At 39.8% G+C, this 144,179-nt stretch overlaps 3 protein-coding genes across 4 annotated transcripts; all 3 read right to left on the reverse strand.

Annotated features, from left to right (window-relative positions):
- Window positions 1-17,081: 17,081 nt before the first annotated feature.
- On the reverse strand, window positions 17,082-36,691 carry LOC111569711 (period circadian protein homolog 2-like). Its single transcript, XM_023272007.3, has 22 exons — window positions 36,530-36,691; window positions 32,246-32,816; window positions 30,097-30,189; window positions 29,700-29,854; window positions 29,429-29,550; window positions 28,885-29,086; window positions 27,805-27,856; window positions 26,842-26,984; window positions 25,814-25,892; window positions 25,592-25,698; window positions 25,271-25,424; window positions 25,054-25,162; window positions 24,690-24,969; window positions 24,247-24,403; window positions 24,009-24,145; window positions 23,624-23,830; window positions 23,263-23,508; window positions 21,588-22,660; window positions 21,254-21,473; window positions 20,919-21,150; window positions 20,589-20,739; window positions 17,082-19,875 (listed from the first exon to the last, which is right to left on the reverse strand). Exons 2-22 carry the CDS (start codon window positions 32,698-32,700, stop codon window positions 19,720-19,722), a joined length of 4,530 nt encoding a protein of 1,509 aa, XP_023127775.2. The 5' UTR covers window positions 32,701-32,816; window positions 36,530-36,691; the 3' UTR covers window positions 17,082-19,719.
- Window positions 36,692-43,489: 6,798 nt separating this feature from the next.
- On the reverse strand, window positions 43,490-103,028 carry pik3cb (phosphatidylinositol-4,5-bisphosphate 3-kinase, catalytic subunit beta). Of its 2 annotated transcripts, XM_023271996.3 has the most exons (24): window positions 102,795-103,028; window positions 89,549-89,628; window positions 73,289-73,484; window positions 70,846-71,074; window positions 68,561-68,790; window positions 65,348-65,527; window positions 64,353-64,520; window positions 61,812-61,901; window positions 61,271-61,525; window positions 61,059-61,155; window positions 60,798-60,928; window positions 60,335-60,385; window positions 59,262-59,450; window positions 57,897-58,018; window positions 55,544-55,687; window positions 55,277-55,376; window positions 53,812-54,008; window positions 53,584-53,693; window positions 53,387-53,465; window positions 51,357-51,524; window positions 51,115-51,238; window positions 50,868-51,013; window positions 47,909-48,041; window positions 43,490-45,254 (listed from the first exon to the last, which is right to left on the reverse strand). In XM_023271996.3, exons 3-24 carry the CDS (start codon window positions 73,445-73,447, stop codon window positions 45,117-45,119), a joined length of 3,240 nt encoding a protein of 1,079 aa, XP_023127764.1. In that variant the 5' UTR covers window positions 73,448-73,484; window positions 89,549-89,628; window positions 102,795-103,028; the 3' UTR covers window positions 43,490-45,116. The 2 variants fall into 2 exon arrangements, with proteins under 2 accessions (XP_023127764.1, XP_023127765.1); XM_023271997.3 differs by lacking the exon at window positions 89,549-89,628.
- Window positions 103,029-114,168: 11,140 nt separating this feature from the next.
- foxl2a (forkhead box L2a) lies at window positions 114,169-116,194 on the reverse strand. The gene has a single exon (XM_023272000.3). The coding sequence runs from the start codon at window positions 115,938-115,940 to the stop codon at window positions 115,020-115,022; it is 921 nt and encodes a 306-aa protein (XP_023127768.1). The 5' UTR covers window positions 115,941-116,194; the 3' UTR covers window positions 114,169-115,019.
- Window positions 116,195-144,179: the final 27,985 nt, after the last annotated feature.

Raw genomic sequence — 144,179 nt, forward strand, 5'->3', positions numbered from 1 at the left:
TTCAAGGCCTATTTTTTTAAATAAAATCACGTATACATAACAGTTAACTAGGCTGCCAGTTATTTGGACAGTTTGAAGAGCTGCTGTTGATTCAGATTTAATCTTTTATTAATTATTATGTACATCACTTGGTGTACTGTCCTTTATCATGTGAATTACAAACATTGCTTGCATACACGGCTCTCTGTGGTGGGTATGTCCGAATGAAGCTGTGAAAAGCTGATAAATGGTGTCTGAAAAGGATTTCGGTTAAACCAGGGGTGTCAAATTCATCTTAGTCCACATTCAGCCACAGCATAATAACCCATAAATAAACTCAACTCCAAATGTTTCCCTATGCTTTAGTGCAAAAAAGTACATTCTGAAAATGTTCACATTTAATGAACTACCTTTCTTCAAAACATTATGAACAACAGGAAATTTCCCAAGAAAAAAAAGTGCAATTTCAACATAAATATATTATGCCTCAGTTAGTCATTTACACATCACAGCATACAGATCACTGAATGTCTACAAAGGCACAAAACATTCAGTTACAGACATGTGGAACTGGACAATACAGTTCTTGGCTTATGATCAAAACAAGTTGTCAAGATGTAGAAATTATTTTAAATTAACATCCATACAGTAATCCTGACCACCTGACTCATCACATTATACAAACTAAAGTGGGAACTATTAAGGAAGAAGGATCAGTAAAATTTGTATTTTACAAGGCATTTTAAATGTATAATACTGTCTGTGTAAAATGTATACATAAAAAATGCATAAAAGTTGTGGCAGTGCATGAACAATAGGGTTCCACCAATGTCTTTTGTACTGAAGCTGCTGACTGACATTATACTTCACAGTGTTCATTCTCTTTAAATATTTTCACAGTAAACATTCACTTTCTCAGAACTTTATTCTTCATAGTGCAGAAATGTCTGAAGCAGCATTTTACATTCAGCAGGCTCACTCACTGCTGAATTTGCTTCTAAGACTTGGCATCTTTTTGCAAATTTATCCCGCAGGCGTGATTTGACCCTCTGGCGGGCCGGTTTTGGCCCACGGGCCGTATGTTTGACACCCCTGGGTTTAACACTGCAGTCACCCTGAAGTGTTTTAAAAATTAAAGGAAGTGCTCCGCCTCCTTCATCATGAAATGGTGCCTCAAGTTTGTTTAATGTGGTGGAAAGCTGCTCTCTGCTGCAGAAGCTGCACATGGAACAGCAATGAGTGACCATCGCTTGTGGACGTGAGGGACCCAGATTTTTAAAATCCTGCCAGGCAACAAGTCTGCCTGGTCTGTGAACTGTGGTCACCCTTATTTCATCTGCAGCCCAGATTTCACTGAGTTAAAAAAGCACGACTAGTAGCCTCTGGTTTGAACCAGTCAGAGCTGGTTTGCTGAAGTCCTGACCATTACAAGGGGACTTGAGTACTGTGGGTGACGGCAAGTTGTTTCACCAGATTTCTTACTTCAACTGCAGACAGACAGTAATTAATATGTGCAGACTTTTTAAAGTATTCTACCACCAGCACATTTTTTAAAATCTCATTATGCAGTCTCTTGCCAGTGTCCAAGAGGACATTAAAGTCTTTAGCAGTTCTTAATCTAGGTTTATTCTGCTGTTTCGTTTGCTGCATTGCTCTATGCAGAGTATCCCCTTACTAATAATGTCCAAGACACGCACCTTCCCCACAAAGACAAACACATACATAATACATGTTTGACCTTTAAATGCCTATACTGAAGGCTGGTTGGCACATCTCTGATCAGCCTTTTTTATGAAATGAAGTTATAGCCACCATCACTCATCACAGACTTTCAAATTTTATGTCAACTTGTAGCTAAATAGAAGTCTAGAAGTATCCATATTTCCAATATCTCTAACATAGTTTCATTGAGTAACAAATATACTCCTGTAATATACTGGCAGCAATGGCCGCCAGTATTTACTGTATTTTTACTGCTGTAACTCTGGTAAACAATTATAGTGAAATTGATTATGGTACTCTGTAGTGGAATATGATTTTTACTGTTAACACTTTGATGTGACTTTCCAACAATATACTGTATTTATGTAGTGCTGCTATGGTTGCCATGGTATTAAACATTAACCAAAACTGTAGTTGCCTGTAAATTACTAAATGTTTGTCTTCCGAAATGTATAAACAGTGGATTCTAGACAAATCATAAACAACAACGTGTCTCATGGTTTGTCACATTGTCCAGAACTGAGGTCTACCAGTTCTGTTGAACATTTCAAATGCTACTAAAACATGTCAAACAATTAAGGATAAAGTAAGTAAGTTGGCCAGGTCATGTCTGTAAATTAGAACTGGTTCTCAAACATTTTTGCTTAGTTAAATAAAGGTCAAATAAATGCTACATTTTATACATCTTTTTTAAGAAACTGTAGTGTTTTGAATTTATTTTAGAAATCAAATCAAATAAGTTAATCTAATGTAAAAAAGACAACTAAAAATGCCCTATCTCAAGGCACCAAGGAAAAGTTATCTGTACTATTCTTAGCTGCGTTAATTGTATCCGTCGTCTCTAATCTCTTTTCACACTGTCAGTGTTTACTGTAGCCGACTGTTAACAATCAGTCTTGGTTTTGGTTCTAAAGAAGCATCAGGCTTTACAGTTTGTACACTGTTCAAACACAAAAAATATTATTTAAATGCTTCGCTCTGTGTTTCAATATAAAGGATGCAGGGCTGCAAGGAAACATCTACAAGAAGCATACTTGTTAAACTTTTTTGCTCATTTGAACTAAGGAAGTTGTGTAATATCAATCAATCAAGTGCCATGCCATTCAGTGTAGGCGATCATTTCCCTCCAGCTCCTCCGATCTTTTGGTCTCTGAATTATGACTGTTGCCCGTTCCATGTGTAGCCATGATCTAAGTCCATCTATCACTTTCATTCTCTGTCTGCCTCATCCTCTCTAATAATATGGTCTATAATATGGCTATCCTTAATTAAGTGCTGTGTAGCTTTTATCCCCAAAGTGTTTACTTTTGAGAAGAAGAAGGTGTATAAGATTGTTTTAAGGATTCTCAGCCAAATTAAACTGAAATCCCATAATCACACACACGACTCAACTGAAATCTTTCGGAAAAATTTCACCTGAGCTTTAAAAAACTCACAGTAGTAGGAGTGATTGTGTTTTTGGTGGGATTATACGCATGAGGAATGAGGTAATGACTGTGGGAACACCTCTCTCCATCAAACCCCTGCACATCACCACAGTCTGCTGACTGAAAACGACAGATGACGGTCTGACCAAATTAACAGACTTAGTTTTAGAGTGGAAAAGGACAAAAAACAATCTGACGAGAGGGAGGATTTCAGCTGTGACTGCATATGAATTGTAGGGTGAAAGGTCAGTGCAGTGCAACAGTTGGCGTTAGAGAGTTTCAACGGCAGAGGAGAGCATATGGTGCTGAAACACATCCCAGGGGAGCTTCCATCCTCGCTGCTTCTCAACTGTCTGACTGAGAGAGAATGATCCTTTCTTTTTCCTGGCAGCATGTTTATATGTGCTTCATGCAACACACTTTTTTGAAGCATGAATCATACCTGAGACAAGCACTAAGGTTATCTCAGCAACTGCTGCTTCAATTTGTTCCAGCTAGTGCAGCAGTAAATTGATAAACTACTACTTAAACTGCTTTAAAATACCAGGGTTTTTCCATTTCAAGCTGCTGTTTAAAAGACAACAGTTTTATGGAGATATGGAGGCCTTTGATGAGCCACTTAAGCAGTGATTAAATCCAAAATACAAAGAGTGAATTGACAGAAAAGCTCCTATAAATCAGACATTTGCTTATACACAGTGGTATGCTGTATATACAGTACATGCACTGGTGATGCTCATAAACAAAGGAAGCATTATTTGATTTGAAGGTTTACATCCTTTCTTTTCCATGTCAAAATTTCTTATGGCATAAAAAGCTGTTATATTTACAAGGGTCTTTTAATTTGGTGAACTTTGAAGGAAACAGAGCCTACCCACTCAAAGTGTATGTGATGAACATGTGACAGTGGCAAGAAAAAAACCCTTTTAACAAGGAAGAAACCTTGAGCAGAACCCGGTTCTTTATGTGGGGGGTTGAGAGGGACAGAAGAAGTAGAGAGGTAGAAGGGAAGAGGGGGAGGGATGAGGGAAGAGGGGGAGGGATGAGGGAAGAGGAGGGTGGGGAACAAGGAACATATAGCACACAGTTGGATACATGTATGATAAGATAGATGATCCATACAAATACAAGCTAAGATTGAAGCTGATTCATAAGTGCACTGTTATGATGTACGGCTTTCTTTGGTATGTCTAGTTGCAACCAACAAGGAAAATGCTGGCATTGGTTTTGTTAATGATGTATTCAAACCAGCGATTCAGTTAAATAGGAGGCAAGAAAACTAGATTGACAGATAAACTATCCATCCATCAACTATATCGCTTAATACTCATAGTCGTGGAGGAGCTGGAGTCCATCCCAGCTGACTTAGGGTGAAGGCAGGAGACACCCTGGACAGGTCACCAGTCTATCACAGGACTACATATAGAGACAAATAACAATCACCAATTAACCTCAGCATGTTTTTGGACTGTAGGAGGAAGCTGGAGAACCTGGAGAAAACCCACACATGCACAGGGAGAACATGCAAACTCCATGCAGAAAGATCCCAGACTGGGACACGAACCAGGAACCTTAGCTGCAAGGAGAAAGTGCTAACCACTGAGCCACTGTGCAGCCCCTGATGGATAAACTAGACTGATGAAAATAGAAAGATATAATAAAACCTGATAATAAATACTAATAGATATGTAAATTACAGTGTACAAACATATAGTTGTCCTACTTTTTGCTATTTAATCTCTTGAAACCAGTTCAGTTTAGCAACCGGACCCTGCTCCCTGATAGCAACACTTTAAATTCTGGTTGTGTATCATTCTAATCCATGATCTTTATGACTGTTTGGATGACACCTGTGAACTTTGACTTAACTGTGCCGTCAGGATTCTGTACTATTAAACCATTCTTTCTAAAATCATTTGATAAAACAAAAACACAAGTCCGCTAGTTACACCATCTAGGCCAGGGGTCACCAACCTTTTTGAACCTGAGAGCAACTTCAAGAGTACTGAGTAGTACGAAGGGCAACTTGATACAAACTTCCTCAATAGCAAACTTGCATCAACACATTTTAATGATAAGAATAATGATAGTAATAATATGTAAAGAGACCGTCTGATCGCATTTCTGTTAATTATTGCTTTCAATAACAATTAACAATGCTTTCCATAACAATGATGGTAGGAAACAGATATAGATAACCATGCAACATTATTTATTTCTGTTAATCGGTTCCAACATTTGAAAGTCAGAAGTATCCCATCTCTGAAATTTTTGTAAATATTTTTCTTGGCAGTTTTGGATGAATCAGCATATTTGCAGCATTTTGTTCAAAATCACACCAGTTAGATTTTTTGTGCAAATTGTCACTTCAAACATTTTTAGGAAATCATTAACTGTCATATCTTCAAATCATGCTTCATTTGTGCAAACTATCCTATGTTTGTACAAATTATCAGTTATGTAAGGAAAAAAAACAACTTTCACATTTTGAAATGAATCCTATTAAATTCATACTAAACACCAAATCTGCAGCATTTTAACAGATCATAACAATAAATCATTAAATGTTTCCAACAAATTATTTTTCACATTTTTGTATAATGGCTCAGTGTTTTGAATGACAGCATATGTCATCTCTTTCTTTGCCTGTAAATGTCTGTTAGTGGGAAGCCTGGCGTTGCATTCTGTTCACCAAAGTACTGTGATCTGGTGTATAATTTGACACTGCAACTCTGAGACAGTCTTGTAGATGTGCATCAGTAAGGCGTGTTCTGTGTTTGTTCTTGATGAAGTTCCTTTGAGAAACGGCTGATTCACAGAGATAAGTTGAACCAAAAAGGCAGGCAACTTTCATAGCTGCTGTACATACACCATCGTACCTTTCTGTGTCCACAACACACCAAAAGTTTGGTGCAGACTGATGGCTTTTGAGGTGAAGGTCATTTTGCAACGTTAGGATTTCCATCTCCACCTGTCCAGCATCCAGGCTGAATACAGCACTTAGTTCCTCAGCAATGCATGTCATGTCTACTTGCATGAAAGGATTTGAAATGAATGACACACATGACTCAAGTTGATCAAAGTCACAAAACCTGTTCTCAAACTCTTCTCCCAGTCCGTTTATGATTTGGGAGTACTTTTCCACTGCTTTGTCAAAAGCCCCAGATGCACAAGCATTGTCATTCAACAATGACTGTATGGAGGGAAAGTGCCGCACTTCTTTCCTCTGTAAATGCACAGAGAAAATGTTCATCTTAGCTTTAAATGCGTTTACAGCACTTATAATGTCAGCAACAGTCTTACTTTTACCTTGCAGCTCACAGTTCAGATGGTTCAGTTTCCCAGTGATGTCCGTTAAAAATGCAAGGGCAAGAATCCACTCAGTGTCCTCCAGCAGCAAGGTGTCTTCCCCTTTGGACTGCATGAACTCTTTGATTTCGGCCAACAGTGACAAAAAACGCTGCAAAACTGGTCCCCTGCTGATCCATGGTGTTTCTGTGTGTAGTAACAGGTCACTATGTTCAGCTAACAGCTCCTCCAGCAGCACCTTCAATGTCCTGGTTGTTTGGCTTTGGAGCCATTTATGATCTTCACGACACGAGTCATCACATGATCAAATCCGGCCACTTTTGTACATACATATGGCCTGCTGGTGAATGATGCAGTGGTAATGTAGGAATGTTGGGAAGTCTGGATCACCTCTGCATCGTGCAATGAAGCCCGCCATTTTTCTCCACGAAGAAACTTTTCGCCGCGTTGTAGATGTCATTTCCCCTCTTTGTTGTCTGCAGGGGCAAAAGTATCATGAATTCTTCTTTTGTGGAGAAATCATCAAACACCATTCGGATAAACATCATCAGCTGAGCTGTACTGCTGCTGTCCACGTACTCGTAGCACTAAATGCTAAACCACCTGCACTTAGCCAGATCCCGGTCCAGCTGCTGTTTCTTGCCTCAAGCTGTCTTTTAGGGGCTTTCGACCGGGGTGGAGCCCGTTCGGAGTGGGAGCCAGTGCCCGACTTGGCACCGGTTTTTTGTCTTTCCACCACCGGAGCTGCGGCTCCGGGCTCCAAAAACTGGGGCTTTTTCGGGCACCAACTGGTTGCTGGGCCAGACTTGGCCAGAGTTGAGAGCCGAGCATGTCACGGGCAGAGGGCGGGGTGACATCTAAAAACATCTAAAAAGATAAGCATAGATATGATCATCAACTTATTGCGCGTGTTTAACCGCTAAGTAATCAAAGCTAAGTAGCTAAGCTAACGCTAACACGTTTACTGTTAAGTATCCAAACGTCTTTGATAATTACCTTTCTTCTCAAACGTGATCGCCGGGCATTGGAACGGCGACGCCGATGGGTAGTGATGGCTGATCGAGGCTTTGTTGAAGCTTCGACACTTCATTCAAAACATGGTTCATTACTCGAGGCCTCAATGACACACAGTGCTCGAGTAGGACATCTAGTGGTCAATAATATGAAGTGCAATCAAGACGTGGTCGTTGGTTCATGGATTGTTTTGGATTTGATTCGCCATGCACACATTCCTGTTTGACTACACTAGATGATTGTATGGGTTCTAGTGGACACAAAAATAATATTACTAGTAATAATAATGACAATAACTATTGAAGAGCACGTTTCTTATTTCCCATGTTTGTCTGTATCCCTATATACTCTTTGCTTATATTCTGTGTTATGAAACATTTAAACGGTGCTGCTACATTCATGAGATGTGCTCTATAAATACAGACTGATGTCATTTTCACATGGGGCTGGTGTAAATAAAGATTTTATGGATTATTATGGATTTTGGCAAAGTATGTCTTGGGGTTTATTGGTAAAGAGGTCAGTAAAGAGGGTGTGCTTATGTAACTGGTTATGAGGTTTTATTGAGAAATAATTTATCAACAGTTTTGGGACCACTGTTCCCTCTAAGCTGCGCGCGATACTTTTTTTTTTTTTTTTTTTGCGCATTTATCATCTATTTTTTTTGCCATTTTCGAGTTTTTTTTAACTTGAGTCTCGACTCGATCGTTTTTCTCAGGAGGCTGGACTTTAGCCTTTGTGCTGGAGGGTTGAACCCTCAGTTCCAAGACTTTCAAAGCCTCCAGACCTCCCGAGTCCTCAGGACCTGAGCTTTCACACAGTCTGAGGGCTGAAATTTTCTAAGTCCCACAGTAGTTCTCTGTTAGATTGAACTTCCAGACAGTCCAAGGACTGATATCTTCTAAGTTCCTGAGTAGTTCTCTGTTAGTTTGAACCTTCACACAGTCTGAGGACTGAAATCTCAAAAGTTCTTGAGTAGTTCTCTGTTAGTTTGAACCTTCAGACAGTCTGTTAATGTTTCGATTAAATCTTTAAGGTTTTTCTTTTTAAATGTTTTACTACCTTTTAATGTTTAATTTTCTTTTTAAATCCTTCATTGTATTTTCAGTGTAATTCCTATTTGAACTTTTATTGTCTTTAAGATATAATTTTCTAATTAACCATTTAATTTTTTAATTAAATGTTTTGTCTTTTTTGGCCTTACATTGGATAGGTGTAGTGAGAGACAGACAGGAAACAGGGGAGAAGAGTCGGGAGAAGACTTGCAGCAAAACGCCACTAGCGGGACTCGAACCCGGGACACTGTATCAGGGACCAGCCCCTGTACATTGGTCACCCGCTTAACCCGTTGAGCTATATGGGTACCCATGCTTTGTCTTTTTAAGGGTTTAATAATCTGATTAAATGTTTAGCATTTTTAAAAATGTTTAACATTCTTCTTGTTTCATTGTATTCTTTAAATGTTTAATGATGGAAAATACTTCATCTGTAATTTCTGATATTTGTATTTTAAAAATTCTGTTTAATTTCATAACGACATGTATTGTATCGTGTTGAATTATCTCATTCCATATTTTGTCTGTTTAATAGAGTTAAACATTAAATTACATTACATACTATTAAACAGACAAAATATGGAATGAGATAATTCAACACGATACAATACATGTCGTTATGAAATTAAACAGAATTTTTAAAATACAAATATCAGAAATTACAGATGAAGTATTTTCCATCATTAAACATTTAAAGAATACAATGAAACAAGAAGAATGTTAAACATTTTTAAAAATGCTAAACATTTAATCAGATTATTAAACCCTTAAAAAGACAAAACATTTAATTAAAAAATTAAATGTTTAATTAGAAAATTACATCATAAAGACAATAAAACTTCAAATAGGAATTAAACAGAAAATACAATGAAGCATTTAAAAAGAAAACTAAACATTAAAAGGTGGTATATGTACATATAATTTAATTGTATTTAATGTTCAACTCTATTAAACAGACAAAATATTGAATTAGATAATTCAACAACATACAATACATGTCATTATGAAATTAAACAAAATTTTAAAAATACAAATATTAAAAATTACAGATAAAATATTTTCCATAATTAAACATTTAAAAAATAAAATTAAAGAATATTACGCATTTTAAAAAATGCAAAACATTTAATTAGATTATTAAACCTTTAAAAAGACAAAACATTTAATAAAAAAATTAATTGTTTAATTAGAAAATTACATCTTAAATTTCTTAAATCTTTTTAATAATAAAACTTTTTAAAAGTTTTATTGTATTAATTTTTTTTGTTTGATTTAATTGCTTTTTGTTATGTAGCTTATTTCTTTAATCTTTTTTTCTCTCAAGATTTTAACCCCAACCTTAAAAATGAAATAAACCCTTAAATCACAATGAAAATACTTCTGTTGTCACAATCATGAGTTAGTCAATTATTCAGTTTATCAATTCAACTTTATTTGTTTAGCACCTTTTACACAGATGACAAAACTAAACAAGCAAAGAGAAAAAACTATGATTAAAACTCAAAAACATTTAATTAAAAAAAAAAAAAAAAAAGATTTAACATGGTAATAAAATATGTTGTGTCCAGGGGATGGAGGGAGTTTATTGAAGTCTTCTTGGGCTCACATGGGAAATCATTTAAAATATAAACTTGATATTCAGTCTAAGGAAACTGTAGAGCGACAGAAGAACCAACAATATCTCCTGTTTCTCCTTTAATGAGTCAATTCTTGTGCTTCAGACCAAAGAACTACAGACTCTTCACAACCTGCTCAAACTCTTGGTACAGGACCTCACCACATGGGTCAAGAAGGTTTCTGTCTCATTTCTACTCTGAAGATCACCTTCTCCTGCTCAAACTGCTGATAAATGTTTCTGCTGCTCTAAAGTCTGGTCTCCAGAACTTCCTAAAAACTCTCAAAGTCTCTTCTGCTGCAGGTTGCTTTGTAGAACTGTTGCAGAAAACCTCACTAAACCACATGGAGGGGCCTCAAGATAGTCGTCCAAATGAAACCATACAAAAACCAAACTAGCACAACCCAAACGCTAAAGTCTCCTGCAGCCTACCAGAGAACCTCTTTAAACAGAGAATCAGGACAGGAACTCTTACCTTCTGGACAACCAATGTTGGTTCACAAACAAGAATACAGAATGTGTCTGACCAAAAACCTCTAAACACTCACTACAGCCAAGATAAAGACACAACTCAGCTGCACCAAATCCACTAATCAATGCACACATTAGCACCATGTGCTAACTGTGGCTAAAGAACCACCTTTACCAAGACAACTATCCAGTACAAAGCCCTAAAACACACCAAGAAACACATTAAAGACGATTTTACTGCTGGAAGCTGCAAGCCAACGCCTAAAGAACAAACTGAAGCAATGGAGCCAAACCCGGTTCACTGGTGAAGAGAAACAGAGGAAATGTTTGAACTGCAGCTAAATAAAGCAGGAAGACACTGAGCTGCTCAGGTGTTCCTAATAACACCAAGCAGCCACCTGGACAGCCAATAGGAACACAGCCACCTGGACAGCCAATAGGAACACAGCTTACTGGAAGTCCAGAGGGCTGGCTTAGTGAAGGAAATTTAGTTTAAAGTTGAAGCAGAAAGTTAACAAAGAAAGTTGAAAACCACCTTCTGATCCCTGAAATCTCTGAGTTTTCACACAAAGAACACCTGAACATATCAAATTGGTTTCATAGTAGAACCATCATTGTAAAAACGTCATAGTATGGTGTGTTGCTCAAAAAACATTAGGACCCAGCTGTCAGGGGACAAACATGTAAGAAACATGAGAACAGAGAGAACCCAACCAGTAGGTCACAGTTTATCATCCCCCAGTCATCTCCTGAAGTCCATATGGTGAGAGACATCAGTATCTGGTTGTTAATTTACCAGAGGATGCTTATAATCATGCTGATGTGGTCTGTACTCTACAGTATTTTAGTGACTCAATAAACGCCTAAGTTGTTTTTTTTTTTTAATGCTTTTCAGTTTTTAATAAACATTTAAGAGCCTATATGTAATCAATAAGTGGCCTTTGCCTATCTTAAGAAAAACTCACTCAGAACTCTGATATGTTAACAGTACTAAATAAATCAATAAATACATGCATACACACAAAAATAAGTTAATACATTAACTGTGTTAAGATAAGATTTAGATTTTTAAAAAGTTGTTTATGTTTTTGCAGAATCCAGTATTGCTCACTGGTTGGTCATTACATTTTGTTAGTTTGATTTCACTGTTTAAAATGATGCCACCTCTTTTCAGACAGAACCTGTGATAATAAAACAATACAAAATTTTTAGTTCCGTGTTAATAAAGCACTTAAAGCTTTAAGTATGGCTAAATGCTTTTTTCAGAATTAAATATATCACTCCTTAGGTGGTAGTGGCCCCAAGTTCAGTAATGTTGGAAAGATATTCACAGATTCGGACTTCCAGCATCAATAACTCATTAGATATAGGCTGTCAAAACATAAACGGTGTCTCTTTCCCATTGTTGCAAGGCAGACAATGTGCTACAAGCCCAGTTTTATCAAAAGTAGCTGTCTTTCAAGCTACAGGAATAACATTGGTGTCTATGGAGTTAACAGGGTCCGTCTGCAATTTGCAAAACCGCTGCAACAGTAAAGAGAGACAAATATTCAATAACTTCACTCTTATACATTGTAGTGTCACTAAAATCACTGCAGCCTTCAACTGGCTCCTGTTGACAAAGTGTTTTAACAGAAATGTAAATGCTGTAATTTGATTCTTTTAATGAACCATGTAACTTGAATGGATGTGATGCTGGTGTGACCACAGTGCACACGTCTGATGTTGCTCACAGTGGTCCAAGGGACGCTCAGGGAGTTTGTGTGTTTGCTCACACTCAGGAAAAATTAGAGGGAACATTGTTTGGGACTCAAGCAGTTCCTTCTTTTACTCACTATCTCCCCAGCCTTAGAAAAAAAAAACCTGTTCACACGGCACAGATGAGGCTGAGGTACACAGGAAATGTTTGGCTCCATTGTACAAGTTTGGGTAAACAGTTTTGTGGGTTGCCCAGTAAGCCAGTGGGTCTGCCGTTCTTTCTACAATTGCATTCGCTGTGGCGCTTTGCATTTGCCAGGCTCTACTTGCGTCTTCGTCTAATAGGCTCCACAGTTGAACTGAAAAATATTGAAGATCATCATCATCATCATCACCAGAAATGTCAGTCATTCCCTATTCAGAAGAGAAAAAAAAATACCTGTGGAAGGTGCTGCTGGTGGTGGAGGACGAGGCTGCGGTGGTGCTTGTGACGTAGATGACTGCTGCTTGGCATTCTTTATGTTAATTGTTGTGCATTCTGTTATTAAACGTTCTTTCACACTGGCTGCCACTCTGATTGGTGAATCCAAAAGTTTTGAACTGCAGAGCCACAAGTGTAGCAACAGTCAGTGAACTGTTCTTTTCTTTGGTTTGTAGTCTGTCAGCTAAGCACCTGACAAGGTTCTGTGCCAGGTGTTGTGGCATGGGGGTGGTGAGTTGGGAATATATATATATATATATATATATATATATATATATATATATATATATATATATATATATATATATATATACATATATATATATAAAATCTATCTATCTATCTATCTATCTATCTATCTATCTATCTATCTATCTATCTATCTATCTATCTATCTATCTATTCTCTACGAAATACGAAATCTGACATACTACTAACTCTCAAAGCAAAAACAACAGCAAAAAAAACAATCTATTCTGCGAAAAACAATTCAAATGAACAACACTAAATAGGGATCTCCTATCCCGGAACACTCGATCCCGCTGAGTGATTCACATAACAAACCGAACCAATCAGGTGATTCGAAGCAGTTGAGTACTTCAAACATCACTGAAGTGATTCAAACGTCATGAGTCACGTGACCAAACCACCCCTCGGCACAGTGGCTCGATACGTTTGCTTCATGAGCTACAGCGCATGTGTCGAAGCCTCGGGTATCAGAGGACCATCACTACCGATGGGTAACCCCTAACAGAAGGTTTTGCTGTTCAGCGATGGCGAGACACACTAGCAAAGCCATGAACACCACTCCAATGAAGTCCTCCATTGTTGTTGTGTGGGTTTCCGTACGGCGCGAACGCTGTTGAATGGCTACGTACGCAGTGACGTACACACGTTTTGTGGTGGCGCAATGACGCAGCTCCAACTTTGCTCCTTCCGAATGGAAACACAAACCCGTTCTGGGGCGGCACGAGATTTGAACCAAAAAAAGCACTGGCTCTCAACTTTGAACCAACCTAGCACCTGGTGCTCTTTGGTTGAAAGCCCCTATTTAAGTCCCAGGCTTTTTCTGTCCGTAGTGTGCTACCAGGTGGCTAGTTAGCATGGAAGCTTTGTAGCGGGTAGAGTCTCTCCATATTGTGGCACTTTGCCGACGCAATAGTCGCCCCGCAAATGAGATACACACATTTATCTTTCACTGTCGTAAAAAATAACTCCTCCTCCCAGTCATCGTGCAAATAGTGTTTTCTCTTTCGCTTCTCTGCCATGTTTTTGGGGTAAAAACCACATCTAGCTTCCCAAAGTGTCTGCGTCCGGACGCTTTAGCAGAATGACGTGGTGGTTTGACATGCGCAGTGAACTTTGACTCGGACAAGGTCAGAGTTCATTTACACCGAAGACATTTTTGTTTTAAAAAATTATATTTAATATTTTTAATTTAAAATCTACATTAATGTAAGTATGTTTGATTAAAAAAGAACAGCGACTATAATTTTTTTTAGAAGGAATATCATGGTGACTAATGTTATTTTTAGAACGTGTTGCGGGCAACGAGTCCAGGCAGTCTTTTTGAGAAGGCTTAGACTTTACATAAAGAATACTAAGCCTTCTCAAAAATGTCCATCCTCTGTTGTAGTCTAAAGCTTTTTACAGTAAGCATGATGTGTATCCTCAGTGTGGACACCAACATATTTATGAAATAGAACCTGATTTATGAACACGTTGTGTATCAGTGTTGGACTGTGGTCACCAATTACTATGAAGTTTTTTTTTAGCTTTTCATTTTTCCACTTTGACACAGCCACTTTCTCTCTCTCTCTCTTTTTTTCCATCCATCCATTATCTATACACTGCTTAATCCTCACTAGGGTCGCGGGGGGGGGGTGCTGGAGTCTATCCCAGCTGACTCAGGCGAAGGCAGGGGACACCCTAGACAGGTTGCCAGTCTGTCGCAGGGCCACATACAAAGACAAACAAGCACTCTCACATTCACACCTACGGGCAATTTAGAATTACCAATTAACCTCAGCATATTTTTGGACTGTGGGAGGAAGCCGGAGTACCCGGACAGAACCCACGCATGCACAGGGAGAACATGCAAACTCCATGCAGAAAGATCCCGGGAAAGCCGGGACGCGAACCAGGGACCTTCTTGCTGCAAGGTGAAAGTGCTAACCACTACACCACTGTGCAGCCCTCTCTCTTTTTTTTTTTTTTTTTTTTTTTTTTAACAGGTTTTCTCTTTGGGAGACTTTTCTATTTTAACTTTCTATTATTTCAACAGTTTACTATACGACAATTGGAACACCCCAGTGCAACATCATTAACTATGTTAACAAGGTTATACCTGTGAACACCACAGCTTCCTCAGTGTTACCTGTTTTTTTTTTTTTCTGATGTAACAACAGCCCCGTATGATAAAGAACTGCCCCAACAAATTATACATCAGACAGGGAGACTTTCTAGAGATGGGAGAAGGCGCTAAAGTCTGTCCAGGCTACTGAGCATAAGTAGAAACACAGCTGCAGTTGCGGTTAGGAGGCAACGAAAGTAGAAGGTGAACGCCAGGTATGCTGACTTCCAAGTTGAATCCAAATTATATTATATTATATTATATTATATTATATTATATTATATTATATTATATTATATTATATTATATTATATTATATTATATTATATTATATTATTATTAAATGTTCTTGGGAGCATACTGTGAGGACTTTATCATATCAGATACTGAACTTATCTTTGTTGCACTGACATTGCACTTAAGGCATTCTATTTGCTATGCAGTCTGTCTGAAATACTTGGTTTCAATCATACACACTTCAAAATAACACTTTCTGACTGGTCATACATCATGAGCAACAATTAAGGATGAAAGCTGAAAATCTCTGCTTTAGTTTAACATCTGTTAAATGGACGTGTAGGGGTTTTAATTTATTTTTGTTAGAGTTTTTGTTATTCTACACTTTGAGACTAAAATTTCAGTTATTACAAACGTTTCTCAGTTACAAATATCACTTATCAGCCTATTTTATTACTAATATAGTGGTGGAACAAAGTTTTCGGACACCCTTAAATTTTTGTCAATCTCAAAATATTAGTATGAAATATTTGTGGGAAAATCTTTTTAGTGTTTCAAAAGGTGTGGCTTCATTAGACAGACACAAAAATACAAATAACATTGTTTTGTTTATTGTCTACTAGAAAAAACAATAAGACTAAATTCTTGACAGTTTCAATCTGTCAGTTCTCTACATTGTCGGTATCATAGTCAACAAATAACAGAGAATGTCTTCAAAACTGAACAAAAAATAAATAAACCATCACATCATCAAATGAATATTTAGTAGTCCTTCCATTAGCAGCAGCAGAGCTCTAATCCTTGTGTGGTAAGGAGCATTATCTTGTTGAAACATCCAGTTTTCACCTCGATGGAACAATGCATGTGCAGAAAGGAGCACGTGGGTTTGGAGACTTCAATGTGCCATCACAGACAGTGAGATGACCAACACCAGCAGCACTCATGCATCCCCAAACCATGACACTGCCTCCACCATGCTTACACCAGAGTGTATGTCCTGTACATGCTGGAGATAATGCTTTGCTTGGTCTTCTGCGTCCCCTCACATTAGCAGGAGGAAGATAAAGCTGGAAACTGGACTCATCTGACCACAGAATCTTCTTCCAATTCCTGGCTGTCCAGTTCTTGTGTGCTTGGGCCCAACAACGCTGAGCTAACCTCCGTCTCTCATTGTTCAGGGGCTTCTTGACAGCCTTGTAGGACCTTAAGCCATGATCTGAAAAAATGTGCTGGCTTTATATAGACACGAAGCACGGCAATAAAAATTGTGTCTTTTAATAAAAAATACGACCTTCATTAGTAGATCACTGGTACCAAAATGCCCCAATGCTCAGAATTTCTTGAGTATTTTAATGGAACCAATCAATTTTAAGTTTTTAAAGGCTTTCTTTGAGGGTTTGTTTAGTGTTTTGGCTGTGACTGTAAACAAAGAAATTGCACTTGAAGACCAAAGAATGATTCTTAATGCAATATTTCACAAATGCATGAAGTGTCTGAAAAAAGTGTCTTTTTCCACTACTGGAATTTATATTAGTATCAGCAGAGAAAACAACCTCATAGCATCCCATCTTTAATAAAGGATATCAGACAGAGATTCTTCAAAGTCAGCTAATATTATTTGGATATGAGTGCTCACAAACAAGCATGATGAGTTGTCTCACTTGTATCTATGTGCACTCAGCTGCAGTCATGACAAAGAAACAAGTACAAGTCAGACTGGTTATATTTATGTAGTTTTATTACAACATCTGTTTAAATTTCTCAAACAACACATCTCACCTACAAAAAATGCACAGACCTGTGCTAGTTTAATATACCACAGAGTCATACAGTGGCAATGAGACAAATTTACATAACCATACACGACATCATGTGCCAGTACCGTGTGTATGCATGTACAGATCAGGGTGCTCCCAACAGCCCACCAGCACGCAACTTGTTTAAAGCTGGAATCCTTCTTTGTGAGGCCTTATAAACAAAAGTAAGGCTTGAACATCACCAACTCTCTGCATTCAGAACATGTTTTTTGACAGGTGACATTCTGGCATTCTTAAAGGTTTATACACAGGTGAATGTTGGCGGTCCCTTGGAGATATTTTGCACGAAAAGAGACAAAAGACAGAGATAGACTGCAGTTGCTAAAGGTGGTGACAGGTGCCTGAACTCTGTCCATTCAGAGACACAGAAAGCAGGCAGGAAGAGTCCATAAAGCTCTCTGTACAGGTCCATCACTCACCGGAATCACATAAGTATCTGACCGCTCTGTTCATTGCGCGTTGCCCACATACATACATGTACTATGTCCTGCTAACAGTAACATGACCTGGGATTTATTAGAGGTAGGGTTCATCCCCGATGACACTCGAAAGCTTTTACCTTCGTCAGAAAAATAAAACGCGCGCAAGAGGAAAATAGAAAAATAAAAACATTCTTACAAGTTAACGAGAAATAAAAATTAAAAAAAAAAAGATCATGAAAACAAACTAAGCCAGGGAGATGCTCTTGGTCCAGTCTGTGTTACATTCACAAGCCCTGCCCCAACAGTTCCTCCGCCATAGCACCAGAGTTGTTCCCAGTTCTCACACTGTTTACCTCAACTACATGTGGATCACAGTTTCCTTAATACTTCAGGGGCTTGCATGGTTGCTGATGCTCCTATGACCACCTGGAACCTGAGCAACACTGCTGTCAATAGCAGGTCACTGAGGAAACCTGATCCCCTTATTTGCTACACTTGTTGAGCTGTTTTCCCACCGTCCTATCAGTGCTGATGCCCACTACTGACCTCCGTGTCACACACTGCTCTGACCAACAGCTTTCACAGTACTCAAAGGATCCCTATTGCTGCACACACACCTGTAGAGACTTATGACTTGGAATATTTTTGATGGCATCTAAAACATGCCAGTATTGTTAAAAAAAAAAAGAAGAAGAAAAAAAGTCAGTTTTCTTGTTTTCAATCTAGAAAAATTGATTTTTAGGGTGCAAGTGGAGACCGTGTAATGTTGCATAATTAAAAAAATCCCTAAAATAGCACAGATTTTTCTAAAAGAGATATTTTGTTGTAGAGCTGCACCATATTAGCAAAAAAACGACTTAACGATGTTTGCAGAGTTCTGTGACTTCTACCGTATATCTTTCTGTTAAAAGGAATCTCAGTGCATCACTTCATGATACAACAAATTCTAATCCAAAGGCGCTAATAAAATACATTACATCGTCAGCTTTCATTTACAGCCTCAAGTTTCTATCCTCCATTTTCTGATGCTTACTATTTTACTTTGCAAAAAAATATTTCGGCAGCTTCTTAGTCTGAGGTGAGGTGATTGTAGCACCCGTGCTGCTGTAAAATCTGCAGACAGACAACACTTAGAGGTTATGCTGTTCAACAGACAAGCCAGCTCTGGTGCCATTAAACGTCCAGTAAAGTTTGTGAAGTGTTAATATATTATCATTTAGATAAACTGATTTGGCTTTGGCTTATAAAAAGCTATTCTAGATACATTATCTGCTCGTAAATAAATAAGATACTAAAAATAACAAGCTTTGTGTATCAGATTGTCACCGTCGATGAAAACTGAGCGCCTGGATACTTCAAATAGGTCCGAGGAGCGTTGTGAGATTAAAACCTTTGCCATAAAAAAACTAAAGTCCTCATCCTTTTAACCTCGCCCATGTATTCCGATGAGCACCACGACTATTCTACATATATTCCTGATGGGAAAACAACTGGGATCTCAGGGTTTGAAGGCCTTAAATGGGATCATGTGCTTAATGAAAAAAACACAAACATGATGTTGGGCAGCAGAGTGTCGTAACAGCAAAGAGCAAAGCTGGGCTGCTTAATAATAACATTTATAAATAGTGTCATGACAATTATCTTGTCAAAATACCATTTTTTTACAAATCAAATATATTTAAAAGTTGTTTAAGAGATGTCCATCAACCATTAACTTTGCCTCTTCTAGAATAAATGCTCTGTCTTGGATAGACAGGAGGGGAAATAATGAAATAAAATAAAATTTTAAAAAATCAGGTAATTTTAGTGATAGTGTGTGTGTGCATTAGATGGTAAAAGTACTCTGTGGGTCATGCATGCAAAACCCATGTAAAGCACTTCTGCCCCCTGTAGGGTGACTTTAGAACTGCACTCCAGTAGCAGTCCAATGACATAGATGAAAACACGTCCTCATGACCATGACACTGGCAACACAGACCTCTGTTGTGTGTATGTGTGTGTTTTTCAGGATGGTCAGTCACACAGCTGCTTGTCCCACATCCATAATGTGTGTATGTATGTGTGTGTCATGAGGGTCCATGGCTGGTCGAGTGTGTCCCCCTGTTGGCCATTTGTGTGTTCAAGAGCCAGAGTCCGGCTGAGGCTGAGAGTCCTTTGATTGGCTCTGAGTGTTTTGGCCTTCTTGGCTCAGCTCTTCGCCCAACTCGCCCATGTCCATGTCTGGCAGGTCCTCCTCGATGGGCGCCACCACTGCGTCCTCACAGTACACACACTCCTGAACACATACACATGCTGTTAATGACCATTACCGCAACTAAACAAAAAACTTCCCACCAAGAGACCAAAGCAGGCTCAACAGGACAACTACTTTGAGACAGCAATCAATCTCAAATCCAATAACATCAGAAAGTCTTAGCATTAGTCCTTAAATGTCTTTAAATCTGACAAAAGTCCTCCAACTGCTTTAACAATGAATAAAAATGCAATAATTGTTGCCATAGGAACACAAAATATCTTCCCTGTAGATAAACCAGTCAAATAAAAGCTAAACTAGGCTAACAATCTATTTAGCAACAATATCTGAGTCAAATCAGCTGTCACAACATTCATAATTTTTCTGTGTTTGTCTAATTTTGGCGTAAGCTCACAGTTTCCAACAGATTGATTGATGTGAAGCAAGTATGTGTAGCATGTTGTAAAAACAACCAAAGATGTGCAACACAAATTCTGTATCAATAAAATTGAGACACACAACCCTAATGTCAGCTACATGATTTTGATGTTTACTCGCAACAACTTTTAATCAGTACAAAACTAATCCTTGTGTCTGTAAATAAGCATAAAAAGGAAAAATAGAAAGACTCATAGTCTTTGAAAGATGATGTCAGGTACTCATGACATACCTGTCAATATATTCTGCTGCTGAGAAAGATCTGTGATCACTGCTTGTCTTTCTGATCTATGAGATGCACTCCAACTGTTCCTCACCTTCACGTTGATAGCAGCAGGTAGACCTCCTCTTCTCATCCAGGGGTGTTCCTCCACTAACTCTCGTCGCTGGTCTGAGGAGAAGCTGGGCTGGCTCTTCTGCATCTGCCTCAATCTCTCCTTGTCTTCCCGTAGAACCCTTTGAATGTCCCTGTTTGTAAGGAAACACACAAATCACAGGTTACCGACAAAACTGGCACATGGTTATGAGGTCCAACATGGCCTATATTTGTTTACTGCAGGTAATAAAACTTTATGTGCTTTTCACTTAAATTTTTTTTTCTAGCCACTGCTGAACAATATTATGTTTAATTCCAGTTGGTGACTCACCTGGATGGCATTTGATATGTCATCATGACTTTGTCATCAGCATTAGCCATCAGCAGCCAGAGCGGTTCCTGTAGAACATATTTGATGAAATGCTCTCCTTCTCCTTGAGCTGAGCCTTTGGTGTGTGACTTGCTGCTTTCAGAGCCTCTTTCACCCCTTATCTTGGATTTGGCCTTGTGGTCATGTTCCAGAGAGTCAACGCTGCCAAAGTATTTGCTGGTGTTGCTGCTCCCTGTACACAATTTGAAAGAAAAATATTTAGAAAAGGCAGCATAGATGAAGGGTACTCTGAATACAGAGACGTTTTCATCAAGTCTAGATGTTCTTCTATTGACCTGTTCTGCTGCCAGAGGCTCCACTAGCTGAGGTCCCACAGCCGTTGCAGCCTGAGCCTGATCCTGAACCCGATCCAGAGCCCGATCCAGAGCCCATGGAGCCAGAGGTGGCTGATCCAGTGCCAGAGTGAGAGTCCTCCTGCTCCTGCAGCAGGATGTCCAGCAAGTCGCAGGATGAGGAGTTACCATCACTGTGAGCCCCATCACTTGGACACTCCATCTGAAACACAAGGCAGCAAAACATCAGAGATGAATCCACACGCTTCACTGACAATATTGATGCTAAATCAAAAACAATAATTCAGTCCATCAATGTGTACATTGTGTTTCTCACCTGCTGATGATTGTCACTCTTGGCTGTGGCTCCGCTCTTCTCCCCAGATACTCCGACTCCTACTGAGAGTGCTGCTGAGCTGCTGCCCTGGCCTCCAGCGGAGGGTGCTGTGCTGTCCTGACGTTCCACAGATCGCTGTCCCTCCTCCATGCTCAGCAGATTGAGCTGCAGGGGTGAGCTGCAGCGTGACTCAAACAGTGGTGGTGATGTGGCAGGTTCCCTTGCCCCAGAGGCTGGGGTGGAGGATCGTGATGCTGGTCCCTCTCGAGGCTCTAAAGTAGGTGCTTTGGGAGGCTCGGTGGCTAGGGTGTAGGGGAAGGGCTGAGCCGGATAAGGGGCTTGAGCCACAAACTGAGTCTGCACTGGGAAAGAAGGCTGGGCAGCGAACGGCTGCTGAGTAGTGTAAGCAGTCTGAGCGGCCTGGAAAGGTTGCTGGGTCGTGTAGGGGGTTGGCTGCTGGGTGGTGAAGGCAGTCTGCACAGGGAATGGCTGTTGGCTGGTAAAGGGGGGTTGTGTTTGCATGGCAAAGGCTGGCTGCGGGGCCTGAAAAGGTTGCTGGGTAGTGTATGCAGGTTGTGTCTGGGTTGGCTCAGCGAAAAACGTAGGTCTAGGAGCAGCTCCAAGCTGTCCTATCTGCCCTATCTGTCCTATTTGGGGGAAGAGGTAATTGGGCAACACCAGAGCCACCACAGGAGTAACAATGGGTGCAGAGAATGGAGTGGCAGTGGACTGGGCTTGGGTGCTCTGCCCCTCTCCGAAGCCTGCGGAGAGAGAGGGGTCAGGACGGGGAGCCTGAGCTGGAGCAGCAGGTGTTGGCGGGTAGAGCGAGTATGCAGGCACCATGGTGGGGTAGGAGACATTAAAAGCTGATTGGGATGCTTCAGATGGGGACCATGAGGTCTGGTTGAGACCCTGGAGAGGGGGCCGGGGTTTGCGATTGGACACAGCACTGTCTGATGAATCAGGATGCTTCATCCGTGGCTTCTTGGACTTCCTGTTGCGGTTGCCCTTCTTGGCAGTGGTCTCTGGCCTGGTGGGGCCTTGTTTGGCAGTTCCACGTGGTCCAGATGATTCTGAGGTGACACATGAAGAAGTCAGAAAGTTGTTTTAGTCAAGCATATTCTGTGTGAAGCCAAGGTTCATAAGCTCCTGACTCATCATGAGAGGTGAAACCAGGTTATAACTATGTTTAATAGTGATTTTATGTATTTCTTTACATTTTCTGTAATGAGCAGTCAACTAGAGTCAGATATGTAGATACAGAGATGAGAGTCACAATATCTTCTTTTTATTCTTTGATAGCTGATGACCTCACAGAAAGCTGCATGTACTAATTGTTTTCAACTACTATGCCTCCCATAAAGTTGAAAAACTTAATTTTCTATGCTTTAAATAATTTATGTCAGTACAGTTTGGCTGCATTCTGTGGCCGCTTCATTACTGCTGTCACTGAATATAATTAGACTTTTGATAATGTGCACCTATTCCATTTACACAATGACTCATTTTTGAGCTCATAATTTGAAAATTTAAGTCAGAAGTAACATTTGAGTGTTTTTTGTAAGCTGCAAGCTAGGTGTAATGCTGATATGTTAAGTGGAGTAAAATTACGTAAGAGACCAATTTGTATGTACTGTTGGATATCATTCGCTATGAACTATGAAACTCGTTGTACCTTCAGCAATGGCTGGGCCTTTCTGCTTGTGCAGATATGTGGAACAGTCCTTCTGGAAGGTTCTAGCGTTGCGTAGCTCGCGGCAGCGGTTCAGGAATGCCTGCTCTTCTTTCTGGGTGTGCGCTGCCAGCACCTGCTTGGTCAGTCCCAGTCTCTTGTAGGCCTCCTTTTCTTGGCTGGGTGGAGACACCATACTGACAGGCAAGGCGGGTGGTGCGGGGCTTTCTGCAACATCCTCGATAATCTCTGTAGAACAAAGCAGCACCATAAGCACCAATCGAACACAACTTACTATCCGACATGGACCTAATGCCATTTTTCTGTCTGTTTCTTTTTAAAAGGACTGGACATAGAAGCTCACCCGACTCTGGCTGAGGCTTCTTGTCTCCCACATGGACGATGGTGCTGCTGTAGCTGCACTGTGAGGTGATAGACACCACGCTCTCAGCTTTACTGGGCAGAGTGAGGGGTGCCAGGGGGCCTCCAACTACCGCAGCTGCCCCAGATGGAGGCTTCTTCAGTGCTTTCATGTTTGACAGGCCTGGCTGGGCATCTAGCATCAAGGGATCTAGACGAGGAGAGGGACAGAGTCTCTTGTTAGCTACAAGCCTTTTAGACTGTTTCAGTATACTGAGTGAGTGGCTCAATATTAAGAGAGTGAGAAAGATCTAATACCCTACAGAATGTGTGTGTGTGTGTGTGTGTGTGTGTGTGTGTGTGTGTGCAGATGCATGACGTCTACGTGCCTGTGTTTGTATCTTGAGACACTCGCATGCCATCCTCTGAGGCCTTCTTATCATCATCTGAGTTGGAAGAAGTGGTGTTTGAGGAGAACTGGTACTTCCTTTTCACTGTAATAGGGATATTACAACTCTCAAGATACCTAAAAAAAGAAAAGTGTTACATCAGAGAGTGCACACTTACTTTACGTACAGTGATAAGTGATCCATTATCGTTCATTAACACAATATATCAGCCTCTTACCGGATGACACTGTCGAGGCAGCTGATCTGCTGGTAGGAGCAGACAGTCTGGTCTTTGCAGGAGAAGTCCTCCATGCTGGCTGCACCACCCTCTCTGACCTGCAGAGGGGGTGCTGAGTCCTTCAGACGCACAGATAAACTCTTCTGAGCTGCTGATGCTGAAGAGACAGAGGGTAAAGAAATGTCAGAAAAAAGTTCTTGACACAAAGTGCAGTACAAAAATCTATGAGTTTCGTACACAGGTTTTGTCTTATGCCCTTAAAAGAGTTTCACAACAGACAAATAATAAATTGCAACATTTGCAATCAGTTTCTGTCACTGTTGGGTATGACCAGCCCTTTACGTTTTCTAGGATGAGATGGCAATCTATGTTAACAATAAGTTTTATCCATGCAATGAACTTTTTGCCAGAGTTGTGGTTTGGCTGAACTAAACTGAACTCACTGTCAGCGGTCTTCTTGTGCTCAGGTTTGGATGGTGACGGTGAGGGCGAAGTTGACGGGGAGCGCAGGCAGACCTGAGAGTCTTGGTTCTTCAGCATGTGGACCCCCTTACAAATTTCCTGGAAAGTCCTGGAGGGCTTGGCCTTGCCCGTCTCCTCTGCAGTGCTTCCTGCTGGGACGTTGCCATTGCTTTCACTGGATGAGCCGATGCTCACCAGTTGCTCATGGGAACCATTGCTGCCATGGCTACCATAACCACTGGAGCCCATGTTATGAATCGGCTGCAGAGAGAAAGGCTGTTAGAGGAAATGACGAATCACTCTTGCGTGTAAGCAAATATTTTGTGTGTGTGCATGTGTACATACTTGGAGGAGCAGTCTGTGGATCTGTTCACTAATTTCCTGGATGTCTGAATCCATGATCTTTCCTCCATGAAAGGCCGGTGCTGCAAAAACATCCTCATTCACAGGACCCCTGAAACGCACAGATGCAGCGCTGTCATTTAGCATGCTCAGAATGAAACACATTCCAATGTACTACAGCTGATGACAAAACATTTTTGTGAGTCTTGGTAATACTTACATGCGGACTTTGTGCCTGCCGATGACAAAGGAGACCTTGCGGCTCCAGGGATTGACAAAGCTGGACCAGCTGGTGTCGATGGTAATATACTCGCCGTTTCTTGTACAGAAGCGGATAGAGGAATGGTCGAACGGCTGACCGGCGTACTGCAAAACTGTTGACAACAGAAGGTGTGAGTGACAGAGACAGAGAGTTCAGGAAGAATTTAACGCACCACTTTGATTATTAGATTACTGTTCTATGGTGAAACCTTTATTTTCATATCAAGTAGAACACAATCAGGGTAATTTCTGTTTCACAAATTTAAGTAAGGATTCCTACTCTTTCGATGTACGGCCAGCATTAAGGGTCGGTCACTTGGGTGCAGATTGAGCAGCACAGGAGTCCCAATCAAGTCCTGAGGGAGGTACCCCAACAGAGGCACAGCTCTGACGGTGAAGAAACAATAATTACTTTAGTTGGAACCAGCACAGCAGCATGAGGTCACACATGATGTGATGAAGATTAATTTGTAAGGGCTATTGAATGACTCAGTCCGCTCACCTCTCGTCCACATCCTGGAACACACAGTTCGGTGTGTGTGTGGTGGTGAAGATGCGCTTGTCTGGAGGGATTCTGGGTGCTGTGGGGAGAAAGGGAGAAAAACACAGTTGGTCTGTAAGTGTGGGAATTATCAAACATGAACAGTTCTGCTCTGAGACATAATCAGAAGATTATGATACAGAACAATTAAAATCATATGAAAAATAAACATTTTATTTAATACCATTAAAATAGAGCCAAGATGCTTGGCTGTTTTTATTGATCATGTCAAATTGCTTGGAGTGAAGCACTCATTGGAGCCATATTTTTGCCCCCTTATCCCACCAATTACCAGAATAAGAGCTCAGTCACAATAGAAATGTGTCACATACATACCATAAGCAGATTTAAACAGCTAAGTATAAACATGTAGTGTAAGTGTTTCTGTTTAAAAGCAGTGGGCTATGTCTTTAAAAGGCCTGTTATGATTAACATTCTTTCGTGTTAACATTCTTTCCAAATCCCTTTTCTAGTTTTAGAGTCTCTACTCTTGTTGAAAATGTTGCTGCACTTTCATAAAATATGGTCTGTAGCACAACACTTTTCTAAGTGCTGCTGCCTTTGAATAGTTGATAACTTCTTTATGAATCTGAACATGAGGCTCGCCATCTGTTCAATATTTGTAGATGCAGTGAGTCTGAATAAAGCCGTTGATTATCAGCAAATCAACTGTAACTGCAATGAGTATCTGTTTTTTCAAGGGTAACTGTTGTGAAGAGATGAACTTGGTGTGCTAATGGTGTCCTCTTTGATTACTTGCACTCATATCTGATCATTTTATTTTTGCATACATATAGTGTAAATACACAGGCAAGGGCTATTTTAGTAAAGTATGTCTATTTATCATGAAGAAGTCATTATGCATTATGCTGGATGTGTATTTAAAACAGCTTCCCATACGGGGTAAATTATTAAGTGTTTTAGTGAGGCCGTATGGTCTAATGAGCATTACAAATGTGGTGTCATATGTATGGACTGACAGCTCTCACCTTCATATCCAGAGTGCACCCTCTCAGCCAGCAGGAGGCAGCAGAACTGCTCCTCACCCAGCTCAGCATCCTGCACTTTCATTAGATAAGGAGTCATACGGAAAGGATAGTACTGAAGATCCCCTTCACGCTCCTTACCACCGCTGCAACACAAACACAAACAGTCTCAATACTGTTTTATAAGCCTGCAGCACTTTTAAACAAAATTTACTTTGCCAAAATTTGCACAATTCTTAAAAAAAGGTATAAACAATATGATTTTTGGTAATGCAGATTTAATCGATTAAATTGTGTGAAATATCAGTGCCTGAAAGCTGTGACTTTGTATATCCTTTTAGCTCAAGTAATGACGTAACTAAGGCCTCTGATCTCTGGTTTTAGTCCTTCTTAGTTCATTCATTTTCACTATAAAGACATCATTTTAGCATTCAGCATAAATAAGTCATAATGGGTTTGGCAGACAAATGATGCACTTAGAAATAACTCAAGAGTTAAAAACATAATAATGCGAATAATGCAAATAAAAATGGTTGAAATTCAACTCTTGCATCATATCGTTATTTAGTGATTCATAAATATTCAGAAATATATTTCCATGACTCTTGAATAAGACTATGTTAATATGGTCGAAGCTCATGCCAGTAAGATTTTCTCATTGCCAGATATGAAAAAAACGGAGGACTAATAAAATCCTCAGATTGCACAGCCAAATCTGATGCAATTGCCAAAAATGGGACTTGAGTGCACACCTATTGGTTTTCAGTGCTTACCTAAGCAAACTATTACATAAAGACACACTTTTATTTTATATGAGCAAAAAAGTAACACTACATTTGGCCACTAGATGGAGATACACTTCAAAAGCTCACAGCTGCTGACTTCCTCCCTCTCTAACCCAAGGCTGACTCAGATTGTTTGAGCAGGAAACTATGGATCAAAAAGCTGCTGGCCGCAGCCACTCACCTGATGCGGCAAAAGAAGGATTTCTCCTGCATGCACTCCGTGGGAGACGACTCTGAATAAGAGATGGAGAAAAAGGTGGGATGAATACATGACTAAATTAATTAGCTTGACTACTTCAAACAAAAGCATCTGGTTAGTCATCAATATTGAACGCACTGTTCATAGGACCAGAGAAGTTTGTCTCTTATCCAGCAAGGAATGAAAACAGAATCCTGGAGAGACATTGTGAGAGTTTCTACAATTCTGCAGCAGAATTTTGAAGATTTAGAGCAGTCAAAGCACCAGGAAAAAGCTGATGACCCAGTGATCCTTGCTTTGACATCACTGCACTGATAACAGCTCCTAATTCCCCAAATGACAGCAAACTGGGGAGATGAAACTATACAATAAACTACAGAACATAAAGTTGCTTCTCATTAGCACTGTTCTAGTGCTTTTGCACAGGTGTCCATTAAAGTATACAGGCATAACTAACAAATCAGCTAACTTGGAGCATCTTTTGCCCCAAAATGTGATTAAATCTTCAGCAAATATGTGACGTGTGTGGGAGTAGGCGTGAATTTATTAATGAGTGATTTAGCATGTTAATGAAATATGTGATAAGTGTGTATAAGCATGTGTTTGTGGGGGTGGGTCGTGTGGAGCAAACACATGCTTGTGTACATGCAGGTGGTGTGTGCTGTGGTGTGTTTCATGTGGGATTGCAACGTGCCCATACAAAACTATGGAAATTTATCCATTTCCTCATCGCAGAGTTCCCCATGATGGCCCACTTAAAAGAAATCCCATAGTTTTCATGCATTCTAATTCCATTTAAAGTAAGGCAAAGTAAAAGCTGAACCTAAAATATATATAAATATATGTCCAGACCACAAAAAGTGGAGTACGCTGTTTAATTCACAACCTAACATAAACAAGGTTGTGAATTAAGCAGTGTGCTTCGGCCCCTCTCTTTCTGTCCTCCAGCTAACGGGCACCAATTTCAGCTGCATTTCCTGGAAGATGTGCATAGAACCCTGTTTCTAACTCAAAAGTACATATATTTCTACATTATGCAATGTGTTAAATAATGGCCTGTACCTGCTCCGGTGCACATGCTCCACGACGGCAGGCGGTAGGGCGTGGTGAAGCTGTAAAACACGCTGACATCCTGAGGTGTCAGGAACTCCACAAACTTGGCGTTATGGAACACTTCCTGCTTGCAGTTTAAGATGGACGACGCTTGGTCCGAGATGTAAACAATCTTTCCCGTGATGAGTGACACGGCTACAGCAAAAATATCCTGCAGGTAAGTAGTTAAAATAATATTAACAAATCACTTAGAGGTAAACTACAAACACAAGTTTTTTTTTGTCAAAATGCATAAATGTAAGCGAAATTGATTATATTTGAAAAAAAGTTTTGATATTGTTCCACTTGATACATGCAAAATCATATTTTATCAGTATTTTTGGTTGTACTGCCAAATGAAATCTTATCAAAGTGGCAATATTTGATTTGAGTTTTCTGACATAAAGAGGCAACTTCAGATAAATTAGTCAGGTCTAGTAACCAAAGATGTGTTGTCAATATTAGTGTTTCAGTATTGATTCTTTATTATTAGGTGAAGAGTGGGGGCACTTACAGTGTTTTTGAGGGTGTATTCTGAGGTGATGCTGTTGATTTCCTCAATGGTATAAGATGATACATCAAACCCTGGTGGCTGACTGTCATTGATCATCAGCATCTGGTAGTATTCCTCATTGGCTGCAAAAGCAAGACAATACGGATCAATGCGCACATCAGACCAGCGCAATGTTAAACCAAATTCTTAATTATCCAACAAAAAGATTTGCATTTATTCATAACAATGTCAATAAATGCATGGGAATGAATACAACAAAAGCGAGTCTTACCTTTCACCTGTCTGACACATCGCAGTGCATATTTGAGGGTGTTGACAGTGCTGGACTTGCCCTTGCTCCTCTTTTCTGGTGGGAAGTGCATCTTCAGCTCCTTGAGGGTTTTGAAGAGCTCCTTCTGTGTCTTAGCTTTGGCAGACTGTTCGCTGCTGCAGGGCGTAAATGAGAGGGATACACGTGTGTCAAAATGACAAGATCTCACCAGTGCTGTCACGCCCAGCTTTCCAGCATGGGGAGCAGAACATGATGGGGTAGCTACTTGCTCCTCCCCTGTGGGTCTGACTTTAAAGCCTTTTTTTTAAAAAAACATTTGCATTGAAGTAAAAAGCCCCACTGCCAACATATTTATATCCAAGACTGACAGAACTTTGCTAACAAATTTCAGACTAACCTGCAGCCGCTGGTTGAAGGGTTGTCCTGCTCAGAGCTCACCAGACTGAAGGCGTTGGAGCTGCTTGGTGGGGAGGGGCTGTGAGAGTTGGAGCTGTAACCATCAACAACAGATTACGTTATTGAAGAAGGTGTACAGAGAAACTAAAACACAGAGCACTATGGAAGAACAGTTGGAGAACCATAACAAAAGTTAAGACTAAACATATTAAGTTAGTCAAGGACTTGGTGAGCTATGGACCGGACCCTGAATGCAACAAACATTCCCACCAGTTCATCTACTCACTCAATGGCCAACAAGGACAGACAATTCAAACACTACTATCTCTGAGTTTGAAATCAAACAACGTAAAGAGAAAAAAAAAAAACACATCATACACCAACTATTCAATAATAATTGCAGAGGATTTTTGTATCCTTTCAAACATACCTGAAGGAATGTTTAAATGTTAGCACAGCCTTCAGATTGTACTGTGGCTCTGATGAGAATAGTAAACCATAAAATTCTTGCAAAAATAAATAATACACATTTGGAAGGGCAGAAGTGTAAAATAATCAAATCAATAAATAAATAACGAGGAGGTACGGGGTACAATGTCCCCAACTGTCTCCAACACTTTAGAAGGAGGGACTGACAAAACTCTGCCACTAAGTGAAACTATATGTACTGCCTTCTTAAGAGTTGCTGTCTATTTAACTGCTCTGTGGTGTCTTTTGTTGCCCTGGAGTTCATTTTGCGCTGATAATGTGATAAACTGTTCAAATACTAATAAAAGCAGTGCACAGTGACCACTGCTAGTACTATTCTGGTTTTATGATGCCATCTAACATGACAACACAGATTGGCACATGACCTTGTACATTTTGACTCTTGAAATGAAGTGCACATTACACAGTAAGTAAGTACACACTTTGCTAACAAAAACTCACAAAAAGTGTGTTGTTACTTTGAACAGTTACAGTATTTACTCAACCTACCACTCATCCCTTCCAGCAACAAATCAATCATACAGCTTACACAAATTTGAAATGAGCAAACACGAGTACGAACATATCATGGCTCAATGTATCCAAGAATTCTTCTATTTATCTATCAATATTAAAATTTAGTGTATCTGTAATGCAGATTTTATGCAAGATTCAACCCAGTGCAACAGCTCTGAATCTCAATCTACTTTTGTGAAACTTATAATGGCCAATTATTGTTTTTTAAAGTTGTGAATTCAAGAAAATGTTTATTACCAAGGTAGTAGTTTGTAATGGCATGCGCTATGTTCTTTTTTTTTTTTTTTCACTTTTTGCCTTTATGTGACGGTAAGGAAACAGACAGAGAGGGGTATGACATGCAACAAAGGCTAAACCTTTTATAAATGGGGTGGGCAAACAATAGGAACACCTCTCAGTGTAATGCAGTCCAGTTCAACACCACAGAAAATTACAACATCAGTAATAAACATATAGTTTTAAAAAAAATTATAGTTATGGTGTTGTTATTTATATGTCTACACAATGTACAGCCATCTAGTGGTCAAACTGTGCAGTTATCACTGTGAGTCCCTGTTTCGGTATTTGCACTTATCCTGCATACATGAAAGCGATACAGTGGGTGAACTCCTTTTCCTACAGGTGGGGCACAAACCAACATGAAGTGATGATGAATGAGTGAATGATTGGCTTATTCCTTAAATGAAGGGGAAGACATTAGCCAACAGAAGGAGGTTTCAACTTAAACAAAGCTTGGATCTGTCAGAGCAATCAAGGCCTGTTGTGCCATTAATCGTAGACAAGATAGCAATGTCAGCCATACCAGCTAATGATACCTGACAGCTGACAGGTTATAAAAGAGAAACACACTTCTCTGGGGAGTCTGCATAATTTTGTAGGCAATAACAAGTTATCGCTAAATGAAACAGAGCAAGCAGCAACAGTTTTTTTAGTTGATCACTATTGGGAATAAAACACCCACTGCTTTCCTCCACCTTAAATAGTCGCTACTGGACTGTAACAATGACTCAGCCCACCATGACTCATGCAGGAGAAAATGGCCCATCAGTTACTTTAATGAACTGTACTTCCGTGACCTAGATGGTCTGCTCCCCCATGGTGGCGGGAAAATTTACCATGATTCAGTGCATCTGATGTGCCCTCACCTCTTGTTGCTCCCTGAAGACTCCATAAGAGCAGAATCCTTGCCATTTCCATTTGAGCTGCCCACAGATTCATTGCCATGGGACTCATTGCCATGCGACTCGTTACCATGGGATTCTGTCCCACTCCCACTTGAGCCGCTGCCACCCATCTCTACATCCTCGTGTAAAGGTGGGCGTTGTCGCTTCCGGTCTTCATGTGGGGAACCTGGTGAGGCTGGGTGCTCATGGCTGCTGTCGCTCCCCTCAGAGGCCAGTCCTAACTCTGGCTCAAGTTCAACGCCATCCCGCCCGCCACAACCCTCGTTGTAACTGCTGGCCATGCGGTGAAGTTGGCTAATGGAACCGCAGGGAGCATCCTGCTCTTCCTCCATCTGGAAGCCGACTCTTTCCCGGTTTCGTTCACGCCCGTCCAGGGTTGAGTACCGGTAGTGCTTTGGATCACTATCCTCAGACATGGGAATGGCCAAAAGGCAAACGATGGGAGATTAGGTTACCTTCCACATGGCAATGCCATGAAGTGCATGGCATGGGGAGGTAACTTGAGCTGATGCCTCAGAAGAGGGGATGTAGTCTAAAAGAGGAAAATAAAACAGGTGAAATTACTCTTACAAACATTTCACAATATGGTGCACTTCTATTGATACCAGATCAATACGTTTTAAAAAAAAAAAAAAAAACAGTACTAAAATAAAAATGATCAATACGGCTAAAGCGACCATCCATTAAAAATACAGTAGCCATCACTTTGATGTGATTAGCCAGTGTAGCCTTACATCTCAGTGATTTTAAAAGTCAACCTCTGATCTGACACACATCCACACACAAACACACAAACACACACACCAAGGCTGCTGCCAGTGGTCTTTCAAAAGGTCTCTGCAGTAAATAGGCCGTTGTTTGCCCTTTCCGAGTGGACTTAAGCCTCAGACCAGTGTAATCTGGTTGTATTTTTCAAAGGAAATTCTTCACACAAAAGGTGAGTCCGCAGAGATGAAAACATAGCACTGAAGATACGATGCAAACAAAAACCCTGACCTCATGGACCTCACTGGATGTCGGAATCAAAACATGCTTTAAAATAAAGTCTGCTAGGCAATGGCTTCTCATCACACTTAACAGCATCATCATTAACACCTCCCTCAAACACACAACAGACAGATGTATTAAAGCTTCCTTTTTGTTCACTTGGGTCTAAATCAACACAGGGCAGTGCCACTGGATCAATGAGCGATATAAAAACATGGCAAGTAACATTTCATAAAATATATTCAGTTATTATGCAAGTCACCTTACATGACATGTGCCAGCAGTTTGTCAAGTTGGCATGAAGAGCATGCACGATGTAAATACAAGCTGATTTTCGCCAACTTGTGGAAAAATCAGTTAGATAAGACTATTCAGAATATGTAGAGGGTGTAAAAATCTTGTTCTCTAAAAGAAAGTTGATAAAAATAAGAGAGCAACAGTTTACATCATCTATGCAGCCTCCTTCTCCACCTCCTCTGCCTCCTACACCCTCCACAGCAGAATAGCAGTAGTTGGAGCTATTTTTGTCTAATGCCTAACAGAGAATATTGGCAATAGACACTGAAGCCAAGTCTAAACTATTTCATGGTTTTCCAGCGATCAGCTTCGGATTGCAGCTATTTATGTAAGTGTGTGCACTCAGCAGCTTGTCTATTCTTCACTCTTTACATAAGCATTTTTACATAACTTTTCAAAGTTTCAGAGGAGGTTTTTCATATTTTACAGATCTACAAATAAAACCAGCAGACTTTCCAGCCACCCACGCATTCACTGCCACATTCAGAGATGACCCACTCCTAACTTAAACCACAGACTGTAGGAGCTCAACTGAGCTGATCGGACTTCCTATTGGCTACAGCGAATGGCCAATCAGGAGGAAGCAAGGAGAGCCAACAGGTTAGAATGATGTCAGGCAACAGTCAAGGCAGGGCACAGGCTAAAATCCTGTCAGCAGACTTATCGTTACCTTATTTTTGAGAAAAAGTGATCAAAGCTAAAAGGATTGTATGGTTCAGCTACAACCGCAACACATATCACATAAAAATAATGAAGTTAGTTTGTTAAAAATACATCCACAAAGGCCTTATATTATTAGAGATTATTTACTCTGTGCAAGGTATTAAGGCCTTGAACAGCCAACGAGTGCTATAAAATACTTAAAAGTAGCTGAACATGATTTTTAAAAAAGTATTTTAAGTGTATAAACTGTTAATATGTATTCTTCTTTTGTGCGATCATTGCTATGCATTTTTGTTACCCTACAAAAATTTTTAGATTGAAAGAAGATCATTATGTGTCAGCAGTTATGAATGAAACTAAAACAAGCTGAATTTAAACTAAACTACAATCCTGCACTAACATGAGGATAGCTAACACAAAAAAATCTGGCAAATGTCCATAATACTGGCTTGTTCATAGCTGTAATACAAAGCAAACCCACAATGAAACATGTCAAGCAAATCTCAACAGTATCTTGAATATTTAAATATATTAAAACTCTTTAAGGCTTTGATGTGCATGCAGTATGGAGTAGAGCTTAACCAGACACTTATTCCTCAATGAATATTACAATAAACACCAGCAGACAAGAATTCACAAGGGCATAAATCACAACTTTCCCCTCACAATCTTCAAAACATTATGAAATATGATATTATACAGCCAAACGTGGAACTCGCAGAACAGAGGAGAAGAATGACATAATGAAAGTGAGCTCCGTCTGCTTCCAGTTCAGCCCTGTTTCAGCTAGAGCGCTGATACACCCAACACACTAGCACAGATCTCAGGCATTATACAACCCTGCTCCAGTCACATGGATTTAGCTATAGTGCAGCACAGAGCTATGGTAGCCTTGTTTCATAAAACCCCATGCTTTCAGTGGCAACCACTTACTGCAATGTGCATTCTTTAATGAAATCTGATACAGAAATGACATGAGCATAGTTAAAGATACAATAGTACGTTATGACAGATATAAAAATCATGCTAATCATAGATAGAAATGTAAACATATGGGGAAATATTAGCTCCATATTACTGGAAGAGAAAGAGCTGTGTACGTGGACAGAGAATTTATAAATAATTCATATTTTATTCTCTGTCTTGTTAAGGGTTACTCTAGTATATAAGTGATATTACATCATCAGTATAATTACATCACAGTCTCTACCACTGTGCTACACAATTAACAAGATAATTAAATATAGCTTATTATTTGTAGTGAATAGTATTGATAGATAAGTTAAAATATAAAACATTATATATCTGCTAGAATGGAACCTGAGTTTTTCTGAGGGAAGCGTGACACGTGTCTTCACTGGTGCAGCTAAAACAATGTTGGTAGGTGTTAATCACTTTTATCTATTGTCTTACAGGAAAACAGTTGTTGAGGATCCACTCAAGTACTGCCTGTGGTTTTCCAAAAAAAATCCTTGCATCCATCTCTATATCGTGTATTTAATATGATTATCACGTCGACCTAATATTCACAGGTAGTGTGTGGTGAGGACAAACAATTCTCCCTGTCTGTCTAAGTGTATAGGTAGGAGGCCTGAAATGGGGACCTTGAATAGTATTAAGGTAAAAATAAATCTTCCTGCTTTGTAATTCTAATCCATTTTTAAAGAAATATAGCCAGTTCAAATATATTTGACGTAAATATACCTACTATGTTTAAAAAATGTACTTTAATCATACTTGTGAGAGTTTTTTTTTTTTTTGTGGTAATGCTTACTCTAAGTCCCAGCAACTGGACTTGGAAAGTGACAAATACTTAATCTTTTAAGTCAACGATTAAACTGTATCTATTTCACAATTCTGATATAAATACAACTATATAGTATAAAGGTGAAATGAAAGGAAATATAGTTAAAAATATATGTATAATGGGAAGTAACAACCCTTCCCCCATCTAACTCCCATTGACCTGCTATTCAAAATCCACACACACGTTGACCTGCAATCCACTGCACGGTACACTGACACAGTTATGTAAAAGTAACTGTATCAGTCAAAAAACGGCCACAAAACAGCCACCGCTTGCACACAAAAGACACATTTCGCAAAAACGGACAATTTTCTACCTTTGCCATTGAAGAATAAAACTCCAACCGGCGTTTTTAGGTTATAAAAGTACAAAAAGTAGAGCAGCAGGATTTTCGCGCATGCGCATATGCCATTCCGTTATGCAACTTATTTTTTTGTGCTCGGTTTTACATTCTTGCTACAGCGAAAGGATGAAAATGTGAGCAAACCAACCTGTATGGTCAAAATAAAATCCTCTCTTCGGTCTTCTTCGTCGACAAGAAAAAGCAAAACCGATCAGTGGATAAAACATTCAGTTATAACATCCAGCGTTCCTCAATGGGAGCCGAGCTTCAGACGGGTTGACACACTAGTCGTCGGTTCCTCCCCGGTATTCTCCGGCTCTGCTGCCGCTAGCGAATCGGAGAGCTCGCCGCGCGACCTCAATTCAGACTCCTCCCCCGGCGCTTCCCGATTGGCGGTGAGCTGGGGGTTTCCATGGAGAAGGTGACGCAATTACAATAACAGGAGCCGATTGGTCTAGAGCGCTGTCCGTCGTTTTATATAAACAAGCCATCCACTGCACGTGGAATCCCATGTTGTGTGTTTCGTGCGGCGTGTCTGACCGGAGCGGTTATGACGACGTGAGTGTTGGAGTCCAAAACAACGTATCAAGTGTTGAAATTACATAAATGCAGAAAAGTAAGAATGGGGAACTAGTAGTAGTTCACCACGGATGAAGCTACATACTTAAACTGTCAACGCGAGTGTAGCGAAGTGCCCACGAAACGCGAGTTATTGCGCAAAAAGCAGCGAAACCACATTTAAAGCATTTAAAGCTCACGATGATGGGACTTTTCCGGATCGAGGGTGTGACTGGAAGCGAAGGGCCAGTCTGCTGCGTGGTGGGACAGGTCCACATATTTTTCCATAGTGAACTGCGTCACATTCTTGGTTGCGCTCCAGAGAGCGTTGAAAGAACATGACACCATTATGTTGTTACTGGTCAGAGAAACACTGAGCTGTACAGAAGAACACGATCACAGCATAGAGCGTCATTCCGCGAAAAGTCCGTCAGCGCTTCATACTGTGACACCTGGAGTGGATGCAAAATTGATTTGGTTGCAGTTTTAACAGCTCAGTGCGTGTTTCATCCCTAAAACCTTCATGTGGCTACTTCCTGTGCATTTACTGTACAATAAAACAGCTGAATCTGAGGGGATCAGGGTGGAACCTTTTTCACATTTGTTTGATTTTATTATTATTATGGAATCCCACGGTAGTATAAAGTCAAGCAATGAAGGCTATGTAACTTGTTATTTAATTTTAAACATAAATTTGAAAGAAAAAAGAAAGAAAAACGCTCCTATCTGTTGGTTGCATTATCACAGCATCTTACAAAGATGACGGCTACAGTCTATTCTTATTCCAGACTTCTGCTCAACAGGCTGCAGTGATGAATGAAACTCTGAGCCAAGCTGATTCACTGCGGTCTGTCATGAGACTAGAGAGCACACTATTATTTTCACATGCTGGCATGATAGCCACAACACCATATTTTCTCTTTCCAAGCCAAGAGCCTCCATAGAATAGCTTAGTGCACAAATGAGCTTCTCTCCGGGTTCTCTAAGTGCCAGTTTCAAGTGTCAGCCATCCACCCCTGCTGAGGTGGCACTCTAATCAACAATACGCCCTGCTGTCTGCCTTCTGATGCTTAGTATCCACTCACCAGAACATGTGAGAACCAAGTGTCTCGCATCCACCCGCCTTCTCTGCCTGCATCCAGCCAACACTTTGTAAAAAAAAAATAAAACATTTTTTAAATGCTTATATGATATCTCATTCAAAGGCTTGCTGTGTGGACCTCACATTCACTTTGACTAAAATGAGCCTTGATTAATGGGACAATCCCTTCATTGTCCTCTCTTTTAACTAAATAAATTTGCTGGTGGCGACGAGATGGGATGTCTTACAGGTGGGTGGAATTCCCTAAGCAAGGGTGACTCATGATGTGGGTGGCTGTATTTCTAAAGCCCAGGAGCTTTGACTGTCGGTCATGATTATCATGATTATCTAACCAGTAGTCCTCCGATGTTTTTATCCCCACCTATGTGTGTGCATTAAACAAAGCTTCTTTTTCTGATGTTTCACTGTTGTGCACAACAGAGTTCAATAATCTCAGGAGGTCACACTGAGGCTGCAGGGAGGTCACTCAATACTATATGATGCAATACTTGATTATTTTCTGCTATACGAGTGCCTAGATTGTAAGTATCAACAATAGACCCTGCAATACAAACTTGGGGCTTTTAAGGCAATAGCCTTTACCAGGAAAAGAGGGTGGAATGAAGACGCTATCCAGCAGCATCATAGGAAATGTAGGAGTCAGTGTTTATGGGGCTAAAGGTTGGCTGCTTTCATAAGTGTCTGAACTTTATGTAAGTGTAGAGCTAAACTGCTGGACGGAGAGCAAATATTTCATAAAATCTGTCCTTAAATACTTGTATGTTGGATTCAATCAGTGGTGTAAGGGGAAAAGGATGAGAATGGAGGGATTAACAGGTCAGGAAACAACCAGTGATGTGATACCAATAATGCAAGTTGCTTCAGAAAGTATTTACACCGCTTCACCTTTTTTTTTGCAGGCTTTACTGTTTCATCTTGAATGAAGATGAACCATCTTCAAGAACCAACAATAAGTCCATCTGTCTCCAAATGAAGAACTCAGGATCTTTAAAACATGTCAGACTGAGAATCTACACAGATAAACTATTAAAACGACCCTTTAACATTGCACATCACCCTAAACGAGCTAAAAACACTGAGTTTACAGACAGAAGATTCTCCAAAGTCTGATGTAGCTTTATCTAATTCAACAGCAGAAGTATAGAACACTTGTAGTAAAAGTGGATAGAACCTTAAACAGATAAAAGTGGCATTTTCCCTATTAATCTACACTCAGACTTAATGACAAACCTTTGAAAAATTATAAACCAAAACTGAAATCTCTTAGTTATGAAAGCATTCAAACCTTATGCTGTAGACCTAATGCTATTTTCAACACTTTGAGTGTACCCACCAGTGCAGGGCCTCAATAACTGTGGAATACCAGGAGTCTGGACTCTTCATAAAGTTAACCACCATACTGAGTGAATCAAAAACACAACCGTCACACTAACAGAACTTTAGAGCGACTATCTCAGCAGCACTCCGTTAATCAGGCCTTTATAGTGGACTAGCTGAAAGTTACATGACAGCCTGCTTGGAGTTTGTCAGCCATTTAAAGAACCCTGATAGCATGATGCCAAAAAAAAAAAAAACCCAAAAAACAAAAAAACATAAGTCTGGTCTTAGGAAACAATAGTGGAACAGCAGTACACCAAACACAACATCCTAATGCTAATACCACCCCTACACTAAAGCATGGTGGCAGCAGCATCATGCTGCAGGGGGCTTCTCAGTGGCAGATGCCCTGGCCAGAACTGGGGGAAGAATAGATGCAGCCAAACACATGCAGCCAAGTCTATAACACTGAAATGACTTCAGAGAAATCCCAGATTGAGGTCGGTGCTTTACTTTCTGCATCTGCCAGTAAAGTAAGGGTCCACACAGACCACTCCCCTTCCAGCCCAACATTTGTGTGTGCAGGGCAACTATTTTACCAGTGTAGTAGTGCACCTGAGCAGTATATACAGTATAGACCTAGTCCTACAGTGCACTCAAAGCAGGCTATAAAGATTATAACTAAATAAATTAAAACATGTTTTATATTTTAGATTCTTCAAAACAGCCACCCTTTGCTTTGATTACTGCTGTGCACACTCTTGATATTCTCTGGTTGAGCTTCATGAGGTAGTCACCTGAAATGGTTTTCCAACAGTCTTGATGGAGTCCACCGAGATGCTGAACACTTGTTGGTCCTTTTGCCTTCACTCTGCGGTCCATCTCATCCCAAACCATCTGGATTGGGTTTAGGTCAGGTGACGGTGGAGGCCAGGTCATCTGACGCAGCACTGCATCACTCTCCTTCTTGGTTGAATAGCCCTTATACAGCCTGGAGGTGTGTCTTCGGGTCATTGTCCTGTTGAATAATAAATGTCGCTGCAGGATGCTGTGGTCGCCATGCTGGCTCTATCTGCCTTCAATTTTGAATAAATTCCCAACAGTGTCACCATCACACCTCCACCTCCATGCTTCATGGTGGGAACCATGCCTTCAGTGAGAACCTACAATGTAAATAGTCATGAAAATAAAGAACAACCATTAAATGAGATGGTGTGTCCAAACTTTTGACTGGTAATGTATATTCAAGGCTTTAAACCTGTAGAATTATTGCAGAAATACCTAAAGATAACAGTTACCAGACACTTTCCCTCCAGTCTAATAGAACTTGAAAGGATCTTGCATGAAGAATAGGATAAAGTGCACAAATCCAGACTTACTCAAGATGATACAATGGTAAAATTGTGATCAGCAGTTTCTATAATGCACTGAATTAATGGTCAGAATACCTCTGTAAATGACAGATTTAAATTATGGCTTTGATATGCAAAAGTGAACATGTCTGGATAGTTTCTGAGGTGACTGTCCACGCATATCATCTAATTATGTTGTTTTATTTTCAGATAATTTTTAGTTGATATCTTATATCTCATGCTAGCACCTTGTTTACAGGATATCTGCCACTGTGTCCCCGTTCCTGATGAACAGCCCTTCGACCGGTTTACTGTATTATGTAACTCCAATAAACCACAACACACATACAGGGGATGATTCACACTGAGCAGTGATTGTAGCTTTGAGTGACAGAGAATCAATAAATGATGACTGAAGAAGGTTAAGACTTGGTTAACATTCCCCACAGAGTGAAAAGAAATTCATTTTCTGAGACATACAACAAGCAACAAAAGGCATTTTTGTGCAATTTAGATGATAAAGAGCCCACATATGAGGGAGTTTAATGAAGGACAGAGTAGTATTTACAAAGATCCCCTTAATATACTGTAATTCTAGTGTGGAGCTGGGGCAAAAGAAGTGATGCTGACACATTTGCAAGAGAAAAACACATCCAGGCTGCAGCTAAACTAAATTGACCAATTTATTTACACACTGTGTTTATGTGAGAAGTAACCTTGTACCACATTGTCAAGGGTGCAATTTTACATCAAGACTGTTTTTTCTTCTTCACAGTAGACATTCTGACACAACACAGTAAGAAGAGCTCAATCAAAAATAATAACAAATGATGGCTGCATTCTATTTTGCTGTGGCAGTTTTGGGGTCCTGCCCTGTTCCACTATGATTAATCAAAAAAAAGTACAAAGTATAAGGAATAAAATAATAGGGTCTTAGAGGATAATTCAACAGTAGAGTTTCAGTAATAGTAAAAGACAATTTTAGAGAATTTGTACGTAATTTAAATAACTTTACATTAATAAGCCGCAACATTAAATCTACACCTGGCATGAAGATGTGTCTTTGGGGATCCCATCACACGCGGACAGCTAGAAATATATCAGTGCCAAGCACTTAGTTTTAAATAGGTAGGAGGCAGCAGTGGTCTGTGCCTTGTCTGCTGGAGCCTAAAAGACGGAGAAGAATTCCAGACAGTACAGACTTGGCTGACACTTTGACATGTCCCAGGCAAATCAACACCAAAGATATTTGACACATTTGTCAATTATCTTTCTGGACCAAGTCATATTACAAAATTTGAGAATGAGTATGCACTTTCATTTCCGCAAAAGACATCATTTGAGTGGATGATGCTTTACTGTGGTCCAGCGTGACCCCATGTGGCCAAAGCCACCTCTGAATGTGGTCTGAGTGATCGAATCTCAATGTGTCTTCGGTGCTGGGATCACCCAAGAAATATCCATGCATCCATCATCTACACACCGCTTAATCCTCACTAGGGTTGCGGAGGGGCTGGAGCCTATCCCAGCTGATTTTGGGCGAAGGCAGGTGACATCCTGGACAGGTCGCCAGTCTGTCGCAGGGTTACATATAGAGACAAACAATCACCCTTGCATTCACACCTATGGACAATTTAGAGTTGCCAATTAACCTCAGCATATTTTTGGACTGTGGGAGGAGGCTGGAGAACCCAGAGAAATCCCACGCATGTACAGGGAGAACATGCAAACTCCATGCAGAAAGATCCCGGGAAAGCCGGGACGCGAACCAGGGATCTTCTCGCTGCAAGGCAAAAGTGCTAACCACTACGCCACTGTGCAGCCCAGATGTTAATAGAAGATGTGAAAATGGACTAATATTGTGTAGGTCCTTGTGCTGCCAAAACACCTCTGTCGATTCTTTAGACTTCATGGGTAGGTGTCCATTTTCCTTGGCCATCAAATCCCTGAAACAGCAGTCCCCACTTCTTTTAGAGGACGACACCACTACTCCTGATTCCCCAAAAGAAATGGGACAACCTACTCTACGCAATAACATGTAAAACAGAAGTAAGAAAGGCCAATTAAGACAAGGCTCATGTGATAAGTTCTTGTTGTTGTTTTGCTTCATGCGTTCCATTCAGGGAGCAGGTAAGGAGCTGTCCTAAAGTGACTCCTTGCAGCAGGTCTGGTTGCTTGGTGAGTGCTGGTGGACCAGACTGAAGTGTCTTCCAGCTCCTGGTGAGCCTGTTTTCATGTCTTTATAAGTGTGTCAGGACTCTTGCTCAGATTTATCATCCACTGATTAAATCTCCTGTGTAATACTGTGGCCACCTTCAAGTGAACCACTGTGACATAAAAAAATGGACAATGAAGAAAGCATGTGATACTGAAGTCAAATGTAAGGTTATCCCATATCTTTTACTTTGGTCTCACTTGTGTAATGTCATCTTAGCTATGGTACATGTGCAATTTAATCCTATAAGCTGCTGCTATAAGCTTCACAGAAAAATAGGGATGTTACGTTATACATCTCAGCTGGTTGTCCTTCAATGTGTGACCATAGAAGTATGTCCTGCTTTGACTTCCTTCTATTTGTCAATGAAGCTTTCTTTTCATATATCCTCTCAGAAAGCAGTGAGCAAAAGCACACCTGAGTATATTTCTGCTCTGGAATCAATAAAAAAAAGTCATCATGACTCTCAAAACAGAGACGAAATATACAGTGCTGCCCTGAGTGGGTGCACCGACACACAACCCACATCCACAGCAGGACGAGGAAACAGACCAAAGACAGAAATGCAGCGCAGTGGAAAATAACTTTAATAAAACTCCTATGAAAACAAAAACCAGCAAAACAATAAAAGCCTGTACATTTGACAATATCCAGTGTCTGAGACTTCTGAAGGCTAGTGGTGCGAAATACAGCTGCATCACACATAAACCAGCAGTCGAAACCATTATAGGCTTAGGCCGGGGCCTAAGGTTTTATATGATAAGATATGGTTCATATACTCGGATATTGCACGAAAAATCAAACAGAGATGCGGATGCTGGTCGAGCACCATCTGTCGAAACAAGGATGTAGCTTTGCATCGCAGTGTAATGTCCCTACTGATCAATCCCACCCACACAGGCCTCAGACTCCGCCCACACCTGCTCGTATAAAAACAAATACACTTAAAAGAGAGCGGCACGTATTTGCACATTCAATTTGGAAACAGATCATTAAAAACACTGTATAGACAATAAAATTACATCTGCTTTCTGTTTTGGTCCTAAACATGTTAAACGCATCGGTAATCTCTCAGTGAGTTTTCATCACGGTTTATAGAATGAGTGGAATGGCAAAAGGTTGACAGGTGGTAGTGATAACTCAGAGGTGATAACACTTTGTCCAATAGTACTTTTGATTTGAATATGTTAAAAGAAACAATGCACATTGCCATTTAAAAATAAAATAAACTAAAGTAAAGTGTTTAGTTTATTAAAAGACTAAAGTTTCTCATATATGTCTCTCTAAAAACATTCCAGTGTTCAGGGGTCCAAATGAACTGAGATTCAAACACTGGACCGAAAGGCTCAGAGCATCTTCTTCTCTCTCCTTCTCTCTTATTTCCCTCACGTGTTTTCTTTGTGGACTAGTAAAGTCGTCTGGCACATCGACGTCTCATGATAAATTTGTAAATGGCAAAAGAAAAAAGAAACCTCAAACGATACAATCTTCCTGCAGTTTTGAGGCACACTTTGAGACAGCGTGAGCGAGCGTTAAGATGCACTTCCTGAGGCCGTGGTGCACATTGTTTTAAGACATGGGGGTTTTTGTCTCTTCCACTCTGCCCTATCCACACCCCTCTGTTATCTCCGCTCCACTTAAAACAGTTCAGGGGCGTAGTCTAAATACATGTCCCATCAGAGTCTGTTCAAGCCGAGTTTCAGGTCCATCTGACGTGATTGGACCACTTCCAGACTTTGCTTTTGTTAACCAGTGGATCAGCCCACTCCATGCTGACAGCTGATCCTTAGTGTGGACAGAGTTCACTTCCCTTCCTTTGGCTGTGTTCTCCTTCAGCTGGTGTGCCTGTGCAAAACTTGCAATGACGTTCCCCACCATGATTCCACAGAAATGTCACAAGACCGTGAATTTGGATGTTCAGGAGGCACCATGCCAGAGTGATGCAAGGCGAGGAGGGATACAGTAAGTAAGGGTGCAGGGTAACTAAAGTGTGGCAGAGAGCAGGTTTACTCTGTATGTACAGTACGTAGGAGGTGAATCTGCTCCTGTTCTGGATATTCCGCTAGATTCCCTTCTTTAAATCAGGATGGCTGTCACCCTGTCTCCTTGGCACATGTTGCCCCTCCCACACACTCACATATTCCCTCACTGTGTCCTCTTGGCCCCAAGTCTTCGAGGGGTCGCAGTTGCTCTAGGAGCGGTTGTCTTTGGCCACATTATGGGCCATCCAGTTGACTTTGGTTGTCCAGCTCTCTCTCAGGGCTTCGTCAAACTTCTGGCGAAACTGCTTCAGCGCCTCGTCGTCTGTTTTACCCAGAGCCAGAGAATCCTGAAGAGGGAGGATAGCAAGAGAGGAGAAGGATTAGTGGTGAGGGCATGAGGATGGAGAAGTAATGAAAGCTGATGAGACAGACAAATATAAAATGTAGAATAATAAAGTAATTTTAAATGTGTCTAAGCAGTATCTCTCAACCTCCATGCTGATACTCAGAGACTAAGATGTGTGAAAAAAATGCTGTATTTAATGGATATGGATACATAATGTACACTGCCCGTCCAAAAAAATAAAGTTCTACACTATCATCACAATTGATGATGGGAGAGTCGGACCGCTACACAAAGTCTTCTCCAGAACATCCCAAAGATTCTCAGTGGGGCTGAGGTCTGGACTCTGTGGAGGTCAATCCATGTGTGAAAATGACGTCTCATACTCCCTGATCCACTCATTCTCAGTGTGAGCCCCATGAATCCTGGCATCATCATCTTGGAACATGCCCACACCATCAGAGAAGAATAACTCCATTCATGGAAAGACCTGGTCCTTCAGTATATTCAGGTAGTCAGATGACCTCATTCTTTGGGAACATAATGTTGCTGAACCTGACCAACCCCAGATCATAACTCTAACCCCCACAGGCTGGTAGACACTAGACATGATGAGTGCATCACTTCATCTGCCTCTCTTCTTACCCTGATGTTCCATCAAATCTGGACTCAGACCACATGACCTTCTTTCATTGCTCCAGAGTCTAATCTTTATGCTACCTAGCAAATTTAGGTCTTCTTTTTCCTGATTAGCCTCACTGATCAGTGGTTTTCTTAAAGCTACGCACCTGTTTAGTCCCAATCCTTTGAGTTCCCTTCGCATTGTGCATGTGGAAATGATCTTATATTCACTATTAAACATGAGTTCTACTGTTGATTTTCTACGGTCATCTAAGAGTTTGTTCTGACCACATTTGTTCCTCAAACATGATGGTTCTCCACTATCCTTCAGGTTTTAATAATGCGTTGGACAGTTCTTCACTTGATTTTAGCAGGTTCAGAAATCTCCTTAGTTGTTTTGTTTGAAGCAGACCAATAATTTGACCCTTCTGAAACAGATCAACATCTTTCCATGACCACAGAGTATGTCTTCCAACATGGTTGTTTAAGAAATGAGAAGCTCCTCACTGCATCAGCTAGGGTTAAATAAGTTGTTGCAGCTGAAACATATTCATCACTGCAGTAATTATCCAATGGAAGGATCTTACCTATTTGCTTAGTTAAAGTGGCAATTTTTTTTGGACAGGCAGCGTATTTGTGTCTATACGATAGTTATGTCTGCATTACTTCAAGTCATTGTTTTGTACACTGGTTGTATAAAAGGCATAATTTGAGCACCAGAACATGATATGTGCTTCAGCTCATTCTGTCATTGCCTCGCTCTGCCAGCTCATTCTACCAAACACAATGATCTGGCTGCACCTCACCATCACTCTGCTATAGGAAGTTGTTGTTGCTTTCCATAGTGAAGGGGATTCTGAGAACAGTAGCATATGGATGAGAAGGACAAAGCTGCTGAAAGGAGCGGCCAATGGCAGCCATATACGTGCAGACTTAACCCAGTGAGTCAGTCTAATAATAAACAGCTGTAAAAAAAAGGCTACTCAGCTAATAAACAATATCGATTGTGTTATTTGAACAATGAGTTGGAAATTAGAAATTAGGGATGGCACAGCTATATACTGAAAAGGACAAAAGTAAATCTACTGGGATGACCACAGACTCATTTAAAGTCACACAACAACTGTAACACGATATCAAGTCCCCTACAAACAGAATGTAAACAGGGGCTGTTGTGAGAGTGGTTCAAAACAGGCAGCTAATGGTAAAAGCAGCTATAGTCATGCAAAACTAGAAAAAAGCTTATCACTGAGGTTTGCAAAAGATCATAAAGGTTAGACTGTAGAGGACTTCAGAAGGTCAATTTCTCAAATGATTCCAACTTTCATCTCTGCCCAACACATTGTTGTCTAATGGTTAGATGGAGACCTGAAGAGGCCTAAAAGCCACAGTGTCAGTTTGGTGGTAGATCAGTGCTTTCTGAAATGCTAGAATTGGGATGATTCGGCTTTGTGAATGACGCATGAATCAAGCTATGTAAAAAGTTATACTGGAGGAAAACCAGCTTCCTTCATCTCTGACAATGCCTCATATCTCAAAGTGAGACTGTCAGCTTAAGATCTCATCATCGTCAACCCAAACAAACCTCTTCAATGTGACCAAGAGGAAGATGAATAACCACAAGCCATCACATAAGGCCAAGCTGACTGAATTCTTAAGTCACCTAACGACACACTAGTGGAGTACATGCCAAGTTACATGAAAGCTGTGACTGAAAAGTAAATATTTATTGATTATATTATTGAGCGTTTTAATTGATTTCTGAATTCTACCTGAGCTAAAACTTCAGTATTCTTGTGGTTTAAAGATGGATATCAACTAATTTCTTTGCATTATTCGAGGTATGAAAATACTGCATCTTTTTTGATATTTTGACCAGTTATTATTTACATCAGATAAATGCCCTAAATGATAAGTGAAAAAACAAAACTAATTTCTTCATTTCACTCAAACACACACACATACACTTACATATAGTAGAGAGAGAGTTTAACGTTTGTTTCTTCTCCCCGACACCTCTACATGTGTTAGTAATACCTTTAAGTACTGGATGTCTTTAACTGAGGTGAGCTCAGGCAGTCCAGCAGTCAGCATGAGGGCAAACAGTGTGATAAAGAGGTTGCCGTTCTTCCTCAAGATTAGGTAGGCCTCCTCACAGTATTGACGGAAACTGCAAGAACAACAGAGACACATATACAGTTTGTTATTTTTGACATACACGGCAGAATGTCAGCAATTATCGGACTTCATATTGATGGTCATGACGTTCTCTTGCAGTGCTTTCCTTTATGGTAAGCAAACGACATCCATTTGAAATGATACTACACAATAAATGAAAGAAAAATAAAATTCAGTGAGTCATGTTCAAATAGGTTCAGTTAATAGCCATATCCGTTATTTATTTCATACATAAGGTATAAACAAACAACTGCATTCCTTTGGTAAGTAGGCCACACTAGCTTGGGGCGACTAAGTTCAAACATTTGTTATTGCAGTTTGTTTTGTTTCAGATCTATCTGATTGCTGACTGAGCTAAATGAGGTTGCCCGCACAATGTTCAGAAGAAGTGACAAACTGTTTTTTTTTTTTTTTTTGTTACATCTGAGGTCAACCACCCAGTGGCTCCTTGCACCCTTCCTTTATGCTGGTAACCTGCCTGCATAGAAAAAGGTGGTTTTACAATCCTAATTACAGACACTAACACTTATCCCCTCTCTTCTTGGTTAATTAAAATGCGTTAAAATAGTTTTAATTAATTGGGTTAGGGTTTAGGGTTAGGGTTAAGGGTTGGGTTAGGGTTAATTTTTTTATATTAAAATCTCTAATTTATACAGAGTAAAAGGGAAAAGACATAAAATAAACATTTACTTTAAAGTGTTAAAGGAAAGTTCTTTGAATGTAAGGCACCTGATGCAAAGAAACGTTTCCACCTGCTTATTTCTGCTTTGATGAAATGATTTGTTTACATCCTCTCTGAGCTGGTACACAATGTGCCACTTTTTGAACCCACATATACCACATTTGCTGACGCAGCAATGTTCCACCATTGTACTTCTGTTTTGATTCATAAACAATTCGAAGTATAGATAGAGTTTATTTTCTAGTGCATGCTCACATCAGGCAGGATGTACAGCTAGGGGCTGCTCTTAAACACCCTGCTGTGATGCTTAGCTGTTGGATAACTTGGTGGTGTAAATGTCATGCGAGCAGACAGTACTACACATAAAGACATTCAGTTAGTGCAAATAAACATTGAATGACTTGGCAAACTCCTGAAGTGATTATATTTCACTGTCTCCAGCACTCTGCCATCTCAAGTTCAGTGTTGCATGGGTTAGAAAATACTAAGAAACCAGTTAATAATTTCACAGTGGAGCCGCACTTCTTTAATGATTACATTAATCATAATAATGCGTGAGGATGAACGATGTTTCATTTGGATTTCTTCTGAACAGCAACAGTAACTTCAGCCACAGAAACAGTTGATGATTCTCAGAACTAGTTTTTAGATGATTACTCTCCCGTGTTTAGTTATGAATGTAGGCCATGATAAGACAGATGACTGCACCACGCGGGTATTTCCACTTTCGCAAAATGATTAGTCTTCTTGTTGCATCTCTACAAGATAAACAACGTACGCCTTGCCATCGCTGCTTCGTGCCTATCACACTTACACATGCAGTAGTAAAGTGCGTCTCAAGTGCTACTATTGAGGTTTGCGTCCATGTGATCCTATCAGAAAGGACATTTTGCTTAGTCAGCTTTATCAGAAAGTAAGTTTAACATGTAGTCGAAAGAACAAAATGAAATTATGTATCCCGCTTTTAATTGAACTATATATACACTGAAGCAGCATCAAAAGTGCAGCATTGTTTCAAAGAATGCGCTTGTTAGAGAAAACCAAAAAATATTTGACTGCTGAATAAACTGACTTGACTACAATTGATCATGTTTTACTTTTAGGCACCCGTCTGTGCTCATGACATTTATACCAGCTCACACCTGACTGTTTCAAAAGGATTTTTAGGACAACAGAGAAGCCAGGCAGTAATGGATTCAATGTTTTAAATTTGTATTCTTTAAATGTCACATGAAAACATGGGCACACTTCAGAATACATGAACGCTTTGTTTGCTTTCAGTTGTGAATTTTACATGCTTTAATAAAACTTACCAGTCTGTATGATGGTCAATCTTCACCCCAAAGTAAACTAGGCATTATACACTTTAGCTGAATTCCAACAGAGCACGTTTCTCCTCAGTGAGTAAATGTTCATCATTACCTGAGTGTCTACTGCCGACTGCTGGATGGAGAGGGAACTGCACTGACAATCATACTCCATCTGTGCTGTAACTGTGACCCTGCATGTCCATATATTTTCTTTATGCATCTTGGGCCTGATCTCTCCTCTGACATCCCAACATCATTTCATATTTAACCCCCTTCATTCCGCAGCTCATGCTGAGCTCCTCCTCTGCTTGCTCATCAAATAAACAACAAAAAAGAATATTTTATTTCGCATTTACTGTCATGAACTACATTTTGCTTCTCTATAATATGGGTAACAGTTTGGTTCTAGTATCGTTCATGCCAGGTAAAACATTTATGCTCACTTTGTCTCTGTCTAATGGGCAGAGCCACCAATGATGATTTCAATACTAAAGATGCTGACTGACAGCACTAAACTTCTCATCACTGTATGGCTGTTTTTTTCTGATTGGCTGTTATGTCTGCAATGTCAGTCATCTGACAAACCAGAAGTGGAAGTTCACTAAATTATGTTGGCTTTTTTTATGGTCAAAAAACGTCTGAATTGAACAATCTAACAATAAGATCATACTGTTCAATAATAATAGGAATGTCAGTCCTATTAACAGCAACACAAACAACTAAAAAATTAATACTAAGTTTTCAAGTTGGCTATACTTCCAAATGATTAGATTCCTGCTGCATACATAGAGAGACAGAGGCTGAAGAAAAACAAAGTGGAACAAACCTGCCAAATTTCTCTGTGTATCCAGTCTTGCCCTGCTGTATGACGTGGATGAAGTCATGTGTGAGGATGAACGGTACACGCTCCCTCTTGATGCCAAACTTGGACTTGAAGTTGCCGAGGATGTGGCCAAAGTCTATGTGAAAGAGCTAACGGATAACAGGACCAATCAAGTAAGCCTTGCTAACACACACACAAAAACAAAGGTGAATGCAGTGTGGAATATTTCTGCATATGACATTTGTCCAACCTGTCCGGTGCTGCGGACCATGATGTTGTCACTGTGGCGGTCTCCAATGCCCAGGACGTAAGTGGCTACACAGTAGCCTGCACATGACAGAGTGAATTCCTCGATGGCTCGATCAAGATCATCGCTGTAAACACACAACATACATATCAAACAAATCTGTGCTGCATATACACCTCTTATTAGGAAACCACAAAGATAACTCGTTCTGAAGAGGATCGTTGAATCCCGAAGCACCATCTTACCCAGAGTTTCTCTCCTTGAGCCAGTTGAGTAAAGCATCCTTGTTGAATGCTGCTGCTGCTGCAACGTTGCTGCTGGTCAGCTGGATGTTTGCAATCGTGTCTGCTGATGAGACCACTTCAATCAACCCTGCCCGGTCACCTGTTGCTAGGCAACCATATGGTACAATTCTGCATGAGAAAGAGAAGCAAAGTGTATCAGCTGGTATATCGTGACCATGTCCTTCCTGGACTATTGGTTTAGAAGAGCTAAAAAAAATATATATCTCAAAAGTGGACACATAGCAATGGCTATTACTATGTTGAACCGAGTCATTTCATTGAATCATTTTCCCTCTTCCGAAATTTCTAATACTTACATTTCCTGAGAATGTCTATTTTTAGTCAATAACTTTAGAAAATGACATTCCCAATGCCTACACTATTACTGTGCTGTTTATATTTACACATAGATTGCTTTGTATACACACTTTCATAAGTACCTGCTGTAGCCATTTTTGTTTTTACATTCTATTTATTTTAATGAACCCGAAGCACTTTCTGGGCATTTCTGGCTCCAGTGACATTTGTTTTCATTGTGTGCTCTTTTTTCACAGCAACAAGTCCTGTACCTTTAGGAAACAGCACAACTATGACTAGAAGTTGAGAGTTTGACACAGCTGGAATCAACATATACAACATTACACCATGTACACCTCTACAAATGAGGTGTGTTCACAACTCTGTACATCAACTGTAGAAAGATATTTCACCATGCTGAATGTATCCTCTCCATATCATTTTTAGGCCATTGTACATCTATTATGATCAAGCATCTTATTGTGCTCTCAATTGCTGATTTCGCTCCATAATGTGTCTCCTCTCTGCTCTGTGTAAACACGCCTTGCAGCTCAGCCAAACGGTCCCTGAGGTTTGGTCATGTGACTTTTGGTTGCACGTGAGTCACCCCTAAAAATAGTTTTAGGTCATTTCACCAGTTAATGTATATGTAACGTTGTGCGTATCTCTGTGGATCAAGTCCCACTATAATGCACTTACAAGATTAAAACACTAGGCAGTTATTTTGCTATTCAAAGCTAGTTCAAATAAACTCCCTCGTTGCAATTCACTCTGTCTGATCATTTAAAACAGAGAGTTGTCTAAGAACAGAGACAGGACATCTGCGAGAAAACCCGAATCAAGAACATGTGGTGATAAAGCCATGCTCTATGGCCAGAGGATAATACGTTTTCCTCTTAATTCATTTTTTCCTTTTTGTTTTTACATGTTGGCAGCAGGTCTGTATTTGTTAGATGCAGAATTCTGACCTACAAAAATCCCTCTCAGAATACCAACTTCTCTGTTAAAATGCACTGACATGGTGCCCCTCCAGTCCTACACATCTGACAGCCATGACCCAATGCTCAACACTCACTTTCTAGATTACATTTGCAGTTTGACAGAGGTTTAATGGAAACCAAATGCCTTACAGGCACTTCTCACCCAACTTAATGGGTGCCAAGTTTAAGTAAATGAGAAAAACAGAGAGCTGACAAGGAGGGTGACATGCAGTAGAATATACCATATCATAGTGGATTCATTACATTGTCCCTACTTTTATTTCTGGTGTCACATCACTGTGTTCGAACTCTGAACCCATGACGCTGTAATCTGAATCACCGTCCGCAAGCTCAACTGTCAAAACAACCCCCTCCACTGCTCAGCTCCAGATGTGTCAGTGTACGATGAAGGGAGAAAGGGGCTTTGCAAAAGTGCGAAAAGAGTGGAACTGATTAACTTGTAATGCAGATATTGTATCTGTGTGTACGTGTAAGTGTGAGTGTGTGTGCGTGTGTGTGTATGAATGCCTAATGTGTAGAAGGGTTGGAGGTCAAACTAGCATGGGGTAATTAAGTGTCTCCTCTCCTCTGCTTCACCCCACCAGAGCTTTCCCTTCCCCACAGAGAGCAGGAACAAACAAGCTTGACAAAGACTGTCTGTTAAACTTGCATACACACTCGTATACACACACATGGATGCAGAAAACTGCTCACCTGAGGTCCAGATTTGCCTCCTTCCACAGAAGATCCATTAACCTCAAAATCTGGAGGGTCAACATGTCTTGTCTTAGGTCTAGGAAATGAAAATGAGCGAAGATGAAAAGGGAAAATAATTATTTACTAAGAGGATAGAAAATGACTCCTTTTTTTCCCCCTTCATATCCTTCTTCTCAAACCTCCCTCCCTCCTACCGTCTCCATTCTTGAAGATAATGCCCAGGGTGTCTCCGCCCAGCAGCTTGTTGTTGTAAACTATCCAGAGTGGCTTCATTTTAGAGTCCATGTACCGACACTTCTCCACACTGTGGGGAGAACGAGAGTGAAGAAAAGCTTATACAGAATGTGAAACTTGGATCTATCATTGTCTTGTCAGAAGAGAGATTCTCAGACACCTTCATATGAATAGTAGTGTTTTCTTACTTGATGCCAGACAGCAGGACGTTAGGGTTCAGAGGGGAGTGCAGGTCTGACAGAGTCTCTGAGTAGCCACTCTGTCTTAAACATGTCATCATGGCCTCCTTGGTCAACATTGCCTCCTTGGTTTTACTCCGAGCGTTCTTAATGGTTCCCAGTTTAATAAGCTCATTGACTGACTTCAGCTTACTCAGGGCCTCCACCTGGAGGAGTCAAGACCAGGTCAATTTAACAGAACAAAACTTTCAAATGTTGCAACGTATTTTACAATTTGTTTGACTGAAACAACAAAACCTCCTCAAACAGACAACGTCAGCATTGTGATTCCAAGCTAGTGTTTGTGCTCTTCAAAACAGGAAAGTGGTGAGATAAATGATGAGGAAGTAGCAGGAAACGTCTGAAGTAGTGACTGTCAAAACCACCACCGTTGAGGGTAAAGGTTAGAGGGCAGGATGGGTGACACTGCTGTCGCTGTGATGGGCCAAAAATACCATGAATCTGACCCAGACAGGGATAACAATAGATGAGCGATATTCTGTAGGCTTCACAGTATGAGATTCATTTCTAATTAAATTTGATTGAATCTCAGGTTGTGTGACCTGGATTCATATAAAAATGCAGAAAATTGAGGAATGGATTGACAAATTAAAATGATTAATTAATTCAGTAAATCTCCTGTATGGTTTTGCTAAAATCTTGGCTTGCAGAATCCAGCTTTGCAACAATCCCATTTTTAGTTTATGTACCAAAAATATTTTCAACTAACACTCCTAAATACAGCTGGGGATAAGCTTCAAGATTTGGAAATTTAGGATTAAAAAAACAAACAAACAAACAAAAAACAAGAAAGGAATTAAATGCTTTTTAAGATGACCCTGCTCTGGAGTAGGGACTCGTACTGCACAACTTTCAAGAAAGAAAGATTTTTATTAAAGCTGCAGTAGGCAGAAATCTGGAGACAAAAACAAGTTGCCAGAGTTTGAAAACATAGCTCTCCTCCTGCAGTTTATCCATCTTCCTCTTTGTCCTTAGCTCCTCCCACCATACGAGCACAGGAATATACGCTGTAACAGCGCAAAAAGAGTCAAACTAGAAGTCAATACTACACGTGAGAGTCAAACCCTTCTGTTATAAGAGAAAGTCCTTTAATAAACCCATTGTTTATTAGATGCATGGTAAAATCTCTTTATTCTATCTGATCACTCTTGATGAAAAGGCTTATGAATGACTGAAGTCTCCTCAGTAGACAGTCTACATTTTTTAAAACCTGAAAATGGGACCAAGAGGAGGAGCTGAAGTCTACTATACCCTCAGACCACTTTTCAATTGCAGTTTGCTGAAAGGTTAATATGGAATGTTGCGAAATGACACAAAAAGAACAAAAAAAATGCTGCCTACCCCAGCTTAATTGCTTGTGAGATTACATGTGTATGTGTGACGATAAATAAAACAGATAGTGTGTGTAGCTTGCCTGTTTCTTCAGAACCTCAATATGAGGGATGCTGCCTCGACAATACGCTTCCAGAATGAGGGAAAACTGGACTGAAACTGCAGGCATGTGGATCTCTGACCTGTAGAGGGCAGCAGAGAAGAGGCAGATGAGAAACCTCTCAAGATCTCTCAAAGGTTTTCCTTCTTCAAACAAACTTTCAGTCTTGCTGCCTTTCTTTTGACAGTGTAACAGGTCAAGTGCACACATGTTCATGTATAACACGGAGACTGAAATGCCGATACACACCGTAGATGCCAGAAGAGGAAGTGTCCAATCCTGCGGTTCCCTTGAGCACGCTCAAGCAGGAAGTGGGTAAGGGCGCAGTCATAGTAGGGCTCATAACGCAACACCTGCACCAACTGTAGCAGGTACTGCGACAGTTCCTCATCACTGATGAGAGAGAAAACAGAAAGAGAGAGAGGAGTATGAGAGAACATTTCCTGAAAGGTTGTTTACTGCCTTTAATTTACATATGCATCATTTCAAACAGACTGAGAATGTGCCTCTTGGTGCATACTGAACACAAAGAAGGAGAAACTTGATGAAGTGTAGGGCATTTCAGTGGAAGATCACATGAATGTAGAAGAACATTAGGCAAAATAGAACAGAGAAATTCTCTGTGGTTCATTAAAAAAATACAGTGCTCAACAAATTGATTAGACCACCGCCCAGTGTAAGGTGTTTGCCACCACTGCCCTAAATTAGCAGCATTGCTGATTACCAAAGTGTTTTTTATGTTTCTGTAATGGTTAATCTGCCAGCATGTGCAAGCTTTTTAATCAAAATTATATCTTTAATGCTAAAATATAATTATTGTAGTAGTCCATAAATGTTCAAATTTACCATTTTACAAAAAAGCTGAAAACAACTGTAAAATGCATTATTATTTTTTGATTGAGATGGCAAATTACAGTTATTTCCTTGCATTCCTAAACAGAAAAAAATGTTTTAGCGGTGTACGTTACTCTTGATTAATTTCTGACTTCTCAGAGAATTCCACTATGCTGGCTCAAATTTTGGGGTAGAAAAACGTGAATTCAGTTTGAAATTCCTCACTCCTGTTCAAAATGGTGAAGCGTAGGGAACTCACTTAGAAAGACAGAGTCTGAATTAAAGCACTTCATGATGCTGGATGGTATTTGAGACAAATATGGCAAGACATAAAGTGTTCTCACAGTGTGGCCAAGTATGCCTGGGACTCGATTGCAGACACTGATACTTACAAAATGTGCCAAGGAAGAGGCCGAAAACAAAAGCTACCTGAAGCAGATGTCAGGCACCTCAAGATTTGAAGTACTAGAGACAGAAGGAAGACCACTGCTGATCTTCAGGCAGAGATTAATGCTTCTAGATCAGAATATGAAGTCTCCAGAATGACCATGAGCAGACAACTGAAGGAGCAAGGTTTAAAAGGAAAGAATAGCTGCTAAGAAGCCATTATTGAGGCCTGCAAACATCCAAAACTGCCTAAAATTTGCCAGGGAGCAAAAACACTGGACTGTTGGTGACTGGAAGAAGGTATCCAAGTTTGAACTCTTCAGTCAGCATCATCGTGTTTATGTCCACAGAACAGCTCGAGAACGTTCTGATGCATTGCACTCACAGTGAAGCACGTGGAGATTCCATTATGGTATAGGGTTTCATTCGTGGAAACAGCATGGGCAAATTAGTTAAAGTGGTCGTACCACTGGTATTGTCATGGACTCTGGTGATGGTGTGACCCACACTGTGCCCATGTATGGGGGCTACGCTCTGCCCCACGCCATCCTCAGGTTGGACCTGGCTGGCAAGGACCTCACAGACTACCTCATGACAATCCTGACTGAGAGGGGTTACAGCTTCACCACCACAGTCGAACGTGAAATTGTGCGTGACATTAAGGAGAAGTGCGCTACGTTGCACTGGACTTTGAGCAAGAAATGGGAACTGCTGCCTCCTCTTCATCCCTGGAGAAGAGCTACGAGCTGCCTGACGGACAGTTCATCACTGTCGGGAATCAAAGTTGGATGGTATCATAAACAAGAAGGTCTATAGCGACATCTTGGTGCATCATGGAATCCCTTCTGGACTGAACCTGATTGGTCGTGGGCTCATATACCAAGAAGACAATGACCCCAAGCATACTTCAAAGCTGTGCAGAGACTACTGGACCAAGAAAACGAAATCTGGAATACTGGAACTGATGGACTGGCCAAGTCAAAGTAGAGACTTGAATCTTATTGAACAGATCTGGGATTTATTGAATTCAAAAATAGATCGCACTCAAGTTTCATCCAAAGCAAATCTCTGGGAACAGCTAGAAACTATTTGGAACTCAACAACAAAGAGACTGTGGAAAACATAAAAATAATGGGAGCAAGAATGCAGCTGTTATCAGGGCCAGAGGAGGTCAAATAACTATTAAGATTTTTGGTTAATATATGTGAATAAAGACCACTTAGTTGTTCCACTTTGTTATTTGTCTAATAAATAACAACACAGTTTTTAGTTTGAAACAGGTTTTTGACAGATTTCTAAGATACTTGTGTTTTCTCGTTATTTTGTCAGGTGGTCAACTAAATTTGTTCAGCACTTTATGTGGGCTGATACATGCATTTACCTCATATCACGTAGACAGCGCACAGCATACTCTCTGACATATTGGTCAGGGTAGTTGAAGTCCAGAAGCTCCAGAGCAGCTCTGGGACTCAGTTTGGGCCAAATCTGAAGCAGTGCTTGGAGCTGACAGAAATAGACACATTATTGGAAGCTGATAGACAAACATTTAATCAGTTACATCCATATGTAGTTCTCGTGTATCGCAGTGAATAAGACATAAAAGTCTGATTACCCATGGGACCACCCACAACAGAGATGCAATTTAATCCCGCAGTAATAATAATAATAGCTGTGATCATGAACGTCTTTTCTGAAAACAAATGAAAGTTGATTGGGTGTGAAACTAATCCATCGCATTTATTATGCTGTTGTATGGTTCCACTGAAGCACTCCCAACGGCTTTGTGCAAACTGTGTGTTGCAGATTTCGGTTTAATGCTGTAACTGACTGCCGTGTGTGTCTGCTTTTTAAACACAGTGCTGGCTGCAGGCAGTCTAACTTTAAGTTACATGTAAAGAAGCTGGTTTTTATTAATGATGCTGATTATAGTTGTATTTATATTTCAAAAGGCATGCAAATTTCAGGGAAAGAAGTCAATTTTGGCTCTAAACAATATGTAGGCTGACTTTATAAAATCTGTCAGTGAGCGCAGTTTTCTTCAAATGTAGGATATTTAATGAAATAACTGCTGTGTTCTTAAAGATTCCTCTTAGCGTTGAAAAAAATAACAATGATCAGCGTAAATATACAATGTAAACATATATTTTGTATGAAAAAGTCTTTTTTGAAAGTTAAATATACAAGTAAACATGGTATTGGTATATTATAAGACAATATAAAAGATGAACTTCTTTTGGATTTCACTGAATTTATAGAGCCCCTCTGGTGAAAATCAAGACTTGCTTTTTCTTGTTAACATGTCTATATGGTGTTTTTTTTATATGCTAGAAGTAAATAATTGCGTTGACTGTGAAATCAGCAGTTGTAGAGTGTTTGAGCAGAGTCACAGATGAGCTGGTGAACATGAGCTGCAGTGATTGGAGAGAGAGGCAAAGACTACGCACCCTGTGCATTCAAGTCATGTGACCTATTTCAAGGCAGGAAGGGATGTTTAAGGAAAAAAATAAATATGTAACTTTGATACATCGAAATGAGTTTTAAAGGTTAAATCAATGACCACAGTAGAATGTAAGTAAAATTCTTTACTTAAGAGACATTTTTCTTCTTTTTGTCTCATTATTCCAAATTTTGACTCAAAGAATGACATGGAGACGAGAATTTTAACTACAAAGCACACAAGAAATGCAGTCAAAATGATGAAACCCACTTGTTTTCTTAACTTGCATCAATGGACATATTAACTAACCTGAGCCATGTCCTCATGTTTGCTCCACTTGACGGACAGTAGCAGCTTGGGCAGCGACTGAGGGAAATTCTCATGACAGTCGTGGCGTAGTGTCCAGATCAAATCCTTCTCGTTTTCACACAGCTGAGAGAGCGGGTCTCGGTCCATGATCTCCTTCAGCTCTATGTGGAACTTCTTACCACCACGACCCTGAAAGAAATGATGAGGAAGGAAGAAAGGTTGGTCGGTTTGGACAGACAGATGAAGAAGATGTGAAAGAGAGAAAAGGTGAGAAGAATGAAGGAGAGGAGATACAGATGAACTGGCAGAGGAACCACATTGTGAAAGGAAATCAGAGCAAAAGGTTGGGCAGTGACAGTGAAGAACCACAAGAGGGCAGGAGTGCATCAAAGTACAAGGAAGTAATTTCTCACCATCTGCTATAAATGTAAACCAAAGATCAAGGACTATTATTGAATTGTAGCTGTTAAACAAGTTGTTTTTGCAGCGTCATTCAACAGGGAGACACATGATTTAAAGAGACAAAGACGTAAACGTAACATGCAAATGAAATGTTCTGAAGGAATGACAACAGCTGATGGAGTTGTACTCTCATACACAGGGTGATATACAGTAAAAATTAAACACTAACTTTTGGTCAATGATAATCCGTAGTTTCACCTACATGCACCTCATGTTAAAAGGGCTGCGTTCAGGCATGCCCTCTACATAACACAGGATTACGTAACCAGCAGCAACACACCCAGGAGTGTGTTCTTAGTTGAGGGGCGGTGAGACAGGAAAACGTAAAAGTAATCTGATTAGTCCTTCTAGTTTTGTAGTTTTAAAGGAGATGTGAATGTTTTTGCTGCTACGCCTTGCCGAAGTGAGAACAATGGGTTTCCAAGGAAACTAGCAATGGGTGCCTGTTTGAGAGGTTATATTTGTGGTGTGTGTCTGTTCAGCGTGTGAGAGGGGGAGAGGCAGCATTATGTGGATTTAACTTCCACTGGTTTTGCTCTTATATGCATTATGACTGAGAACAATCATTTAGGCATGTTCACACGATTATCTCCCATTGTACATGAACTCACAACCGGTGCGCAGTCATTTGCTCTGGCGATCTCTGCAGCTTTTTCCAGTATCTGAGAAAGAAAAGAAAGTAAGCTAGCATTATATGAGCGAAGAGACACCGATACATCACTGGCAGAGTGCAATAAGCAGGCAGAGCACGTCCTGATCCTCTCATACTAACAGCCACCACTTCATCATAATCACTAGGTACCATTATGAAGAGCACTAAGCCACTGTGGTGACAAATTCAGCTGCAGTCATGTCTTTCGAAAATGGCCACACTGGTTCTATCGAGTTTGCTGTACTCAAATAAAAACTCTGAGTATGGTAAATTCATTGCAGCCTTGACACATGCACATGAATAGAGAAGTCATTTGTTCAAGTGTTTGCACTTACTGTACAAATCTAAGCTTACTGCCATGTCCAAAAAGGCAAAAGGTTTCTACGAGTTGAACAGAGTGCAGTGATTAACTACTGTCTGACCTTGTCAAAAGGAGGGAAGATGATGGAGTGTGATGAGTATTCTAGGAAGTGGATGTGCAGTTCTGTAGCGTTCTCAGTGTACGGGTTGGTCTGAACAGTTCCTATGGGGTTCAGCATCTCTTCAAGTTCATCTGGGTCAAACATACACAAACACACTTGATTGACAAAGATTTACTGTACGCTTGGTAAACACTGCTGAAGCTCATTTGACTCTAGTTTAATTATTAAACACACAGGAAGTACTAGTGACTGTGTGCGTACCAGGAAACGAAGACCAGCAGTGCAGGATGATGTCTCCAGTCTTCAGCTGCCCTTTGTAGTCAAACACCATGGTGTTGACCCAAGCTATGGGGTAGTGCTGTATCACACAGATTTTTATTAGTCAATAAAAATTGTGTAAATGCGTGGAAATGGAGGGTTATTATTTTTAGGTTCTTGTTTGAGCCATTGCAAACAGCCTATGTCCCACTCACCACTTTCCCTGCCTTGCGGATGGTCTGGTACTTGTTTATGTGAGGATTTTTGGTGGATTTCTGCTTCTTCACCTTATCCATGACGGCGTAGATGGCAATGCAGAGGCGGGTCATGCGCGGCAGATCACAGACAGAGATGTCAAACTCCAGTGTGCTGTCTTTCCACGTGTGGTCCGAGCGTCTGCTACTCTCACTGCTCACCGCCGGCTTGCACAGCAACTCTGTGCCGTGAAAAAGCCCCGCCCTCACCTGAACCTGGGAGGGTAAGAGAGGTTGATGAGTGCAGCTTCATTTCTTATCTTGTGTTTAATTTCATTTGTCACTTACAAATTGCCACCATTTCCCCCCTCCCACACATTTTTGAGCCCCACGTCATAAAAAAAGTCACAACATTATCTACAGTATCAACAGTATTTTTGCTGGTGTGTGAAACTGTGGGGGAGACATGGCATAACTGTGTTTGCAGGTTTAATGCATGCACTGACATACTAAGAGGAGCATAAATTACTGTTTTATAGATGTGAACGAAGCAAGAGTTTACCTTGGCCGTCTCCTCTGCATTCACCTTGCTTCCTTTCACAAGGACTATCTTAAATGGGCTAGACACGTCCCACACACACGTCTGTACTTGCTGCAAGGAAAAGTGAGAGGAGAAAGAAACACGGCTATGAGTGAGCGGTATTGGCATAATGTGGTGTGAAATTACGTCCTCACAAAACGCTGCTTCTTCTTCACACCCACCAGTTCCCTGCACATGCACAAACAATATAGGAGGTCAGGCAGGTCATTCTGATGTCAAGCCAAGTGGATTTGCGAGGGTCAGCAGTCAGCAGAACAAACAGCATCACATGACACCTAGAAACTATGAACATGACTAACTGCCACACTTCCTGCTGTTTGCTGCCTCTCCCTTTGTGTGTGGATGTTTGCTTCAGTAAGTTTAAATGCTCATGTGAGTTTGATGGCGTATGTAATTTATTGTCTCTTATCAGACAAGGCACTATATTTTGTCTGCCTCTATTATTGCAGGCAGAAACAAAAGCCTCATATACTGTAAAGCCCCTCTGTTCTCTTCTCCTTTGTTTTCACCAATTATCAGTCAGATTTTTTTGCACACAGCAGCAAAGCATCCAATAACGGTTTCCTTTGATGAAAATAAATCTCACTTCCTGCCACAGAGAGCCACATGTCTAAAGAAAGCTTACTACTGTCTGGCCAGCATTTGTTCCTGTACCATTTTTCAAAAACACAGTTAAAAGTGCTCAACAAAATGACAGATCAATATAACACACAAAATCATAAAATAAATGTCCCATTGCCAAATCAACAAATTATGGAAAAGCTGCTTTAAAATGCCACAATTACAGCAAGAAACCATATCTATTGCCCTGGTCCTCTCAGGCAACTCATAACATCTCTGAATCCTAGCAGCTGCGGCTCATTTATCTGTCGGTCTAAACATAGACTCTGGAACAAAACCATCAGAGGATCTCAAAAACAGAGGACAGCAGCAGGTTGAAGATATATTGCAGGGCCAGTTCTATCATGTACAAAATATCAGTAAAAATTTTAAATAAATTCCCAGACCAGTTGGCAGTTAAAGGGACAACACAAACAGTATAACATTGTTTCTTATTCCCAGTTAATGCTAAATACCAGATCTAATAGGCCAGGCTAATGATCTGTCCACCCCTAGTTAGAGGGTGCCGAAGGTAAGACTGGTATATTTTTTGGTGATGTGATGAGAAAAAAGCGTAGTCTTAAATATTTCTATGTTGAGCAAAAAGAGATTGAGCAAGAGGTTTTTACAGAAAGGGAAAGCAAATCCAGTTCAGTGCTGACAGGAACAGTCAACTAATGGATTAGTCAATCAAAAGACAATTAACTGGCAACAATTTTGATGACAGTTTTGGAAATTTAAAGACTAAAAAAAATTAATCACAAAAATGGTAAGCAGTTTAATCAAAAATGAAAATAATGATTAGTCATAACTCATTATATGGATAAAAAATTAATTTAACTGGGGCATCATGGGACAGCAAAGTGTTTTGAAGCCTTTGAAATGCGATCTTTGGTAAATTTCATCTTTGCTCATCAATCTCACCTCCACTTCTGAACAAATGTACAGGACTGAATTTGTCACAAAGCATGATACATAGCGATTGTGACACTGATGACTAAATAGATACTCCCTGAAAAATGTGACTCTAAGTGAGGTTAAAATGGTGGCTGTTTGTACTGTAAAGCAACAGAAATTTTCATTCATAAAAGCAGGAACAGTAAGAAAAAGTCATGAAGTAACTGTTCTAACACTGTTATGGTGGGTCTGATAAATGTAATGTGATACTACCATTTTAAATGACGCACACCTGTAATATTTATCAACTTTCCGAACCACACCAGGGCATCAAAATGTTGCAATTAAAACCCCGGGAGACTCGCTAGCGGTGACCAATTAAATTCGCGCTGACATTTAAAATGTGCATGCACACATTGAGCAGTAATGCCACTGTGCACGTGGAAGCAGCAGCAAAGAATTGACAATGTTTCCTGACAACGTGGCAAATGCTGGCAGGCCACTGTGGGCTTGCTCCAACACACTCAGAACACTGCCTCATAAAAGACAGGTGGCAGCTGCCAAGTACATATTTACTCGGTAAACCTCCACACCTGCACTGTGTTGCGCAGGTGAATCAAACTGTGGAGGTTTGCCATTTTGATGCAACAAGACACTTCTCAGTAAACACTGACAGATATTAACAGACCAGTATTTAGTGTATATGAGAACATCTCTCCTGTGCATCACGATCCTCAGTCATACACAGATCGTTGCCAAATAAATAGCCTTTAAAATATGCGAGCACAAGCTTCATGTTAGCAATATGGTATGTGAAAAATTTCAACATAAGGAGATGATGCAGATTTATTTCACTTCAGTCACTAAAGGTCATGTACAATCCGATGATCTGCATAAGTATCTGTTAGCAAAGCAGTATTCCTTTGAAAACAGCAGCAGATGTTGAATACACAAAACCATCACAACATAGAAATGAGAAGCACATTCATTGAATATTGGACCTACCGTGGGAACCCTTCTCTTGGGAGGTAGTGGTAAAGGTGGGTTGGAGGACTTGCGGGAAACCACAGCGCCAATGGCAGAGATTTCCTTGTCAAAAATGGCCTTCACGGCACTCGTGTGAACCAGGGTGAGACGGGGAGGCTCCTTGGCTTGCAGGCATGTACGGATGTACTGCGCACAAGACAGGACTGGATTAGGATATAGCTATGTGCATATTCAAGCTGTTTAAAGTGCAGAAAAAAAAGATTAAATTAACCAAGCAAAATAACTACTTTAAGGGAAAAAAAACAAACCATAAAAAGGGGAATGTATGCACAAGTTCAAATTAACATACAAGGTTACACAGAAACTACTTCCAATTTAGAGGTCTTGGTATTATTTTGAGTTAAATCTCATGTTTAAAAAGCACATGTAGCCAATAAAACTGAGACAGGTAAAATTCATACAGATTTAGCTACTCTTACACAACATTGGTATAGCTAGATTGATACAACTATTAAGCGTAGTGAATTCATCGACATAAAAAAAAAATCATAAATTCCACGATATCTGTTGAATACAGACACTGTGTGCCTAAATCTTTTCTGAAGAGGCTGAAACATGCTCTGCATAAACATGCATGTTTTAAAAGTATAATTCACCATCCACACCTGTACTAAAAGTATTTCTGTTGAGGCGTCACCTCTGTAGTTCAAGCCTGTTAATGTTGTTTTGTACTTAAACTTTTCCTGGTTTGACCTCTTCCTGGAATCACAAAACAGGCTCAGGGATGGTATTGTCACACTAAACACTCTACAGTTTTCAGAAGCAGCTGTGGCAGCCATCCTGCAGGTAGTAATGGACAAGGACAAAAAAGCCTACTGTGTTTTAAGAAGACTGTCTGTACTATATCTAGATCTGGCCATGATACTGATTCAAGAGTTGACATATTTGAGTGAGGATTAAGGTCCATCAGCCACTGATAGACATTTGACAAAGTCCAATGTGTAGCCACTGACCTTGTACTGAATCAGGGGATGGTCTCCACATAGGAAATCCAGGCAACGGCTGACCCTCAGCATATACTGGCCCTTCCATGCCTCTTCCTCAGGTCTGTGGGTGGTCAGCCACTTCCTCAAAGCCATTTCAATCAGCTCAGTGGGAGTACTGGATGATGGCACTTTCAGACTGGCAGAATCCTGCAAGACAAGAAAGAAAAATAGAGATGAAGAGGTTGATTTGAGTGTTTATTATGGTCATAGCTTAGATTGTTACTCTTGCAAAAACAGCTGAAAGGTTAGCCATTTAGTAGACTATATTTTGTGTGTATTCTTTGTCAAACTCTGGAGTAAAAGGTGTCAAAAAAACAGAAGGTCAAAACTTGAGAATGTCCAACTGGAGGTCTTGCTGCTGGATCATACAAAACAGTGAAGACGAATGTTAGTGATAAAATAGCAGAACATGTTTTCCAACACACTTTACCTACAGACATACACCACTATATGTACACAGGAATGTAGATGACATAATTGGAGAGAGGAAAGAAACGGGAGAGCTACATGTTGTGCTGGCTCTTCCTGAACACTGTTGTTGGAACCAACAGTACATTGGGAGCCACTAGAAATTCAAGTCAAATTTCAAAGTCAAATCAAAGTGGTCACTTGGGCTCAGTTGTCCAGATTTATACTTTGCATGTTATTGTTTAACCGTCACAGTGATAACATAGATAACAGGCATTAGGCTACCAATGAAAAGATTTTCCTTACAAATAACATTTTATTTCAACTTATTCATTGCTGTATATTATTATAAAAACACACTATTATCTGGGATGATCACTAGAGATGATTGTGTCATTGTGTCTTTTACAACAAGAGCTTCAAAAAGCTGGTGAATGAAGGTGATTGTGAACTTCCATCAAGTTAACTATTGGATATTTTGCCTTTTTGCAATTTAAAGTAAGTGTTCTCAATAATCACAACATATGGGTGAATAATGTCATTTGTGTGTTTGTATTTATTTGTTGTGTGTCAGTGAGAGGCAGACTGTTGACTGTGAAAACAGAATAATGGTAGGGGATGCCGGTGTTATGTTATTGTGCTGCTTTTGGTCTCTTTAAATAAAAACCCTGATAGTGACCCTATGCATGTGGTTATAGCTGTTGCCCTTCACATAGCTAGTAGCCTACGCTGCAATATGTAGTCTCATTTAGACAGCTGGTAATCCGGATTTGGTAATCTTGAAGAGTTTATATCTGGATCAGGGTGATCCTATCCAACATAGCCTTGAAAAACTGTTACAAAGGTAAGATGGATTACATGATCCTGGCTAGCATAACAAGGGATTTCCAAATCTGGATCATTCTGATCCAGATTAAACTTTTTGAACAAGTAAGCCTTGGACGTGTGTCTTCATGGCTCAATGAACTCTGGCAACAAAATGTGTTTCAATACACGAGTCCACCATACATTATCACAGCCAATCTAATATGCGCCGAGTGCCTGCCACTCTTGAGCCCAGTGCTTCATGCTATTTATAGCACAGCACTGACCCGATACCTGAGATGGAATTATAATTTCCTGGAGGTTTAATAGAAAAGTCCTCCATTAATAATTAACAGCAAAAAAATGGCTGTAGCCATGTTATGATGGAACTACAAGATTGAAAATACCTGCAATAGGTATTCCTACAGTACTTAAATCACAACTATACATCTTTCTAAATTGTGGAAACTTTATTTTGATGCTGTAATCAGATCAGATTTGGATGTAAATGTGAAGAGCAACTAAACAAACAAGGTTAATCACTGAACACCCCTAAGCCCTAATGAGATCACTAAAAGGAAGGTTCACATCGCAGCTTGGAAATATTCACTTTTGAACAATGAACAACACCAGCACACTTCCTGTCTATAATGTGGCTTATTGTGTCTGACCTCCCAAATAAGACTTCCTGCCGAAGTCCACCTGAGCACGGAGTGCTGTGGCACAGATGGCCTGTCTTTGTGCATGTGCAAGTGTGGGTCTGATGTTGATCAAAGATGATATACAAGGGTCTGGAGGGACACGACCATCTGTTTTATTATTAAATAATATTATTTCTCTAACAGAGGCAAACATAAAGACACTGAGGCAGAGACAGATGGAAAGACACAGTCAAGTGAGTTCAGAGGAGGAGAGGGGAAGAGAGGTTCATTTTAATCAGTGTTTTGGTCCCTTGAGCCGAAATGCTAATGTGTGCGCGTCTGGGAGAATGGCATAATTTCGCTGATGGTTTTGACCCACTTAGTGTTGTCACATGTCCTGCTAGTTGGACTCAATCACGTGACCTTTGTGGAGCTGCCAACTGTGAACAGAAACAGAGGCTGAGCTACGATACATGTGCCTTCACTGGTGGAGTCACATGGCTAATTTTTCTTCTCAAAGAAGGTAGTTTTGTTTTCTGTAGTGGTACAGTAATTCAAACTGTTATTTTGAGTTCATTATGCATGCAGAGATGACAACAGACAACAAGGTATGAATTTGGCTAAAGAGTGTGTTATTATCTGTCCTTTTTATCTTGGTCTCCTCCAGGCTATTACAAACATGAAACATAAAACACATACATAAATTAGCCATCCTTCTTTGTAATTGTAAGCTGTTTGTCAAGAAGAATGAGTATCCCTCGCAGCATCGTAACAGCTTTTAAAGTACCCCTTAACATTAAACACAACATTATTAAACATACAAGGACCTAATGACTCTAAATGAATTCAGTTTAAAGATAAACTGTTTTCACAAGGCAATCAGTAATAATACCATAGTCCTATAGGCTCTCTGGGAGGTCTCAAATCATTTAAAAATCTAATGCTGTAAAACACTGTATATTAGTTCTCATTGCATATTTATATTTATTTTCCATTTATTTCCAATATGTAGTATTCAATATTATTAATCTCAATATCACACTGAGATGCAATATTGGTCGACTCTGCTCATGGTTCAGATTATTTTGCTGAGCTGTTTTTTTTGGGAGAAAGAGGTGTTAGAAATTGTAGGTGAAAAGGTCACAATTTAATACCTTTATCACCAAATATGATAAACAAAATGAACTACATTTGAGAAATTCAGTTCATTTTAAATGAACACTTTACTTATACCATATATAAACTACAAATCCACTTAAGTCTTCTCCAGTGGCTACACTCTCCTTAAAGTTGTTAGTGTTTCCAGCACTGGGTAGCAGACTCTCACCTGGGACTGGTCAAAGTGGATAATGACTTTCAGGTCTGACGGCCGGTCGTTGACTCCGTCCATGATGGCCGTTCCAGCCGCGGGTTCCAGCTGTGGTGAGAAGCAGGCCTGCAGCCACTCTGTGCATGTCATCATTTGCACTTGTTGCATCCTTTCCTCGCTGATACGCAACATTTTGCAGCGAAAGTCTTTCACCTCCTGGTCATTTATGGCATCGAGTTCATGAAGACCTACAGGAAATTAGGACAGGACATCGCTACAGCATTGTGACAGTGAAAGACTTCAATATAATGGATTGTTCTATTGTACTCTGTACTATTTTGGGATAATTTCTCTAACCATGTGCTTTCAGAAGATGTCTTCATAATACAAGAACTCAGCTATAAAATAACTAATTGTCTTAAAAGTATGGACCATAATTATAGAATTGAAATGATATATGTTGTGAGTCGGTGCGATATAAATAAATTTGAATTGAACTGAAATTAATTAGTTCTTTTGCAAAGCAAGTTCTCAAGTATTAGGCCTTAGTATATTCTCAGGTAACACACTTTAATAAACAGGCTTCAATCATGGAAAATGCACAACCACCTGTAGGACACTTGATACCAGACACTAGCAGGAATGAATGTGCAAGAGGAAGGTAAATGATAGTCTCTCATAGGATTTAAGCAGAGCCTTTTAATGTGCACACTAGTACCAAACGCCAGAGGTATGAGCTGCTGTTTGGATGATCATATTTATCTTTCTGTACCCTTTTGAGATCGTCTCTGTAGTTTCAATCAAACAGGTGCTGCTCAACAGTTTCATGGTAATGAAATCAACATGTTGACATTTGCAGCCATTTAACATTCATATGACCCTCAGCATTCAAAGAAGGGCTCTGGACCACATCAGCTGTGTGAGCATGTAGGTCGGTTTGTGACTGCATTTCCAGAAGGAAAAAAAATGGTTGGCTGTGTGAGCGTGTAATAGTTTGTTACTGTGCGCTGCAGGCGGTACGAGTGTGTGTGTGTGTGTGTGTGTGTGTGTGTGTGTGCATGTGTGCGTGTCTATCCAGACATGCCTGTGGGGTTCCTTTAGAAACACCACTTCACTCTGACAAAAGCCTTTAAAAGATCCTGTCAGATCAAAGTGGAGCCAGGAGAAGAGAATATCAATATCATCTGAGTCTCCTTCAATTAGATTCAGAGCTTCTTCCTTCCTGCTTTGCACTTTTTCTCCTGAAGAGGTCTGTTGTGACTGAAGGACTTCAATGATGCTGGATAACTTGGTTAGAAGAGGGATAAATGTGTTTCTTTGTATGACACAGAGCAGAGAAAGAAGTTGGTCTTTTTTAATTACATGTTCACTGTACGCCTACATGCAATACCAATTATTTAAGCGCATATATCTCATTTTATTTACACATTCAGCTACCAGCTAGTGGGGCTTTACCAAAAGATTATTTTCACTGTGATAAATCTTACAGTTCTTTTCCTGACAAGCCACTGAATTCTGCCTTTAAAATGCCTGAAAATAGTGACAGTATGTCTTACACTGTTGGCGGAATAAAACAAGCAAAGTTGTTGTGTTTACTGTCATGCATGATAAACAAAATTAATTCCATTTGAGAAACTGGAGCAAGCAAATGTTTGGCATTTTTGCTTGAGGAATGGCTGAACAATTGATCTATTCTTACAGTTGCTGATTCATTTTCTTGCAACTGACAAATCAGTTAAATCAGCTGTGTTGCTGATATATATAATTAAGTTATAGTAAACCAGCCTAAGTTTGTTTGTTTCAAATAAGCAAGTTTTCCGCATAAATCAACATTCTGTCAATGGATCAGATTTTCAGCAAATGTTCAGGCACCTCAGAGGACAGGGCTTTTATGCAGCAGTGACAGACAGATGTTCTCTGCTCATCCAAAAAGCCTAATCTTCACAAGAGATAATATAAAATGACATGTGATGGAAGACATGTCAGGAACACGTCCAGTCAATCATCATGCTTCTCCATCAACCACCTGGACCAGTGATAGGGGCCAACTGCACAGGAGACTTAGATCTGATGGTTGAGGCGAATGTGCTGACTGGAGGAGTTACTTAGCATAGTGGACGAGGTGCTAAAGGCTTGTTGTGTGTCGAGAAAGATATACTGTAACACTTACCAAGTCTTAAGTGCTTTTCTTTATTGTGAACGTCAAACAGAGACAGTGAATGAATCAATCAGGTAGGGAGTAATGCATGTGATCGTCTGCCACTTTAAACCGTGGGAGAGTCTTGAAAGTGATGATTTCTTACCCTTGCCAATGAGCACGCCAATTTTGGAGTCCAGCAGGCGCTCTGCTCGGCCGCAGTTGCGCGTCACCAGCTTGAGGACAGGCAGGAAAGGGCGAACGTCGCACAAGCGCCGGGTTTCATCCTCCAGTTCTTCGTGCACAGCTGCCTGATTGACGCATTCGAACATATGACTCTCCATTTCGCCGAGGGCGGGAAACAGTGGGAAGGTCTGAGCCTGCTTCCATAAGAGCTGGAAGGAAGAAGAAGAAATGGGGTTTTCCTCAAGTACCTTTGCTCCACAAAACTGCAGGAAGGGGTTTCAATGATCTACATTTGACTGTCTTCACAAAAAAATCTAGTTAGAATATGTGTAACTTGGCTAAACAGCATCCTTGTTTTAGGCTTGATGGCCATGTAAAAATAAAATTATCTGATTTTGGGAAAGGTTTAGAAAAACAAAGGCTTATAGTATCTGCTTAGCTCACAGCATTTTCAATGTAATTGAACCTTGTAAAGCGAGAAGGACATATGCTTTTTATTATTAAATGATGCCAAAAAATATCAAGTGCAAAAAACTGTATTGTTATGATGTCATATATTGACAAAGTACATGTTCAGGAACAAACGTTACTCATGGCAACATGACACAGCTTTTGGGTGATGCAATCAGGATGTGAATACTACGTCCATCAGCTAATTCTGGCATGATTCATGTTCCTGTGGCCTCACAGCATGATCACAGGGTTAGGTGTTAAGGTACTGTGTGTTTGTCTGTGCACAGAGCTACTCTGTAAGCAAGCTGGAACAAGACATATTTGCCCTCACAACATATAATTTCTCCTCAAGAACACTCGTGATTTTATGTTATGTTGATCACAATTCTGCACAAACCACATGCATGAGGATTTAATAACTTGATTGTACAATGTTCTTGAGATTAAGTACTTTAGAAATGACTGTAATGGTATCATCATTTGTTACATGGCTATTTTGTCTTATATGTTTACAAGCAGGCAGTCTCAACAAGTGTCAAATATAAAAGAGATTTTCAAAAGACAATTGTCAATTCTACAAAGCATTTTAAAATAGATGGGTTTCTGGGAAATCAGATCTAGTCATAGTCATGAATTGAGATTTGTGAATGAATGAAATAAGGCTGTTCATGAGACGAAAACTGGTACATAGCAGTCTGTAAGTCTGACACAGGTCAAAAGGAACATTCTGCCCTTTAGCTAAACTAGTACCCTTCAAGGCTTCCTAAGAACAGTCCTTTTTAAATTTTCAAGAAAAGTATCAGAGCCTCCCTGACCTTCAGTTTTTACAGCTTCTATATATATTAAATTCAGAGACAGAAGATCTCTCACATGTCTGTGTCAACAAGCATCTTTTATGCGGCACACTCACTGAGACCACTGGGCAACAGCAGACACTTGTGGTAGTATAGAATTCCAAGAAATATAAGTGAAAATATTACAGCTAAGGGGAAGTATCTGTCTGTATGTCTGGTCACGTCAAAGGGATGACAAAGATCCAAGTGTTTTTTAGAAAATGGTGGTCAGACATTAAGTACATGTATACAGACTGACTTGTTCATTTTCTATTCAGAACACACTCCTCAGGGTATATTTAATAGCTCCCGTCTAACGAAAACATATTTGATTTGGGTCTCAGTGCAGGAAATGTTGTACACTGAATAACTAGACAAATAAAAAGGCTGTCCAATACATACAGCCCTGCCTTTGTGTAATACTACCTTTGTAAAATTTGTTATGGATTAGGGTTGTGCATCTTTGTTTTCATATTGTCAAAGAGTCATTAGGAGACATACACAATCCACTCACATTACATATGGGGGTAGCATGTGATGGCACTCAAGTCAACACAGACTAGCACTCTAACTGTAAATACAGGTTGACTAGTCTAAATTTAAAAATCCATATAATCACAAAATTAGGTGCTAAGAACATCCAAGCAATGATCATTCCAAAGACCTTCAGATTAAAACAGATTACATTACACATTGTTGAAAATGCAAGCAGCTTCTTTAAATTCTAAAGCCTCATCTAGTCTGACTTCTGACCTCCGCTTACTCATGATGTCATGAGCTATGGGCATGCTGACAGTTATAGGTACTGACAAACAAAAACATGCAGCCAGCCGCAACAATTTCCTCTGTCAAAACAGGCACAGGATGATGTCTAACTGGTGTGTGTGTGTGGGTGTGTGTGTGTGTGTGTGCCGCAGCCTCTGATTTTCCTTATGACAAAAGGCCTGCAGGCATATAAGAGTAATAATATAACAAGCAAAAGGAGTTCATTTAATTTCTTAAAGTATGATTTATTGGAATTCATTATCTGTTGTGCCATAACATGGCTAAAACATACAGCTTTGAATTAAAATGTTGCTTATACATCCCTTTTTTTCCCCCCCAAACCTGTCCCGTTACTAACCCAGCGCCACTCACCAGTTTGATGTGTTGAATTGTAGCCTCTCGTGGAACGTCCATCTGGATGTAGATACCAGTGGGCAGCAAAAAGTCCACAGTGATCTGGTCCGGAGCGTGTCCGGCCAGGGGCGAATGGGCTGCCCATATGTCCAGGAGGTCTGTCATGGCAGGAGGCATGGCAAAGAACACCTAACACCACCTCAACCATAAGGACCTAAAGAGAAGCCACAAGCAAAATGCACAGTTTAAGTGTATTGTATTGTAAAATAAGAAGAGAATAGAATGGAATAGAATTTATTGCCATTTGCACGCAGGTACATCGCAGTAGTACATCCCTGAAGGGCGTAGTGGTTGGATAAGTACAGATCAGGCTTTAAATACTTAATTACTGAGGAGAAAATGACAGATCAGGTTAGAAAGCTGACAGAATAACAACTTCAGAACTAGCAGAAGATGAATAATATCTTGAATCATTCACATTTTTAACATAAAATGAAGTCAACTAACTTAAAGGCAAGCATGTCTGAACTGAAAACATGCTAATAGAAAAATGTAATCAGGAGTAAAACGATACAGTTTCAAGGAAGCGGTTTGAAAAGGAAAATTTTAAAGTCTTTTCCAAGGTAAAAGATATGTGTAAGTAAAAGTAGTACTTATGCATAGACACTGCACATCTCTAATAGGTTTGCAGCAATTAATCAGTTAGTGGTGAACTAAAAATGTATTGTTTGATTATTCGGTCTAAATAATGAAAAAAAAATTCGCTATTGCAGCTTCCTGGATGTGATTTTTTTTTCTTTTTTTTTCCTCTGCAAATGTTAACACAATGTCTTTGAGTTGTGTACAAAACAAGACATTTGACAAGATTATACTGGGCTTTCAGAAAACACTGTCTGATAGCATTCATGATTAATGTGACATTGTACAGACCAAACAACTAATAGATTATATGAGAAAAAAAAATAGATTAATCAACAATGCAAATAATAGTTAGCTGCTGCTTTATTCTCCAATCTAACTATACACCTGGTCAAAAAGGTCAAAAGTGCTGAACAAAACTCAGAAAGGCAGGTTTTGAAAACGTTACAACAATCCAGCAATATCAAAAAGAACACTGCTGTTGTTTTTCTCCTCATACATTCATTAACAAGAAGCTGACAGGCACAAATGAATCAGTGTCACTGTGTCCCTGTGAGGGCAGCACTGTGCTGAGCTGGTAGGAGGCCGCTGGCTTTAATTTGGATAAGGGCCAGTGCTCAGAGGAATGCCCACTAAGCAAACAGAACAAAAGTTCAGCCTGCCTTCCCCTCATCTAACAACCTGGTTCCCCAGAACAGAACACACATACGATAAAAACACTCACACTTACAGATGGGTACTGCATGTATCAAAGTAAATGTAAATTATGCACCATGCACACAGTTTAACACATGCTGCTGCCAAGGTTATTATCAAAAGTAAGTCAGGAGGAGGTCATCCTGCCACAGTTCCTCTCTACGTGTTCAAAAACACTTTCTCAGATGAGAATTTCCGTAAGCCAATGACAAACACAAAACCCACAAATGTCAATATTCTGTGTGTGCTATGTAACAGCAAAAACACGCAATTCAAGGACACAGACTAAATGCTTACATGTGGCCACATAAACACATGCACACAGCATGTTGACTGCACTAGTTACTTCTATTGAGATGCAGTAAGTGGCTTCCCAGCTGCTGGTATAAAACAGCCAACAGCCTGGTTTCCATTTGGGCCTTTGCCTCAACCACAGCTGTGCCGTCTCACCACTTCCACCTGCATTTTCCTCATTACCTACTCTTCAAGTGGTCTAATACATTAACTCTTCCACTAAGCCACAGGTCCATCTCCATTTCGCCTCGATCTGCCCATTAAAAATGACAGCCCTGATTGCCCCTAATGGTCTTTCCCCTGTAAGTTAAGTGCTCAAGTAGGCTGCTTCGAAATGTGCCTTAGTATGGTGCAATATCTGCGGTGCATTTGGAGCCACGATCTCAGCCACTTAACATTATCAACCATGCAAAAGGAAACAGTCTTGTGTGTGTTTTTGTGTACTGTTCAAACTGTAGATCGTTGTCTGAACATCCCCTCTTAAAGGGTGTTTTCATATGATAAGGGGTGACAGACAAAATCTGTTAAACCCCACCACAATTGCTTATTCATCTATATGCACAGGACACAGGTTTGACTCACTGACCTACACACACACTTTCAGGTTTTAACAAGACAGTATGTAACAACACAAGCAGCCATTCAAATTTGCAGTCGTAGGGCAGACAATGGCGAAGCTGCTACGTCACAAAGGTGCACAGTTACAAACATGAGCAGTAACTTGACACGATGTCTGTCTGAAAAGTTGACAGCACTGTGTTATCAGGTATGGCTGAGTGAGCACATGTGCATTTATACACAACGTTTCTCTCAATAATTATGGGCTTCGAGGATGACGCTTTTACAGCAGACAGCTTGAATACTGTCTCATTCTGCTGTGATGTCTACACAGTCAGCCTCTCTCCCTCGGTCTCTTTCACATACACACAGTACACAGGTGAGCAGGGTTATTGAGGATGTGGTGGCAGACAGCCAGAGGTCTGCTGCCAGGTTAGGTTTCAGCAGGAGGATCACAGGAGGACAAGTTGGTTTGCAAGATCAGGAAGAAAAGAGAGTTTCATGTGGCAACAAACAGAGAAGCCTGGAGGGATACGTCCAGTTAGCCGACATTAGGTGAAGTAAACAATGCATCCCTATGTCGCCTCCATTCCAAAGCTCCCCAGGCACACTTTGATGACTATGTGTGTTTCAAGGTGCGGATATATGATCGTACCAGCATGTGCTTTGTCTTTTCTCTGTGCGAACAGAAAAAAAAGATTTTGTGATTATACAACAGTAATTTGAATCATGAATTGATATTTCTTGTCAGATTTCTCTTTGCAGGAAATTAATTATTGCCCTAAATTACTTCCCTTTCACCACAAACCCTTCCAAAAAAAAAAAAACAAAAAAACTCCTTGGATGAAAAGAGAACTGTCATTTATTCACATCTTCAAATCATCATGGTGTCTGATCAAATATCTGCAGATGTACTGGAAAGCTGGAAAGGGGTGTGTCGGCAAATCAATGGAGAGATGGGGGATCAAAGAGAAGACAAAAACTCATCTGGTTGTGTGAAAATGTCTCATTTGCAAAGGTCAATGAAAACACAGACTACATACAGTATGCCACAAACAAGCCATCTACTAAAATCATACCACAGATGACAACGACAAAGTGAATCTTTGCTTCCTCTGAACCAGTGACATGTTGTGATGACCTTTCATGCCCAGATGCATTTAACAGTAACACTGGTGTTACTCAGCACTCTCTTTCTAAAGCTCTCTGTCTGACAGTAAGAGGCCTGTGAGGTTCTCTACAATGGAGTGTGTGTCCATGCGTCTGTGTGTGCGAGTGACTGAAAAAAAGGGCTAAAATAAATGGTGTGTGTGTGTGTAAAAGGTTATGCCTGGTGATTAAGGGTCTTGTGACACATTTTCTTCCACACTGTGCTAAAAATAAAGTTCACAAAGAGGATCTAAGACCTCTTCACCTCACTGCTACCACCACTGTACTCCCGTAAATGACTATGGAGACATACATAGAGGCAATACTGAGACAGCCTGAGTCAGCGGTTCCACTTCTGGGCAAGTAGTGTGTGTGTGTGTGTTTATGTGTGTGGGTACAGGTGGAATTGTTTATAGACAAATATGAAAAAAAATGGTTTCAGTTAGCCCATCTTTTTGTATACAGACACACGTAATTTAGTGGACACAGTTAAAGGAATTGCTTGTATGTATTAGCACTATAATTAATAGTTCACAAATGGATTAGTAAATGAGCACAGGTTGTATAAGAAGTAGTCTCAGACTGCAAGACCTGTCTTCACAGGGTGTTTCAGTGCTGGAGAATGGCCTGGCTGCACTTTATTATCATTCTGGTGTCTGATCAGTTCATATTTCTATAAGCAAACAATCATCCTGAGTGGTGCGGTAACTGTTCTCTAACAAAGTAGAGATGGGTGAGTTGTTTTGGTGGAATGCACAGAGGAAGTAGAGCACTGCCAATGAAATGGTTACTTCACTGAAAAAAAAAAACCCCAAGCAGACCTGTTTAACTGCATGATCCAAATGTTCTTCAGGACTTTTCAAAATGTAGGTTGCTGCTTGGAGGTTGTTGTTGTATCCTAGAGTCAAGGGAACTGTGAAAATTGTAACGCTAAGACAGCAGAAAGAGAGCAGAAAGCCACATGAAATGTTTGGAGGAACTGGCACTTATAGAAGTCTACATCCAATGAGTCAGAGGCTATAAAAAGGAAAAATACAAACAATTCCCTTATTCAATCATCTTCTAAAATTGTGAAGATTTGTGGCTTTTCGCAGCTCTTTAATGCTGTAAATTGAGTAACTTTTCATTTTAGTTGGAGCAAAAGCTATGTAAAGTCATCATTTTAGGTTCTTGGACATAAACAAACATCATAATAAATAACAAGAATGATTATCAGCTGCAGCCTAATTTGTATTAAGATATATTTATATTTACAATTGATGTTGTTGCTTTAGCATCTGTGTCACCAGCACATCTCGTTTCAGTTTCAGCCACTAACCGCAATGGCACAGAATGAAACTCATTGCTCATGAAGCTGTACCATAACAAAGATAGATTGTGCTGTGCTTCATGACACAATTTGTGGACAAAACCTTTACATCGCAAGAGGAAAAGACCGACACTGAAATTCAACCCAGCAACAGCAGACAACCCATTCATTAAAAGCAATGCTTTCAGTGTTTACTAAAAAACCCAGGGCATGACTAATTCAGGTAGTGCACGCAGAGCAATGTAACCAGACGGTGTGGTAGACATGAATGAACAGTGCTTGTAAGCTAATGCTCAACATGCTTACTGTGTTAAAATTCGGCTGCAAAGTCGTGTGTTGGCCTGTGTGAGTAGGTTAATAAGCTGTGTGAAGCTCAATAGTACGAGCTTGTCTGGCTGGTGTGTGGATAAGTGGCCAGCTGGGGAGTTTGTGTACTGTGGCTGGAGTGTGTGTGGATGTGAGTCACCTGTCAAGCAGTACTGGTACTTACTGAATTTTAGGAGTGGACATAGGTGGTGGCTGTAGACGGTAAATACACACTCAGGTGTAATGGTCATTTTAACTCACGCACTGTGGTTGGGTAGTGACTAGACATGTTTGTGTGAGCATGACTAAGTATGTGTTCGTACGAAGTCACCATGACTATCCCAGTGCAGACCGTTTTTTTGCATTTCCTATATTTTGTAATGTAATGTACACAGTTAGATGCCTTGATTTTTAGATATTTGCTGTATCCTACAACTATTAATTGCTTAAGATCCTCAGTTTCCCCACAAGGATCAGTTTCCTACGATGTAACCCCAAATCATCAACTTTGTTCTGTTTGTTACAACAAACAAAAAGTGCATCATGCTCGGTAATAAAAATGAGGAAGAACGTGAAAACCAAATCCCCCGTAAAAATATTCTCACAGTCTCTAAATAGTCACACACATGCTGTATCTGAGAGGAAATGTGAATGAAGTGTCTGAGTAGGAGCGTGCGTGTCTGTGTTTGTAAGGTTTGTGTGCGTGATTCAACCACATCCGAGCAGCAAACTGGGCTCCATCATACTAACCACCTCCAGTGACACAGTGGCATACACCCACTTCTCAGACAGGAAGCAATGACACTAGTGAGGAAGTGAGTGACAAACAACAACCAGAGAAAAAGTCCCGACCAATCATTCATAAAAGCTGATGAATCAGACTCTGGGTTGTTACTGCTGTTACTGAACAACAATCTCATAATCAACATAATCTCATTAACTAAACCAGAAGAAGATAAAAATTCTTTGAATGCCTTGTATGCACAGCAGCATTTGTTTGTACAGCTAAACACAATCCAAAGCACATGCATTAGTGTGTCCCTTTTAAAGATGATATTTTTTTTTTGGCCTTTTCAGCCAATTATATTGACAGGGGAAGACAGGAAGAGCAGGGAGGAGAGAGGGGGAGCAACGAGCAGCAAGTCCATGCCATGGAATGGAACACATGTCCACTGTGGTGGAGGTTCTGGGCCCCAGTGCATGGGGTTCCTGTTCAACCACTTTTGGGGCACCCCACAAGATGGACGTGGCCACGGTGATGTTCCTCACTGGTTTGTGGACTACTGTTTGGATGCTTCATGTTTGGAATTTGCCATCTTGGTTTTTTGAGACCAGATGTAACAACTGAGGAGTGGATCTGACTGAGAACTAAAGTACACTATGTATGTCCAGACAGTATGAACTTTGTGATCACAAGGTAGCCCTTACTATTTGTTTTTCTGTAAATGAGACCATGGAAGGTGACTTGAGGTGAAGGAGGCCATAAACTCATTAGGAAATTGTTGACTTAAGTAACAAATCAAATGAGAACTAGGGTCATTGTTACACAGACTTCTATACAACAGTTTCCCCCCCCCCGCCCCCCAACCAGAGTAGTCGCCAGAGTGATGCTGCAATGAATTTTATGGGTGGTGTGGCTCCACAGAAACGGAACAAATAAATGTGAGTGGACAGCAACAGATGCAACTTGTAAAGTGTGTAAAGTGTGTCACCTACAGTAACTTATGGGCAAACATCACAGTGGCACTACAATCACACCTTCAACATGGACAGTTCATCTTTTACAATGGATCATTATGACATCTTCACTGATGCCTTTTGTGCAAGCCCAAACTCCCTACTGTGTTATCATGAAGATGGGTACTTTTTACTTGCAATCAAAGTGACAGGTGCTGCGTCACAATTCATCTACTGTGACACTAATCATATCCAAGCCATAGTGGCATTGTTACATCATTGGCAAGAAAACACTACACATAATGAAAGCGACATCTTTAATAACCTTGTCTGAAAATCTCTTGTGACAACTGTGCACAAGCACATCAAACTATTTCTATCCGTGACATCAAGATGAGCCGCTCTGCCTGATAGATTGTGACTGTGGAAGGCTGAATTGTGACTGTATTGAGTTTGAATGACAGCAGGGGGGCTAATATACCCTCCTTGACTTCTATTTGTGCATCAGAAGGACTGGGTCATTAGCAGAGTGGAAAAGGGAAGGATGGAGCAAGACAGACAGAGGGAGAGCAACAGCAGCAAGTCCTCATCTTGTATACCACAGATTGCTTTTAGAGAAATGCATAATCCATCCAACAATATTCACTAATGGCAAAAATGGAATAGGATATCCATGCATGTACGCACACTGAATTTAGCTTGCATGAATTAACGGTGAGTGAAACTACAGACAAAATGTGTGATTTCAAAAGAGGCAAATGGCTTACATGTTATGCTTCAAGCAGACACCTGCACACTGTCTGCAAGAATATATTTATTAGCCATGTTTCAGTCCTAGACGTTCATCCAGCAAAATTCAGGCTAGTTTTTGCCCGATAAAGGTCTAGCACCAAAACTTTTCTACTAAATATATTCCTGCCACCAAAACAGTTTGCTAGTCTGTCTGAAACTCTTGGATACACTTGCCCCCTCCTACACACCTGCCTGATGAAACACATGTGTGAAGAGTTCCTTTGTCTTAAACTGTACACAATGCCACAACAGTTTTTCAACCAAAATACATTCAACACAAAAACTGGAGTCTATCCCAGCTGACTCAGGATGAAGGCAGAGGACACCTTGGATAGGTCACCAGTCTATAACAAGACTACACATAGAGACAAACAATCACACACACATTCAAGAGTGATCTAGCTTATTGAAATTCTAGATCGGACACCTGGGCCATCTATGGGTAACCTATAGTGAATTCAATAAGGTAAACGTAGTGCTATATGTATCATTAGATGTTTCTGTGCATGTCTTAACTATTTGCTTTATAAGATGTCCCTACAGGCATATATATATATATATATATATATATATATATATATATATATATATATATATATACACATATATATATATATATATATATATATATATATATATATATTTTTTTTTTTTTTTTTTTTTTTTTTTATTAATTTATTTATTTTTTTAAATAATTTATATAGCCCAGAGCTACTCCCTGTGGTTTAACATGCTGTGTAGTTATGTGACAGCTGAAGTTGTGCGTCTTCCAGTAGTGCAAATGGAAAACACCTGGAATGACATCACTCACTGATACATGTGAGCATGTGATAGTGCCTTCAACAGAGCGATGAAACACAAAAAGCACACACAACCACCATTTTTGAAAAGAAACACAAGGCAACATTCATGTTTTTGGAGATCAGTTGCCTAGCAACCGTGTCCTCTTGAGTTAGACCACTTTGAACACCAAAGATGTTCCGTTACCAAATTTTACACGTTGAAAGGATGACCTCACAAATTCCACGGACAGTCGGTATCAGTTTGAACCTGTCAAAAACACACTGTCCAGACGTTAAACTGTTACGAACAAGGACAACTGTGTAAAGTAATAACAGCAGGGTCATGTCATAGTTATTCTAATAAGGTGTGAGACATGTGGAAAAATGCTATAATCATTGTGTACAGTATACATCTACCCCTTATTATTATGTAAAACTAATGCTAACCAACCAATACCAAAGCGGCAGTATACCATCATGTGAATATACTCATGGCTGAACTTTCTTTTTAGTTCTTCCGGTGTGTCTTGTGCTACTTATTGGCATGTGGTTAGAACACACAACAGGTTAACTTAGGATACTCAACTGCAATAATATACTGTAAAATGACGGAGCTAATTTTGTGATACACAACTCTTTGAACAATACCAAAAAGCAATTATGAATTACACTTAGTACTTACTACATCAAGAAGTGGTTTCCATTTCATAGTTTTATACACAAACGACACCAAAAAATGTGATGTCTGAATCTCATTTTCTACTGCAGTAAGCAACAACGATTTAAAATTTTACCCAATGGAAAATTACCACAGCTTAAAACACTGCATTTGTGTTTAATTAGGATAAAAGTGAACTTTTGGTGCGCAGATTAAAACTTTTTTATGCTGAATGTTACTCATGTGCCGTGCACACAGTATCTTTTCTCATCCACCTTTAGTACACACACACACACACACACACAGCATGTACACAGCTTTTAGCAGGACATAATCTGATAGGTGCTGAACCGCCAGAGAACAGCGAAGAACATAATTATACCTCAGTACTGCAGGCGGTCATATGGGGACAGTGGTGTGTCAGTGTGTGTTTTTTACTTCAGGAACACAACATAAAGTGATGAGGGTGCAAAAGAATAAAGTGAGCAAAAGAGCAGTGAATGGCTTTACGAGATAATAGCATTGCTACTGCATTAGTGACCATGGCGACACGGCTCATTTCGCATAAGGGATATCAATTAGCTTACATTTAGAGAAATTGCAGTGCAGTCAAATAATGCAAAATGCACTGTGCAAGTACAATGATTTGCAATGAGAAGTCATGATCACCCTGTTGACAATCCAAGATTAATTTGATAAGATGAATAAATAAAATTTTATGCAGACAGTCAGCGTAATAAAGTTGGATTATGAGTTCCTCTTTGTAGCTTCCATCTCAGTGCACGTCTATGTGAGGAGGTGGGTGACAAAGTGGTGGGGGAGCGAATCAAATGTGCAAGTGTGATGTTCCACAGAGACTGATTCACTTCAGACACAAGACAAGTGAGGAGACGCACACAGGCTCCACACAGACATAAATACAAGCAGCACTAACAAGGAGTTCTCCATGACTTAACTGTTGGACTTTAACATCTCCTTCAGGGCTGGGAGGACGATTACAGAGGACTGAAGAAGGAGTCTGCCATGAGGGACAGTTGAAGGAAAGACAATGACAGAGTTCCATGAGGGAGCAAGTGAAGCAAATGAGAGGCTGATAAACCTAAAATCTGGGTGAATAATGAATGTGCGGAGCAAGAAGAAGAATTTAAAATAGTGTGGTGGGAAGTGATGGGCGGAAAGAAAAACAAACAGAACGTAATCTGACAGACAACTAGAGAAAAAGATAAGAGAAAGAGAGACAGAAAAGCAAAATGTGATACAATGCATGACTGTAGTGGGTGGACCCAACTGGGCTGGGTGTGCACAATAAGCCTCTGTTTTTGGCAAGTGTGTGTGCATGTTTGTATGTGTACGTGCGTGCCACCAAGGACAGTCCCGTGCCCTGCACAAACACTGCCCTTGTGTTACCCTTGCCCTGCCAGCTTGGCCTCACAGACCAACACACATACTGAGGAGTAATATCACAGAGGCAGAGGGGAGCAGCACAGAGGTCACATGGTGCTGGTCATGTTTTGCTTTGTGGGATCTGTAGCTTCAGGCGGCTTACTCACACCGTTAGCAGCTTCTGCACACCCACGCGGTCACCAGGGTCAATGCCTCAGGATATGTAAATAAGCTGCTTTGTTAGTCTACACCAAACTCATCAAACTACGGTAAACTTAAACCAGGTTTCCTGATGGACAAGCACACTGTCAAACATAGCTGAGGCTTGGCATACTTTTACTGAAAAGCTAGGCTAACTTTTATCTCAACCATGCATAATTATTCAAAGCAGAACGTGATATATATACAAACGCACTACAGGCAAAAGATAGACTTATAGAAAAAAAAAGACCACATGCAAAGTATCCATAGCCAATCTGATTCTGTGAAACAGGAAATGAATAATTAAATGTAGACATATCAGAGAAACAGATGACTAACGTCTTCTACTTGGTCTGCTCTTGACAGCAAATCAAACATAGATAAAGCAGCTTTTCTGGAAGACTTTCAGAAGCAGAAGTGCTGTTTGTCCATAAATACACTTGATGTCATCAAAGCAAGAACAAAAGCTCTATTTTGAATACTACATTATGAGCTACTTCCTTGTTTCTTTTCTTTGGAAAGGGACTATTTGAATAACTGGAGCACTGAGGTCCGACCTTCGTTTACCTCAGCATCCACTGAACACTGATGATATATGCACTGTCGGAAGGTGGCCGGCATGGTTCTTCCTGTTTTGATGTTGGACTGTGTACGAACAGCTGCTTTATGAGGGTGACATAAGGATTACCCTTTGTTCCCTTTGACACAACAGCTTCTTTTTTGAAAAGGGGAGGGAAAGCTTTTCTTCGAAACTGTGACAAAGAGGAAACAATGAACAACTATCATTAAGAATTGCATACGCAAGTTGCGGGCTCCTTTTTTCCATTTAGGGTTAATATTTTTCCACAAAAGACAACACTAACATCCCTTATGACCACATATACATACAGTAGTTAGCATAAATGAAGTCGTTACCTGTAACTTTCGCCATGTCCAAAGCTCACACATTCGTGTTTTATCCGATTAACAGAGTTAAACATGCATACTTTAGAGTTGCAACCAAACACTTTAATTTTTCTAAATTTGTGGATTACTTTATTTCTATGACACTTCCTTGTGCCCAAGGTGATATGTTGTAATAGTCAAAATTTTTTTAACAAATCATTTATAGGCGTACTAGGTAAATGATCATGCATTAAGTTTTGAAGCTACAGTTGTCATCTATAACGCTGCTACAGATGCAACAGTGCACGTATTTGTCCTGAAAATGTTCAGTCTGGCATGCATGCGTACCAAATGACTGTCTCTATTGCACATTCAGAACTTTGTGTGGGTAGAACTTATTTTGAAACTCCATGTTTCCCCTTTGTACTTATGGTGACGATAGACCAACCAAAGCGTGAAGACTCTCCATTATCATTCACATCAAGTAGGTCTGGGAACACTAACGTTCTAACTGTCTCGCTCATTCATGTCAAATGGCATCAGAGGTACAAGAAAATAGTGTGTACAGCACAAACCCAGCTCCCCGTGACATTAAGGTACAGCTAGCTTCCTAAAATCCTGCAACTTTTTTTTTTTAAATTTATTTGAGAGAATATATTTTAATTTCTGTATTTTTTAAATTTTACTTCATTAATAGGTTACAGGCAGTTACAGAAGAACTGACCAACATTTTTTAAAAAGACACAGCCATAGTCTGTTCAGTAGACTAGTATTTCATAAACAAAAATGGAAAAACAAGCAGTTCAATGTTGTGCATTTCTTGTTTTTGCTGCACTGAAAATGTACCAAAGCAGGACTTCAAAACCAAGCTATGTACCAAACTGAGTTTTGTGCTCGATCACACCCCTAACAGAGTCCATAAATCAGCCCTAGGACATCTGGGATAAAAATCTCTTTAAAAAAAAAAAAAAAAAAGAAAGAAAGAAGTGAATGTCACACCAAGTGTAAAATTAGACATACAAATATGTATAATTCGATCAGACTCGGAGGAGTATGATGTTTTACAGAAAAGCAGCAACTTCTATTTGTGTTAACAAATGACACAAATCAACAGGCAGAACAACAATAACCAACCTCCTGCTGATTTTATAACACCTCCATGTGACCGTGTCTTCTCTTGTATAGGATTCTTCCTTCCCCCCTACAACTCTCCCCCCTGCGGAGGCTAATTGTTTTAGCTCTATTTATGACATGCGGAATGTATGATTGTAAATTCTGTCATTACTTTACCCACAATGTGTCGTTTGAGCAACCCTCTTTAGCGCTGCTACCATTCTGAATAAAGCCATTGCCATAATTTACACCCACAACAGAGTGGTCTGATGAAAGTGGAAAACAATGTCTGCAAAAGAACACAGTCAATTGAAGGGTTGTTTCAGGTCATTATCACAAGAACAACTCATTGCATCAAGATTCTTCAAAAGTGGGAAGTTTGAAAATAGATTTAAAGAAAATCTATGTCATACAGCCTTCACAAGACTGTAGCCGCTGATTATATTGTAAAACACTGGAAAGAAACTGACAAAAATAACACTGAGCTGGTGTAAATGTGTCGCGGGGATGGCTCCCACACACACTGCTGATTTTTCAGTACTGGTCTGCCAGCATCTTGCCAAACCACCATTTATCTCCCTCATAAACAAAAGGGCCACACACTGGCAGTGAATGACACACACACACACACACACACAAGCCTGGAAACGGGAGACATTTCTTGGCTGCAGCTATCATTTCGCTATAGAGGTGACTGGGTTGCTGGGAACACTTAGCTTCAGTAAATGACACGCTGATGTCTGCCTCTTCAGTTTATACATCCATCCATCTGTCGGTGCAGCTTGAGTCTACAAACACTGCTCTGCCAGCGCATCCCTTTTTGTTTAACTATTAACATCACACACAAGCTAATGTTATCCACAAAAATCAAAGCCAAGCACATCATCTTTGTTATCTACAGAGACAGACAAGGTCCATGTAACATCTTGCAGATATTCGTTTAATTTGAAAAATCACTGAACAAAATGAAAAAGGCTTTGAAACATCCATCATCCATTTTTTTCTTTGACTTCAAATGGATATCTGACTCTCCATTTAATATTTAATTGCCTGTTTGAGTTGCTAAACCAACATAAAACATAGTCAGTGCTTTAATTTTCTGCTTCTGTGTGAGGAGTTGGTTGTTTGGTCCATAAAATGTCAGAAAATGAAAAATAAAAACTGTCAATAGCCCAACAAAATGTCATGTAATGTCTGTTTTGTCCACAACTCATAGATATTCAGTTAACCGTCACAAAGAAGGAAATTATAGTAGAAAATATTTGGAATTGTGCAAATTTATTAAGCTGAAGTCAGAGATTTTATTTTATTTTTTTAAAAGTTACTCATCAATAAATAATCAAAGTTGATTAGGACTAATTTAATAGTTACCAATCAGCTTAATATTAGTTGCAATTCTAGTAAACATCTATGGATCCAGTAGCATTATGTATCTAGCACATCCTACCACACAATAATTTATCAGCTGTGCTGTTTTGGGAGTGTTTGGAAATGTATGTTAACATTACTTATTGGAGGCATAGTGTGTTGTCATTTTTGCTGCATTTATTGTTTAGGTTTAATCCCCTCCCACTGACTCTCGCCACTGAGTGGGTGTCTGTATATAATGATAGAAACAGTCATATTTCCAATCGGCTAATAAAGGAATGTATTAATAAATATAAATAAATTGAAGACTGTGAATTCAACGAAAACAATATGAACGAAGACAACATTATCATAATGTTATTGTTTATAGCATTTTATTAATCACTAACATATAGTTTATAAATAACTGCATGATCAGATGTGCTATATTAATGTAATTTTCCCTACTGGGTCTGTGGCTGGCTTTAAACTCTCTAATGGTACAGTCCCTGCAATCCACCCAATTAGGATATTCAGTCATTATTTAAGTTTTGCTGAAAAATCCAAATCAGTAACTCAAATTTGAGTAATAAAAAATAAAGTTAGAGACAATAATCAGCTTTTGAAATAACTGGGGAAAAAAGGTACTGTGGACTTTAAACCTATTTTTCATTTTCATTCATTTTGACTATGTAAACCAAGCTCAACTGCATTGCATTACACAGACTTAAAACACAAACATGTCTGTTACTGTGGACAGAAAAAAATAATAATGTAGCATGCAAGTTCCCTTTCTGTATTCCCCATCTATAATTAGTTTACTGGAATAGCGCGTGTTCTATTGTCAAGCTAAATCACAGACTAGTCTAGATGTATGCACCCACTGTAATACCACGGGTAGGAAGGTCAGTGCCAAAAGAATAATGTCAACCAAACACACTCCAAAGAATGAATCCAAGGGCAGGGCTTCCTAGGATTGTGTGAACAAAAGAGTTATGATAGACTGCTTAATGTTAATGCTAAAACCAAGAAAGAGAACATTCAAGGTTAATTTCTCTGTCAAAAGGAAAAAAAAACACTGCACAGACTGACCCTCATTTGGCTCCTCATGAGAAGCTATCTGATAGTATTGCATTGCCATTACAACTCCCTCTGTGCTGTGGTGATAATATGGTTCTTCTGGTGGGAAGATCACCGGAGACAGAACATAGCATGAGTAATTGGATTGAGCTATTTTTTCTCATTTGAGTGGGAACAAAGGAAGGGGGGAGGAAAAACAGAGCACAGGTGGGAGGCATCTGTACCAATTATTGGTGGTTATTGGCCACCAGCGCTGACTGACAGCAGAAGAAGTGGCTATTATGCTGATAGATGTCAAAGCTGCACCTGTACTGCTACATTTATAAAGAATTACATTTGAAAGGGTGAGAAAGTTAACTCAGTGTTTATTCTACCAGCATTTGCACTTGGTGCACAAGTCATCATGAGGAAGCAGCAAAAAATAAAACTGCAAATTAGAGTCTGATTTTTTTGTGCATATGCCAACGGCTGCAACTATCTTATCAATATGCTGAATATTATCATCAGTCAATTAATCAAATGGCCTACAAGGTCCCAACTGTCATCACAATTTCCAAACTGATGGCATTATTTATCCATTATGGAAAATAAAAAATCATCACAATATTCACATTTCAGAAAGCCTTTTGCTTCAGAAAACCCTAAAAATGATGAAATTGTTGCATATTTAATTTGCCAATGGACTACTCAGGTAATTGACATATTCCCTCAGCTCAGTATGGTGGTAAAGGGACATGAAAATTTGTGGTAGGTGAGAGTGTGAGAGCTATTCTATAGACTCTCACACTACACTTTGTGAAAACCAGGGTTGGAGTGACAGACTGGGTCAGTAATGCTTACAATGTAATTCTCTATTTCTAAGTAATTTTGTTGTTAATTTCACGTAACCATGCATTAAATTGACATTTATGTGCAAAACGTCACACACTGCAATGTAAGCAGTCCAAAAGTCAGAGTGAAGGTGGCACAAGGTTCAATGCGTGACACAGAAATGACTGCCAAGTGTGACCACAATTTACAGTGTTGACTACTGTCCAGGTAAAACAAAAAGAGAAAACACTGACAGCTGCAATGACTTGAAAATTAATGAATAAACACAACTGTGAACCTGTTTTGTTGCACTGTCTAGACAAGTTCCATAATAATTAGGCTAATAAGGATATATTGCAACAACAACAACATGGTGAGAGTGTACTGTGATGGCGTAACACTGATCTCTGACATGAAAGCAAAGTAATTTGGCTGACTTCCACACATTCCCCGCCTGTCAGGACGCGGCCTACTCTCCCAGATTCCAGCTAAATCAACGCTCCATTCCTCGTCTCCCACTTTCACACACTAGCACACATACAGCAGCATCACAGGTAAAGTGGGTCACGATAATTGCAACACACAGACAGAGGTTTTACCTGCTGTTTCCTAAAGTCTCCTATTTCCTGTGCCTCTGCTCCTCACTAGGGGTTTCTGGATAGCCTCTAGGGAACTGCATCTGATAGACAAGAGGACAAAACAAGCCGTTACAAAAATGTAACTGGTGCCTGGTTGCTATTCCTTCAGCTGTGTATCTGTGTGTTCATACTGTATTTAAAAAGAAGGTGAGAAAGTTGAACATATTTAAGAGACTGTATTAAATGTGTCACTTTGTATTTGTCTACTGAGTATGGAAAGAGGACAAGATGGGTTCTATTGGCATATCTCCATTACTTGATGTTAGCTGCCCAATTCGGTAAGACAACCTAAAGTACGGAGAGCTCAAAGCAAAGCACCTCTGTGGCCACTCTTCCCTTACATTTTCTTTCCTTTGTCTCTTTTATCAGACATCTAATCATTATTTCTTATCAAAGACATAGAGGATAAAACTAAAAAAAAACAAAAAAAACAACAAAAATCACTGAGAAGACAGATTGACTGTCTAAAAATATTCATCTGGCAGGCACCCTTGAATTCTGGAAAGCTTAAAAACTATAACAGTTGAGTCCAAAACAACATGCAAACGTGTCAGAGCAACATAATTAGAAAATCATGACAAACTGTGTATGATTCACCTTTTCCATTTTCAGTTCATCAGTTCTAACAGAGAAAATGATAGCCTGTAACAACCAGTGATACAGTGATCATCTACAACACTGAAACCACTGCGAGGTGAAGTGTATAACTTTTGGTCATCATGTGGGCAATACTTTGACATTTAACATCTGCGTAACTTTGTTGCAGACCAAGCACACTCAAACATCACTGGCCTCCCCCAGCAGGACAACGTGCCCCACCACACTGCAAAAAATGCAAAAAATTCCTTTAAAAGACATTAACTCAGCAATCAAACTCCTCAGATTCCCAAATCACTCAAGCGCCCATAGGATGTGCTGTAACAAGCTTGATAAACCCACAGCTTCCTATGGATCAACTGCAAATGTACTGGTGCTAGACATGACAGGACACTATATACTACGTCCTTGGTACAACAAACAGGTCCTTCATGACGTTAGGCAGGTGATTGTAGTGTTGTGGCTCATGTATTGGCTTATTCACAGTAGTCCGAGTGTCAAATGTTTTTTGTCATAAGCAAAAGCATGAAGAAAAAAATATAAGCATTTCAACAAAGTGTTGAATCCTTTTCTTGCACTAAAAAGTAAAGTCGAATAGACATAATGCTGCAGCTGAGAAGTCCTTATCTGAAATCTGAGAAAAGACTGCATAAATTAACTTTGGGCTTACCCAGTGCAAAATACAGGATCTGACAATCATTTCTGAGTTAGCATCCATCATCTGGAAGAAAGTACTAACTTGAAACATCGAAACAAACTGTATTGACAGAATGCCCATGGCAGTCCATAGGCTTCCCCATCAGTATCATCTGCCCACAGTTCAAAGAGCTGCTATGGAAACTAAGATGTGAAGAGCGTGATACGGTAAACAAATATACTGTGGGCAAAAACACACAGTGAGACCATACACGCTGATGACATGCAATGCACACACTCTGATTGAGGCCAGTTAACTTCCTGTTTTTCCCCAGTGGTTAAGATGCTCTATCTTGTTTACCAGGGTGTAACACAGAAAGGCTCATAACAGCAACTACGGACAGTGTGCACATGTTGGAGATGATTTACGTACGAGCACGAGGGTATTTTTATGTTTATAACAGGGGAAAGAATAAATTCATAGAAAGAGGGAAGACTCTAGTCTTCCCCAGAGAAAAGGCTACGAAAATATTTTGTGTAATCTCCACACCCAGCTACAGTAAAACTGCACATGGGGTGACGAGGTCCAGGAAGTACACGGATGATAAAATCTCAGGCTAAAGACGGTCAATGTTTAACTCCCCGACTGGATTCCACTCAGAATATCACATGATTCACAGTAAGTGTGTTTTCTGTGTGTGACAGTCATTTTAGCAAAAATTTCTAGAGCAACACGGACAGAGGGTTCACTATAGAGTGATTCAGAGATGACGTTTTTTGCTGGAGGGCCAACCCCAAACAGAGCTCTGCCACAGATCTCTGGAAATAAAACCTCACTGTAACGTCAATGGGTTTTTCAGTTTGTTTTTAGAATGGTGCCGAAAATAACGTGTTTAATCACAGACTGTAAAAATCCTCTGACATTCGACCATAGATCTCAAAAACAATTTGTTTGGTTTATTACTTGCCACCAGTAGCCTTACTGCAGCAACAAAAAAAATCCAAATGTCTGTGTATTTTTTTTTTTTTTTTTTAATTTTCCAAATTTCAAGAACGCATTATTGTAGCAAAGGTTTATATACACACAAGTTAATGGTGACACCACTGACTTCAGTATTAATCAAGTGCTCTTTTGTATCGACTTACCTTTTCATAAAGGACATCTTAAAGCATTTCTTTAATGACCAGCCTTGATGAAAGTGTCTAACAAGTATTCATGTTTTTTTTTTAAGTAAATATCTTGACATAATCATTTGTCAAGATATAATTTATATTCTGTGACTTACAAAAAGCATTGATACATCATGTATGAGTAAAGGACTACTGGTATGCTAAACTATGACAAAGACAGCATTGCTCCTGTGTACTTTCAAAAGCCAGATTTTAACGGAGTTAAAAAGCCTGAGTTGACTTCAGTTTTGTCGGCTGAATCACAATGCTTTTTAAAACCAGATCACTGTCATCACAAGACAATTTACAAGAGACCAGGTAGAAATTCAGTGAAAAATTCAGAAAATGTTTTTAGTAGTATTGCACATACCAAAAGTACTACAACCAGTGCTCCACACTAACTTTCACATTGGTTGCACTGATGGACCTATTTGTTTTTCATTTAGATGCTTTTTAATTTTACTTCGTTTACCACAAATAACGCAGATGTTCCCCAAGTGCCTCTCATCATCTTTCTATGCTACTAGGAGACTGTCCACAGAGAAACCTTTAGTCTCACTACTCTGTTACTGCAGTGTAGCAGCGCACACAGATGTGGGGCAGAAAAATTTGTTTGGAAAGATTGAAATAAGGCACTCTAATGTCAGATTTCTATGAAAGTCTGTGACTTTATCCATATGGGTGAGTTGCCAAGAGACCCACACAGACAAACCTACTAAATGTTAGGTGCACGAGTATGACCGATGGAAATCCAGGCACAGGTGTATCAATAGCTCTGCTACAACTTACGGGGGAACAATATTACTGTTTTTTTTTTTTAAATCCATTTCATCAACAGTATGTAGTTCATGTGGAAACATTTTTGTGTTTGAGTCGAATTATCAGGGACAAAGTATAGAGAACCAAAAGCCACAGTCACAGAGGATTCTGAATGCAAGCAGTAAGATACAGAGAACCAGATTCTTGGTATTGTGACATCTCTAATATATAAACCCACGCAAAGGCACAGCATAAATGGAATCACATTTAATAATGATCTACTTCCAGTCTTAAAACTGACAGAGGGCAGGGTACCACAGAGTAATAAGTCTTTAAAGACTTTTTATAAAAGTGTATTTTCAGGTGTGTTCTTTCACTGGAAGAAAGTATCGAATAACAAAATGCTAAGAATCATATTTACAAAAATATTGTTTTCCTAGCAATTTTGTCTTACTAAGGCTTAAATCAGTTACAGTAAACGCACCAGTGAGATGGGACTGATAGTTAAATTAGTAGCATTATCAGAGTAACGTAAAGGCAGCCAGGGATAATAACTGCACCAGAGTAGAGGTTAATGATGTTAGCCTCAAGTATAATGCTTATCTAGTGTGATTTCTTGTGCAAAAGGAATTTGGCTATACACCACTGGAAGCCTAAGTGACCCACCCCACACAAGATTTTCTCGTCTTCAGAGACTCCCTACAACTTGCCGTCACTCTTATCACTGTTCAAACACCACAGTGAGAGTTTTACTTGAATAGAACTTTCTCTTCTCCCCATATAACCACACACACAAACACCCTTCCTCTCCTCCACCCATCCTCCAGTACAGGAATGTAAGGAATGCACAATCCTAAAATGACTGGGGCCTTCATCAGCAACCAAGTCTCTCACTGGCCCTCATCTTGGGACACTACCACACACACACACCTTATCTGCCATTGTGTCCTCTATTACTGCATGGGTCAAGCAGGTCAGACATTCAGGGAGTATGTTTTGACCTCTTGTTAGTCTCATAAATACCCCTAATGACCTTACAAACCTCAAGACATAAAGGCCAGTGAGAGCTCCTATTGTAAAACGTGTTTTTTGGGCCCTAAGGGTTGTATAAACCAGCTCTCCTAGAGGGCACTCCCTGTCTGACACTATACCATTGTCTCCTCACTGTTCCACGCGATGACTTAACCCTAAGGCCTAAACATAAACAAATAGTGCATGCTGTCAACAGACAACTAAAGACAAATGGTCACTATGAAGGAAAGCAATCTTCAAATATGTTTTCCTGTTTTATGCCACATTAAAGAGCAAGCCCTGCTTGAGAAGATAAGAAATTAACTTAAAAACATTTTTGCTATGCTTGATAGAATAGTCAAATGTCATGTCTTGTACAGACAATTTAATTAATGAGGCAAAACATGCAAAAGGAATGCGAAAGGAATGCATGAGTACACACATTTTATGCACTGGTCAAACCAAGTGTGGCCTGAAGGGCCATTACATTTGACCATGCGTCATCACTGCCTTACCATAAACAAAAGACCTCTGTCCATTTCTAAAAACAATACACACCCACTCATTAGCACAGTGGGATGTTTATCACCCAAAATCACAGCAAAACATGAGAAATTCCTATACAGATGAGTTTTATAGTCATCAAAGCAATGTTTGAAGCATTTTATATAAACCCTTTAAATCAATGCATGTCTTTGAGGTGTTTGTGTAAACCCATGGCCTTTACCGACTTCTTCCCCTGTTTCCCTTTATTTAGCTTCTTGCTTCAATCTCTATTTATAGCGGCTATTGTAAGGCTGCCCTTAGGTGGGTGGAGTGCAAATGTGTCTGCGTGTGTGTTCTGAAAAGTTTCTCTCGGACGCTGTCAATCAGTTACCTTCTGGCTGTCTGACTGAGCAAAGGTCCATCTCAGTCTATAGCACTGCGGATGGCTCAGAAGACAAACCCACACTGGCACAACCCAAGACAAAACTGTCACACCATAAGTACAACACAGACGGATACACAATGATGTAGCTGACTGAGATCAGTCTGAGGTAATACAGCTTTACATGAGAAATGGGAAAACAGAAGTGAGAAAGAGACTGAAAAATAAACTCAACACTGTGAAAGCGTGTGGACCGAATGACCCCATGAAGACCTTATGGAAGACATTGCTTTGCAAATAAATGCCTTTCAAGACGAATGTAATCATGTGTTTCTCAGAGGATTTTGCACCAGAAGTAGGCAGAGAACAGCCCTAAACTGTACATACTGTATAGTGGAGGAAGGAAACATGGCACCTGTCCTTACTTTCACATTTTCACAAACATTTCTGGCATGTGTGAAGACATAATTTAACGGCCTGTAAACAGAAACTTATTCAACATGTGTCTAGGTCTTAAAAATCTTACCAGTTTACAGTAATGTATTGATATGTGGGTGATACATGTTGCTATTCTAGCAGGTGAATGCACTTCAGTATGTCTGCATGTTTAACCATACGTTTGTATATTAAGATATCAGGAAGCTCAACATGGGCTCACTACAGACTGTACATGCGTCATCAGCTGTTGCAGACAAGGACCTGTGCTTTGAGGAAGTGTTGCCATAGAGTTGTGAAGCTGAGGTTTTGCCCTCTCAGGTTACAGAGTGGAGGCTGGAGCCCCCAAGGGTGGTTGCATAACCTGATGCTATCTACGTATCAAGGGCTGCCACAGTTATCACATCAGGCAACAAACCACTTTAACCACCGGTGTTGTCCCATAGATGCCTGGTTGTTTACCTACCATTTATTGTATAAAGTGTAATTTCGTATATGAATTAAAGCAAAGGTTTCTTTATATGCCCTCACTGCACCTTAATGTTAAAACAGATGCATTGAAACAGGTTACATGTGTTACAAAATGACTTTGCAGTTACTTGTATGCATAATGAGTCATCATACTCAAGTAGGGCTGCAGTCAACCAAAGAAAATCTTGGTCAACTGAACCATTAGATGCAAGGTAAAAAATAATCTGCACATTACTTCTATATTAAATGGTTGGCAGTGCAGTGAATGCACCGTACCTGGTAGTCTTATATGCCTACAGTTATTATAGATCAACAAGAAAAGGTTGTATTTGCAGCATAATACATCACTTGAACCTGGTTATTATACACTGAAATAACAACAGATTTCAGCAGATCAGTGTGCACCTGCCTATATTAATATGGTGTCGGAAAACAGAACTATATCAACTGGAGATCACAAACTATTAAGGAACACTACACGGACAAGTCAACATACTGTTTTTAGATGATGTGCCATGTTCGTTATTGAGCTCTGATATGCAAACTGCTGTTTGTAAAGTTTAAACAACTTTTACGTCATCCGTTTTAACAAAATACAGTCACACCGATGACTCCTTTGACAATAGGTGCATTCCAACAACCATACTAGAAAACTAGAATACTATGCCAGTTCAGTATGCCAAAAATACCACAATGTCTTCCACATCTGGTCATATTTTGCAGTATACAAGCCAGCATGTTTTTTTTTTAATCTATTCTGACTGACAATGTTCTGCACAGTGAAAGATGCATAGGATATGTCACGGTGTCTTGTTCAAGTAACAGGCATGAGCCCCAGAGAGTGCACTAACAGGTAACACTGCTGACTGACAGATATATGAGCAAGACGCTCAAAGCTTCAGGCAAAATCTCATGGCAAAGTGTTATCTTCCAACTGTACGCAAACTGCATGCAACAGTATGGACAACAGCCTGCACTGAAAAGAAAAGGAAAAAATTAAGCTAGTTGAAATGTAGGGAGGATGCCAGTTTGGAGGCGAATCTGAGTAAATGTTCAGTAAATCATACGCAAGTTAGACTTGCCAGTCTCCATTAGGTTGGATGAGTAAAAGTTGTTAAAAAAAAAAAAAAAAAAGACAAAAGATGTTCACAGGTAGCCTGTTCCTCCCGCTACCAAAAATAATGGAGTAATCGCACAAGGCTGCTGATGTAGTGCTTAATTATTGTAAGACCATAGATTCTTTAACCACTGAGACTTGTTGGCCAACTGGTTGGTTGATATGCCTGACCAGCTGACCTGGAGACTTCAGTCCTATACTTAAGGTCCTTAAGAAATGATTTACAAAATAAAATAATGTCTTGTTTCCAGTTCAGCCCCTGCTGCAACATCAAAAACTATCCAACTTAAAAACAGTCAGTGTTTCAATGTGGAAACTGTAATATTGACCATTGCTTTACTGAAACAGAAAACAATCCATGTATTCTGTTAAGCACATCACTGCAAGCCAAGAGCCTGAAAACAACTAGTGGACAACCTCAACCACCACAGTCCACATATTCAGTACCTCTAGCATTGATCTATAGACCAGTTGCATTGTTCATCTTCATATCCTTATTGTTACGGCAAAAGGTTAAATAATTCAGGCAGCTTGACAAACAAAACTGGATTCAGGTTTTGTCTATGCATGATTTACACGACAAAAAGAGACCATTTAATCAATAGCAAAATCCCAGACAGCGTGCAGTCTCATATCCCAAAATCATTATCATATGGGTGTCCCAGCTATAGACAGCGAAATGAAATATGATAATATACTTGAGTTTATTGATGCTCCTCTCATCAAGATGTGTTGTGCATGTGGATTATGTTTGAAATGCAAAGAGTTAGGATTCGCTGTATTTTAATTCTACCATCCAGTAGTCGAGAAATTTTTTTAATTTGAAAACAAATTTAACTAAATGATATCTTAGAATGTTTCATATGGGCAGAGTGCAGTCAGGAATGTGCTCAACAGCTTATCTAAGATTGGCTTTGGAGCCAAACTAACAGATTATCATCAAGCTTGTTTTTGCAGAGAAGTTAGAAAGGTGCATCAGTGATTACAAAATATGTAACTTATTAAAGATGATCTTTTTTAGATGCAGTCGGTAATTGTTTCACCAATATCAGCGCTTGTCTTTGTGTATAGTTAACTAGACAAAATGCAATCAGAGGACGTGTTTTTTCTCCCGTTGTTGCCAGTTCTCACACATATTAGTAATTTAACACATGTAAATGACTATAAACGCTCTCTAAACAGAGAAAGGTTTTGTACATTCAACCCGTTCATTTTCATTAGGGATGATCCAGGACTTAAAGTTAGAAAAAAGCAGCTCTTCTTTGGCTGTCTTAGAAGCAGTGGTAAATTGTGTCAACCTTATCCTCCATGCATCGGTTTGCCATCGCCAGGCACTGAAACACACCTGTCACAGTACAGGACCAGTTTCTTGGAGATATTGTGATTTTACGTTGTAATTTGGAACCTTGATGGTGCGACAGCAAAAGCAGCATTCCCAGCCATACTTTGGCTGCAATAATTTCAATAAATGCAATGCATAATTTAGGCAGTTAAATCATATCTTCGTGCTTCCCACTATTGGAGAATTTACTTGGAGAGTGTTACCCAGGCTGTTATCTGGAACAACATCTTACAGATGTCTTGTACTAGTAGATGTTACAAATTACCAGTGTTCCTTAAACACCTCACATGTAACGGTAAATGCTACAAGGCTGCTGTGCACATAAAAGGTTCTCATCCACACTCAGGTGTGTGGCTAAACATGGAAAATATTGATTAAAGTGTTGCAGTGTCAGATTTACCTCAGCTGACAGAGTGATTTTATCTACCTAGGTGGACCACCAAGAGACACAGACTGGCCTGCTAAATGTCAGGTGCACTGGTGCAACCAATAAAAAATGTTTAGTCTCATTTTGCAGATTTTTGGTTGCATATGAGATCAAAATAGTTGCACACTGGAGCATTAGTCTTGTGCGGTCAGCTGAAAAAAACATGTCTGATATCTGATGATTATGTAATATTTGTGACTAGTGAAAGTATGCCGTCAAGCCCTGAAATGGTTCATGGCACTTGCACATTCAATTCACTGTAACTGAATGTGTTTCTCACATGTGTAAGCAACCACATATGGTTTGGCTACATACAGATTTATCTCTCATATATTTCACCGTATCATCGCTGGCATTTCACTGACTGTTCACTACATCTCGCTCTAACCCTCTCCTGCTGTCTTCCTTGCATTCCTTGGCAGGTCCCGGCCTGCTGTGCAGCAAAGTGGAGAATTCCAGCAGGCCATTCTCACCTCTCAGTCACATTTCTAGCTGTGCTAATTTCCATTTCTATGTATATTTTAAAATAAACAGTAGATTCAGCTTACTCAGCTGAACATTCTCTTTTCTTGATCCACAGTGCTAGAAGACAATATTCTAAAGCTTACACCATACGACTCTGATCATGAAGGGTAAGTCAAATTGTAAAGAGCCACAATACACACACCAACTCACACTCACATGTCGCTCTTGTTATGCAAGCCTTGCACTGTAGCGAGGGGTGATTACTTTTAAAGTATAACAGCAGGAAGTGTGAATGACTGAGACAGAGTGAGACAGACAGAGAGGGAGAAAAGGAAGATAATGGGATGGCACAAATGCACTTACAACACACTCACACACGCACACATGCAAACACAAGTGTTTTACCTCTATACAATAGACACTGACAATAGACAATTTAGGTTGCGAAAATGGGTCTCTAAAAAAATATGCAGGTGCTTTACAACATTGTTTTTTCTCTCATGCTGCTTCACTGCTCAGTCTCTGAACAGTTAAACGTTACTGCCTTTGAAAAAAAAAGTATTTTAATATAGCAGACTATCAGTGAAAAAGAAACATACTTGCCAGGCAAAAGTCAGCTGGTCAAAGGCCATTAGCTCAATACGCTCAGAGCCTGTCAACACTGGACGCAAACATGCTGCCAGTGATTATTCTCCAGCTTCAGCCTCCCAAAACCACCTTTTCTCATTCGTTTTCCATCTCTTATTATGCACTTGGATTAAAGACTTCAGTATTTTGTAGTGCTGCTACTATGTTTCAGGGGTAAAAATTTTTATTTATACAGCCTGGTATTGTACATATGCATTAAAAATGTTGAATTTGAAATTAATCAATGACTAAAGGTTTCAAGTGTTGAATTTGAGCTTTCCCACACTGTGCACCTGGTGTGAATGTGAACATCTTGAAGTTAAGTCAGCATTTTCACCTCAAAGCCATTGTTTCAAGAAGAAATCCAACCTAGTGGAGTCGAGCCAAAACAACGAAAAATACAGCACTGTGTAAATACCTAGAGACTGCACTGTACCTTTAGTTTAACCAAGCTGTTATGCCATTACATTATCCGATATTTGAGGTGTACTGATCTAGTCAAAGAGCCACTGAGCACACTGAAAGTGCTGTGAAAAAATGTACTGTTTCGAATTAGAGCCACCAAACACAGAGCTGGTATGTAAAGTAAGTCTGGCTGTATTAGTCACAGGAACTCTAGCTTTAAAATTTACCTCATAATTGCACCATGCCGTTTGTCACTTAGACCAGAAATATACTTCCCCTCCACTGCTCCCTGTCCCCAATTCAGCCCCAAACATGATGTATTATTAATCATGTGTTAACCAGGTAGCTCAATCCTAAGTCACATTAAAATTCAGAAACCTCTCACAGAAACTGACCTCACTTTACAGTACTGTTCAGCTTTTAAGGCCAACGATACATGACACAGGCATCACCACAGTTGCAAAACTTTTTTTTTTTTTTTTTGGTCAAACACTTATTTAGAATTCTGCTTCCATTTGTGCCCAGTTTCTCAGAGAGGCCTGCTCTGGGACTAAAACTGGCTTGGAGTAAATAGCTGCATTGTTGGCTGATGTCTGTGGAGTGATGTCAGCTATCCTTATCAGTGTTCTCTAACTTTACCTCAGAGGGGACCTGACAGCAGACCCTTCCCAACACCCAGCAGCCAAGACTTTGCCTGATCAAAATAACATCTAATACATCAACTGGGCAACAACATTTCCCAAAGTACGACACAAAACTAAAGTAGCAGCAAATGTTGGCCAACTCTCTTGGGAAATTCTTCTTCCCTTTTGTTGTACGTTGTATGGCTCTAAGATTCTCTCTCTTCAAAGATTTAAGTCATCAGCGACTGTAAGCTACAGCACACTGCAGCTGGAACTGTTGTCCTACTGAACATGAGTGCCTCTAACCATGTCAGGGCTGAGTGGTACAAATAAAATTCCTTGTCATGGTGCTGTATGTGTAATGAAACATCATAATATTGTATATTCTAATTACATTTTCTGGAAATCAAACATGAAATTTACCCATAGCTAGAAAAACAAATGGAATTATTATATTTGGTTATGTGCTATAAATCTATTATGCATCCAATTTTGCCAAAAAGCATTCGTTTTATTTACAGCTTTGTCTGCGATGACCGGAAACAGTAAATGGCTAATGGCTTCAGGAGAGACGGTAGGGCAAAAAGGCACCCATACCTGTCAACAAAAACTGCATCTGGTGCACCTTCCTCGTGTTGTCTGGGACATCATCACCAGTGACTTTCTGACTACCTGAACATAAACGGACAGCCTGAGCTCAAATAAGCCCACAGTTGAAAAGCATGCTCAGGTTAACTGGTGATTCTAAATTGTCTGTAGGTGTGAATGTGAGTGTGATTGTTTGTTTATCTCTCTATGTAGCCCTGTGATAGACTGGTGATCTGTCCAGGGTGAACCCTGCCTTCACCCTAAGTCAGCTGATATAGACTCCAGCCCTCCCTACAGAGGACTAAGTGGTGTATAGATAATGGATGGATTACTACGAATACTATCACTCAGCCTACGGATGTTTAATGACTACTGTGAACGCGACGTGCAACCACACAAAAATCATCAAACAATTTCCTCGTACAGATCCTTTAAATTTACAGAGAAAGAGGATTACTGGCGGACTAGACATGCTAAAACCTGAATCCAAATTACATAAATTCTAACGAAGTAACCGAACTGTTAAGTCATCCATCATTTGTCAAACTGGTTCCATAAACATCTTTCAGATGGTTATTATTGCAAATTCCACACTCACCTGCAACATCTAGGGGACTATTTGGGACAGACACAGTTTTCAAACTAATTAAAATTAGGCCAGAGCTGTTGAAACTGCTTGAGTTTTGCTGTATCAGGAGGGTCATACAGTTAGACCTCACAGCTATACTCCACCCAAATTTACCAAGACTTGAGCTTTTGGTATATTCAGAATGAAATGAAAACAGAAAGGTTAATATGACTATGACAGAAAAGCTGAGTACATGAATAATTCACCAAAGTTTCACATCCTGTTTATTTTAGCTGCTGTCTGTCCATTTCTTACCAATAATACGAACACCGTCGTCAGTGACAGTGACAGCTTAGGTCTGACAATGATCTCTACTGGTTCAATAGATATTTCTTTGGTCAGGAACAGGGCTGGGAGGTTATTGAAAAAGATCTAGAGGGTTTCTGGCAAATAAGAAAACATAAAGTGCTTCTGGTATTTTTTTTTTTTTTGTCAAAAAAAGAAACCTTAACATGCCCCCTCCAAGCCACAAAGCAACAGTTAACCTACAAAACAACCCTTCAAACATCTGATTCACTGTGGCTGAGGTCTAATCTCTCTGTAATGTTACACTCTGTTCTCTCACAGGGAGCTCTGACCAAACTCAGTTTAGAAATCTAATGAGTTTGTTGTTGTCTTGCTTCGAGGCTAAAGTCAGCGACACACAAAACGAATTACGAATCCGCAATCAACAATCTCTTCTGGAAAGAAAACATGACTATGAAGTAGCAATCTAAAGCGATGGTTACTGTAAGTCTTCCACCTCACATGTTAGCATCTCTAGCTTCATGGCAATAATTAATAATCAATGAATCTAGGTCAATTAATGGCTGACGATCTACAGTACTGAAGTTTAGTTTAAAGCCGAACTTAAACGTACGTGCAGCGGATAAAGCTAAAGTTTTTAAGTTTTGCTCATCGTGAGAGATTTAGATTTGAAGCAACAATTAAACACAGCATTAACGTGATAGACTGATTAACGGAGTTTGACGTGACGTCCACACTCCACGGGTGAAAAGCGCCACGGCTGTAATCAAACAACAAGAAGTGGCCACTTACCTTGATTCAGTCTCCGCTGTGAGCTCGTTGAAGAATGTGCCGCACACAAAACAGCCCAAAGTTAATACCGCCACAGGCTTCCCACGACAGCTCCTCGCCGTAACAGTGACAGACAGCTCGACCGTCTCCGTGCGTGGGACGCGGACGTCGCAGGTGGACAGGAGCGCCGTGTGCTTCCTGAACGTTTCAGGAGGTGAACCACCACCACCACCACCGCTGCATTTCCCTCCGCTGCCTCCGTCAAGTCTGAGAGAGGAACACAAGAACAGGACATCCGGTCAAAGGGTTCAACAATAAAAACTCTGACTGCCAAACTTATTGGTCAATTAGAAAAGTCCTGTTAGAGCGCCTTTGAATTTGTGATGTCATCAGGACCCATGTGTTTAAAAGTAATCTCATCAGATTCATACCATCACCTCCATAATGAATTGTTTTTTTAAAAAAAAAGAATTCTGATTAGATCATCTAATCGAGCTTTGTTTTGATCTGCATCAGACCTTCAATATGTGTTGTTCAAATTATTTCCCAAAGGAGAGAAAAAAAAAAAAATCAGGAACAGAATGTGATAAAACATTTAAGCTGGTCAAATAGTACAATATTTATATCATGCAGCCTCATGCTTATTCATATTTTGTGCTTGACTGGTTTAATCCTTTTGAGGATAAAAATATATATTAGGTCACTTATTAAGGTTTAACAAGAGTAAAGTGAACTAAAAATAAAATTGGAAAGTGTCAGTATCAAACTACATTATGTATTTTATGTGTCACACATCACATTATATTATTCACAACTGGTGATTGTGCCTTCTAAAAGCATCCCTTCACACAAATGAGCTCTGAACATTTTTTTTCAGATAACTATTGGATGAACTATTCAGACTTTTAAAGATTTGAAACACAAATACCATGTATTTCTTGAATGATATATATTTTTGGAAGTTTGGCTGTTTAAAGGAAATTGAAATGGATTAGTGGTGTTTCTGTTGTGTTCTTGTGCAGTTTTCTTTCTCTTCAAACTAAAACTGTTAAAAGCTGGCTGCTCCACCTGTTGTTCTTTACATAACTAGTATCCTTTATTGTGATATGTAGGCCTATTTAGAGGACTGATAATCATCTTGAAAAGTTTATTTTTGGGTCAGAGTGATCCAGTCCAGTTTTGCTTTGAAAAATCGGCACTAAAGTAACAACAAAACACAGAGTTTTCAAATTCTGATACTTTCTGAACAACTGGGCTCTAACTTATTCTATTATTTTGACTGGGAGCTTTAGCTTACTTCACTTAAAACAAAATGAAATCATGCCAACAAAAGACAAGAGTCATCATAGGTGGGAGTATTTCAGCTAAAGACACACACTACTCTGAGTAAACATACAGTCCTCTAGACAGTCATACTGAAGAGTATAAATCAACTCAATATACGCAATATGAGCCCTTTACACCTATTTTCATTTTCTCATGTATATAGCAATGTACTAATTAGCATACACATCCAACATATTGCAATAAACATAATTTTTATGCTAACTAGCACTATATATATCTTTTGTGTTAGAATCAGTACTGTCTACAAGTTGCGGGGCTGCTTTTCCTCAGGACTGTGAGCAAACAGGCCTGAACAGCCAACCACAGCACCCCAACAAGTTTTCTCCCCTATTAGGAGGCCTATGAGCTCCATGGGTCCAGCACCAACCTGACCAACAATCCAGATGAATGTATTTGAATGTAAGGTTTATAGGTGAAAGATAAAAGAGAGAGAGAAAGCTCAAAATGTCATAATAAATGCAGCTCCTTGTTAACTCTGTTCAAATAAAAGAAAAACCCTAATGTTCGATATCAAAGAAAAATTATCTTGTGTCTTGCTTTATCAATATTAGATTATTTTTTAGAGTGTGTAAACGAACACCTGTCGATCCATGCCCATGTCACATTCAAATAACACAATATGCATTTACAAATCCGTTTTTACAAAACAGCAGTCACGAGCGACATCGTGCCTTTTCTAAAGCGGCTCTGCGGTGCTTTTATTTTGAAGGGCACGTCCTCTTTCTTGTACATTTGTTTTGTGTGGGGGGTGTCTGACGCAGTTTTCCGGCAGAGATGTGAAATACAGCCGGCGTTCCTGCAACAAGCTGACACCACCTGATACCACTGCTGCTAAACGTCAGAGAAATTATTTCACATGGAATTACAACGTGTTTATATTTATACCTAAATATACATATTTTAAACATTTTTTCTTACAGAAAGACCAACGTGAATGTGACGTAGGCTGCAAGGCAAGCTCAACATTCAAATGTCTATCGGCTCATACAAGAAATGGTTAATATACTTCTCTTGAACCGGTGATGAGACATCCGTATTCAGAGATGCCCCATTCCTATTGGCATATTTACCTGACGTAACGTCCACGACTGCACCACAGCTCAGGGTTTGGCAGTAAATTAGAAGCTTACTACCATCTGGTGGTCAAATTGGTTATTGGCCTACAAGTTCATCGCCAACTGCATCTGCTGAATGACATTTACTGATTGACACCTTCTTGGTTGTCATGAAAGCTGCTAAGGGTTTGACAGAAGCATCAGTCAAAACTCTGCAAAAATCCAGTATCTCATAATTGTCAAAATACTAATTCACATCTGTTCGATACACCTGGATACAAAGCAGCTGATTCTTAAGTATATTTGTCAAGGGCACTGCCTTTCATAATTGCTAATATGCCTCATGATAATTAATTTAACTTAAGAAAAAACATCGAAAAGGAATAGTTTGAAAACTATTTTGTTTGTATAACGACACAATAAATATGTTTCAACCAAAATGTTGAAAAAAACATTTATAGACCTTCTCACAGCAAACATTTTACCGCGTTAAAGTAGAAAATACAAACAAATGTGTTGCCAATTTGGCTATATTTACAATGGCTCTGTTTAATTCACAATCACTTTAATCACTAAATGTAGGTTTACAAGGAATTTGCCATGAACATATGTCAGAGAGTTAAAAAAAGAACAAAACAATATACAGGAGTTAAAAGCAAAAATGTACTTGTAACTGAGAGATAAATAAAGAGCATAAAAAGAATAAGCAAATAAGCAGGATGAATAAAAGATTGGACATTTATATGACTGTGTAGGCTGACATATTGCTCAGCGAAGGGGTTAAGTGTCATTGTTTAGGATGGTTATTACTTGGGGTTAGAAAGAATAAAGGTGACAAGTAGTCTATGTTTTTAGATCTCTATGTCTGTGGTATCTCAGGGAAAGGGGAGCTTTGAAAAAAGTAGAAGCCAAGGTTTCTCGCTTTCATCCTATAAGAGATTAAGTCTGTTAAAGAGGGGAGATGGCAGCCAGTGATGGGCTCTGCACATTACACAATACGCTAGACTCTCCACTTACAGAATGAACAGCTAAACCAGACAGTAATGGAGGATGTGATGATGGAGTCTGTGATGGCGGTGGAGAACCTGAGTGATCCAGTCTGTGATATCCTGAACTTCACTGCTTAGGATCTACAGCAAGGTCCAGGTGTCCCAATAAACAACAGAAAATGTAGTTGTTTTCACATACCTCATGACAGAAGATAAAATAATTATTCCTTTTTACCTGAATGGAAAGTAATGCCTAAGGTGATGTTTAAGCATCTGCACCTTGAGTATGTTTGCCTATATTGAGATGACATTTACTTCCACACACCATGTTTCCATTCTGACTGTGTTCTATACTATTTTTGTAACATCTCTGGTTGCTAGGACAACATATTTTGCACTAACTCCAGCTATAGGAAAAGCTGAGTCACCTTACGATATAATACTATCCCTTATACCACAAGGGGGCAGCAAAGTCCCACACAGCACACAGTTCTATCAACTAAAAGGTAACTTCATGGAATCACCAATGATTATTTTTCAGAGCAAACACATTTGAGTGACTTCTGCAAATAAAAATGTTCCCAGTGTGACTACTTTGAGGGAAGACTGAATGATAGTATTCAGTCTCATTACTGCTCATGGATTCTTGCCTGGTTTTACTCCCATTTGCTACACGTACAGCTGGTATGAGCAGTCCTGCAGGATGACCAGATCACACCACGATCAAAACCATAGTTTAAACTCTAACTAGTTTTGTCAGGATATGTGGCCCTACACTTAAACGATTTCCTTGGACCAGCATGTTTGGTGAACCCCATCAGAGAATTAGAGTTAGTCATGTGCCATGTGCTTGACCTATGGTGGGCAGCAGGGGTTAAAGGCTCTCCCTCAGAGTTCCCCTCATAATGTTCTCATTGTCTGAAATTTGCTAAACATAGGCTGCATTCAAAGGGAGCAACCTATGTAGTGTAGTTCTGGGTCCAGCATGCTTCCATTACTGCTCCTCTTATTCGATTAAATGTACCCTAACTCAGTCCAAACCCGCACTGTGCATAATCTCATCACCGATGATAAGCATGTAATAAAAAGCATATTTAACTTGAAAGGGCACCTTATGCGAATGCGTATAATTATGGATATCAAAATATAATCATTTGTTTAATTGTGAGGCCCTGCCAAGAGGTATGTAATTGCTTGAAAGAAATATGGCTGAAGTTGGATTGCAGTGTCTGAGATCTGACCTGGGATTGGGTTTGGCATGAACATAAAGGCAGGATCAGGGTCAGACCTGAGGCCACCTTAATTTTGTGCATGCATATATTTCATCCAGTAGTGAGAGATTTACTTCACCAGTTTTATCATTGAAAGGAAATTCAGCATTAGAATACAGCAGTGTAATTCACGTTTGGTGGAAAGGAATATAATAATGCTGCTCTAACTGAGGGAATTATCTATTTAACTGAAGAATGTGTCATCAGGTTTATGAAATAGACTTCATCTTGTGTAATCTAAAAAGTCATAGGGCTAGACTGCATTGTTATGATATTTAAGGAAATCCTTTGAGTATAAGCTTGAGTGCATTTTCTAACTGTTTTGCTTTATAAAAGCTCTGTGTTTGGCATTCATGTCCGAATGAGGTTGTATTTCTATTACTGATAGAGGGCTGCTGTATTATTGGCTCTCAGTGATTGTATGTCTCACACCATCCCCAGAGGTCAGCCAGAGTCTGGCCATGTGGTTGTACTGGTTTATTATACAGCCTACAGTATCAGAAGAACAGGTGCTAGGCCTTAATGATCCCAGTGGGAATTTGGTTTCATCTTTGATTAATTGGAATGTTAACAGGAGAAGAGTTATCCTAATAGCTTCTTGTTGCCAACCCTGCGGAAGTTTTTAGAGGGGCGAGAAAGGAAAGGGCTTTAAAAATAGACTCCATCAGTGCACGATGGGAAAAGACCTGCCATTTAAATCCCGACAAAGCAATTTGCAGCTCATAATCAACAGAACGGAAACATTTTATCGCATTTCCCTTTACAGTATAAGCTGCCCAGTTCCGCCACATCCACAACTAACATCAGCCAAATGCTGGAAAATGTTGACTGGTGAGTTTTTCAGTTTATATAGTTCCACTGATGCATAACCAGCTACTGCTTGGACATGATATCCATTTAAGTAAACCTGTTTGTTTGTGTGAGTATTTGAATAAAATTGATTTAGCTGAGTCAAAGAATTTATTGTACACCTTATAGTAATTCAAGCAACCTATTTACACAACTTCATTAAATGCATGGTTGCAAGACAATAATAATAAAAATCTAATTTACTAATTTAGGTAAACTTTTTAATTTGCAAATGTTATTTTTGGTAGGTTGGGTTTACATAATAATCTAAGCAATGACATCAATTTAATACACAGTGTAATTTGAACTAAAATATTTTTGTTAGTTGATTTGAAGTTGAGGCAGTTTGGTTTCAGATTGGCTTGGTAAAAATGTTTCTTCCTGCGGGGTTCAGGATTTCCAGTCTCCTTTCCTAACAGCACACAATTAAAAACACATTTCGCTGTAGAGAAAACTAATTCTCCCAAATAAAAGTAATTAGTCGAACCTATTTTCAGTTGCCATAACTCAAAATAATAATGCAGTTGTTTTTTTAAAAAAATTTATTTTAACCTAAGCATTTTTTACAGCGTAACTGTTATGGCAGTATAGAGCCCAATAAAAATAATTTCTTTGCTATTTAGATAGCCTCCACACTGCAATAATTTTTAACATTTTATTTATCCTAATGCATTTGTATTGCCTCTTTATCAGCATCTCACACAGGTCAGTGAGAATCGTGAGCTCCTCTGTCCAGCATAACGCACCGCCTACACTATGTGACATTTGAGTGGCCCGGTGGTGAGCTGGAGGGTAAAGAGAGGTCAGTGCATGATGATTTTTCTCTGTCAATGGATGACAGTCCATCTTTTCCTCGAATAGATGACATTGGGGTGTATTTATAGACATGCTATTTAGACATTTGATGAACCTTTGTTGACCAGAGGTCCAGTTAACAAACGCACTTTTCCTATTTATAAACTGTGGCGGCGTATCAACATACACTGCTGCAATTATTTTGGCTTATTAAAGAATTATTACATGTAAGCTATTGTCTCGCCTGGCTGTCATTAAGATAGGAATCAGCAATCACTGAAAACATCACGTAGATCACCGCGGCAAGTTGGAGATTCACCAGAGGACGCGTTCAGAAAATAAACAGCTCTAAATTAGGTAATGCCATAGAAATAGCACAGACATGCAGAAGGCAGGCTGAAACTTCTAGTATTTCTGCTTCATCTCGAGAAAACGGGGGGAAAGGCGCATGTTGATTTGAACAATTGCCGGATTTTCTGCGAATCAAATCTCTGCATATTTTCCTGTTTGGAGCAGATGTATACCAAACAGTGGTGACCCCCACTCTCTTTTTCAATGGGTTTGGGGTGATGTGCGCCGCTTCTAAGTGGAAACTGTGGCTCTTCAATCTCAAACACTAGCGAGAATGCCAGGAATTCAATTGTGTGGAGGCATTGAGAAACCTGCAACCTGCGTGTGACTTGACTGGCCGGGTCGCATCGCAGATGCCCCGTGGAGCATGCAGACTGTCAGAGGCGGAACGAGTCCAGGTACGACAAGAAGCGAGGGTCAAATGCGTTGCTTCTACAATGACTTGACCTCATTCGTCTTGTTGATTATAATCTGTCATCTCCGAGAGCACAACAAAGGATACAATCATGGTTATTCAGAGAGCGCTCTGCGGAAAAGACGCACGAAAACAAACCGCACGTTGCGCAAAACCTTTTCACCTTGTGGAGAAATATTGCAGATTGACAGAAACGTCTATTCAATACGCATGGACACGTGTTTTATTCAACATGATCGCGACAAAACCGATGCACGCATTTATTGTATTATTTTAACTGTGATGCTGCAGTTAAAGTTGCATCACCACTAAGGCTTATATATTATCAAGCCGATATATGGAAAACGTGCATACTATTTTTATTTATGGATTATCGTTAGTTTACTTAAAGAAACAGCTCACAGTAATGCTATGATAAATACTCTAAATGTTCCCACCAGCTAAGACATGCATGCCAACAACTCCTGTTTCTACAAAGGAGAGACTGTTTGCAACTGAACATCGAAATATCTGAAAAATACCATTAAATACTAATTAAAAAATTAATTGGATATGGTTTGTTAATTTATGTCAGGACTAGATATTAAAAATACCCAAGCTACAGTACACCCATTTAGCCCCTTTTTTCATAAAAGAAACGACATGTAGATCCAGGCTGGGGCTGAGCTGACTGTATGATCAGCCTAACAGAGGACTGTATTAAAGCAGGCCCGAGTCGCCATGAACCTCGGCTGTCCTTATCTGTCTCAGCCCCTGAGACATCCTGTATGCAGGCCCATTGTTCCCGCCTGACTCAACCGACAGCCTCACGGAGCAAATGCACACCTGCCGGCTGCACACACATATTTGCAAATAACAAATAAAAGTGTTTGTGGCATTTGCAGAGGAGATTTTAGGGCTCCAACTTGGACAGAAAATGTGTGTTTGTGTTAACTAAGCTGCATAGATCGGATCGTGTATAATATAGTGCTGGATAATATATATTTTTTTATTTTCCCAGACCAATGCAAAATCAAAAATAAACCATATAAAGAACAAAATCTACCATTTCGAGTTTTCCATGTAGTCCTAAAAGCTACTGAGATGTAAAGTAAGCCTGTATTAATAATAATATGTAATGTGTTGATAATATGCCAACAAGCAACGTGTAATTTCTGTTATCTTTATCAAATAAATAAATAGATGATAAAAGCAGCTGTATTGATTGTTGTATTCCTGCTCAGAAAAAAAAATCATTAAATCTGTCTGTACCTGTATAGTTTATGTAAAGGCTAGTTACACTCGACAAAACATTATTTCTTGTAAAACACTTGTATTTATTATTTTTGGAAGTGTGTTTAGAATACACTTGCCTTTCAAACGCGCCCTTATCTCCTTATTGTTTACAAAACATTTATGTGAGGAAGCTGAGAACGTACACAGCTACATTTCAGCCCTGCACACAGGAGGATGGATGGATGGATGAAGTGTCAAAGTTAGTCAGACTGGGGCCTCGGCTGTTCGTTTTCCTCCAAGCTGAATGCCATTTTCATTCTGCGTTTCTGTAGTTTCGTTCTGCAAGCATTGGTGAAAACGAGCTTGTTTGATTTCACTGATCCCGACAGACGGCTGCCGCAGTTTACCAGTGCAAAGGAGAAAACGCCTTGTTTACACTGAGCTCAGCTATTAATCCCACAGTGCAGAGTTCCACTTTGATGTGTGGTAAAATGGCTTTACGCAGAATCTGTCTGCTTGGGATGAACTGAAGGTGAACTCTCCCTGCATCTATTATTTAACGCTTCCAATAAATGAGAAACACCCCGTGAAAAAAAAACAGTTAACAAAGGATCATGAGCCGAAATAATCGCGCATCTGTAGCACGTCTGACCACAAATGCACATCATTGTAACTACATCCGCAGTGAACTGAAGTGAATTTTTAATTCGTAGTTTAGTTTTACTTAGATTTATATATATATATATATATATATATATATATATATATATATATATATATATATATATATATATATATATATAAAATATATATTAAACGACGATAATATTTTTGTGAAGTGGGAAGTGCAAAAGTGCGTCAAGAAAACTGTAGACTACAAGATTCACACACCCAGACAATGAGAAAGACTACACACACACACACACACACACACACACACACACACACACACACACACACACACACACACACACACACACACACACACACACACACACACACACAGAGAGAGAGAGAGAGAGAGAGAGAGAGAGAGAGAGAGAGAGAGAGAGAGAGACAGGGAAAACAATTAATTTGGACTTTTAATACATATAATTCCTTATAAAATTGCCTATGATAAACTTCTATACTCTTATTTATTATTTATGCTTTTCATTGCGCTCTTTATCTGAATTTAACTTGAAGCGTTTCGAACATAATGTGCATAAAATGTCAATTTAAAAAAGAAAAAAGTAGTAATGATAATAATGAACCTGTCATACAACCTCCCTTTGCTAATTCGAATTTCACTCCGCTATAATTAGCTAATCTGTAGTCATATATTATTTTGCCTCTTGGTGTCAGGCGGTGGCAATGGTTGGAATAATAAAGCAAAGCTCATGCAAACGTTTTTAATATTCCACTATACCACTGCTACAAATGTGGGTTTAAGTCGCTGGGCCACTGGTGTTCTTTGCAGCACAAAAACATGCAAGGGATTTTTTTTTTCTTTTTGGTGCACTTGGATGATGAGCCTTTGTTTGACAGTCGCTGTGGAGAAGAGAGGGTGGATAGAGGTGGATGTGTGAATGCATCTCCTGCTGGGAGGCATTCAGTTTTATTGGGTTATACTGGGCTTGTCATCTGGGAAGAGCGATCCCATAATTTCATTTACAAATTGCTTTTGGGCGTAAAGAAGTCATATTATGGAACTGGTTAACTTTTTAAGCAATTCAATAACAATTCCATAGATGTAATGTGGTAACTTTTTCAGTGATACACGCCTTGAATTTAAAAAGCGTCCAAACAAACGGCACCGATATTCCGATGCTTTGTGGTAATATAATAGTGATAATAGGAGGGAGGAGGTGTATTAAGTCGTTTTGCTTTGATCAAAAGGCTGTAGTTTGTCCTCAGGGGGACGGGGTGGTCCTGTAAGGCTCACAAAAGTGTTTTAATTCAGCTAAAACAAAAGCAAAAAGGAGGAGCTGCTTGTCTGGAAATTATACTTTCATCTCCATAAAATACTTCGTGTCAGCAATGTAAAGTAGGCTCCTTTTACTGAAATATTTTTTGGCATGAGCTGTATTTTCTTGTGTGAAAAGGATTATTATTATTATTATTATTATTATTATTATTATTATTATTATTATTATTAATGTATGTGAGACGAATTTGCATTGCATTTTTTACTACACTTCCTCACTTTACGTCCTAAACAAATCTGTATTTGTTTCTTATTGGCAACCCTTCTGCAGAAGGAGAAACACTAATGCTCCACTAAATTAGCAACTCCACTACAATATCAAACTTAATATTATTAGCCCTATTTTTTATTATTAGTAGTAGCAGTAGTAGTGGTGTTACTGTTGCTGCAGCTGTGCTTATATAGAGAAGACGTATAAAAGTATTTTGGAAAAAATAACAAAGCTTTCTAACAAAAATTCCAGTTCATGTTCCCACATCTAGTGTATTTGGGAAAACTCTGTATTTCATGTATGTTTTTGGGTGTCTTTTACGTGCTTGTAATTAAAGTTTAAAAACACTCTTCAGTCAAGGCAGTTTAGATCGTTTGTGAAATATTAAAAAGAAAAAAAACATATACTGCATGATATAGTAAGAATACATTATTTAAGAAATGATGCATAATGCATGTTGTTTTTGTAAAGGAATTGTGAAATAAATGTTTAGGGGCATTTACCTTGACTGTATTGTAGACATAAGTCACTGTGTGACTCAGTGACCACATGAAAATGTTTGCTATTAATATTGCAATTATTACTGTTACTGCTTCCTATTTTAAAAAATAGCTTTTTCATTTGATCACACTAGATGACTAAAATGAATGTTAATAAATGTGCAGATAAAAAGTGAGGAAAAAAATATATTCAAGAAACATTGTGTCTGGATATGAACCATTTTTACCTACTAACTCTACATCACGTGTTATCTAATAACATATTTTTTGGAATAAACTATAAAACATACTGGATCGTAATAATGCAGTACTTTTATGTTGCCTTTTATGTTGCCATCACAAACCTGTTACTTGTTGTTTTCTTGTCTAATATCAACAGTGGTTACTCTCAGAGCCTAAAGCATAACAAAGATTACTTCGGGACCACTGTATTATTTTAAGAAATACAAGTTTATTAAGAAATTCACAAACCTAGAAAAGAGGGGAAAGTGCTAATTAAAATGAAACATGGCCCCAACATGAATGAGACATGGCTAATCACATTTATAAAAAAATAATAATTAGAAAGATTAACAAAACCTGGCACTGGCTGGCGTCATATTGGAATTTACATCATACATACAAATGTAATCAAGAAATATGAAAAGCCCTGAATTGTATTTTTGGCAGTCCACACTTTTTTTTTTTTTAAACCTAACTTCCCAACCCATGACAGGAGGTGAGGTTTCACCGTGCAGGCCTTGCTCAGCACATGTTACTAAGAAGGCCAAAATGAGCTCTGATTTAATTACATATTTAAGCACTGACTTAATTAGGGCATCTTATGTCCACATTTCATTCGGCAATACTTCGGAAAAGCCATGCGTAAAGTGGAGAGAAATAATTACGCATACCAAAAGTACAGCTGGAGCAAGGTCATCAATGTCTATCCCCTTGAAAATGAGAAGTTTTTCATTTCACAATTATGACTACAATACCGAGTTATGGTCATCAGTCCAAGAGTATTACAGGCGCACGAAATGGCTCCCAGAGGTTGTGCTACCTGATGCGTACTGATGGCTTCTTTACCTCCCGTTTCCATTCGGTAAAACTTTCTCAACATCAACTGGCGTATAACTCTCCATCGGTATTTATGAATGTCAGCTGGACCCAAACAGCTCGTCAGAATGGTCTCTTCAAAATACTGCTGGTTCTGTTTTGAAATCACAGGAATTCACTCTCACTCTTAGAGTCTTCATTTTTTCTTTTTTCTTTTGTTTTTAAACAGACCACTTGGTAAACTTTAAATATCAATCCTCGTGTGTAACGCCGAGTGTTTGGTCTCGTGTTCCCAGTAAGAGCAGTGCATCATGGAGAGCTCCGCGGGCTGGCGGGAGCAAGCGAACTGAAGGCCCGCTCCGTTACCGGAGGAGACCGGGGGCGGTGCCGCGGTGGCCGGGCTCAGCTGCTGCGCATGGTGGGGGTGCGCTGGATGGTGATGGTGACTCATGCCGTTGTAAGAGTTTACCATGCTGGGCAGCGCCATGCTCTGCACCCGGGAGTAGGGGTTGTAAGACGAAGGAGCTGACAGTCCCTTCACGTTCACTGGACTCACGTTGCCGCTGGCCATCTGACAGGACGTGTAGGACATCGGAGTGGGCGGCTGGCCTAACGACCAGGAGTTGTTCATGAAGCTAGACTGCAGGTACTTGGGAGGGGACAGGTAGCCGTAGCCGTCCCCTCCGAACAAAGCCTTCCCCGGCTGGAAGTGCGTCGGTGGAGGTCTGAAAGGCCGCTTCATCCTGCGGCGTCTCCTGTAGTTCCCCTTCTCAAACATGTCCTCGCAGGCCGGGTCGAGTGTCCAGTAATTCCCTTTTCTCTCCCCGCCGCCCTCCCGAGGAACTTTAATGAAGCACTCGTTGAGGCTCAGGTTGTGTCTGATGCTGTTCTGCCAACCTTTTTTATTCTTCTCATAGAAGGGGAACTTGCTGATGATATACTGGTATATACCGGACAGAGTGAGGCGCTTCTCCGAGCTCTCCCGTATAGCCATGGCAATGAGAGCGACGTAGGAGTACGGTGGTTTCTGGGACGGATCCGGCTTCTCCGCGACTTTGTCTTGGACCGGCTCCTCTTTGGGTCGCTCTTTCTCCTTGGTCGCGTTGGTGTCATGGATCATTAAGGCCATTGCGTCATCCTCCGGGCTTTGGTAAGTGGCCATCATCGCGCACACCAAAACAAAAACAAGTCCAGAACAAACGGTGAAAAGCAAAACTTTTTGGGCGCTTGTTTCTCTCTCGTTGCAGAGCCGCAGGTTGCGTAAAAAGTTGTCCTCCAAACGGCGCTCAGAGGTGTCTTAATTTTGCGGCTCAGTCGGTGACAGGCACCAGACCTTCTTCTCTCTTCTACTGGGATTTTTCGAAACTGGTTTCTGATGGACGCGCAAACCAAGTTGTGGTTAGAGAGTCGGTAAGCCCAGCCCTTCTTGTTTTTGTCAGGGCCACTGACAGGCTGCTTTTGCTCCAATGCTCTCCGTGCAGCGACGTAGTGCTTTGTGATTTGCGCGTATTTGAGTTCCGCCTCTGGTGGTATAGTCAATGAAAAATTAATCAGCTCTTCTTTACATGTTGAAATTTGTGTTCATCAGAGCCGGGTAAAAATAGCACAATATAGACATTAAACACCCATTTGTATTCAGATAAGAGAAAAAAAAAATCCAGTGTCGGAAAACTTTGGACACGAATGCAAGATGATGCACATAAGCGACTACAGGCAATAGATATTAAATTGAGTTGCATTAAAGGCTATTGATACATTTTCCTTTCTGCTTTAGATTAGGGAGAAAGCAAGTTTATGAGAAAAGAAAGAAAGGAAGAAAGAAAACTCCAGTATTTCCATGCACAACACAGCAGCCTAAAAATGAGATATTGGAGAATATTTTCTTTAAAAGTAATACTTTCCCATATATTTAAATATGTTTCATGCAGTTATGAAATAACAAAAAGGTTCATACAAATATTTTCAACAAAATTCGTTAAGTCAAATAATATCCAAATATATTTGACTGAGCTCTGCAAAAATGGAACTCTCAGGTATTTTCAATGGGCTGCAGCTCTCAGAAAAATCTGCTTAATTAGCTCACATTGGAGAGGGTGGTGCGTGGAGAGGTATACATTTCCCCGGCCACCCATGAGGGTCCCCTCGGCTTTCTATGGAAGTGCATTTCCGTGCTCTGGGACTGTGTGCAGGTGGAGCAGCATTGCCATGTGCGTCATCACCCTGCACCCAGTGTGCGGCCTGGCTGCAGCAGCTGAGCCGCGCCGAGAGCCAACCATCATTCAACGTGCAATTACCACAGACTCACAGCTTCGAGGGTTACAGCGCGATGTTGTTCCTTATCCCTGTGTCTTTTTCACGTGTTTACGACGGAGAGAATTTCTACATAATTTCAGCACCACTCTTGTGCCTTTTCTCGTTAGGTGTTTTGGCTTGGTTGAAACATGACATCATTCAATATGTTAATTAATACATCCATCAAATTACACGAGGTTTCTAAGTTCTAAATCCACTTATCAATCTGCAGCTCATTAAAATGATAGCAGTAGCTGTGCACTAAATATATCAACTGCGTCTTTGGGAAATTATGTTTTAAAAAGTCAAGGTTGAATATTTTAATGGATTATCTGTTTCATCAGTCCTGCAAGTCTAGTCTATTACTGTGGAAATGTTTGATTAAATGCATTGATCCTAGCGTTCATTTAAAGCACACAAGTCAATAAAACATGTAGAGTGGTTGGTAAGTTTGTGAAAATAAAGCAGAAACTAAAACAGACTCACTTGTCCTTGCCTGCTATGTGTTTAGGTTTACCTTTTGATTTGGGGGGTTGTTTAGTCTTCTTTTAATGTTCCAGAGAAAGTCTGTGGTCTTCTCCTCTTCCCTGGTTCTGCACTCAAACTAAATAAAAGTATAGGAATCACTCAACAAAATTTTGAGGGGAGACCTTTCAGAGTAAGCATTTGTTTAAACTGGCATTTTTTTCCTGGTGTTTGGACTAATAAAACCGTTGGAAGAAATGCCAAAAATATGAATATGACAATTAAAAATACGCAAGTATTAATGTTGCTACAGTACATTTAGTCGTCATTTAATATATCAACACAGAAGTCATTTTCTCTCTTAAATATAATTCATTATATTATTTTTCAATCTGCAAAGAGTAATTTTTAAGTCTCTTCCTAAAGTCGCTACAAGCTAACCTACTTTCCGGCTAAAAATTAAGCTAGAAACAGAAATTTCTCTCAAAAGAAATATGCCAAACAATGCATCGTTGGGTGTGGTTATTCCAAATTCTAGGCTATCTTTGTAACATGTCAAATATTTGAAAGAATCTGGAAATTAGTCCCACTGCCTGTTATGACAGCTGCCTCTGCTAATTAGCCTGATGTTTAACTCACCTGAATGACGCCATTTTGAGTATCTTTATGCCAGCCACTTTGACAATAAATTTTCTACTCTATTTCAGACTAACTTTCTTGACATCTGACAGTGTCTCTCCAGCTTCCTGCTGTTGGTTTTAGTGTCTCAGCCTGTATTCCTTTTCTCTCTCCTCCATTTTTCTACCTTTAGCTTTCCGGGTTTGAGCTGCCGCACGCACGCGCTTCATGTCACCACAAGGCAGTAAACTAGCATGTCGACAATCCGTAAACAAAACAAGGAGCTGAAACTTGAACTGGTTGTGTGGGCTTCAGTGAGGCGCCGAGGAATGTTAATTTGAAAGTATAGCCTGTTTTCTTAGGCAACTTTGATAAACTACAGAAAAACAAATAGAGCATAAATAAGCCCGACCTTAAATAGCCAGAAATAAAATAGAAGGTGTGACTGAAATGCCTGCTGATAGGTAAGCTAACATGCGCTAACTTTCTCCGTGTGAAACGGCTCAGATGGAAAATTGGAAAAGAGCTGAGGGTCCGGTCTCTCAGACATAATCATTATACCAATGTAAGTGAGATAAATCAACTTTTTTTCCCCGTTGTAAGATATTATTTATATCGTTTATATTAATGACAGATGCGCACTACTGTAAACGAATTGCTAATGCTCTAAGCTATAAGGTGTTTTCCTGGGCTGCTTTAGATGTGCTGGACAGCGGCGTGCACTCCAGCACTGTGCAGACTATCACAGACAGAGAAGAGTCCCGTGTTTTCTTCTTAGATAAATATACATCCTCTAAAAGTCTTCTCAAGTTATCGCTTGATCCCAAACACCTCTTGAATAAACGGTCCAAATAAAACGATCCGACCCGCCGGCCCCCACACACAGACAGAGCTCCACAACTGTTGAAACAAATCTGAAACATTAATTAAAAATTCACCGTAAATGTATGAACATAAATATATAGAATAGTAGTTAAGACTAGAGCAATTCACCTCCCTAAAGAGCGTGACTTTGAAGTGGGAAAATATATTATTTATGAAATAATAAAAAAATAAATTCATCTCTGTGTAGCTTCTGAATCTTTAGTTACGCTTATGGTATTAAAATAGGCGACTTATTATTTACAGTAGACAATCCAAACATTTTCTGCGTTGTTACATACACTATATATGTGCTATATATACATAAATATACATATTTATATGTTATTTGATACATAGTCTATATGTGGCTGTGGAGGGCCATAATAAAGTGAGCTGCCATCACCGTAACGGCTCTTAATGTAACTCAAAAGACTGGAATTCCTGCTCTCGCGCACATCCTGCCCTCGCGCGTCTGGGACTAGGATGTTTATGATTGCGCGTGCGGGTGGAATGCGGCGAACCAAAGCACCGGGTCACACCGGGACCGGAGGACAACCGGCCGCACCGGACAGACTTCAGCCACACTCCGACAACAGGCTAGGGATAAACAAAACTGACGTTATTATTATTATTATTATTATTATTATTATTATTATTATTAACCAAGGCATGCATGTCTTCTAATATAATAATCAGGCCATGCCATCAAAATCATAGCTTCATATTGTTCTATAAATAGAAATATATGCAGATGTGCAAAATGGTATATTATTTATTATTATTATTATAATTAGTAGTAGTAGTAGTGTGCCAGTAATTACATGAATACATTCTAAATGCAAAAATTAGGCTATGTAATCAAAATTTAATTACATCAGAAAATATATGCTACTAACACCAAAAGTGTTGTATAATTATTATTTTTCAAATGACTGCCATTGCTATCACCACCACTACTACTCTGACGACTACTAATGCTACTACCGCTAATAACAGTAGTACTAGTAGCTGTAGTATAGAAAGAGCAGTAGTTCTAGTAGTCGTATTGTTTAATTAAAAAAAAAAATACAGTTACCTTGATTACTTGCAGTATAATTGTATTTCTAAATCCCCCAATTTTCTTTTTTTTTTCACTTAATTTCGTACCTTTTCCCCCAAGGGAACCTCTGTGTTTTGAAGGTAATATCACAAAGATACACCTTTGTGTGCCTTTTGTATTTTCATACAGCTGCATGTTTTAAACATTTGCAAAATATTTGGCATTATTTATCTCTTTCTAGAAACTAAATGCTATCTCCTCAGTGTGAAAAGTGAAAACCTTGGAATAAAAGTATCTCAAAAAGTAATTGTGGGTCATGAAATGAATTTTACAGCAAAATTAAGCATATGAATTATTGATATTATACCAGCAGAGTTTAACAACTTGTCGAGGAGTGTAGAAATCCTTGAAAATCCTTTGCACTTATAATGATACAAAGAGAAAAAGCTGAAACAGTTAATTATGTCTGAGTGAATGTGTGATACACAAGTGTAATATAATACGATTCATTGTCTTATCTGAAATCAGAGGTTCCTGTGGTCCGTAAGCATTAGTGCATCTGCCCTGGACAGGCTACGGGGAGAGCCATCTCTCACTGCTTGTCCCTGTTTGATTTCACTGGGCTGGTTTCTGGTTCATTTGCATCTGGCTCCGTGATTAAACATCAACAACACATTGCCACTCTTCAATGGAATCCTTATGAGGTGCAGGAAAGAGACTGGGGGGAGGTCTGGTGGAGGGAGAGAGCGAGGAGGTGAAGAGGAAGGAGAAGGATGTACCCTCAGCCCTCATGCAGCGTCTCCAACATGGCTCTTGTTCCTCTCAGAAAGAAGAGCGTGAGATAGAGCAAATAAACACTGACCACCAGATCTCCTTTACATCCCCGCCCGCATGGATTAAGGTTAGGGGAGGGATGTAAAGGGGATGTGCACACATGGTGTCATTTTTGAGGTGATGTGTGTATGTGCATGTGCTCCCATAAGGGGGAAAAAAGCCTTAATAAGGGGGACGCTCACCCGGTGTTGTTTGAGGGACACTTCCTTACTTTGTACAGTCCATCCCGTCTCCTTCAAACATTCAGATCATTGTGTGAGAGTACAACATCCACATCCCCACCTTTCTCCGTCAATTCCCCTTCGTTAGCTCTGCCGCAGTCTTTTTCAGTCGCCGTGTATGTTTACGTTTCTTATCAGTTGCAGGAAGCCTATGGGAAGCTCTATGGCCTTTCACACTAAGTCCTGTGACATGGACATAATCCATCAAAAAGTCCTGATTTTGGTTTTTAAAGAGGCAATTTGAAATAACTGACAACACTACAGATAATACTTTCAATTTTGAAGTTTTTTTTCATGTAGAATTGTTAATATACAGCTGAAAATTCCTGAAATCCTAAAAATGGCTAGACATTGACCACTGACAGCTGGATTAGTCAGGCAGGAATCTAAAGTTGTGTTTAGTCAATTAACCTTAAACATACACACATTGTGCATTATATCAGCACAGGAGGTCTGGTTAATGGGAATTTGATGAAAAGCATGGGTTATATTTGGGTGGTAGGCAGTGTTGGAGTAGGTCAGCACAGAAAGCAATGGTTTAAAAGTAAAGTAAGTAAAGATAGAAAGAATGAATGATCATCTTTGTGCATCTGCAATGACCTCAAAAATTTGAAAGGACTGTGATTATTCACAGATTAGATGAAGGCTAAGAAGAAGAAAATGATTAAATGATTGCAGTGGACAGGAGGAGATGAGGAGAGAGGTGAAAGTAGAGGACAGAGCAGAGGAGAGCCTCATTGTGTTCTCGCTAACCTTCACTGAGAGGTGAAGTGCTGCAGCCTCCTGCCAACAACATTCTCTTTGAGGTTTTCTTGAACTGCTGCCAGTGCTTAAATGATTCACAGGAGCAGAAGTGTGTATGTACCGTATGTGTTTTTTAGCTCCAGGAGAACTTTTGAGCCAACATGTAGGTATGTTTAGATCCTCTGGTTTGCGCATATCCTCTACATTAGGAGGTAAACAGAGCAAGATAGATTTAAAATAAAAGCTGGGCAGTAATGAAAAATCTGGGTGGATGTAACTAAAAGAACAGTAACAATCCAAACTCACCCTAAGCCAAAAAAATTCCCTCCTCACAATAAAAACTTCCCCTAAAACTCACCGGCCGAACCTTGTCACCCCTGAAACAGCTCAACTAGTCACAGCCACGGCCATACTCCCACTTCAAAATCCCCAAGTAACCTCAAACCCATTTCCACATCTTCATCCTGGCAGGGGATTAGATTTCAGGCCAAATCAAAACAAGTCACTTCGTTAGAGGTAATTACACAGGTAGCCTACCTCGCTGGGCAAACAAACATGGCTGCCAGCTGACACCCTGAAGACAGATCAAAGCCTGGGACTGACAAGGAACGGGAGGAGAGCATTCAAACACTGGCTTGTTAACCGCTCACATGCACTCCTTTTCTTGTCCATGTGCACGAATCGCTGTATGAACATGTTTGTGTGAATCTTCTTCACCCTCTGTCTTCACATGGGCAGGAGATTGTGCAGGTGAAAGATGATGAGGAATCAGAGGTGAACAGGATGACCTTTACAGTGGAGCTGCGTGTGAGATCAGTGTGCTAATGGTGCAGAACAGCAGAGATATAGTGCATATACAGTGCTAGGGGTGTTGCTCTGCCATGGTGGTCTGTGTGTTCGCTTGGTGTGGAATGATATCGGACATGGTAGATGTGTTAGCTGTCAATACGACTCTTTTGCAATGACAAGTCTATTATAATAACCACTTTTATACCTTGTTCCACTTATGCCTTGTTTCATGGCACGGTTTCTCAACCACAACCCCGTTTAACAATTATTCTTGGCCAAAAATCCAATATTTTTTCTTTAAAAACCCATTAATGATCTTTTAAAAGGACCAGATCAGACCATTTCTTGAATATAATTGTTGTCAAAATACAAGATATAAATATTTCATACATACATGTTGCTTCTTCTGTCTCCCTTTCATCCAGTGTTGTTAGGGCAACCAGGCAAGGTTATTCCTCCTTTCTTTGACATGGCAGCCTACCTTTGTACAATAGAGCAGAATCTATGTGGGTTGCAGTGAATAAGGTAAGAGATGTTATCTAATCTTCACATGGAAAGAGAGCAACGGGAAGCCAGGCTGTCTGTGCTGAACACCAGCTGTCCATTCTGCCAGTTTTCTCTCTCATCAGTGTTTTGTATGGTTTTACTGTCGCTTCTTTATCTCCCCATCTGTTGATTATTCATTAAGATATAGCTCGGGGTCCATGCTATGCTACTTTGCTAATGACAATCTCACTGATTGTTGGAGCAGACAGCGCTGCGTGACACGGCTCCCCTGAGTTTAATGCGCTGCAACATGTCCACATGTTGGTCAAACCTAGAAGAGAAAAGCAAACACAAGTGGCAGGATATGGACTGACATGAGGCAGAGTGTGGTAATACTTACACAATAATACAATGTAAAAAATATTTTAGTTTTCGAAAATATTTACAAAATCACTTAATGATTTGGCGATGCAAAAGCAAAAATCCTGCACGGAAACCTACAATTTTAGATTTGACCATCGTTTTCTTTCACCATGACACTGCAGTCGCTGAGAGATGATCTTCGAGGCCACCGCTGCTGATTTCAAACAGAACCAGCATATAGAGTTTGAAGATGAAATCTTCAAACCACACACAGTAAAACACAAGGTGCTCGGCCAACAGAGTGTCATTCTCTGCAGGATCTGCTTACATACAGCACACCACATAAACCTCTCCAATTCCAGCTCTCCTGCCTCTGTTCTGACCACAATAACAAACAGGAAAACCCGGCAATGGAACACACACACGAAGAGACAAAATCACTCACATTTACTAAACATGCACACAGACACTCACACGCACAACCAGCAGATACTGTGGCTGTGGTAACCTTGACAATGGGTGAAGAGTGGGCAGAGGATGAGATGAGAGTTTAAGGTTACTGATTCCTTGTGGCTCTGGGTGGACTAATCGTAATCACCTGATTACAGCTGTGAAATGAATGTTCCAGAATCATGTTGACTGAAAAGACAAAAGTCCAATGTATATAATGACTAAAGGTTAAGATGAAATAAATAATAAATGGATGAGAAAAGTGGTTACTTACAATTTAGGGTTTTAGTACTCTAACAAGTAATTGTAAATAAATATTGTAAAGAGTCCATACATGCATTTTCATGTAATTTTCAAGCAAATTTGTAGTGAATTTTTGAAATGTCTCTGCCCTCGTGTTGTCCCTGGGGTCATTCTGGCCCCAAGTAAAATCTTTTGCTGTCGTATACTTTTATGTAACAAGGTCTATTTGGCTCCAAATTTCAAAATGAAGGGAAAAAATTGTGATAATGGATTAGAGTGAAGTAAGACTAAAGGTGTAACGCAGAAGTGATTGACACATTTACACCATATGCTAAATAACAGTCAAACCAGGCAGGGTCATTTTGACCCCAGAGGAAAAAAGGTGTATGGCAACTGAGAGATTTAAAAAAGAGGTGTGATTCTTGATTTGTTTCCATTACCTGCTTTGGAGAAAAAGTAATTTTGTTCAACTAGACAAGTTGAAAATGTTATTTCGTATCAGCTGATACGGGACAGTCTCTTGAAGCACAAACAGCTAATCTGTCATGTGGGTTAAATATTTGCAAAGCCAGAACTTATTCAAGTGTCCCCATCGCACATGAAGTGCATTAATCAATTTTTTTGAGAAAGCTAAAAACAACCTCAAATATTGGAATAACTTTTGAATTTTAAAAACTTTTTTTTTCTGTTTTCATTAACATTTTTAACCATGAAAATAATCTAATTGAGCATTAAAAATACGTCATTGTGGCCTTTACATGCTGCAAATACAGTTCATTTGGAAAAGCTACATTTATGACATCATGATTTTAATATTGTGCTACGATGAAGCTGTAAGTCAGCAGTAAGTGGCTTTTAACAACGTTAATGTGTGCGTTCAATCACTAACAGATTTGTAGGAAAAGTACTACTCCACTCAAGAATTACATGAAGTTTGTGCTAAACAGGTGGCTGTCAGAATTTCAGATCACGCAAGGTGACATTCATCACAGTTAGACTCAGAGTAGCGGAGGAAAAGAGGAGTATCAGAAAAGGAGAACATGTCCCAGAGAGAGCAGAGCAGGGCGAGGGCAGAATAGGGGGGATAAAAGGAGGGACAGAGCGCTTCCTTTGGTGCGTTTTCCCCTGAGGGCAGAGAGGAGGAGAGGGGCTGCTCCCCTGACAGATCTGAAGATGTCCTGTTTTGCTTTTCCTCTGCTCTCCCTCATCCTGCAGGAAGCAACATCATGCTGGGCACCAAAGCCTTGGCGAGCTCCGTCCATTAAGATCTGGTACTGATGTGTGCTGTCTGCAGTGGAACAGTAATGGATGGACATACAGATGTGCAAAAAGTCAAATGCAATTGACATGAGATGCTGAAGTTGGACTGTAGAAGAGCCGCTGTTATTAGGCATTTGGATGAATTGTTAAAATTAAGAACATGTTAGTTGAACAAATAGCCTTCAAGGTCAACTGCTCAGGGAATCTGGATCTACTATTAAAGCTAATAGACATAAAATGTCACTATAATGTACGCGTTTTTTCATGTGACCACATTGCAACATGACTGTAAACAACTTGACAAAATAAATGGGAAAAATCAACTAAATTTCTCAGCAGTGACTGACTGAGAAAGTCATTTTCTTGGACTGGTGTGATATCAGTGAGAGTCAGAGGCACATTCACTCCTCTTGATAGGACACGAGCTCCCCTAAAAAACAGGATCTGTGAAATTTTTTGAGCATCTTCCAAACAATGTCATCTTTGTCACACATTTCTTCCTCATCTTGGATCATGTATAAAAGTAGGTCATAACAGAGTGACTCATTATTGATTCAATACAAAGACACCAGCATTCATGCTGTTCTTGCTGTCACCATCAAAGCATGGCGGTGCAGCATCATAAACATCACTCTCTGTAACCCGAATAAACAAACTTTCTTTATGCCAACTGCCGTAAAACAACACAGAAGAACAAACCTAAGCCTTCATGGTGCTGAAAGCAGGCAGCAGAAGCTTATTGTCAGCTGTTTTCTTATTCCTAATTACCTATTAATAGGAATAATGATAAATACAGTCTAAATCAGTCGCTTCAAAAATGCTGTATCTGATCACGAGAAGTGAAAAAAATTAACTTTTCCAGAAAACCATGCTGTAGTTTGGACACTGTGTGTACTCTGCTTAAAAAAAAAAAAATTTTAAAAAAAAATACAACTCTCCAACTACCCACAAAAAATACAGTGGAAACGGGACAAGAAAAGGCTAAGAAAATTTTGGTTGAAGCACAGAATGGAAGCGAAATGTTAAAGTGAAATCTGAAAAGTAAAAAAATAGCTAAACATAGTCACAATGGCAGCATGGGTCACAATTATTGAAAGAAGCTGAAACAAACATTAAAATAGAATGGTGGACTAAAACTAAAGTCTGAGGTTCAGTGTAAGCAGCGACTGGAGTCGCTTTACTGCATAAGCACCGAGTAAAGATGAAGTATCAGGTAGAGAATTGTTGGCTGATGTGTAATCACTAAAAGATCTGCACTCACTGAAAAATTAGGAATGAAAGCAGTTGGTGCAGACATGTAGATGTAGGCATGTAGCCACAAAATGCACAAACAAATAAAGTTTTTTTTTTACCCTAATAGAACAATTCAACCAACACCATTTCATCCTCATATACGAGACAAAACACTATGAAGTTCTCATTCTGAAATGAAAATGCACAGTCGAATCCTGTAACATTTGCATACCGTCGTACATTTAATACCGAACATGCACCGCACACGTTTATACAGATGTCACAATCATTCATAAAATCTGCCGTCTTAAAATAACACACACACATACACACACAGACACACACCGAGGCCCATAGTGACTTTTGTTCTCATGTCTGTCCACACTTTTGTAATTCACACTGACATCATCACCCACACACACCCAGTGTGGACTCTTTGGCCAGAGGTCTCCCAGGACCCACTTATGCTCTCTGAGTCTCTATCCAGAGCCAGAGCGACTCTCTTTCTCTTCCTCTTTCTCTTTCAGACACAAGCAACATTTCTTTTCTGCTCTGCTCTCCTCTGGCCATTCACTCACGCTGGCTGCCTCCGTACATGTGTTTTCCTCTCATTCTTAGGGTGAGACTTTATCTCTGGATCAGATAAGACTTCGGTACTGGTCTTAAACCTTCAGCAGATCTGTCCAAACACATGAGCTCATGTCAAAGCGCCGTTGCTGCCTGTTAACTCCATGAGCTAATATAGAGTCCATGTGTTCGTTGCTCATGCTGCGTGGAGGTGTGGTGGGCTGTTTTTCTTCATCTCGGACTTCAATTTCTGATCATTCTCTCATCCTGAGATTTCCTATTTGGCGTCTCGGCTTTTAATTTTGATAGCTGTGTCACTCTTTAGGCTTCTTCTTTATCTGCCCCACTGTCTTTGCCCATGTCGCTCCATCAGCTACACGGCTGTAACAGCTTGAATTTGATCACGCTAACACTATCAGATGTGGAGATCTCAAACACACGGCGTAGTCAAGACAACAAAGCTGAAGCCACACAGGCAGAGCTGGGTTCGACCTGCATGATGGTCTCCTTGGTAATGTGTGTGTTTGATTTCTGGAGAAGGACTGGGTGAGCGAAAAGGGTGTGAATGTGTATATTTCACAGTCTGGTACAAAGAGAACAATGGCCGGGCAAGAGATTTTTGTGTGCGCACGTGCATTTCATCACCCTGTGTGGCTGTTTAGCGACTGGCTTGTGTCTATGTGTGTGTATTACATCCCTGCGGGGAGGGGAGGGGGTGCGCTAGGAGGGGACTAAGGTTACCCCCCGATAGAGGCAGCAAGGGGTCATCCCGCGGCGGGACACTTCTCAGGGGCGACCCCGCCGCCCCTTGTGGCCCCCCGAGCAGACGGGACTTCTGAGGAGAGAAGAGGAAGGACCAGAGGAGAGACCCCCGGAGAACAGGACCCCCGGTCTGCCCCCAGACCCTGGACCCCAGCCCCGTCAGGGCCCGACCAAGGCCCAATGTGTTCCCAATCAGGAGAAACACAAACAATACTTTTATTAAAGAAAGGAGACCGCTGAGGCCAGCCGTGTGCGTGCACGCACACACACACCACACACGCACACGCACACGCACACACACACACACACCGAGGAGAGAAAACACACAAGCTGCGTATTTCTTCCCACTAATGATAAATGGGAGCAAAATTTACTTTTTATCGCCACAAAGTTTTAGCAACTCTAAATCAGCTCTGGCCAAAAGCTGTCAAATCACAACGATCACCATCACCCAAATCCTGCCTTCCCTTTCCTCCTCCGCCCGCGCTCTCCTCCATTCTTCTCGGTCTCTATCCGGGAAAACAAACGGAGGGATTAGGGATTTGAGGAGGGGTAATGGGAGCCAGGTGGAGGAGTGTGACTGTGGGGGTCTCCTGCCAGATTAGGGGGAATGGGGGGGCTGAGGGGACAGCAAGCCCCAATCCCTCACACTCCTTCCTAAAGGCAGCTAATGTTTCTTTTGAAGAAATAATCCCGTTTGGCCATCTAATAGCGCTTGGCAATTATGAGCCTTTGCAGGGCATGTATGGTATTACCAGGTCTGGCTACCAGGGAGAGGAGAGAGTTAGATGTGAGGTCAGACTGGAGATACAGTAGAGACATTTGTAGGAAACGCGAAGATAGAAAGAGAAGATGTGAACATCCGAAAAGTGCTGAATGAACCACAGTTCACCCTTTTCACTTTCTTCGCCCTCTAATTCTGTAGTGTTTGTTCACTCTGCTCAGAGAAAGTCATCCAAAGTCAGGTATGGTGCAAACTAAACCATCCCCTAAACTAATTTTGTCGATTAGCTTCCCTTACTGATATTTATTGTAGATTGTGCAGTTTAAATCACAATATTGTTTGCATTTTGTTTAAAACGACATAAAACTGACGTCATTATCTGTAGCTTAAGCAGCTTGACCACATGCTTTCCAGCTGTTATCAAGAGTTTTACTGCAGTCATCAAAGTGGAGTTGGAAAGAAGTGGCCGTTCCTGCATCATATCATTCCTCTGTGTGTGTGTGTGTGTGTGTGTGTGTGTGCACATATATTGACATACACTATGTTAGATTTATAGCGATATATACACTACTGTTCCAAAGTTTAGGGTGACTCAGGCAATTTCATGTTTTCCATGAAAGCTCACACGTTTATTCATGTGCTAACATAACTGTACAAGGGTTTTCTAATCATCAATTAGCCTTTCAACACCATTAACTAACACAATGTAGCATTAGAACACAGGAGTGATGGTTGCTGGAAATGTTCCTCTGTACCCCTATGGAGATATTCCATTAAAAATCAGCCGTTTCTTGCTAGAATAGTCATTTACCACATTAACAATGTCCAGACTGTATTTCTGATTAAGTTGATGTTATCTTCATTGAAAAAATGCTTTTCAAAAATAAGGACATTTCTAAGTGATCATAATGATGCTGGTTTTGTCTGTGATAGGCCAATATCGCTCAGTATTACCATATCAATCTTATATGAGTCAGACTCTTATAACAGAGAAATACCTTGCATTAAATAACACACCTATTCTAAGTAGGTAATGAGATGTCAAGCTTTTATAATGTAAACATTTGTAAATTTGTTTTACTAAAGATGGTGGTGAGCAGACTAAATCTACTTGTTCCACTTCTTGAATGGTACACAAGTAAGAAAACAAGTATCTCCAGATTTGGAGATTTTGAATTCTGAAGTGGATTAAGTGTTCCTTCATGGGGTATGAAAAGCAGATGTTTTGGAAATACGTAATTTTCAAAAATGAGTCACATTACACTTTCTTTGTTGTTCGTACGCACCCACAAAATAATCAGCTTTGTATCAATGATTCAATACACGCACCTTTCTAGTGCTACTGCCAGTTAGACAGTGTGATGCTTTACCAAAGATTTATTAGCTATTTTTTGTTTTCTTGAATCTTTCTCGCTCACCAACATCCTTATTTCATTACATATCTTGTGCTGCTGTGAGCGTCTCCTCCCATTCCCATGTGCATAGTGGCACCACAATAATATTACACTCAACAATCAAGTGTTTGTCAGTTTTCAAAGGGTGTGCTCCTAACCTGCTTAGGATAAGGCTGCTCAGTATTACAGGTTTGTGATGCAGCTCAGGTCACATGTTTGGCCTACAAACGTTGCCCCCTTGTGGACCACAGCAGAGAGTAAAAAGCCTCACAGACAGCTTTTACTGGGCTGACTGATCCCAGCCTGATAAGAGTCTGTTTTGTTTGCTTTGTAGATGTGTGATTCCAAACAGCTCCTGCCTGTTCACTGCAAAAACACAGAGAGCTGCATGGGTCAAGAGGAGAAAGGATCAATATATCAGAAGTGCGTGCTCATTTGAGGTTTAGATGAGGATGCAGGGTTTGAGTCAAAAAGATCGAAAAAAAATCACCAGATATGAGGCTGCAGGTGGATGACAGACACGTAGATCTAAGAAAGGTCCTCCCTCCAAGGAACATTTATGCATCTGTTGCCACTTCACCCCCCTTCTCTTAAATCTCAAGTAAGCCGGATGGAAAGGAAGAATTAACCCCTATGCAGAAAGAGGTGAATTAGAAGTCAGACTTTTCACACCTCTGCTTTTTGCTCTCTCACACACACACACACACACACACACACACACACACACACACACAAAACGCCAACATTCTCCATGTGAGCTCAAGCGTAATATCCAGCAGACGATGGAGAAGTGTGTGCATGTGTGTGTTCGTTTGGGGGGACTCATCAGGTAACACCACCTTATCCGATTCTGTCTCTTCCTCAGCTGTCGGCTTGTGGGGGACGTCCTATCACACAGCTGGGTCGTTGCTTCTTTCGCCGTGGCTGGGCTTGTATTTTCTGACAATCATCATGTACTTTTCTATGATTCAGAGTCTGTCTAGACAAATAAAACGCGAGACAATGAAGGGTTTTTTTTGCATGAAATCGGGGTCAAGCAAGTTCAAAACACCTTCACCGAGTGCAATTTCCTTGTGATCAGCTCCAGGGCCCGACGAGAAAATAGAATATCATTACAAGTCGAACCAGTTTGAGCTAAACTTAGAAGCGGCATTTGAAGTTGAAAAGCTTATCGTCACGTCAGCTGATTACACGGAGCTCAAACTGAGCTGAATGAAAGGCTCCTGGCTAAAACATTCAACTGTACAAAGCAGAATAATGATTGAGAAGGAAGGAAAACACTTCTCCTTTGTGTTCCTCCCGTCCTCCTCCTCTCTGCATGCTCTTTTGGGGGGCTCAGATCGTTCAGTAGGCGAACGCTGGTGTGTTACACATCAAAGAGCAGCACACGCACACGGAGGAACACGCCTGAAATAAAAGGCCCGCACAAAAACAAACACCGCCCTTTGTTCTGAGAGCCGAGGCCTGTTTCGCCCATGATTAGAGAAAAGAAGGAGAGAAGAGGAGGCCGCGAGTGTGCGGACGGCGTAACAAGCGGCCACATTTGCTTCATCAGATTCTTTTAGAAGCATCTGTAACATTGAAAGAACCGGAGGGTGTCAGTCAGCGGAGCCCCCACCGCCAGGAAATGTCCCTGTGGTGGGGTTGTGACGGTGGCACGGCATAGCTAATCGCTAATGGCTGATTAGCTCTTCTGTGCTCAGAGATGCTGGAGATGGAGTGTGGCTGCTTTAGGAAGAAGGCCTTTAGGAAACGTGTTATCTATTCAAAGTTTTATTCTGGTATTTTTATGAATGGATGTCTGTTCTCTGCTGTTTCACTGATTTGAACTTGTATCCACTTTATTACAGCTTTTAAGTCTTCAGCCTGCAAACTGCAATGTCAGTTTGTATGATTTCGGCCTTTTTTGACAAGTAATTTTATTAACCATACATGCAATCTGAGTCTGACTTCTAAAGGAGAGGTGAAAGGGCATCAGTTATTGGTGTAATTGGACACAAATAAGGGAATCACACAGAAAAGAAGAAAAAAAATTACAATGTAGTGATGCTAAAATGAAACTGAATCAAGAAAGGATGATACTAATAGGTTGAAGGGGGCTGCAATGAAGGTGTCTCCACAAATAAAAACATGAAAGACACAGAAGACTTCCTATTTTGAAAAAAATGCTGTAACACTAATAGACACAAATATTTTTCTTCTTTTTGGTTTACAGCTTTTCTTTTTTACTGTAAAAATACAGCCGCTAAATCTACTGTGGATGACAGAATTAGATCTATATACACTACCAGTTAAAAGTTTGGACACACATTCTCAATCAATGAGTTTTATTTATTTGTATTGTTTTCCACATTGTAGATTAATACTGAAGATTAACATTTTTTGTTTACAACATAATTTCATATGTATTCTTTTATAGTTTTGATGTCTTCAGTATTAATCTACAATGTGGAAAATAATTAAATAAAAACCACTGAATGAGAAGGTGTGTCCAAACTTTTGACTGGTAGTGTACATTCCTTTATGTTCAAAGTACTCAATGTTAATAAAAAATATAAATAAAAAATGATTGTTACAGTTATATATTATATCACTATAGAAAAACTGTTCAAGTATTCAAATGTTTAAGTGGAATCTGCTGGTTATTTTCTCCATTTTATTGTTCGTTTGAGTTGTGGGATAGTAAAATAGTTGGGAATACTCTCACATGTGCTCTCAACTATTAACAAAATATTTCCCAATTTTCTTTCTGTCAACTGATTTTTTGACTCATCATTTTAGCAGACTTGTATAAAATGTTGTGGATTTTAATTTAAAACAAAACATCACATTTTGTAAGTTCTTCAGAAGTTTTGTGAACAAAACTCTTAATTTTTAAATTAACTAAATTAGTCAGATACATGGTGGCATGAAAAGAAAACACTCATGTTAAGCACAAGTACCTCAAACTCAAAGTGAATCGCAGTAACTTGAGTAAATCGACTTAGTTACTGAATCTGTCCTTTGACCTTTCTGCTGATGGTAGGCATGCAACAGGAATTTCACTTTATTGGATTTTAATGTTCATTTTTGATGTTATAAATTACGAGCCTGAGGCATATTGGCTGTAAAGATAAGTACTAATTCTTCCTCACCTCCATTATCCAGCAATATATTTTATATTTTAAATGAAACAAATTTCAAACATTAAAATTCAGACTTCTTTGATCTCTGAACATCACAGCCATGCGTTTCCCATACCGCAATGCTCTTACCTGCTTTGTTTCATATCTGTAGTCGGATATCAAGACCAGGCCTCATCCTATGTAGTCCTGTTAGAGCATATCGATCTGAAAAAAAGAGTTGTATCTCTCTCTGGTCAAGGAGATTATATCCGACTGCTGTAAATCAGACACAGGTGGATGAACTTCCTCCTTCCTATGTCTGCCTTCCAGCTAACCTCTCCTTTACCCTTCCTTTCTTTTCCTCTTTGTCAGTCTCTTTTTTTCTTCCCCTTGATACCCCCCTGTTTATGTATTCTAGTTCAGGGTATCATGAAAATAAAAAAGGAAAAAGAAAAGGAAGAAGAGGGTTAGAGCTATGCGAAAATATTGGTGCTACAACATCAAATGTTATTGGTCGCATGTCATTTTTTTTACCTCCTTTTCTAAATCCATCCCTTTAAGAAACAAATACATTTAAACAGTTACTGTCATTTGACAATCACGGAGGAGAAGGTGTACATTTACAACTGCACTGAAGCTTCATCAGGGAATTTCTATGGCGGGAGAATAGATGTCAGAGTAATAGGAGTTTCTGTTTGGGTGTACAAAAGCCTCAGTGACACGGAACGTCTGTCTGGAGTCCTATTCATCCAACTTTGAAAACGTAGCTCACTTTAAACCTTCCTGTGCAGCTTATACATCAGTCTGTCTTTGCAGCTGCTTTAGGCCATTTAGGTTCATTAAAGACACAGAATGTCACAGACATTTATAACTAGCATGTGTAGGTAGCACCTACACTATCCAGTTACAGGGGAATAGCTCAGACATACAATATTTTGAAAGTTAAAAAAATGTTGAATTCATAAGAAACATAGTACATTCTTGATCACTTCAATACACTGAGAAGTTTCTCCACTACAGCCTTACTCTGACCAATATGAGCATTAACCAAACACCTATGGTAAATTCAAATGTGGGGCAGCCCAGTGATGTTATGTCTGGTCAAAGCAATCCCATTAAAACAGTCATGATCCATCACAGGCAGCAATACAAACAACAGAATGATACAAACAACTATCTCGGGGTTACCTAGTCAGTTCTACTACTTTTTCATCTTCCTTCCCATAGATCATATATAAAGATGGATGTAGCAATTGTGACGACACTCACTGGTTTGTGGATTTTGAAGACTCAAGTTTTGGCCATCAGCATCTTGACATTTTGACGGCGGACATCACAAGTGAGGGGGAGAAACAGGCAATAAGGTAGCCAAGCTGTAAAACATACAATACATAATTTACTAAATCATCATAACGCTGCATTACAGGAGACTTAACTCTAATGATTGAGACCCTAAACGCATTAGAAAAATATTTACTGAGGTAAGAAATCAAGTGAGACATAGGGTCATTTTCGCATAGACTTCTATACAATCTGGCTTCTTTTTGCAACCACATGATTCCCCCCCTGCTGGCTGCTGCAAAGAATGCAGCAGCCAGGTAGCACTTTTCAGGCTAGGAGGGTACGTCCATTTGAATATAGACAGTCTAGGACCATTACATTAAGTAAAACTAGGGATTTCTTTGGGTATGAACATTGCAAGAAACTTTTGGGATAGTATAAGTACACAAGTCAACAAAATTAGTCTAGCTGGCTTTAAGTGTTTTTATGTGGACATGTTAATGTCACCTTAAGACGATCAAAAATTGCACAAGCTGCTTTCTCTGTGTCACAATAAGGAGCAATAAACACAAAACTGATATTTTATTTGCTTACAAAATCAATTTGTTGAACATATTAGCAAGGCAATAGCTGGTAAATGCTCCATCAGCGAGTCACTAACTTGCGCTTGCTGTTAAAGCTGGGAAAGTAGCTTTATTATAGACATTATAATGGAGAGACTGGCCACTTAAAGGATCCTGAATAGGAACCTATGGGAGAAGAAAAACCGGCTGTCTGCTTTGTATCAGCCCAAACTGCAAACATCCAGTCAAAGCTGATATTGCACTGACAAAAACATGTTGTTGTGGAACTTTTCGCATGCATAATAGAATAACCACCTGTGAGGAAAAAAGTGCTTTTTAAGTCTAATTTTTGGGAAAATGTTGCCAATTTTTTTAAGTGTTTTTATTTTTTCAGATTTGACTGGTGATTCTATGTAAGAAGTTTTTAAGTCCCAGTAACTACTGAAGCTTCAGTTAATAACTCAATATTATAAAAATACTAATAACTTCATTTATACGGCACACTTAAAAACAGCGTTCACAAGGTGCTTTGACAGTCAAAACATGCAACACAGAAAATCAATTAGGTTTATAGAAGACAAGTCAGAGCAGTCTATTAAAACAAATAGTAAAAATGCTAATAAATTAAATGAATAATTAGCCAGATTAGCACTTATATCAAACAAGGGAACAAGGCGGTTTAAAAATTAAAGAATAAGAATGAAGGTTAAAGTTAGAAATTAAAAATGAAAAAATAATACAATTAGAGAATTAAAGAATTAGACAGACGACATCACACTAAAGAATCAGGGAACTGAATAAAGCAAGCGAGAGTATCTAAAATAAACAGGACACAATACAAAATGGAACACTAAAACTAAATAATGCTAAAAATAAACTGCACATAAAAGCAAGTCTATAAAAGTGGGTTTTCAGAAGTGATTTAAAAGACATCTCTGACTGCAAGGCTTATAGGCTAAAATTCTTCACCACAGGCGATCCTGTCCCCCTATACTCAGTCACTGAAACTATTAGTGACACAAAGATGCATTGCTTAAAAGAATTCTCTAATTACTGCCACTGCTGTTTACAGAAATGTACTCCAGCTAACACTTCTACATATAAACAATACATCCGGCCATCGTCTGTTCCTAGCCGTTGTGCTTTTATCTCGCAACTTGTGTATCAAGCTCTAAATATTTGCCCTTGCTCCATATTATTGTTATGTATAGAAGAACTATTTTTAAAAGCACAAATATATTCCCAAGATGTTGCTCCTGAGATAAGGCTGAACATTCCTCAGTGAAGGCCATCTCGGGCCTGTCAGTGTGTCCTGTGACAGGCAGTGGAGCAGCGGTGGGACTGAGATTGTCGCAGACATCAGGTCAGAGACGAACCGAATGTTCTTTGAATTCTTCTCAAGGGTAAAGCCTTGGTCTGCTGTTACCTAATTGTTACTGAAAAAGTCCTGCATTGAATATCAATGCTGATCCAAACTGAGTCCATTTTTAGAAGCCTGTATTCAAACTAGGAGGAAAATGTGTGATAAACGTATTATTTAGTAAGAAACACAGTAAATTTCATTGCTGTTTTTTTAATAGTTGGATTTGTAAATGTAAAATATTAGTAACATAAATTATAATCCTCAATTTTTGCTTACATTGATAGATTTGATAGAGAACAATACAGTAAATACAAAAATAAATGCTACTTCCTGTAATGAAACTCATAACTGCTTCAGTGCTCTAACCCTTTTTAAATCAGCAGCCCAATACGATGTTTGAAGCTCGCCTCAGTGAGCAACAGGGCTGATTGTTTGTTCAGATGTATAAATGTTGAGGGAATGATTGCCAGGTTAATCTGTGCTTTTTGAAAAACCACCGTAGGCATAATACGCTGCTGCATGTTATGACAGATGTAACACCAATATTATGACAGCACTACGGAGTGTTTAAAAGACTTCTCAGAGGTAATAGGATAGAGAAGATAAATTTGCAGTTCCAATCAATTTGCATTGTGTGGATGAGTAGAGATGATTTTTTTTTTTATATCATCAACAGAAACATATCAGTGCGTGACAGATGCTTCAGGAGTGTATTCACTATGACACACTGCTGGGCTGCTAGTATAGACAGTTATGAAAACACTTATCCTCCTATAGAAAAGAATTAATTCACACACAGATTTTCTTTTTTCTGGTTGCACAGCTTCAGTTGTCCTTCACTTTGAAGTCAGGTCATTAGAAAACAAATTTGTAAATTCTTGCACCAAGATAGCAAAAAGGGACTTCACCTCTGTAACGGGAGTGAGAGTGCAAAATAATTTAGGCAGAAGAATAAAAACATTCAACAGTGAAGGACAAAATGAGATACTAATAGTGAGCAACAATAAATAAAGAGCAATATGCAGCAAAACACAATAAGAGACGGAGTGGCAAAACATAGGAAGCATATCAGAGGTGCAGAGAGGCAAACAACAATAAGATTAAAATGAATTTCATGGAAGCATATTCCACACTCAAATTTCACAGTATTAACTAAAATCACAGGCCTATCCTGCTGTACTTTGCTTGCCATAGGTCATTTAAGTGTTATTTGAAGAGCTTAATGGGTTTCCAGAATGTTTTCTCAACAGAGCCAGATTAACCCGTTAGGGGGGTCTGGGGTAAAAGTGACACCGGGCCCCGGCTGAGTCATAAGATGCACATTCCCCCAGCCTCCCACAAATCTGCTAATATTTCAACTGTATCCAGTTTGCTGTGCTGTTAGTCAGTTAGTGTTTGTAATTATTTGCTTAAATCAAATCTTGTTCAAGGATATGCACCATGTAAGCATGAGGCACAATACTGAATCAAATTAAAATTATTTACATAACACGTTTAAAATAAAACAAAAAACCCCAGACAGGATAAAAATACATTTGTTGAGCAAAACAAAACAATATAAAACAATAAACAAAAGGCAAAACATGATAGCAGCTTTTAAGTTCAACTTTAGAAACAAAATTGACATAAAATACCAAAATAAGACATTTAAAAGTTTATTCCATCCATTCATCATCTATACACCATTTAATCCTCATTAGAGTCATGGGGGGCTGGAGTCTATCCCAGCTGACTGAGGGTGAAGACAGGGGACACCTGGACAGGTCACCAGTCTATCACAGGACTACACATAGAGACAAACAATCACAGTCACATTCACACCTATGGACAATTTAGAATCACCAATTAACCTCAGCTTGTTTTTGGACTGTGGGAGGAAGCTGGAGAACCTGGAGAAAACCCACACATGCACAGGGAGAACATGCAAACTCCATGCAGAAAGATCCCTGGAAGGCTGGGATGGAAACCAGTCTTCTAGCTCTTCTAACAAGGCGAAAGTGCTAACCACCAAGCCACTGTGCAGCCCCAGTTTCTAACATGTATGTCTTAAAGTTTACTAAAAAGAGTCAATGGAGGAGGCACATTTGATTGCAAGATAATGTTGTTACAAAACTATGGAGCTGGTACTGTAAGATTCATCTTACCCACCAGCTGTGATCATGGAACAGTTGAAAGCAGTGATTCTGAGGGTTTGCTCAAGTAGTGACAGAGACATTCTGATATGAAAGATTCAAAATCAGTGCTGTATGTAATAGGTAGGCAAAGCAAGTGTAGCGGAGTTAATGATTCCACTTGCCATCTCATATTACATATTTGGTTCCCACGGTGACCCGCCGGATATGGTGTGGACGCACACGTCCGGGCCCCTGCAGACTTGGGGTGTGTGCCCCCACATTGCGATCTCAGTCTGCTGTGTCCGGGTGCCGTGGTAAGATGACCAGTATAAGCTCCACTAGAAAAATGCTAATTAAGTTTAACCTCCGTGCCGAATAAATTGTTTTGTGTTTTTAGCATGATCGGGAGGTTACCACGTGTGACTGTGAGAGTAATATCAGTGTGTTTTACCAGGTACATGATTCATTCATTCATTTTTTTCATATTAAGATGTGCGCTCAATCTGCTGTGTCCGGTTGCCGTGCATGATCGGGAGGTTACCACGTGTGCGACTGTGAGAGTAATATCCGTGTGTTTTACCAGCTCCTGCAAATAAACGGCGGATTTGATGCCAAAAGGGAAGATGCTCCGTGCCTGATTATCCACACAACACAAGAGAGAGTACACAACCGCTACACAAGGACGTTAGTACAAGTCGAATAATTTCCATGTTTTGCCTCCAGTTAAGAGTCCTGCATCAGCTGTAGACAGTGAGTGACAGGCAAATACCCAGGTACCGAGAGTTGCAGGTAAAGCTAAAACAAGCACAAACCCATGTAGCAACTTAACTATTGTGCTATTTAAATGTTTAAAGAAACAAATTCCTGAATTTGTCACACAGCCTGAAGATTTGGAGAACCAGGGTGACTGAATACATGTACTGCAGGAGACTCCATCCATCCATCCATCCATCCATCCATCCATCCATCCATCCATCCATCATCTATACAACACTTAACCCTCTTTAGGCTCATGGAGGGCCTGGAGTCTATCCCAGATGACTTAGGGTGAAGGCAGGGGACACCCTGGACAGGTCACCAGTCTATCATAGGACTACATATGGAGACAAATAATCACATTCACACCTATGGACAATTTAGAGTCACCAATTAACCTCAGCATGTTTTTGGACTGTGGGATAAAGCCAGAGTACCTGGAGAAAACCCACACATGCACACGGAGAACATGCAAACTCCATGCAGAAAGATCCCTAGCTGAGACGCGAACCAGGATCTTCTAGCTGCAAGGCAACAGTGCTAACCACCCATTCACTGTGCAGCCCTGCAGGGGACTCAAATAACTTATATAGTGTTGTTTTACAAACCATAATGTTTAATTGTGATTTGTATAATACCGAAATCTTGTCTTTTCTATTGCTCTCCCTTGCCCTTATATCATACACATCTCTGTGTTTAGAGTATTGCCACATTATACAGATTTTTGTGTTATTTGACAGATTTTCCAATGATCTATGTTCGAATGGAGGCAGAATTTTTCTGATCTGTGTAAATAATTCCAAAACTAACTACATGACAAGATACATCTAGAGGTCGCATGTGAAAAAATTATATATATTTGAATATGGGTGAAGTGACCCTTCAAAAATTCCCACTTTTTACAGGGGAACAAATGATACTGGGTGATTGCATCAAATGAAAACTGCTACACAGCAGCTACAGAAGAGTTGAACTGGTTGCCTCAGTCGTGGAATCACCTCTATCACTCATCTGTCACGTCCTGACCTCCCTCTATCTGTCCCTCTGGATGTGTTGACACTCACCATGTTCCTGATATCTGGGAACAACCAATCCCACAACCCCCTCCTCACCCTCGGCACCCCTCCTGCCCCTCCCCTCTCCATCCGAGGCCACAGGCCTCATGGGAACCGCCTATCTCTGCCCAGCGCACTATCAGATTGTTGACACGAACAGATACCCTCACAATGAAAATATTTTGCTTCTCCTAACGCTGACATTGGCCTACATGGACCGACATCCCTACCCCTGCTGGGATAAACAGCTCCTGTGTAGTGAGTGTGGGTGGGTGCAAATGATTGTGGGTGTTCGCCTTTGCTGACAGGTGCATTAAATAATCAGTGTAGGCATTTCTTGATATCACAGCCAGCAGTGTGTGTGTGTTTACTGCGGTAAGATGAGTGTGTGTCGGTTGAGGGTGTGGAATGGGGGCAGAGGTTCCAGTACAGAGAGCTGAAAGGTAGAAGTTGTTGGTGAACGTTTGGCCTGAGTGAGAACAGAGTGAAATGATAGAAGTGAAATGAAATCAAACCTAAACAAACCAAGGTGGTAGCAGAGAGATGAGGCAGGTTTATTGTTGAGATAACAAATATTTTTGAACGTTCTGCCTCATCCACCCTTAGCATCAATCATTGGCATGTTCTTTTTTCTAAAGCTATCTTTGCTCTTCTGCCTTCACATCTACTGATATACAGTATATACACTACCGTTCAAAGGTTTGGGGTCACTTCAAAATGTCCTTATTGTTGAAAGAAAAGCATTTTTTTCAATGAAGATAACATTAAATGAATCAGAAATACAGTCTAGACATTGTTAATGTGGTAAATGACTATTCTAGCTGGAAACAGCTGATTTTTAATGGAATATCTCCATAGGGGTACAGAGGAACATTTCCAGCAACCATCACTCCTGTGTTCTAATGCTACATTGTGTTAGCTAATGGTGTTGAAAGGCTAATTAATGATTAGAAAACCTTTGTGCAATTATGTTAGCACATGAATAAAAGTGTGAGTTTTCATGGAAATATGAAATTGTCTGGGTGACCCCAAACTATTGAACGGTTGTGTAGATGTTATGACTGACTCGCAGTGCCCCTTTATGATCACCGCCATTCACTTGTGGCATATATTTATATGCATTTAACAATACTGTATAACACTCTTAATCATCATGTAACTGCTATATGTATTTCTGTGTCTTGTTAACTTGTGTTGGGAGGCTCCTGTAAAAGAGCTTCTTCTTCTCAGTGAGACCTTCCCTGGTTAAAAGATTGCCCTGATGTGATCAGATCAGTAAAGAAGCTTTTCTGAGACACTAGTCATGTTTCTGGAACCTATTTTTGTGTGGATTGTGAAGTACTGCATTAGATAAAGTAATAGAAAGAGAAACATTTTAAAATCTGCCCAATTTTTCAAACTAAAGAAGTTTTTGATTTTTTGGAAAAAAAATTGTGCACAATAGGTGATGGAACCAGCAAGATTTTAGTGATTGTTTAAGTCACATGCCTGATCAGCTGAGTCTGCTTCTTTCATGGTTTAAATGTTTAATATTAGCAGACATGAACAAATAATTACAACATTCCCAATTACGAACAATTCCTGAAGGCTTCTGTCCATTTCCCGCTCTTAGTTTTGCTCGTTTGTTCTTCTTCTCCAAGACATTTCAGCATTTGACAAGCAACTGGTTTATTTCCAGCTTCTTCTACTCTGTTTATTGCAGCCATGTGTAATGTTGCCTGGTTGACACTATGCAGCCTTGTTTATATGCTCTAATTTTCATGGATACAAGAAACTCACTTTTTCATTTATTTTTTTTTGCCACATTTCAAAAGTTTGCTTGAAATCTTCTTGACAATTACATGGAAACATGCCTAGTGTCTTCTCTACTCTGGCTATTCAGCAGACCTTGTCAGAAACCATATTCATAGAAAGTGGTTTTCTGTAAGCAGTGGATTTAGTGACTATTAACAATGAGAACTGTTTCTTATTTAGAATAATGGAAACATTGTTTCTGGAAAGACACATTGCTGCTAAGTTTTCCTTTTCAAAGCTTTGAGTTGCACACCACAAATAAGCGTTCCATTCACTTCCATTGTAGAGACATGGAGGCAAACAGTTAGCATATAGCATCACATACTAGCTAGATTAGGAGTCTGTTGTGTGTAGGTTGTTTAAACCCTATAATTTTTCCTGCTGTTGCCTTTAGCAGGTAAAATGAGAATTCTGAGGAGGTGCCGGAAACATTCCTGTCTACCAGCCTAAAACCTAAAGTCACTTCCTTTCTGTCCTGCCTCCATCCAACACGTTCCCCCCCGGAGAAGCTGCAATGAAAACAAATCAGCCATCTAGGACCTCTGAGGACCCCAGCGGCTGAACGCGTCTGTGGAACTGCTCGATTATTTTTACCTGACACAGGAAAGAGCCCACTCATAATAAACGCAGGGTGAGGTGGTGACAGATCTCGTTAACCTTATTATGAATGAAAGGGGGAAATCGGTACAGGGATGCAGAAGGGTGTGAGGTGAACGTGTGCCTAGATGTTTCCCTGAGGTTCGGCCTGACCTTTAGCACAAGCCAAAGGGGAACACACACATGCAGAATGCAAGCATGTATGTGCAATCTTCTGCTGTAACTTCGAGGTTTGCTTTAATAATGGTTGCAGGGACTTTTTTAAAGGAGTCTAAAGAAACCAAAAATCCGCTGAATAACTGCATAACAGATCCTGACCACACAGCATTGGGAGTAAAACCTTGTGGCCAGCACGTGTCAGTTGAGCCTAATACTTTACCAGCTACATCAACAGTAATCTTAGCCAGACCAAGTCACTGACAGATGCGCAATGAGAGGCCAATCATACCTGATTCCAACAACAGGACAAAGAGCATATGGCCACAATATGTGGTGACAGAGCAGACTGTCCACTGTTCTAACAATCTGCACTCATGTATCTGACGCCAACATATTTATAGACATTTAAAGACAGGCAGCACTTCAAAAGTCAGCGCAAGTGATCTCTAGGTAATTGTTAAGAGTAACATTCAGACAAGTCTCATGCCATCACGGTTCATCAGAGTGGCAGGGTCAGATTAATGTAACACAGCTACAGCCAGATGTTTGCCAACTCCAGTATGCACATTATGCAAGTCCACAGAACTCTTCCAATATCCCAGGCAAGCATGGCTACTGATGTAGTTGGCCTGTTAGTGAACAACAAATTGTTTCACCTCTTAATAATTGCCTGGTTTCAAGAACACTTGGAGTTATTTTGTTAGAAAAGAGTGTGAAAGTCAGTGATCCATCAAATATGTGCCCTGCAGAGGACAGAAAAGGTAGGGAAGTACCATTTTGCCTTGCAGGCACTTGTTGCTATAGTACTGGCATCTCAAAGTGAATTTCAGGGCCATTCAGAATACAGCCACAGAGGTCAACACTCAGGCTAATGAGTGTAAAGAGGTTAAATCCTCAGTAATAACACAACAGGTCATTTCTAAGCCTTTCTGCCTGTCTGAAGTTGTTTCATTTTACTTTTCTGAAAAGTCCTACAAAGATGTTTTTCAAGTTTGGCACTGACTGGGTGTGCTTCTGGTTTATACGGTAGAGGAAGAAGCTGCAGCCCTTCAACAGGCAAGAGTTTACTCTTGACTTCTACTCAGGTTTGATGCACTATTAAACTCACTAAAATGAAGACCTACAATCTTGAACAGTGTTAAGGACTAACACATACTGTGTGACAAAGTTTATCTTGCTTTCAGCAGTGCAGGTGGTGACTGACTGAGATACGTCATCCCCTCAGGCTAAAGCTGTGTGTGCTCGCAACTGAAATCACTCAGTACAAAGA

This window comes from Amphiprion ocellaris, chromosome 7, assembly GCF_022539595.1.
Source record: "Amphiprion ocellaris isolate individual 3 ecotype Okinawa chromosome 7, ASM2253959v1, whole genome shotgun sequence".
NCBI lineage: Eukaryota > Metazoa > Chordata > Actinopteri > Pomacentridae > Amphiprion > Amphiprion ocellaris.

Bases quoted from the DNA above. Each gene is read 5' to 3' on its own strand.
- LOC111569711 (XM_023272007.3), bottom strand. From the start codon at position 32,700: ATGTCTGAGGATAGTGATCCAAAGCACTACCGGTACTCAACCCTGGAC. The intron at 29,087-29,428 runs GTAAGTGCCCCC...ACTTACCTGCAG, and splicing joins AATACACCCTCAAAAACACT to GATATTTTTGCTGTAGCCGT. The intron at 20,740-20,918 runs GTGAGTCACCAA...CCTTACAAACAG, and splicing joins ACATATCAAATGCCATCCAG to GGACATTCAAAGGGTTCTAC.
- pik3cb (XM_023271997.3), bottom strand. From the start codon at position 73,447: ATGCCTCCTGCCATGACAGACCTCCTGGACATATGGGCAGCCCATTCG. The intron at 71,075-73,288 runs GTGAGTGGCGCT...TCTTCCTTCCAG, and splicing joins CAATTCAACACATCAAACTG to CTCTTATGGAAGCAGGCTCA. The intron at 51,525-53,386 runs GTGAGCAGTTTT...TTTCTCATGCAG, and splicing joins GAGGCAAATCTGGACCTCAG to AATTGTACCATATGGTTGCC.
- foxl2a (XM_023272000.3), bottom strand. From the start codon at position 115,940: ATGATGGCCACTTACCAAAGCCCGGAGGATGACGCAATGGCCTTAATG.